A 144,179-nucleotide genomic window follows, 5' to 3' on the forward strand; every position below is an offset into this window, starting at 1 on the left:
GTGTATTTATACTGTGTTCTGTGTCCTGCTTATACGAACAGGATCAATTTCTACCGGCGGAATGCATTTGTCTTATTTATTAATTATTTGCGTCTGTATGTTTTGAAATTCTGATTGTGACATCATTATAAAATAACCCACAATATGAATATGTTTTCTCAATGTTTCAGGTTAAACTTAAATGATATAACTCCTCAAACCCGACCCTCATCAGCCTCATGTGACTGGATGGAAATGATGATAAATGTTGTAAAAAGTGTTTCCTCTCTCCAGCTTTCTCTCTGACTTTAATTATATACATAATAAAAGTTATTGAAGGAAATAACAGATCAAGAAAAGACACATTATTTTAGAAATTAAGAAAGTTGTTTGTGTCCTTTTGGTATTCAGACCAAAAGTGATTATTTCGATCAGCTGCAGCGTCCAATCCAATAACTGATGAACAATGAGGGATGCATCATAGCATCAAGCTTAAAACATCCAATATGTTTTTCTCTGGAGTCATTTTTAACGCGTTTACTACCTCCAATGGACTTCACAAACTCTTATGAGGCTGTTTTTCCGTTCTGGCAATTAATAAAATGGCGTTCCATCTACATAAGGTGCATCCCAAGTCTCTTTATTGTCGTTTCCTCGATTGAACCGGAAGTTGTTCTTCGCCGCCATATTGACGACTGTCCCAAAGCTCTTATTCTGCTCTGAGGAGCCATGATCCAGGAGGCACGAGAGCGGGCTTCCAGGAAGTGTTTTAAAGAGGAAACAGATGTCTGACCTTTTTTTGTTAACAGGTGTAAGTCCCTCTATTGTTGATGGTGTTAATGGAGTACATTATTTTATTAAGGAATTTTAACTTCACTCTTGATTTGGTGCAAGTGTGCCTTTAATAAACCCAGAGGCTTCCCTTTGTCTACAGTTGACTATTTAGACTTCAAGAGCACCTAGTATTCAGTTTACCTGCTTCCAGTTTACTCAGTAACTCATTCTGTATTTCATCAAGAGAGAATCCAAGGGAGGATATGTTCAATGTTCAATGTAGCACCATACAGATTCAGGTACATCTTCTTCTCTCCCCTAGCAATGATTTTCAGAGGTATAAGCACTGAAGGATTGGCATAAGACATGTTCAGAAAAACTGACAAGATATTAGGAGGGTTATAAAATGTTCAAAAGGGAAATATATCCCTGAAAACATGACTCAGCCTGTATAGCCGGCTCTCCTCGCCACAGTTTGCTGGTTCTAGATGCAGTGTGAGCCACTTATTAGACTATGGCAGCTGTTGAAGTTATATTCCCATTTTCTTATATATATATATTTAAAGCTAATTAGCTAGGTAGTTCCATTTTGAGGCTATTGAAGCACTAAAGCATTTCCTCCTTGCGTAGTATTGTTTACAGCAGCTGAGAGGTGGCATTGGAGTATTTGAGAAGAGGACGAGAAACATGAAGAGGGCAATTAGATTGTCAGCCGTATGGTGTATTTTTCATTCACAGCAAACACGACTAGTACTAATGGAAAAACAGGTCCGTCAGTGCCACAAAAATACATTGCATTTTTAAATGAGCTTTCTCGAGTATGAGCACCTGTCCCTTGACAAGAGGACTGGCTCTCACAGCCTGCAGCCAGAGCGAGCCTCATTTCCTGCCGTGTCTCTAAAGCAATGAAGACAACATTAATGGATAATTTGCCCTCTTCATCAGTTGTTCATTTAATTCACACTGCACAAAAGCAAGGGCCAGGGCCACTCACCTCGTGGACAGAAGAGGACCTGCAGTGGTGATGGACCCGCTGTCACCTGTCAGTCAGCGTCAGTTCAGCCAGGATGTCAAGAGAAGGAGGACAGTTACTTGACACGAGTCAGTTGGATATGAAGCCAGCTGCCCAGTAGTTGCAGGGGGTAGTCATGTATAGCCTGAATCCCTAGCGGATGGGGAGGAATATTTAGTAACTGCCACTACAACTTCACCGAGCTGTTATTACACAAAATACATGTTAGCAAGTCAGGTTCATGGACCTCATTGTTGACTCCTTACTGTTCTTTATGGTCTCTGCAGGATTTGGTCTCCAAATTTGCCTCGAAGAGCAAACTACCATTGTGGGGTTTGCATTGTTGACGGCCATATTCCAAAGTTTAGTGCAATTTGTGAGACTTCCTAACATTTTAGTCAATAGTATAGTAGTCAATGGTTTTGTTTTTGTGTGGTCAAAGTTACATTATTGCTTAACCAGTGGGTTTTGTAGTAAAGGGGTTAAAACATGGAGTGTGTTCCTTGATGCATCGTTGTGAAAACACTGCTTGATCCACCTACCGGAAAGCCAGGTTAGAAGCCGCTACTACGTTCGGTGGGTGTCCCCGCTAGTTCTCCGCTGTAGCCAGCTAGCGCTGCTAGTTCCCCGCTAACTTCCACTAGCTCTCTGCTAGCTCTCGCTAGCTCCCCGACAACCACCGAAGGTAGCGGGACCAGCCCCTGCTCGACGCCCGACTCGGGCAGAGTAGCAGCAGCAGCGGGGAGCTAGCAGCAGCGCTAGCTTGCTACGTCGGGGACAACTACCGAAGGTAGTAGCGGCTTGTAACCCGGCTTTTACGGCATGTGTCCATCACTTTTTCCATCTTACTTTGTTTTCCTGATGTAAACACTTTCATCTGATGCTTTGGAATAAGCCAAATGAGATGTAGATGTGAATGAGTATGCAGAACGTGATCTACATATTCAGATTCCTGCCATTTCTTCCACTTACCACGATGTGCCAGACACAGTTCGGTTGTATTAACTACAGTGTACATTTATGCAGTGCGTAAATAAGTGCAAGATGCACTGGCATGATGCTTTAAATTGATAAAATTATGTATTTATGTAAATCCAATAAGTAGAGATATTGTGGTCCACTTGCGGTTAATGTAAAATGTCTTAGGAGGTGATCCACATCCCTAATGTAAAGAGTGTGGGATGAGTCATACGACTTAAGATCTGTGGTGGAACCTTTAGTATGCCAGGAAGGTAAATGTCAGACACACATACAGTCTGTAAAAAGGCCAAAACACACACTTGAAGACCCACACACTTGCTCTCTCTCAGTTTCACAGACACACAGACACACACACACACACACACACACACACACACACACACACACACACACACACACACACACACACACACACACACACAAAGATGCAGGCAGCTAGCTTTTTATCATTTTCCGATGCTGCTTGACGCCAATGATAAATGACAACTCTGACATTACTCTCCGTATCGTGGGTCTGAAGATTTTTTTCTGGTTTCTTCTTTATCTCTTTCCTCTACAAGAATCTGAGTTTATTGATTACTAAATACAGCAGATGCTCCCTGAGGGAACACTTTCTTTCAGCATTGGCTCGTCGGGTCAATCTGCATTTTAATCAAGTAGAACACACACAGGAATCAGGAAAGTGCCAACAGTAACCTTGGCTACAGCTTTTTCACACTGTATTGAATTTAAAATAAGTTCTGCACAGACCAGTGATTTCAGCATGAATGAACTCGACCATGCACCTTAACAACATACGTGTGCAGCACTAATGAGTTCCTTTGTTGCTCCCCAGCAAGCATCGACTACCGATGGCATCTCTCTCTCGTGCGCACACACACACACACACACACACACACGCACACACACATCGACCAGTATTCGTCAGCTCAGTGGTGTTCAGAAAACTGACCTCCAGTCGTCACCGCTAGAAGTCAATATCACTGCTAACTCGGAAACGGCATTTCACGCTCATGGCAACAGGGGCTCAGGCACACACACCACACCGATGTGCATATAATCAAAACGAGATTAAGAAAACTTATTTTTAATGGAATATCTTTGTCACTTCTTCACATGACTGTAATGTCTGATGACTCTGCGGTGGCTGTGGCTCAGTAGGTAGAGCAGCTCTCCCACTAACTGGATGATCGATGGTGCAATCTCCGGCTCCTCCAGTCCACATGTCCTTGGGCAAGATACTGAACCTCAAATTGAGCTTTTACACATGGAAATGATTCGACAGCAGACACTTAACTGGAGGATCTTCCCTCCAAGACACTTTTAATTGGTCTCTCGCATAGACTGTACATGTATGGCCATGCAGGCTGGTCCCCTGTAGCATTCCTAGCTATACCTATTAAAAATAATGCCAACGATGAAGTATAAAGACTACGCAGCACAGGAGACTGCTGTTTGATGTTAAACAAGATGTCAACGTTGATTTATTTGTCACGTAACTTGTGTACTTCAGTAACGGCACTTCTCAAACCCAAACGACAGTCTATTCCTAAACCTAATTAAGTATTTCACGATCTTTACCTAAACCTAACTATTTAGTTATGTTGTAAACCGAACCTAAACCTCCTGCGGAGATGGAGGTTTATTTTATTTTATGTATTCATGGTACAAGCGGAAATCGACACGTGTTGCATGGTTTTCGGAAAAAACACGCAAAATGAGGAGCAACTTTTCGTAGAAAATCGTGCAAACCGTTGTGTGAAGGGACGTGGCATACGTTGGCTCCAGCCAGTTGATTGTCATGAAATGTGGTGTTCATGGTCCCCAGAGGAGTAACCGGACTTACAAGTTATAGTGGTGCGAAAACTGGTCCAATCAAGATATAAATCTAGCACTGGCTTTAAGATACAGGGACTGGAAAACAAGTTGGCATCAGTGTAACATCAGAAACAGATAGACTGAAACTATGTTTTTCAGACACATTTAACAGCGGATGACCCGAGCGAACTCTCGTTGACCTTCCTCCACTCACCGTGCAAATGCACGGACAGAGGGAGGAAAGAGGGAGCAAACACCTAATCCATAATCCATGGCTGCCAGTGTGCAGCAGCGAAAAGTGAATCAGCTGTTCACAGCAGCAGGATCTGGGGAAAAACTAAAAGCTCTGTATATTCTTTGCGGGAGGCGACAGCACGCTGTGATCATTCACCACACAGCTTGTGTCTGTGCGCTTGTCGGGGCGGACGTGTGTTCTGTTCAGATGATGCATCGTTCTACTCTCACGTTGTATCGTTTCGGCTTCAAAAAACGCTGTGTGCATATGAAAGTTTGTTGCATCTGTGTGTGTGTGTGTTTGTTATATATGACTCAAAAAGAGAGCTTTTTTCCCCCTGTCACATTTATGTTTTTTCTCTATTTGTGTCTGTAGTCAAGCAAACTAATGATACAATCAACATGTTGTTATCCCACTAGCCTTTCTCCCAACACACACACACACACACACACACACACACACACACACACACACACACACACACACACACACACACACACACACACACACACAGGAAGCAAAGAGGATATTGTAACAAGTAGCTGCAAAAAAAGTGTTGGTCCCATCGAGTGAGACGAGGCTCCCGCCTGAATTAAAGAGGATTATCTCTCTTAATTTATGCTAATGAATGCACACGGAGTAACGAGAGCGGCACGTTATTGTGGGACCGAAGCACCGTCTCACTCTCACAAACATGCGCGAGAGCTCACACAACTGGTGTGTTATTGCACCATTGAAGCCTGTTGCTTCTGGAACTACACACATTGTTTTGCCAAAAACACACACACACACACACACACACACACACACACACACACACACACACTTTGCACCATGCCATTGTGTGCTTCATGGGAATCTCTTAGTCCAACCACTGCCAAATAAATCTCCCCACCATCGCAGATACACACACGCTGGTTCCGCCGTGGGACAGTCCCGGCTTGGCTGGATCCACATTCTTGTTACGTTTCACCGCTTCATAGAAAGTCCTTAAAACACTTGTGAGGTTTCTCCTTTGAGGCTTTGTGAGGTAGTCAAATGAAACCCTCCGTAAGAGTCACCATGATGTTCCAATAAGAATATAGACAATTGAAGTAACTTGGTTATGCTGTATTTCCTATGATGCAACATAGTTATATGATATGCACCTGACTCCATATAATATTTGTTATCCTTTAATCCCTGCCAAGCACTTGTCCTGCTATAATAATCTGATCAGATGTGCTGTGCATTCATTGCATAATCTAGAAGAGCAACACACTGTGCAGCAGAAGCAATATATGGGATTAAAAAACATTCTCTATATACAGGGATATATGACACCAATCAGCCGAACACTATTGCTGTTTGGAGATATTAATAATATATTGTCATTACAGTATCACTGTATTGAAGGTGATAAGGTAATGAAATGACCAAGCATGAAAACACTTTGTTGTCCTCATTTATGCATGTTGTTCCCTATACATTGCTTTATATTAAGTATGACAAGTTCACCGTAAACTCTTTGTTTGCTACTATGGATATATATATATATATATATATATATATATATATATATATATATATATATATATATATATATATATATATATATATATAGATAGATATATATATAGATATATAGGAGGAGATAAAAGCTGCTGAATGAACGCTGCAGACACACACCACGTCCCAGAAGGATATCACAGGAGCGACACAGTGATTTCCATTAGCGGCAGTGGGCGGCGCGCACACGCGGCCCCGTCTCTCGCTGCCGTCTCTCGTACGCGAGCGCGCGCGTCCGCGACCAGCGAACCCGCACTCCTCTCCCCGCACGCAGCCGAACCGCACCGCACCGAGCGGACCTGAGCCCTGTGTCACGCGGCGCCCCGCGCAGAGGAGGCGGCAGAGGAGGGACGATGACCTGGTAGCAAATCTTCTTTTTTTTTAGAAAACCCCCATATTCTTCCTCTTGACGTGCACATTCTCTCGCGGAGACCATGGCAGTTCGCAGGACCGAGATCTTCATCTCCCAGCTGCTCCTCTTCAGCCAAATCGGTAAGAAACTGCATGGGGGGGGAGAATTTAGTTTTATTTTTTGTTATTCTATTGGCTGTCACGTGACGCCATGGACGTTTATATTTTTTAACGCTGTCAAAAGACTGAGCGGTGCGTCTGTTTTTATTCCCCTTTTTGGATATTTCCCGCACACTTCAGCCCGTTTCAAAATGTGCAATCGGCGGCAAAGGAGGACGCAGTCTCCATGTAGACTGGCATTTGGGGTTTCGTGAAACGTGCGCCTACAATGTAGGTTACGCCGAATATATTCCTGTGCACTCGCGTTTAGTTTCCAGTGAATCCTCCGCAGTGCATGCGGGGATTTCTCTGGTCATGCTTTGAGCGCGTGGAGCCGCTCTTCTCCCGCAAACACACGCAGCTGAAGTATGGATATGCATGTGAGGTTGTGCAGTGAGACGCTCTGTGTTCCCTGTAGTCTTTCGTGAAGCATTTGAAGAAACTGTCTGTTGAACTTTAGACACTTGGATTAATAAAATCTCTTTTTTTTATTTTTTTGAGAGACGTTCCAAAAGTAAATCTGTTACTTTCATGAATTGTCTGACATGTGTAACATATTCCGATGCTGTGAATTTAGATATAGATGTGTTTTTGGCCTCAGAAGTCCTCGAGGGCATCATCACTACACCACTTGTTAGAGTTTTCAGGAAACACCTGATAGTTTTTTTTTTTACAAGCCATGTTGCTGCTCTTCACCATGTTGTGAGCTGTAAACTGTAATGGTTCGTTAAAGACATAATCTCTCAATGTATGAGTCGGAGCAGCTGTCGAAGCAGAGATCCTCTGTGGTAAAGAAATCCCAGAGAAGGACTCGGTGCTGATTTTAGTAACAGTGTGGATGTATCCAGTCTTTACATTCTGTGTGTGTGCTAATTTCCAAAGAATTTTAACAAAGGAAAACACAAATAAACATGTTCTCCAGTCCACTTGCAAGTTTCATCAACCCCAAACTGGTAGCGGAACAAGTATTTACAGATTTTGAGCATTAAAAATGTCCTTCAGTAATTCTCTGCCTCCCAGTCAGGCCGACCAACGTCATGTTTGAACTGAACAGCTTCACACTGAGGTGAATCAGACCCGGTGCCTGTGAGACGTCACATTTCAGGAAAGAAAACTGAACCTTTTGGAGAGCAATTTGTTTTCTATTGGTGGAGGTTTCAGTGTATTCACACAAAAAAACTTTGAAAGATGACATCATCGTTTTCCATATGTCCACTAGAGACGGTGACACGTGGATCTTTCCAGCTTTGAAATGTCCCAGTAAACTCTTTTTATCTTGCTCATAATTCTTTAACCAACTCATTTTAAGGATCCTCATCCCACATCTTTGTTCATGTCATGTTGATGTTCAGACTAGCAGCTGGCACATCGTTTTATTGGATTTTTTTAACTCTTCAATGAGAAAATAGTTGCATTTTTTTTAGCTTTTCTTTGTAGAGTTTGTCCAGACAGAAGAAAACAAATGCCCTTTTCACTTCAAGCATTCACCCAACTTCAGTAAAGTTCAGCTGGATGTTGACCTTTGAGAACTAGAATATGCTAAAACATTCGACATTGAGTCTTAACAAGGTCCCCTTTTTGTTTTTATTCCATCATTTGCTTGTTCTGGGAAAGTGCAGGAGATGAATCTCACAACGATCAGTTCAGGAGGCCGACATCAGAGACTTCCACATGTTCCCGCTTGATGAGATCTTTGTGATATCGGATTAACGTGGATGAGCCATGAGGCCTTTTAATTTGATATAACCTGGTGCAGAAATAGATAAATGCTCTTTCATTCCTTAAACGTCCTTATGGCAGCTGCTCTTACTTCATATAATTAAGCTCACACTGCCCATACATGCCTGTGGTCTTTAACTCCTTCCTCCACCCGCTGCCACCAGAGGAAAAAGCTTTTCTTCTATCTAGATATCGTGGTGCTGCTTTGAGAAAGTTGCAGTTTGTTGATCCACTTTAGCTGCAGGTTTGCGTGCTGTACGCAACCGTCTGGCGCGAGTTTCCTTTCGTTTGAAACATGTTTGTGTTAAACGCTGTTCGGACTAAACGGAGAGAGAGCGACTCCCCTTTTAGGGAAAGGAAACAGAGGATCCTCCAGCCATCTGTCCCACAATATGCCTGGGCAGCACTCGGAAATCACACTCAAAACACGGTTTCTCACCCGGTTCCTCTCGCTCACACTCCTCCATACACACACACACACACACACACACACACACACACGTGCACGCAAGTGGCTGTGATGGTGCTGGTGATGATGCTTGTCCAAGCGGTTCTGCCTGTGATCGCAGAACCGCGTCCTTCTCTGTGCCATCTGCTTTTCAACAGTACAACATACGGAGTCAGATGCTCCAATCAGATGGGATTCAAACATGTAGTCCCCTTTTGATATTGAACATATGCCCACCATGACTTTGGGTTTCAGGATGCTGCGATCCAGCTTTCCAAACATGAAGCCGACCCCTTGCACCCATTATTGATTGCATTTTGTGTTTTGTTTCCTGTAGTTAGTGGTGATATATTTACTCTCCTAACAGAATGTGTTTTAGTTATCAGTTTCTTTTTTTTTGCCACAATGTTCGATTTGAATCAGCAAATGCCCTGATGCCCTGATGGATTGATGGATTGATGGATTGATGGATTGATGGATTGTTGGATTGTTGGTGGATGGTGATTGGCAACAATGGCAACAGCAGCCTGCATGCTATTGATCCTTCAACAGCTCAGCAGGATCTATACTGGAGTTTGGCACAAATCGTTGCCTGTGTACTTTACTTTAGAGAGAGAGAAAGAGATTTAAGACAAAAGCAAGCTAACTTTAACTCCAAAAAAGCAAAATCATCATCAGTTCCCAGATTGCATTCCAGCCAATGCGCTCCACCTCCTTTGCGCTCCACACAGACTGCTCACCTCCAGTCAACCAGGGCCTGCTGCAACGTGATTGGTCAACACTCCTCGGACTACAAACAACCAAAATACTGTTCCTTTGCCTTCTGGTTCTTCATATGAATGCATAATCTGTTTCGGTGCCATGCATGAACACACCAAACAAAGTTAATTACTCACATTAAATGCTATTACTCATCACTGACAGTGAGGTGGACACTTTTAAACGGTAGCTACAAATCATTAAAAATAAATCCCCACCATCGAATACAGTAAATAGCAGTATACACACAGTATATGTGGCCAACATACCACCACTCTATGTCATGGTTAATGTGTGATGTTAGTGGGAGGTCAGTGATCATATGTTCTCCATGTGAGGTACCATCTGGTCACCCAGTGCACTCCCAGCATTTGGACCAGAGGGGTTGCATCCGGTGGCACAATAGGATGTCTGATGGTGTAACAGCAAATTCCCACAAAATGCTGGCACACATAGGTAAAATGTAGAGAACAGTGATGACAGTGTCAGATACACAGTAAACTACAGTATTAAACTGTCTGTCTCAAAAGAGTTACAGTAAATGATTCTTATCATCAAGCTTCTTTACGGCTGAGCGTACGACAGCATGACTTATAGGATGTAGCTTGTGATCCAAGAAACGGTGACTTTTATAATGACACCGGCAATGATCTACAGGCGGCAATAATGTTGCAGCGAAGAGACAGCAAGCTAGTAAACATTGATGGAAACAATACAGGATTCATGTTGTAGGAAATGTGTTCAACCCATTTATTAGTGCTCACAAAACATTTAGTTGAGTATAGGAACTGAACACTGAAAACAAAAACTTTAAAGATAACTATAAATATATAATTGAAATGAAAATGTAAAAATACTGCAAATATTATATGTCAAGAGCTTTTAATGTGAAAGGAAGCAACAGAAGGATCTGGTCTGCGCTGCCTTTGTCAACATTAAATGGAGTGATAAAATGTTCCGTCTTGATTCTGACTACGAAGCTAACTATAGTTCTGGTTTTTGGTGTGAACGGCTCTGAACTCTGACTGTGACATAGCATGTGCCCAATAAGATCCATATCGGGGGCATCGATCTGAAGGCTTGGCTCGACACTCCCATAGCTGCAACGCTACGTTGCTTTACAGTTAAACAGCACAGGGATTAGGGTCTTGCTGATTATCACATTCGGCTTTATAGGCAACATTTTGGCAGAAAGACTCCAATATGACACTCAGGAGACTGTCCATATTGTTTAATTGAATTATTTATATTCTCAACCGGTTTTAGTTTTTTTCACTGTTCACACACGTGATTTGACTCGCGTGCCTCCCTCCTTCTAGCTTTAACTCCAATGCTCAAAATGAGATTATGTGCGCGCTAATTTACCAACACGCACACAGGCTGATGGAGCCCGTGGCTCTGTAAACCAGCCAAAGAAAAATCTCCACTGAGGGAAATAAATCTTGTTAGAAAGATTTTCCAAAGCCTTCTTAACTGTCTGGTTTTAGCGGAAAGAAATATAATCAGATTTTCAGCTCCTTCTCTTTAGGGGGCGGGCGGATACACATTTGGGAGATTATAATATTCTAGAGATAAATTTTCCCATAGAATATTACAGATTGTTAAAATCCATACTATAACCGATTGATAAAATGTGTGATACTCGATGTACTCTGAGCGTACTGAGAGAAGTGGGTTGCACTGTTCTCGTCGCCACAGAGTTGGCATTGCTAAAAAACCGCAGATGTTACATTGAATAATTGATTGGCTGCTTTCTACTGTGATATTTGTCTTCCTTTCCTCTTTATCCTCCACTCTCTTTCACTCCACCCAAAGCATTTTACTCATAAGTGCTCTTATATTCTTTAAACCACTTTGCTGCAGTCTGCTTTCTACCGTGGCAGCGTAGAGTCCCAGTTATGTCAAAGCTGGCCTCAAAGCTGGCCTGTGCCACGAGGACAGCGGATGTCTTTGAGGCTGAGCGGCGTGGACAGGGAACTCGACTCGGCGACGCACTCGAGTCACTCAAAAGTTTTGTCAGTGGAGTTGCTCTCGTCGGCAGTGATTGACAGACGTACAGGGTCTCCGAGGGGAAAGTGGAACATAGTCGGGGAAAGATCTCTTGGATTACGCAACCCAAGACTGCTCAAATATTCAATATGGGATCGTATCATCTCGACTGTAAGGTTATCCCGTTTCTCATACAGATGCATCTTTTATAAAAAGTTTCAGTGGGACATTGAGGAACTCTTTTAATCCTTCACCTCGGCCTGATTTGGCCCGAAAGGAACCGAATCTCGCATTTCAGTACAGAACAAACTGTGCTCCGAACAGTTTAATTGCTCTTTCGTGAAGAACAGCAACACGAGTCGCCTTTCTGATGGTGACCCATGAGGCATGTGGCAAAATAAAATACAACTTCCGCAGCGTAATCCTGAGTTACCACGTCGTGAGCAAGTAGTGCGTTCAGCTCTGATGTGGAATAAGTATGTTTGGGAACACGCTGAACACGAGGATCGACTTGAGAAATGTCTTTGCTTTAAGTCTTGAATCCTGCTGCAAGTCTGCGATAACCGCAGCTGCTGTCGTCTACAAAGAGGGAAGAGACAGACTCTGCAGAGCCACTTTTCAAGGCTGTGCAGGAAGTTAGTTTTTCCTACTTAAGAGAAAGATTCACTGTATTTCTTTAAAGCCACCAGCAGAAGTTGTACTTGACAGAAAATGTTTTATTATATGAATGTGAAACAGGTGAAAGGTCCCTTTTTTGGAACAATGCTCCAGTTCTGTTTGGAGAATGCTGGCGCCCACGTTCTTTAGCATCTCCTCGAATGATGACCTTACTCACGAGCATCTTCACCTCCTGAAGTGCGACCTGTCCTCCGAGGAGTTAGTCAAAATGTTGTGCTACGTATTAAAAGCGTCCGATATTGATTTGTCTTTGGACGAGACATCTGAGACTCAAGGGGGTAGCGAGGGATAACAAGCGAAAGAAGAACCTCGCTGCTACCCGCCAGCCAACGGATGGGCATAGGAGACGTACGCACTCTCAAACAGGAATACACATGCAAACACACACATACTTCAGCTTTTAGGGGCAGCCACAGGATATTAGTGACTTAACAAACACGCACATACTTTAGCTTTTAGGGAAGTCACTGGATGTTTGTGTAAAGTTGTAGAAGTGCTAAAGTAATAATCAGACTTTTGACCTTAATCTAGATTAGAACTGGTTCAATCTGATTACATGGGCTGCGTGTAGATCTAATTCATTCATATTCCTGTTTCCCTGCTATGGAGCTAATGTCTAAAGACGTTCCAGCAGTGCGTCACAACCGTAAGGTTTCTCTGTTGTATAGCAATGTTCTCTCTGCCATGGTGCCACTGTGGTTTACGTCACTGTTGTCTTGCAAACACTCTTTAAAGACACTTTAAAGTCCTTTGTGCAGCCGCTATAGACCAACATCCGAGGTCAGAGAGGTCACTGAGGCTCCCTCATTCTGCTCTTGTGACATTGCCTGATGTTGCTAATGGCGTGAACTGAATTGACTAGCCAAGCTGCACCGAAAGAAAATCCCGCCAAACCTGGTGGGATTTGCGGAATGGATTCGTCAGAGTGACTTAAAGTAAATCCGAACAGAAGGTAGAGAGCGTTTTGACTGACATGTTGCAAATTCCACGACTTCGCCACTCCGAGGGTGATTAAGTGCATGTCTAGAATATCAGCAATGCAGCAATGCATTATACTTCACGTCATATGTTCCTCCATAGCACCGAGGTAACGCCATCACATGAGCCAAACAGCTGTTGAGGAAATCATTAGGGATTTATCCAGAACACCTTCTACGATCGATGCACTTTAGCAGTTTCCACTGGCAATTAACCTCCTAAACCTCAGAGTGTTGGCACTTTGCACTAAACCCCCGAGCATGAATCCACTAATACTAACACTTCAGACTGTTAACGCAATAGTGACCTTCCAATCTAAATAAGTTATTCTTCATATATCCAGCTTTGTTTTGATTCTCAATCTTTGTTCGATGGCGTCTTCCAGGTTGAGAAGATTTCCAACTCGTGTCCGTGAACGTTTTAGGAGACAAAAAGGACGCATTTGCAGTATCTTTATTTGCAGATGGGATGCTGTTTCCTGTTGTGTGACTTAATCGGAATCAGCAAAGTTGCATTACTGCAAGTGAACCAGTCATTAAACAGTTTAAAGAGCTGCTCAAATCAAAGTATTTTGTAATTGTCTAGCATTGCTGCATGTGAGAACCCGCCATAAAAAAAAGACATGATTGAAAGTCAGAGAAAAGAAAGATGCAAAGTTGGTACCAAAGGCTGACACATAACTCCTTGTATTGTTCAGAGAATCTCTGAGTTCAAAGAGAGAAACAAAGACAGAAATCACAGCTGAATCTCATGTATTTCTCAAAGTAGAGCTCTTCTCTGTTTCCCCAGAAGACTTGTTGACAGGGCTTTCTCCTGATGCGCTGCAGTTTGGTTCGTTACTTCAGACAGCCGTGAAGTGAAGTCAGAACCAAATCCAATTGGTTTGATGAAAGTTAATGGAGGCGCGTCTGTTGGGCCGTGAAGCGTGGAATTCAGAGGCGAGCCGAGTGGAAGCTAACTGGATCTCAGCACAGACCGGACTTTCTTTTCCCAGTGGGAAAGTTCACCGGGGGGGCTGTCCAATCGGTGGGTGGAAAGTTGATTAACCCCTGCCCCCACCAGCCGACCCCCCTCAGTCGCACACACACACACACACACACACACACACACATTTCAATAGAAGTCTTTGGGTGGCTGCTGATGGTAGTCTCCCCTCCCAGATGCACACATATAGTTTGTAAACACGGTGCTCTAGTGCCTGTATGAGAGTACAAATGCACACGGATGCTTATATTTGTATACGGGTTATGTTTGCCTTTGTGTTATTATTCTTGTGTGTGTGTGTGTGTGTGTGTGTGCCAGACAAGTGAGGAATTGGGGGCGCGACCCCGCACCGAAAAGATAGAGAGGAGAGCTGATGGTATCGTATCCATGGCAATAGAGAGAGTCTGAGCAGGAAGCCGACAGGAAGTCAGGGTGTTCCACGCGCCATCGCGGGCGCTCTTCCGTTGTCATGACGCTGTGGGCTGTTGTCAGGGAAACGCCACCGATTCAGGCTGCATGCAGATGGAAAAACATGCTGCATGGATTCCTCAATGAAAAGCGCCTCATACACACTTGTTGATAAGCAAGCTCAGTGAGTTTTGAAGTCCTACTTCTAAACCGTCTGCTGATGAATAAATTATTATTTAAGCCAGATCTTTCTTCTCATGTCCTCGTTTTTATTCTTCTGCTGATTAAAACAGAAGCAGACTTCAAGGAAAGGTATGTATTAGTTTGAAGTCCTGCTCCACTGAAATGCTACAGGATGCTCCAGGATTACTAATCACACGCACACACACACACACACACACACACACACACACACACACACACACACACACACACGCACACGCTCACTCACTGTGCAGCATTTTCTCAATTTGTGTCGAGCAGATGGAAGTGGTGCATCTCACTGCTCTAACTAGGCACGCAGATTAATGACACACACACACGCACACGCGCACGCGCATGCACACACACACAAAATGAGGTGGACATGTGCAATCATACATGCTCAGTGGATAAACTAGAACTCAGAAACTCACATGCATCCGCCAACTGGCTGACTTCCCTCAGTCCCCCATGCTCTCTCCCCGTTGTGTGTGTGTGTGTGTGTGTGTGTGTGTGTGTCCTAAATGTCCTGTCGCGTCACACACTCCTCACTGTTAAACTGAGCCCATGACATGTGTTTTATCTTCTTTGATTATGTTTTTCACCTCATTCGTCTGAGACATTGATCTGTGTCCGAGCTTCTTGATAACATACTGTCCTGCCTGGTTTGGTCTTTATTTTTTTACCTCAAAGCAAAGATGTAAGGTCCGTCCCCCGCAGGGTCTCTACCCCTCACTGCTCAACCAAAAATATATCTCTGCTCCACATTTTACATGAGGAGGAAACATGTATATCCCTAACGCCTGACTTTATCCAAAGCATGGGTTCATCAGTTTGTAATTGGACAGCTCAAAATACATAAAATGCCGGTGTATTTAAAGAAAAGTCACAGTTTTAATAGCTTCACAGCAGTAATGTGAGCCCGAAGAAAACAAGTATGAGATTGTGAAATGTCAGCTATTAAAACCTCTTACACCTCAGACCCTCGCGGCGCCCATTATCACACAGGAAGTGAATGTAATCGTTTGTTGCAGTCCTATTCACATTGCCCACATAGTCTGAAGTAGGCAATCATGTTAGTAGAGTCATTCAAATTTAGATTTATCTGACTAGCTCTGGATAAAGAAAACAAAGACTGCATCATTGCTTTCCATTATGGGTTTCCTATTATATTTTGTAATCTATTTAGGGAGGTCTGTTAAGTGGGTAAAAGGTTTGGCCAGGATCCTCACGGCTTCATTTGAATCTCAGCTTGGACAAAATGCTGAATTTCAAATGCAGCACTTTGGGTGCAGTGCTCCACTTCCAAACTGAAGTTGAAAGAGGCAAAAATAAAGAAAATTTAAACCAAAGCAGCTGTGCTTGCATCACTTGCTGACTCATGCTTTCAGTGTGGGGACTATTAATTTAATCTGTTTGACCATAGCACTCTATGTTTTTTTAAATTGTTTTATTGCTGGCATACTGTAGTGTAATGGGTTCCAATAAACAAAGGCCAGAAATGGTCTGGCTGAATACATGTCATACTGCACCAAGACAGCAACCCAATAGAGTAGTTGGAACATCTGTAGCTGTCCCACCCTGCCTCTGAAACACGTTTGAAGGTGCTACATAAAACACAGACGGCTGGAGGCTAGCAGCTAGCAGCTAACAGCTAGCAGTAGAGTTTACCTGAGGGAGACCGGAGGGCGGGCGCTACGCTTCAGCGACAACACCTTGGGTCGGGACGCCGTTATCATCTGAAACTTCCAAATGAGCAAAGTGCAGAGCGGCGGCCATTGGCTACACCGACACGCTCACATGCGCTAAAAGCGTGCACGTCTGGCCCGGCTACATGGACAAGCCAGAGAGAAGCTCGGGTTGCAACTAAAACGGAGGGAGAGTGACTTCACTCTCTGCTCAGACATGACTCCACTGTATCTTTAGAACACAAATAGTTTCATATTATTGCCCTAAATATTGTATAGAGAACCTTTAAGGGACAAAAGTCCAGTCCATCACCCTGATATGCTAACGCCGTTGTCAAGCGATCGCTTTTCGCCTGCCAGCAGTGTGCGTGTTTTGGTTAAAGCTGAGTTTTAAATAACGAGACAGTTTTGGTTTTATTAGAATCAGTGATACCCCATCTGGCTGGACTTCATCAGGTGATACCTGACACTGCGTGTGTGTGTGTGTGTGTGTGTGTGTGTGTGTGTGTGTGTGTGTGTGTGTAATAAAGTGTGTGGAGTGTCCTGCACTCCAGTTGTTCGGGGGACAAGGGAGTTCGTTTTTGTGGTGACCGTGAGAATTTGGGGCCCTGGGTTGAAGGTGGTAATACAGATGAACAGCTGGGGGGTTAAAAAACCTACACATGCGCACGTACACACACACACACACACACACACACACGCACACACACAGATCCCAGTGATAGGTTTGTCTGATAAGGTTTTATATTGCGGCTCTAATTCTGTAGTGTCCCCCCGTGGAACAATGCACGGTTTGTTTAGCACTCAGAAACAATATCCTCCTTTTAATATGGAGCCTAATCTCATTAAGTCATAACCTGTGCTGCTGGACTTCTCTGTACGTCCATTCAGCCGGACAGAGGGAGGCGTCTGCAGCATTAGCAGCAGGCCACAAATGAACCCCAAAGGCCCGGGTTCATGCATGTGGACAACGTTGTCATTTTAAAGCTGCACCAGGCAACATTTCTATAAACCCTTATACATTTTAATACTTATTGGATGAATATGGAGAGAGTGTTTCACCCTTCTTATTCCTTATTCACAAAACAGAAGTCTCCTGCACAGGTAATTACATGGAATGACATTTAATTAAATGGGAAATTAAATGTCCCAGCCATTAAATGGATATTTAATCAGATGGGTAACTAATGTGGTGTGCGCTGTCCTATCAATATTTACGTAAAAGGCTTCCCTATCCTGACAACAAGTTATAAATCCTCTCTCTCTCTTCCCTGCTGTATCTTTGGTCCTGTGCATAGCTTCCAATATGACCTGCAGCAAATCAGACAGAGGCTGACAGAGTAAGATGAGGCGACAGAAACAGCGAGACGGTGAATGAGAGAGAAGTCAAGCGTACTAAATTAACCAGCTGACACTCAACACAGCTGAATGCTATATAAGTTATAGTCTGGCCCCTGGAGGTATGCGCCTGTATGTATGCGTGGACACAATCGTGTGTGTGTGTGTGTGTTTGTTTGTGACACTGAGGTCAACAGGTGTCATGTTTTATGTGACGCGGATGTCGCATGTTCAGCAGGGATCAGTGATGGCAGCAGTCATCTCGGAATCCTTTCACTTGGCAAATATATTTAACAGCAGTCGGTTTAATCAGAAGTTCACTGTAGGAATGCGACTCATTGTGTGTTGACAGGGGGCTTCAGTGAGACAGCTCACTGTCCGCTGAGAGCGGCTCAACGGGGAGGAAAGCGTTCGTTTCCTGGTCTCAAGAGGATGAATTATATTGAATTTCCCTCTTCCACCATCATGTCTCAGCAACTATTGGATGGATTGCCTTGAAATTTAGTTCAGATATTCAATGATCCCTAAAGGGTAAATTGCAATAAAATATAGAGTTATCCCAGACTTTGTTGTATGACCAAACATCTGCAAAATGAACGATCCTCCCATTATTCTCATCTTAAAGTTGTGGGAGACACACCTGCTCTTTAACATCTGCATGTTAAGGGATACTAGAAATGAAGTGAAATCCTAAGATTCTTAATTCCCACGATAGTAAAAAACAAAACAAAACATCCCTGTACTTCAACATACACTCCTATTATTATATTATTATTTTTTTGCGAATTTATAATTAATCTCTGATGATCCGCCACAAGTTTCATATTTCAAGAGTGCATTTGAATGCATCACGTTATAATTTACATTGATGCATTTGATGGGTTACAAATGCTTTGCATCGAGTGTCTCCAAGCTTGGGCACAGAATCATCTGAAAACACATTTTGTTTAAAGCTGCTTGAAAGAATTAGAAAGTGCTGTCTTTTTCTGCAGAACTCACTCAGCCTTCACACTAAACCCTACACAGAACCGTACAGATGCTTTCCCTCTAGTGGGTTACACGCTCAGGCTCCCCGTCCCTGGAGGAACACATTGCTTCATTTAATAAGACAGCGGTAATCACATCTACTGTTAGAAATCCGTTTGTGTTGGTGTAAATGCAGCCGATGAACACATCGCTCCTCTCAAGGATTCAGGTTAAATCAGCCCCAGGAGTCTTGTAATCCAACACTGTTATTCATTAGTGTTCAGCTGGGACCGACTCACTTATCCCAACACTAATAACACAGAATCCTCCTTGCAGCGTCCAAAAAAAAACTGACGCCTAGGGCTGCTGCTGCATGTAGTTAAAGAAGTCATGATTTGATTATAAAGCAGTTACAAGAGTTTAAAATACAGCTAGCTATATTTCTTTACCTATAAATCTACATTTGCTTGAGAGCAACACGTCCATGTCTCGCCTTTCTGGGTTATTGAAAGGCCTTTTCGGAAACATGAGAAATTGGTAACCGTAGCAGTGCAAAGGTCACGGCCAAGTGGATACGGGAAAACAGTAAATTTCAACACTTCATCACTAAATGACCGCAGGACTGAGCGGAACGTGATGGATCGATGTAAGAGGATCTGAGGGGACCCCTAGCCTGTCTGCAGGGAGAGGTGGAAGGTTGCAGTTTCCCGACGCTTGACTTTGTGATCTTTGTCCAGGTTTTTGTGCGAGCAGGTGGCTTAAAGTTGTAACCCGTAAGAATTCAGTTGCAGATGATTTAGGGACTCCTGTGGTTACCGTGATAATAGTAAGTGCGGTTCAAACATTCCTTGAGTTCTCTTTGTGAGAACTGGTGTCTCTTTACAGCTCTTGTTTTACTTTTTGATCAAAAACGATGCACTGAATGACTGAAAACTACTAAATTCTGATGAATGATTCAGCAAATGCATTGTGTTTCTCTTTTTTTGGTCTACTTCACAATAAAAGCCACCATGTGTTTTCACCATTTGAAAGCTTTTAATGTGGAATATCAACAGTAGGAAATGTGATCCTGATAAGGTAGGCAATTTTAATCTAGGAAGGTAATTTCAGAATTACATTAAATTATTATTGTAGGAGAAATGTTCATCTGATTGAAATCAAAATTATTGGAAAAATGCTGCACATTCCATTTTTTGAAAATATAACATAAAACCTGAAGTAATCCCATTTCATTTCAGAAAGATCAACAATTACATTTTTGGTATCACTGACGATCTCATCTCAGGGACTTGAACTCCCCTCTCCATCTTTTGATCACCAACTCATCAGGTCACAACTGAGAGCTAACGTTCTTCACGCGTGTGCATTGCCTCAACATGTTTTGCCGTATTACATGTTCATGAGTGGAGCTCTTGTTGTAGTGTGAGGCTTGTAGTGAGAGTATCAGCTGTCTGGCTGACACACATCCTCATTTGGCTTCATCCTTCAGTCATACGCACTCATGCCAATACACGGGGCATCATTCAAAAAGGGCTGAAGCGTGGTTTTGTTCCATATTTATAAGAGGAAACCAGTCTTTTACTCCACCAGTTTTCCCTTTATTCCGGCGTCGGAGACAGGTGTGTGAATGTGAGATGCTGCAGCGGAGAACTGCATGTCTGTTGACCTTTCCTCCATGAATAAAACATCCATACAAATGTCTTGCCGCCGCCGCAGTCACCTAAGCCTTTAATGTCAGGCCTCTGATGCCTCCGGGGGAAATCTGATAAAGCAGAAAGCGTGCAGATGGGTGGAATAATACAGTGACTCAGCTGGGAGCTTCATGCATGGCCAGCCCTGCAGCGGCGGAGTCCCGTCACTATCCGCTGTGCTCCTACCGCCGAGGGACCGGGGACTCTCTGCTCCTCTCTGCTACTCGGGCTGCCCATCGCCTCGTTCCACCGCTTCCTCCAATGACTCAGAGCGGCTGTTTGGCTCTTACTGCGAGTCCACCGCTGCTTTAGGGACGTGAAACTCACAGTAAAACCCCAAATGCAGCTTCTCTTGAACCACGTGTTGGAAAGCTACATTATTATCAACCCTTCACTCAGTTAATAGGCCTGCCGGGTTCCCCTAACTATAAAATGTAATAACCTTTAAATACTACATGTTGACGAAAGAAAGATATCGGTCGCACTTTATAATAACTACACACTTGTTAGCATTAGTAAAGCAATAAACACTGACTTCATCATTTATAAAGCGTTATTCCAACATGAATGAGTTACTAATGAGTATTCATGTTGGAGTAATGCTTTATAAATGATGAATTCAGTGTTTATTCATGCTTTACTAATGCTAACAAGTCTGTAGTTATTATAAAGTGCTACCAAGATATCTGATGAGCTAAATGTTATTGTTTTGTGATTTGTATCCATTTTCATGCCTTTATTATAGAAAGTAGAGAGAAATTGAGCCTCGGCCTTGGGACACCCTGGTAGCGATACTTCTAATAACACGGAACAAATAAAAAAATAAAAAAAGGTTCTTGCAGTTGCATGATTAATACCAGGTCCTGTTGATCTTCTTTAGAGCTTTTTGCCAGTGTTATGAGAAGCTTAAGATAATCTAAGTCTAAATCTGAAATTTAAATCTCCTAGCATGGCGCTCTGTTTGACTACTTTCAGCAACATTCCTCCACTCTGTGCCTCTTCTCTGACTCAACCTGTAATCCATCCCTGAAAAAGAGACTTGGCTCGCTCGCTGCTGTGAGTGCAGCTCCACTTAGTGTTTCAAAGACACACTTTTACTTAACAGTCACATCAGGATGCATCGGCCAACTCGCCTCCATAAAGGGCGACTGATGTCAAAGTCGCTCCATCTGGTTTTGTGGTTTCACTTTTTCTAAATCTGGACGTGGCGAGGAGGAAAACGTGTGTCTCCAGAGACGGCATGGGGAGGAAACACGCTCCTCATGCATTTATGATGCGCTTCAACACGTGTATTATAATTTTGAAGATGTTTCTAATGCATCTTAATGCATTTCCACTCTTTGATTATGCAGTGCTAAAGCATACAAGTACATTCAAAATCCATTTTAATCATAGAGTTTCCCTATTTTAGGCCAAATACATGTTCCTTTTTCAAATGGAAATTCTGTTTCTAAAGCTCTCTAAAAATCACATTAGAACAACAGGTGATCCTTTGGTTTCTCTGTGTGTGTGTGTGGGTGTGCATGTGTGTGTGTGTGTGTGTGTGTGTGTGTGTGTGTGTGTGTGTGCGTGTGTGTGTGTGTGTGTTGCGGTGGTTTTCCAAAGGCAAGTTAGATTAAAATCCGTCACAGTGTGGTGTTAATGAAGCCATTATTGAAGCCACAACGCCACAGTCAACTCCATTCTTCACTCTTTCCCCTTTTTGCTCACTTTCATTCATCTCTCTCTTCAGTCTTCCCTCCTTTGTGCAAAGGCGGATGTGATCATCGATTACACTGAATTTATAGACGTCAGTGTGAGTGAACGCTGGGAAACGAGGCTTTGAATAAGCTCCTAAATGTATTTGTGCTTTGTGTTATTTTCTGTTTATTATTTTGTATTCAAGTCTTTCTGTTTTCTTTACTTTTGTGAAAAATGTCTTTCGGTTTTACTCTCTCTTCCCTCCTGTCTTTGTTCTTAAATCCTTGTTGCTTTTCTCCATCCATTTATATTACACAGACATAAAAGAGGATAGCAAGCTGCATGTGTAAGTCAAAATTGTCACTTTATAATACAGTACAGAGGAGCACAATAAGACTCAGGTGCCCTCGACTCAATTTCTCATTCTCATTACTCACACATTGCAATTTCTCACATCCAAAATGTGTTTTCTTTTAAGGAAGCACTCTTAACTTGTTCCCAAGGTAAAGAACGACTCTCCATAACTATTAGTCACCCACATGGGCCTCTGCTCACACCTTTACAGACCCATAGGTGGTCTGTTTCCAGCCCTCCATGCAGCCAGTCAGCAAAGAGCTCTCTGTAACTTCCAAAATCACAAAAAGATAGGAAATATATTTCACCTTTAGCGTCAGTCTCTTTTGGGAAAGAAGCAAAAGTGAGTTAAACAAGTGTGAAGCGCAGCATTAAATCCCCCCGTGGCTGCGTCTGTGCATCGGGGTGTGCTGAATATTCATCGAGGCAGAACATTTTACAGATGATACAGAGAGGGGTTTGTTTTCAAAATGGATGCGCTGCGTTTCGTGTCTTCGCGAGTTCAACAACATAGTTTGATAAAACTACACGAACGGAGCGATTTTTTTGTCCGACGTTTTAATCCCGGCGGCTGTAAACAATAGGATTACCCCGTGTTCGTCCGCGCCTCATGGATATCTCTAATGCAGTAGATATGCTGGTAATTGTCCATGACCTACATCTGACACGCGGGCTTTCATCTCCTCGCAGGATAGGTGTTTGTTTTTTCCTGCGCGCAGCGAAACATCAATACAGGGTAGCTCAGCTTTGGCAGATTACGTATGTTGTGCCTGTCTGTACCACTTCTGACCTCACATGAAATATGCCTTCTGGTTTGCACTTTAGTGTGTTACAGTGTCACCTTTAATAACAGTTATGTGCATATATGCTTCATTTCTGGCCGCAAAAAGCATAATTTTCATATTGCAGGCATGTTTGTAGTATGTGTCACCTCTAATGGGAATTCAATCTGGGCAGGGTTAGTGTGTTCATATTGGGATTGATAACTTTCCCACCAGCAGGCAACGTTGACATTCATCCTCCATGTGTGTGTTTTATTATACAGACGCAACATATTCTCTGTTAGCAGTTCATTTATTGACTCTAGCAGGAGGAGAGAGTGGAAAGAAAGTGAAAACTGAAAGAGACTTAAGTAGAAATAGCACAAGAGAGAAAGAGGGTTATGCTTTTATGAGGGTAAAGAACCCAGAACTGAGTTTTCATAAGCTGCAGAACCAAAAAAAAAAAAGCCTCGCAAGAGGAATCAGAGAACTGATCCTAACACTCAGTGTGTCTTAACGGTAACGTGTGCAGTAAGCGTTTCGTCCAAATGTCAGTTTTTGGCGAACTATATTCCTGTAAGTGAAGCTGAAACATTTTGACTGTATGCAGCCTGTGCTCTACTACTGCTGCTATAGTGAAATGTGGATCAATCTGAAAGCTATACTTCAGCGTTCATCATCGTTTTATTTATCAGCGGCTCCCCCTGGGAGACATATGGTGCTAAAATAATCCTTTGACGTGCTGCAATGTGATGTTCTTAGCCAGCTAGGGCTCTGCTAGTGAATATACAGCTGTACGGGGATCGGACGAGTAGAACTTCATACATCATTGTATGTTTGCCTGTACCCGGGTGAGAATGACTACCATGCAATAGAGAGGTGCGTGTGTGTGTAAGAAAAATGATGTTAATGGTGTAGTTTTCCTGCTGCACTCGATATTGGTACCCTGTGTGTGTGTTTCTGTAAGGGGCGCCAAAGGTTAGTGTTCGGTTTCTACAAGGTAGAAACCTGTGTGTGTGCTGCAAACAAATCATTGTCCGCCTTTTAAATAAAAGCTCTGTGGCTGTAGAGGGAATCAAGTCAATATATGTGCAGCAGCTGAAAGAATGCCCTGAACTGTCAATGACTCAAAATCACAAACTTGCATTTTCTCTACTGACCAGCAGGGGGCGACTCCTCCGGTTGCAAAAAGAAGTCTGATTGTATAGAAATCTATGGGGAACGTCTCACTTGATTTATTCCATCAGTAAACATTGTAATGGTCTCAATCTCTAGTTTCAAGTCTTCTTCAATACAGCCGACAGGCGTGTACCAAGTTTAACTCGAGGCTTCAGACCAGCACTCCACAAACCAATGAGTGTCACGATGACTACGTCCACTTCTTGTGTACATCCTGTGCTCAGAATAAGATGCTTGTCGCCAGCGTTCGTCTGCCGTAGATGTTGCTCTACAGGCGGCCTCAAGATCGTCTGTACACAACACAGTGACATCACACATATCGGTGTCACATTTGAGTCGGTCTATTTCCAGGCAGGCTAGGTAGTTGTAGTGAAATGTATCCACTGAATGACAGGAAAAGCCTGTCGCTCATCACTTGGCAGCTGGGCATGGCGTCACCTGTCGCCTGTGCATTTGTGTGTTTTTTGGAAATGTAAAACGACGCTGATCATCTTTTTTCATTCCCTCCTCTGTAGTTGTGGCAGCAGAGCCGCTGGTCCGAGGCCTGAGGAAACTCCCTGAAGACATCGACTGGTCGTACTCAGGTGTGTAGGAGCCGCTTGCTGCTTTTCAACTGTCATGTGTGTGGTCACATGGGCTGTGGGCCTCCTGGATAACAGGGATGTGACAGGAAGTGGGATTTTTGGGTGTGCATGAGCATTTGTTTGAAGGTGGAAACAAGCTAATTATGTATCTTTCTTACAAAAGTTATAATATAATTCACAGCTAGTGTGTGCATGTTAGCATTTTAAGTAATTAAAATGCTAAGTAATATTTAAGTAATCTGTTACCGGTCACATAGTGCATCTTACAGGGATTGTATTTAGTAACCAACAGTGTAAATCAGCCAATCAGATATAATGTAAAAACAATAAACATCAGAAAACATTCAACATCAATAATTAAACTAATATAGGAACAATACAACATCAACATAAGAGCAACAAGGCACGGGATCCTTGCAAACACACAGGAACTCATTGGAAACTGGATCAATCAACTATCAATTTCAAGTTTAAATTGCAAAGTCCCAATGATCAAGGTTCCCTCTGCTTACCTTTCGAAATCATACAAACATTTCCTTAAACACACAACAGGGGACAATTCCATCAGACGGGTAAATGTCAGTCCGAATACCACATGGTTCAAAGGAATTATCTGTTAACGTCTCCCGTGAGACGGCCTTGATCTGCGCTGCACCATATGGTGAGATGGCATCAGCTAACTCAGCGCGAAGCTCCCGCCGAGTTAAGCTGTGGTCCAACGGAAACAAAGAGTGGACACAGACGGGCCGTAATGGTCCCAGAGGGGGAGATTAGCTACTTAATGGTCGGGGGAAGGGGGATCAGAAGGAACGATCAGGCTCAACAGGTCATCAGTGGGCTAAATGCAGCTATTAAACTTATTAACCTGCACCCCAAAGGGATGGCTGGTGATAATCGACACATGCCGTTTGAAACACTGTACGATACGGGAAATGTCTGAGTCGCGGAGACAGCATTCGCTCAATGATTTTTCAATTAGAATTTCTGTCATTGACCAGAAAGTGTGTGAAGATGAAGTCCACGCACCTTTAGGCGTCATTCCTTTACCTGCGCTTGTAAAAACTCTGACAACCTGATTCAGGCATCATTTCAACATGTTGGTTTGTGTGCAGTGAAAAGATGAAGCTTTAATGGTAGATGAATCGTCATCATACAGATTACTTGTATTGTTCATGTAAATTAAAACTTTAGCCAAGATAAATACTACAGTACACACTTCGTCAGCTGTGTACTCTTTGTTTGTGGCCTTCACCATCAAGCGCTCAGGAAGATCCCCAGACCGAGAAGCACAGTTTACATAGTGGCTGTTGGGTATGCCCAAAAATATGAATGAAAGAATGAAAGTTTAAAGCATTTGCACATTGGCTTCCCCTTTCAGACCCGGAGGTTGCTGCCGGTTTAAACACTTCCACGTTCTTGGAAATTGAATAAAATACAAAATATGTTTGTTGGTCAAATGGATAATGAAATGTAAAACCCCAATCAGAATCAAATCATTGCAACAAAACCAATTTGTTGAACTACAACAAAACTATCCACAACTGAATTGCGTTTATGAAACCTGGCCCTGAGCCGTGTTTTAATGGAGTAATAGCCAGACTCACACACCACTACATCCATGGGGTTTTTATTTGTTCAGCGTGTTTCTCCTCACACTTGTCAAAACAGTATGAATATCAATAGATGCACACGTATTCCTATCTTGCACATTGTTTTCTTTCCCTCTGTCAAATCTTCACAATCAATTCCCAGGCAGGACCGTACACCCGGTTTGACAAAGTGTAATAGGTTTTTCTTTGAGAGATACATTCACAGATCAGTGTGATAAAAAGCTGTCTGCAAAAGAAATGAAGCAGCGACGCCCCCTTTCTTTCCTCACCTCCATTCGTATTCCTGCTTTCTGTCTCTTGGCCTGTCTTTCTTTCTCCGATTCTTTCTTTCCTGCTCCGCACTGCTCATTTTCCTCTCTGCTGGGTTCTGAAGTTCATCATCACAACTGAAGGCGACTCGGTGGCAGTTCATTTGGATCCACTGTAACCGGAGCCGTGTGCATGCACAATCTTGTTTTTCCGGACCGGCTCTGTTTCTTGCCTTGTGCTGTGCACTGAGTCGTGGGTAAAATCATTAACATGTGAAAGAAACACACTTCATTGTGAGGCACTGCGCACAGCTTTTTAGTTGGGTCAGAAGTAGGGGAGGAGAGGGGGCCAAAGGGAAATGAAGGGAAATAAAAGAAAACAGAGGGCAGGAGAGAGAGAGAAGGAGGTAGAAGAGAAAGAAGAACTCAGCTGAAAGGAAGAGAGAGAGGAGAGGAGGAAAGATTAACATTAGGCCACAATCAAAATTAACATTTTTCAAAGCACTTCCATCAAACAAACCATGGTTGTTTGGTTGGATTTTTATCAAAAAGTTTACATTTCTAAATGACTAAAACTGAATTACATACATAGGTTTGTTTTGCTTCATGAGGACTTATCAGTTTAGGCTTTTTCCTCCACAACAAGCCAGTCTGTTATACTAGAAATAATAGTTTTTCAAATGTAAATACACATTTGTGCGAGGATTCAGTAACAAACATGAAAAGTAAACTTAATTATTAATGAATCTTGCCATTAGTAGTTTGTACGATGTATTATAAGATGCTTATAGCCACTGTTTGGAAGTCATAATTCCCTTTCTAATACCTATAAACAATCTCCCTCAAATAAACGTATTAATTGAAGTTTCTCGCCAAAATATTAGATTTCACAAGATTACATTTGAACACATGATAACGTTATAATTCCCCTTCGCCCAGTACTAATTTTGACTGAATAGAGCTTGAATGCATCATAATGTAACTCAATTGAAGCTCCGTTGACGTTAACCTTCACTAGCTCCCCTCCTGCTGATTTCTACAGGGATTTGTTGTTCGGTACAATCTGCACACCGCTGATTAGTAACAGCGGAAACCGGCACCCTGGAGTTGGGGGTGGACGGGGGTGGGGGGGTTAAACGATGATCTTCAGCAATCAAGTTAATCAAGTTTCTCGAGGAATCATTTCAACCCTAATCCAAGTCTGATGATCACTCTCCTTTTAGTTCTGTTTGGGTCTCCACCAACGTCTCAACCTTTAAAAGATATTTGAAAGTATTTACAATACACATGCAGGTACACTGTATGTTTGCGCACAAAAGCATGCCTCCTCCTCCTCCTCCTCCTCCTCCTCCTCCTCCTCCTCCTCCTCTTCCTCCTCCATGTTGTTCTCGTCATTCCTCTGTGCTTTGTCTCCAAGGGGTCCCTGAGATCCTCCTGCCTGGAGGACACCCCCCAGGGCCCCATCTGTTATGTGTGTGTTTGTGCGCTCTGAATTACCAGTTTCTTCTTCCAGGCAAATGCAATGGGATGCAATACATTTTTCAAAAGTTAGTGTTAAAAAACAAGACTACGAGTTCCTATAGAAATATTACGGTGACTATACTGCTACTACTTGTTTTTTTTAGTCGTATCGAAACATTATATTTCTTTGTAAACTATCATAACAGCGTGTTGTGTATAGAATAGGAACCGTTATTGTTTCCTGTCCTTGGAGCAGCGAGGACAGAGGAAGACAAACAGAATGTTAAAGAATAATAATGTTGCTTTCATTAATAATTCATTAAGCTGACTGACAAGTATTTTTTCCCCCCATGGCCTTTTTTCTCGATCTCTGTATAGGTGTCTCTGCCCACCCCGTCTCCTACAAAATGACGTTCCCCCAAAACTAAACTGCATTCTCACTGGTTTATGGAAAAACATCAGGATTTGGCTCAAGTTAAGGACGTAAATTAAAATATTTACGTGGACTATGATTGGAAACGCATTTGTGATTCGTCAAAAAACAAATGTAATCAGAGAGAAAATACATTTCCATCTAGATTTAATTGTCAAAGCAGCTTTGTTGGATGTAAATGTAATGTTCTGGAGACCAGGCTGCTCTGCCTCCCTCTCCCCGTCTCCTCTCGCTTCCTGATCCTACTTAGTCTTACCCAGCGGCGATGCAGGCTTCAATACTCCCCTGTTGCTCTATCTGGGGAACACACACACACACACACACACACACACACACACACACTCACACACACACTCACACTCACACTCACACACACACAGCTTTCTAAAATGAATACTTCCTGTCCACACAAGTTCACAACATTCTGTTCTAAAACCGTTTCTTTATGTTCTAATGATCTGATTGGGAAGAGAAGTGGGCCGTGTTCACATTAAGAATCCGATCACACTCTTGGTTAAATAGTGCGGCCCAGAGAAACGTCATGTATCTGTCCGTCATTAGTGTCGCAGAGTCGTTGGGTTTGGACTAATAAGGACAGCATGAGAGGCTGCGTGACGGCTCCATCTCCACAAACCCCACAAGAGTTCTTTATGTAAAATTTACACTTATCATGGCAATGCTAATTTTGGATCAGTGTGCGGGTGCAAATGTTCATCGATTCGCTGCTATGTAAATATGATATATATAAGTGTGAATGTTTTAAAAAAATAAAATAAATAAAGGTTGTGTTTTCTAGACCAACATTAGCACTGCATGAACAGCAACAAAAACCTGCAGCCACCTCATTTATTTCAACAAAAAAGAAAAAGGTGCAGGGTTGCCCAGCAATCTGTGGTGCCAGGCTCAGCACACTGCGTTGTTAATTATATATGCAGGAGCAGATTCCTGGTAGAGGACTTTGTTACGTGAACACCATCATTCTTTGTTGAGACACAGGATAAAAATAAAAAGGCCGTGATAACTTTTACAGTCTCATCGTATTGTACTCGGCTGTGGATTGATTCCTTTCTGCCTTTCTGTATCATGTTTTATCTTCTCCTTGATACCTAAAGCAACAGCCCACACAGACCCTTTCTTTTCTGACACAGTGCTTTTCTTATATATATATATATATATATATATATATATATATATATATATATATATATATATATATATATATATATATATATATATATATTATATTATATATATATTATATATATAAAGGCCAGTTTAAGTCTTTCTGTTACCTATGTGATGAAAGGAACACCACCAATGTATGCATACTGTATGCTGTAAAGTAGCCTACTTACAGATGATTAGCATAATCCTGACAGTGAGAAAATATGGTAGAGATGTAACTAAACCCAACTGGCTTTGCAAAAATGTAGACTTAAAGCTGCTCTAATCAGTGTTTTTATATATCCTCTTTTTCTGGTCACCAGCCACCACGTTTTCTGTGGCACGTGTAACATCAGCATAAACATGGTGGTATCAGTAAGACAGATGGCTAACTAGCTAGCCTCTTAAATTAGTACATATTAACAAATAAATGCTTCATCCACACACTCTTGTCAAAGCGCAGGAAAGCACATTGCTATCCCTTGATAAATTACAACTTTGTTTGGATCCTTTTTTGTTACAAGTGTTGTGTGGAGGCATGGCGTAATTAGCAAGCTAGCTAAGTAGCTCGCCATCTTCTCACTGACGTGCTAATTCCACCATGTTTTGATGAGTGGGCCACCTCTTCATCCCACTTATACTTTAGCCCTCTGTTTGCTGCTTCGAAGCCGCAGCCATGGCGGCTGAGGTCAACATACGGCTGAGTTAACATATTAGCAATATTTTCTCTCCATCTCTGAAAGCTTGGCTGATATTGTAGCATATAATATTGACCTGTTCTATGTTGCCTCTAGCTAACATCGACACATGATCCAGTCTACTCCGTAACTTAAACCTTTAGTCCAGTCTACTCCGTAACTTAAACCTTTAGTCCAGTCTACTCTGTAACTTAAACCTTTAGTCCAGTCTACTCTATAACTTAAACCTTTAGTCCAGTTTACTCTATAACTTAAACCTTTAGTCCAGTCTACTCTGTAACTTAAACCTTTAGTCCAGTCTACTCCGTAACTTAAACCTTTAGTCCAGTCTACTCCTTAACTTAAACCTTTAGTCCAGTCTACTCCGTAACTTAAACCTTTAGTCCAGTCTACTCTATAACTTAAACCTTTAGTCCAGTCTACTCTGTAACTTAAACCTTTAGTCCAGTCTACTCCGTAACTTAAACCTTTAGTCCAGTCTACTCTGTAACTTAAACCTTTAGTCCAGTCTACTCTATAACTTAAACCTTTAGTCCAGTTTACTCTATAACTTAAACCTTTAGTCCAGTCTACTCCGTAACTTAAACCTTTAGTCCAGTCTACTCTATAACTTAAACCTTTAGTCCAGTTTACTCTATAACTTAAACCTTTAGTCCAGTCTACTCTGTAACTTAAACCTTTAGTCCAGTCTACTCCGTAACTTAAACCTTTAGTCCAGTCTACTCCTTAACTTAAACCTTTAGTCCAGTCTACTCCGTAACTTAAACCTTTAGTCCAGTCTACTCCGTAACTTAAACCTTTAGTCCAGTCTACTCTGTAACTTAAACCTTTAGTCCAGTCTACTCTATAACTTAAACCTTTAGTCCAGTCTACTCTGTAACTTAAACCTTTAGTCCAGTCTACTCTGTAACTTAAACCTTTAGTCCAGTCTACTCCGTAACTTAAACCCGCTGCACAAAGACAGGATGTTGAAAATGGAAGCAGATTTTCAGAGCTTTTTTTAGTGATCTCAGGATATTCTTCCTTGAATGATGATTTCTTTAATGATTTTAATCCAGAACACCGGCAGAGTTGAAACGTTGTTGGGGTAACTTATCACGTGACCTCTTGACATGTGTCAAGAGGCTCAGACACACAGATGGATGTGTCCAGTCATTTTTCAAAATAAAACATCTTCCCACCGTGATTTTTTTTTTTCACCATTTTTTTCATTCATTCTTTCTGTGCGGCCCGGTACCAAGGGACCCGCGGCCCGGTGGTTGGGGACCGCTGGTCTACAGGACCAAGCAGTTTGTCTGAGTGGGACTTTTTCACTGCTAATTGGTTGGAAGCCTTTAACTTGAACTAATCCTGATCCTTGTAAGTATGCATTACCCATGCCTTGATGTTTTTGTTATCATCATTTTATTTGGAGGGTCTTAGCGTTCCCTGAGGATATTAAAGCTGCTGTAGAGGCTTTTCCATTATTCCAGAAGCCCGGATTCCAGTTTTGTGTCTCTCAACCAGCTAGCTGCTCGTCCTTTCATCTCATGTGTTCGTTGTCTCCGTCCACATGCATGTGTTCACCACCCACTATGTTCGCAAGTTCTCTCTTAGTCACCAAATACTCGAGGCTGGCTTCTCTTCTGCTCCAGTTGTTGCTCGCTGAGCCTTGTGGGAGACGTGAGGTAATGACGCCGCGGTGCATACATGTTCCTTTATTCACGAACACACTCTCTCTGCCCCCCGTTCCCTTTCCGTGTTTCTGGCTTGCAGCACCACGTGGCTTGTTAATGAGTTCAGTGGCTGCAATGGCGACCCAGCGTGATAGGTAACTGTGTACTGTGATGATTTCAGTATCCAGAAATCTTCGTAAACTTCCCACAGCGCGCTGTTGATGATGTCTCATCTGAATTCCGTGACAGTCACAGGTTGGCAGGCTGGGCTGTAAGCTATACAAACATGTATGCATATGCAGGAGGAATCTCATTGGCTCAGGTAAACCTCAGTGGGCGGAGCCAAAGGACACTTTTATTTTGTATAAAGTTGCTGTGAGAAATGTTTAACTGGTTCTGAAACTCAGTGTTATACTGATGCCTGTAATACATCAGCTATTTCTATATAGTTATATTCTGTTTATATATATTTATATATATATATATATATATATATATATATATATATATATATATATATATATATATATATATATATATGTATATGTGTGTACAGTACATATATACAGTACAGTTTTCTAAAGGGACTCTGGCGCTCGGAAACATTACCGATTTTGTCCTTTTGGAAACACCAAAATCAACACACAATACAAATTCCTCGTAGTAGCTTTAAGTTTGGTGCAGTTTTATTTCCCAGCTAACCTTCACTGTGCATGTTTAGATAAACAGTAAATCAGTTCAGAGAGCCAGTCTGCATTTGTTTAATATTTAACTGTATATTTGACTCCATGCAGAGTCTCGTCCCGGTCGTCTCTCGCTCCAGAGACCTTTTCATATCCACACGTCTAGACGGAGCCGCCGAAGATCACATAAACGGCACATGGGGACTGATTATTACCCCGAGTTTTCTTTTCCTTTTTCTTTTTCGAATAATCTGACAGGTTTGATTGTCAGATATGCTGGCTGTAGATGTGTGTGGCGGTCCATCATTAACATAGCAGATCTCGCTGGATGAGTGATCTCTGTGTGTGTGTGTGTGTGTGTGTGTGTGTGTGTGTGTGTGTGTGTGTGTGTGTGTGTGTGTGTGTGTGTGTGTGTGTGTGTGGAGTCCCCTCTCTGCCATTCATAATTGATTTATTTAGTAGCTTAGATCTTGTCAGCCTTAGGCTCACTCCTTTATGTCAGGCAGGCAGTGTGTGTGTGTGTGTGTGTGTGTGTGTCTGTCTGTGCGTGTGTGCGTGTGACCATGAATGCTTTCATAGCCATTGATTCTGCAGAATAAGAATGAAGTCTGAAGTCTCTTCTCACTCAAAAGAACAATTCTTATTTCTCTGCTCAGACTTCTGCTGCGTTGTAATCAGAGAACTTTATTGCAAACTGAGATACTGATTGAAACGCATGACACCAGCTAAGACAGAGCTATATATATATATATACACACACACATACACACACACACACACACACATACACACACACTGGTGTTTGAAAATAAACCTGACAGAAAATGTGATATGCTGTATGTAGCATTATTTGTCAACTGGATTGTGGTCGCCTTTATCTCATGCCAGTAAAAGATAGCGAAGATAGCAATAAAGTACCCGACCGGTGTTAGACGTGTTAGTCACGTGACCCGACTGTCCCTCAAATCTCCCAAATCTGAGCTGGTCACTCATTTAACTTTTGAAAAACAGGTGTGACTGACCACATTACAGCGGTTGCATTCCATTTAGCTGTACCAGTGTCCTTAGCGCTGAGCTGGCAGGCACAAAACCAGAGCCCTGGGGCCGGGGACAACCAGCGCCGTGGTTTACGCTATTATTTATTATTTTCAGTGGGGTCCGATCAACCAGAACCACCTGACTCACCCGATCACAAAGGTGTAGCCACGGCCCTAAATGGCACGCGGCCTTTAATAAGGTCGTTAATGACACCTGTCCCTTCTCCTGCTGTGAAAAAGGTCTGTTAGAGAGGCTGCTGCAGGCTTCCTTATCTGTGTTCACAGTAATTAAATAATTAGTGGTGTAATGATGTGTGGGTTAATTGATTTGTGATTGATTGAACAGGAATCATTGTAAACTGAACATCTTTGGGTTTTTTAAATGTAGTTTGGGATTAGACTGTATCTCTGTTTTCTTCGATGTGCTAAACTATTGATCAGTTAATAAAAAAATGATAGATTCATTGATACATTCATGAAATGGTACATTAGCTTTTAGAGGATGGAAGGCCTCTCGCTGCATGAAAGGAGGTGAAACTGGTTTATCCTGCCAGACAGACAATAACGCAGACTGAAAAGCACCGCTGTGTGTTCAACTTAAGAAGCCACCGTTATCTTTTTTCTTTTAATATTTGATACATATTCAGCTATTTTTGCCAGCAGTGATGCAAACAGGAGCAGACGGTCCCCCCAAAAAAGTCAAGCCCTACATTATTCAAATTAATAACCCTGCATGTTTTCTGAACAGTTCACTCGCTCAGCAGGGCAGAACCTTTTCACAGAGGGTGATCCTCTCTCTCTCTCTCTCTCTCTCTCTCTCTCATCCAAGGGAGCTAATTGGTGTAAGCAGAAACAGAGAGACGGACAGTGCGATACTCAGATGTACAGTACATCAGGGCATGTACAAACACACACACACCACACACACTTTTACTCTCCTCCATCTTGTGTCTCTGTCCTTTCTCTGTCTTCTTTTGTCCTCCCCCTCTTGCCTCCTACAGTTGTTCTATCACGCTTGTTTGTCTTTCCCCTCCTCTCGTGTCCTCAGCCTTTTCTTTGTCGCCTCCTCGGTGCACTCTCTCCCCTTTGTGTCCTCAGACGCTGTGTCTCCTCTCTCCTCTCTTTGTCCTCTCCTCCTCCCTCGAGAGTGAGAGGTGAGCTGAAATGATGGAGGTGGTTAAAAAGAGCAGCAGCGCCAGGTGTAAATGGGTTCTGTCTTGGCCGATTTCACAGCTGACTTCTCTTTGATCCGCTGCAGAGCACAACGTTCACACACATTGTTTCTCTGTCTGTCTTTTGGACGAGGCAGCTTTCAAACTAAATTAATTAAATGCACATTTTTTATACAAATGTTGATGTCAAATTGGGGTTTCATCTTGATAACTTTACAGATGAGCATGAATTAAATCCCAGACTGCTGACCGTGAGAATACGGACGATTTATTGAAAATATTGAGACAATGTCTTTCTATTCTTCCTGTAGAATTTGAGAGAGCGAGAGGTAGAAGGGCGAAAAGTAAGGAGGAAAAAGTAGAATAATACTTATCGTATTTTTCCATCAAATTGCAGACTCTGCTTTAAAAGTCTCCCATGTGGATTTGACAACAATAGGTACAGTGGCAGTGTCAGCAAGCTTCACTCTGGGAACACTGTGGAAAAGCAAGTGGAACTCAGAGATATGAAATTTAATTTCCATATTTAATCATGAAACGTTAGCCCTTGACTGAAAGCGAGATGGTGTGTATGCATGTGTGTGTTTATTGATTTAAATTAAGACAGGAAAGCCTTGCTCCGGTCAAGATTTTTTATATTTCTCGCTCCAACCAGTCAGCGACTTGTTGCCATGGTAGCGTTATGTAACTCGATTTGTGTGTGTGTGTTACGATGCCGAGGGACGCGGATGCAGATGTGGTCATTTCCACACACACACACACACACACACACACACACACACACACACACACACACACACACACACACACACACACACAAACGTTCACCACTAGCACTTGTAAAATGCAAGATATAGGTCAAAATTTAAGATTTTAAATTCTGACCTTTTACTCATTTATTCTTCATATCCCTGTTATTACCTTCAATCAGTGTTATTTTCAATAAATTGTCGAGCAACAGCTTTATTGTGTCGATGTGGTATTAGAGGTCTCAGTGTGACTGAATACCACAAGAGGGTGACTGAGCAAAAACTGGTAGTGGAAACAAAATCAAAACGATTTGGAGATAAATAATCTGCTTGTAGTAATCAAGTCGTCCGCTTACAGCGTTCAATGTGGGTCTTTACCAAGGAAAACACATTATTTGTCTTTTGCTGCTGCATTCACAATGAAATCATGACGAAAAACAACCTACTTTTCTCTCAATGAGAAGCTTAGTCTCCTCAAAGCTTACGACAAACAAGCCGAAACACTCCTCCGGAGACCTCGTGCCGTCCTCTCGCACAACGAGAAACATTCACGGCTGGAGACAGAAAACGATCTGTGGCTGAAGCTGCGTTTGAAACTGCTGAACTACATTATCAAACGGTCAATCAAATTCAGTGAATATCAGTCCTTTTCATTGCCATATATTCATGAAATAAATATATTCAAATGGCAATTAAATGGCAATCTGCATGAGAAATAAAGAGGATTTTAAACGAGCTATATTGTTGCAATTGTGCCGCAGTCGTTTCTGATCACACAGACTGAAGCCACGTATTACAGGAACAATTTAAACAACTACACATTTCATAGTTGACTAGTTACCGGCTCCTGTAAATGAAATACAGCCGGATGTTGCTGAACCACTGAAGTTACCACATTGTCACCATCATCCTCAGTCTATCTCCAGGTTCAAACCAGGCAGCAATACAACAAAGATAGCATCGGTTTAGTTGAACTTAGACCAAGCAAACTCTCACGACTCACACAATAAGGAATGCAACGCTAATGCCTCGTTAAGTCATGTGTGACCAGTTACAGTTAAACATCTGCTCTGACCTCATTAGACTCATTGTCTCTACTGTATACTGTGAAGCACACACACACACACACACACACACACACACACACACACACACACACTTGCACACTAATGACAAAGCACTGGATAAGTCTGGTCACGTCTGGTCTTATATTAATTAATCCAAACGACGATCTTTTCCTCATTATAGTATTTTTGTTGCCGAAACCAATTTGAGTTGTTTCATGTGAAGATGGCAGTTTTATTTTGAAAATAATATGCATGTAATGACACACGTGCTTCTGGACTAAAAGCACCAAAAATGTAGCTTTTCATGAGAGATCATAAGGAAACGTTGTAAAGCTGTTTAGTTTAAATCACTTTAATGTGACTTATAGAGGCTGTTATTTCTATTTCACTTTTTGTTATTTGCCCGTTTTCCAATGTTCCCTCATATGATTTTAACTGTGAAGTATTAGGCTGTAATGAATGCAGCTCAGTCAGGTTTGCTCCCTGTGACTAACCTGAATCCACCAGCAGGAAATGACTGTGAGGAGCGGATGAATGCGTGCAGTAAATGAACACATTCACTCATGCACACACGAGGAGCTGTTCATGCATGCACACAAATATATATATATACTGCAGTCCAGAGGGCACACAGGTAACTTAATAATAAAACATGTGAATTCATATTTTACACACACATGCACACACTGCATGAAGGTATTGTGCAAAAAAAGAATGAAAAATAGCATATACACACATCATGTGAGTTGACGTAAATGCAGATAGTGTGACATTCAGTTGTGAATAAATTCTCGCACGCACTGCATGTCCGTATATTTAAACACCAGACATGCGCTCATAAATAAACAATGCACGACCCTTTTGAGGCAGAGCTGGTGATATTTAGCAGATCATTAGTGCCAAATAAATCTGTTCTGAGCACCGAAACAGGAGAACGTCACGTCTCCCTTCCTCTATTGTGATTGAGTATTTTGTGTTGCAAATCTCGCTGGCCCTGGCGCTGTTCACATTGTTTCACATTATTCATGCAGAAAGCACAGCCTTGTTAAATCACACAAATGCACCCATCACGGCGACACGTTTAAACAGAATTCATGCTGCGCCCCCCCTCTCCCCTCCCCCGCTCTTCCCAAAACAACGATTCACAAGTAAAACACAAAATAGGAGACACGGACTCGCATACAGAGTGCCAGGCTGACACGTGACCGGAGGCCGCCCAGTCATGTTTGACCTTCTGACCTGTTGCTCTGTTGTGAACAGCAATACTCGTCTCTAAATGTATCTCAAAGGCGCTATGAGAAGCACATCATGACCGCATTTCAGTCGTTTAGAGACTCTAGAGTAATTGGAAGATGCATTTTGGAGGAAAATCCAGAGGCGAAGCAAGAAGTCACAGTTTTTCCACCTGAAACGCATCTGCGCTTCCACAATTTTCTTTTGACAGCGCATGAGAAGGATTTCGTAACAAGCTATCAGGCAGTTTGACATTTTCAGATCAGCAGTCCGTGAACGTGTTTGTCTCTTCATCTATCTGCCTCTCTCTCTCTCTTATGTACAGGTGCCCTGAACCAGCACAACTGGGGGAAGAAGTACCCGTCCTGCAGCAGCGCCCGGCAGTCCCCCGTGGACATCGACGAGACGTTCACCCAGGTCAGGCTGCAGTACCAGGACCTACAGCTAGAGGGTTGGGACCAGCTGACGGCAGAGGCCAGCACCATCCACAACAACGGCAAGACCGGTATGTTGATGTTCATCCACTTTTCTCGTGGCCCTTTCCTACAGTTTTTTTATTTTTTCCCAAGCATGACTTTCTTACATCTCCAGTTCAAGCTGTGGAGGCCATGTTAGCAAAGGCACTCTGCAGGAAATCAGACCACAAGCTGTTCCATGTGTGCTGAAAGGATTTTTTTCTTTATCCTTTCAATCCCAGACAAGTGCATTATTAAAGCAGCAACCAGAGGAGGAAGATCATGCATGTAGTAGATTCAATCTATGGAAATGATTTTGACATTAGTCCGGTTCTGTAAAGCACAACATGTTAATCCTCTAGATGTGGAAAGAAGCTTCACTTTCCAGACGCAGAACAACTCGAGATTAATGAGAGAAAAGGAGCAGCGAGGATTACAAGGAGAAAGAGTGAGACAATGAGAGGGAAGGAGGAGGGAGGGACTGAGTAACTCAGTGAGAGGCAGCCAGAGGGACAGCGGTACCGACATGTCATGTGGAGAAAGACCGTGTCAAGAGGCAGAGATGAAGCTGAGCGACAACAGAAGAGCAGGAGGGGACAGAAAAAAGAAAGAGAGAGAGACGGAGCAGGGGAGAGAAATGAGGACGTTGAGAAGTGACAGTGAGAGCGAGTGAGTCGGACCTGATAAACACATGAAAGCTGTCTGAGCTATCTCTTTCTCCGTGAAGTCAGAGAGGAAATTGCATATTAAAAGTGATTACATTGCATAGCTGCCATGATATTAAGCGGGCAATACATGGTTTGTTGTCTCCCCAACACATCAGAGATACAGTTCACAAGAGGCCACATGTAAAGAGGCTAAAGTGGACTTATGAAACGTTATTGTCTGCTTTGATATGAAAAAGGATTATCTCCCAGTTAGCATTGTTATCAGCAGACTGTCGGTCCCCTCATCTCTATGCAGCGTGTTATCGTCTGTCAGCATTGTTTTGGTTCACTCTCATCGCTCTCATCTTGGTTTTTCAGAGACACAGCAGGCAGTTGTCATTTAAAGAAGCTCTAAAAAGCCCAATATTTGACCCAATTTCACCTTTACAAGGCAATGATATTGAGCCTTATTGTTGCCTTTTATATGGTAATTATATGCCAATGTTTTGTTTTTCCAAGTGGCAAAAAAAATGTGAATACAAGTTCAAATGTTGTTAAGTATCAAATGACAAATACAAAAAATAGACTGCTGACAGACCATATCCTCATTCCATGCATAAAAAGATAAACATATCCAAGTTATAGCACCCAGAGGCTTTTTTTACTTTGAGAAAAAACATGGATTTTTTTGCATCTGTTGGATCACGAAAGAAATGTTTTGAGTTACTTCTTGCCACCATCTTGCCAGTCGCTCAGTGCCAGAAGTTCCGAATTCAGACAAAGCTTTGGGGCCTGGTGGTCATGTGACAGCTGAGTATTGACACTAAAGGTCTCAAGAGCCTTAAAGTTACTATAACGTTGTGAGCATCCACACCGATGAACGATCCGTTCTGTGAGCAGTGGTGGGGTTTGTATCATTCATAAATCTGCCGTGCACTTGAGTTAGGACAATTTTTAAAACGATATATTTATACACTATTGCAGTTTTTTAGTGGGGACGGCCCTTAAGCCTGTTGTCGGCGTCTTCAGTGAAATACATAATTCTTTCTTGTTATCATGTGTGTGTTTTAGTGGCCCTCCGTGTGGAAGGGGAGTTCTTCGTGAGCGGAGGAGGACTGAGCTCCAGGTTCCGCGTCGGTACGATCACCTTCCACTGGGGCCACTGCAACGGGACGTCCGATGGGTCTGAACACAGCCTGAATGGGATGAAATACCCTCTGGAGGTGCTGTCTTATCACCAGCACATGCATTGATCATACATGTGTCTTCCAGTGAAGCTAAACTTCTCATTTTCCAATGCACTCGTTCAGATGCAGATCTTCTGTTACGATCCGGATGACTTCCAAAGTCTGGATGCCGCCGTCAGGGAAGGAGGGAGGATCGCTGCCCTGGCGGTGCTCTTTGAGGTCGGTTGAACCTCGTTGATTTGTGGCCGGAGCGAGAGATCAGTCTGTTCCCCCTCAAGGAATACAGTGATGAGATTAAACTTTTTTAACTTGTCCATCAATGCCGCCATGTTCTTTCCCACAGATCAGCCTGGAAGACAACGAGAGCTTCCGGCCTGTTATAGAAGCCGTGGACACCGTCAGCAGGTTTGGTAGGTCGCCTCTACATACCAGCTGGTGTTGGTCCGTTGGTGTTTTTGCCAATATGTTTCCTTGAAGCAGAAATAAATGGTGGTTTTGATATCATTTTACCAGACAAAGCAGTGTTTTGCAGTGAAAACGATCGCACAGAAATGTTACGACCATTATTACACCGTTTTCTCTTTTCTCTTCTAAATGGCAGAATAATAAGAGGTTGCTGATTGGCTTCACTCGAATATCCCGGTGCATGTCGTCCACTTAGCAAACTGCTTGCTCCCATGAGGTCTTACAGACCTCGGGGCAATACATTGCTTTCCTTTCCTTTTTTTTCTTTTACCAGATAAGAGCGGGTCGATGGAAGCGTTCACCCTGCGGTCCTTGCTGCCTAATAACACAGATAAATATTACATCTACAATGGCTCACTAACCACACCGCCCTGCTCTGAGACGGTGGAATGGATCGTCTTCAAACACACTGTGGTCATATCAGAAACCCAGGTCAGGAGGTTTTAATCACACACACACACACACACACACACACACACACTGGAGTCCACTGTCACTACCCAATTACTCATCTCTTTCTGAACAGTAAAAAAAAGATTACCTTGAGTGACGCTGGTTCCCATTCCCTCTTCTAACCTGAATGTACCTTTACGCATTAGCATCAATTTCCAGCTCAGCCGACAGTCACATCGAAAATCCCTCTTTAGAAATCAGTGACAGCAGCTCTTACTGCTAAATTGATTTAGCATTGTGTCTGAAAGCCTTCAAGCGTTATGATGCAAATTTTTCCATCTTTCCATTCTTAATATTCTAAATAATGAAAACCTGATTCGGCGTTATCTCTTTAAATTTATTCTTTTCTTGAACAGAAATCTGAGGATCAGATTCAGATATCTCTTTGTATCCCTCAATGAATCCGGCTATGAATGATATCTTAACAAACGCCGACATAAAAAGCTTCAGACTATAGAAAGGTTTCTTGTATAAAAGTGCTACTGAAATGAAGATTTCTGGCTTAATATGAGAAAAAACTAATTTAGAGAAAACGTTTTGTAAAATTCCATATTCTTTGAAGGCACCACATATATAGTGTATAGTGTAAAACAACTTCCACAGTTGATTACTTACAAGACAATTATGTTATGTATTACAAATTGTATCATGATCTAACCTTTGATGGATTTTGGAGAAGTCTACAGACGCAAACAAACAAAGTGGTAAAAATAATCCCCTAAATGTTCTTCTTCTTTGAAAGAAGACATGTTCTGAAAGCAAAGCAGGCGTCTCGCCTTAGAAAAGACAAACATGGCGACATCCTCGCTGCCTGTATTTGTTGTGGCTGGTTTCAGGTCAGCTGTTGTTGACATCCGCGTACAAGATAAAAACCAAAAATCCTCACATTCGAGTGATGCAACGTGACAGACTTACATCATCGGGGTTTGGTGGTGGTCGTGATCTGATAACGACGGCCTGTGATGCAGCGGCGCCGCAACGTTACGGCAGCTTGATTTCAGAGAGGAGACGATTAAGAACCGGCGACTTTGAATGAAATCATCTGTTTAATAGCCATCAATTATGTAGCCCAATAACAGAGAGTGAACGGGGTCATGAAAGTGGTTGTGCGCGTGCGCGTGCGCGTGCGCGTGCGTGTGTGTGTGTGTGTGTGTGTGTGCTTGTCTGTGTTTGCAATGATTGAAATGGGGATGGCACATCGTAGCTAACCCGAAAATAGAGCAGCCTCCCTTTCTCCGCCTGGCCCCGACGAGATCCCTTTAATCACTCGCACTCACTCACACGCCTCGGTTTGTTTTGGCAACTGCAGAGAAACGGAGAAAGATGCAACAGACACGTCTTCATTCCTTTGTTTCTTTGTCTCTCTCTCTCTCTCTCTCTCTCTCTCACTCTCCGTTCCCAGTTGGAGGTGTTTTGCGAGGTGATGACCATGGAGCAGGCCGGATACGCGATACTAACGGATTACCTGCAGAACAACTTCAGGGAGCAGCAGCAGCAGTTCATGGGTCAGGTGTTTGCCTCGTACACCGGAGTGGAGGACGTGCTCACACCCAGTAAGTCACCCACACACACACACACACACACACACACACACACACACACACACACACACACACACACACACACACACACCCAAAAGGTTTGGTGCTTGTAGAGCTGCGCCGAACAGATCGACGCTTCTTTCTGCTTCTGCAGCGGCTGGACAGTTTTACTTAAACTTCTTCAACTTTGGACCAATAGTCCAGTTAGACTGAAAGATGAACTGATTGGAATTTGGCAGTCAAAGGTCACTGTGAGGTCACGAAACAAGTTCAAGAATTCATATGCTAATTATGACAATTTCACATGAATGTCCTGTAGGATCAAATAATGAAGAGATGACATTTTGGAAAGACGAGGCGCTAATTCTAGTTTTAATCATTAAATAGATTGAATAAATTCCAATCAGTTGTTCTCCAATTATTGTATAAAACAGCTGATTTCCTATTTTTTGCTGCATTTGACATGTTTTTTAAACCGCCAGCTCTCAGTTGTTTTTTTCCCGTCCTCTCTTCTCGATGCTGAGGCCCGGAGGCCATTGAGCGACTTGCTCTGAGCGCTGTGAGATCTGCTAATTGTGCTACGTTGGTTTCAAGTTCCTTTCTTCATTTGCAGTATTATTTTGGGTTCACATTCACGGTTTAAATAACACATTTATAGAATACAGTCTTTTTTTTTAATACGTTTTCATCCCCCTGAGATTAATTTGATGCCTTTCTTTTTAGTCTCGGTGCTGTAAAGTCATGTAGCATCACATCACAAAGTGAGTTTTGGTGTTTTAGTTTAAAAGGGGCCCAAAAGTGAGTTTTGACTGGCAGAGATCTCAAGTATTGGCTATTGATTAACAGCGCATGGAAATATTTAAAAAACAAAATCTCAGCATGTTATGATTTTGTACCAGAGAATCTCCACTTTTCCAAAGATCAAAATATTTTCCCTCATTGAATTTACACTCAATTCAGAGATCAAACATTACATTATTAATCCTTCTTTTCTCCATGACTGAAAAATATTCTTCCGCTGTCTCTGCAGCTGTAAAACTGTCCATTAAGGTCAGCCCAGTCACGATCATCAAAAGACAAGACTCACGACGCTCTCCATCTTCATAAAGTCGACCCTCAAGTAAAGTGGGTCTTTTGGGTTGCCAGGGAGCTCGACTTTGTAGTTCTGTGCCTCTGCTCCTCCCAGCGCAGGCAATTTATTTTGCAGCTCTTTTTGAAATTGAAATAGAGTATTCAGAAATTCAGAGAAGGGTCTTTTTTTTACCCTGTAACCAATTCATGCAGCCACACACACACACACACACACGCGCGCATACACACACACACCCCTCCCACTCATTGCCACACTCACCTCCTGAGCTGGGCTTTTTAAAATGGATTTCTATTTTCTTCCATTTTCCCTACGGTCGATTAACATCAAGTTACCTTGAGCAAAACTGAAGTTAATGTGAGACGTTGCATCGGTTCAGTTTAAAACAAATATATTTTATTGGGTTTCCTGCATCACATCCGCACGAATCAATATTCAACATTTATACCAAGCTTGCCCTCTCTAGCCTGCAGCTCGGAGCCGGAGAACGTTCAGGCTGACGCCCAGAACGACACGACCATCGTGGTGACGTGGGAGCGCCCCCGCGCGGTCTACGACACGACCATCGACTGGTACTCCGTCACCTACCAGAGGCTGCAGGGCCGAGACCAGAGCAAGCAGGAGTACAGGACGGACGGGGACCAGGATGTGGTACGAAAGATCTCTTTACATGCACACCCACCCCACGACACGACGTTGGGTATTGAGATTACATCTGGCAATGTATTCACTTTCTTTCTGCTGCTTATTATGCAGCTATGCCTCATCTGTTTTATCTAATGAGATAACGTTTTCACTCGGTTAATATCCTTTTAATCGTTTCTACTGCAGCAAAATGGGTTTGTAAATCAAGTCATAAATGTGGCATTATGCAGCTGACAAACTGGACTGCTTGTGTTACAGTCTAGTCCAATCCTGCTGACGGCAGCAGGAAAACTCACTAGTGGAGTTACCAAAAGGTTTAATTTGTATTTGCAACATTAATAGTTTATATAATAAAATATATATATTTAGCTTCAGACGGAGTCTCCAGTTCTGCCAAGTGAAGCTGATGCGGAAGTGCCTTAAAACGTGCATTATATGTAATGACCAGCAGGGGGCGACACCTCCGGTTGTAAAAAAAGAAGTCTGATTGTATAGAAGTCTATGAGAAAATTACCCTACTTCTCTTTTGATTTATTACCTCAGTAAAGAGTTTCTGGTCTCATTCTCTAGTTTCAAGTCTTCTTCAATACAGAATGATGTTCATTTAAAATGATGGTACTTTCAAATAAACCATAAAGTGGAGAATGTTTTAGGGCGGGTTTACTGTGATTGACAGGTCGCTGCCGCTACCAGAGCCGTATCCGGCATCTCTGCTTCTCTCCGTGCATTTTGTTCATTGGTTGCAAAAAACAACTAAATGGCAACGGCCGTAATCCAAGATGGCGATGGCGAAATTGGCAAACTCAAGGCTTCAAAACGGGTGGCCACATCTTATATACAGTCTATGGTAGCAAAACAATGTTGCCATACGATACTATGCTGTATCGTTCTCGCCCTCATCTCCACTCACCTTTGACTGCTTGTCATTTCAACTGCTGTTTCGCACCATTATCTACAGTCCCGCCCTTTTCTCCTGCAGCAAATATTACAAATAATTCATTAGAATTTTCTCAAACATCCATCCACTCGCTATCTGTCACTCTCACATTGCGGCTGCTGCCGTCATCTAGGTTGATCAAAGAGATCGATCAATTGATTGCCCTCTCAACGGGTCACTGAGCATCCCTTAACGGGACCAGCACCATCTGTTTATGTGTGGATGTAGCTCAATATCAGTGTGTGTGCGTGCACAAGCCTCTTCATATTTGTTTGACTTGATTACCTGCAATAAAGATGCACTCTGATGAGAGCATGAGGTGGCTTTTACATCATTATTGGTAGTTATTGGTAGATGTGAAACTTGAATTATTACTCATTAAGATCATTTAAAAGGAATTATAATTTATAAAAAAACAAAAGAACATTCATATTTACAAATACAAATTAATATTTGTATTTTTAGGGTGAAATAAACACACATGTAGTGTTACAAACTAATCAGAAAGCAAGCGGTCAAAAATATCAGGAGAGCTAAAGATGCTCGAGCACTGGTTGCACTGGTCTCTTTAGTGGTAGTAGTATGAACTGGCCGAACCCAAACATCAATAATTTCAGGATAATTATTGCACCAGTATCCTTTTTTTATATTAATAATTAATAGTGTTAAAAGCTAGTGTTGGTGGTTTTGAGAAACTAGCAAGAGTACGCTAAAATTATAAGATGATCAAACTGAAAAACCCAGCCCAGTGTTGCCAACTCCAAAAGTCGCTAAATCGCCAAGTCGGCAATACTGACAGCCCGCCCCTTCAGGCCTCCCTCAAGATGCTCCTTCAACATGATCTTTATGAATATAGACAACAAACATGGCTATTGCTAACTCGCAGCTGTTAAGCTAGCAGCTGGTGGAATGAGGATTTCAACAAAATAAATATTTAAAACATTTTTGAACAAGATTGCCAACAACACAGTCAGAAAACTCCCCTACATGTGACTCCCCAGGGTGCCATCATCCCCAGCCTGCTGGCCAACAGCAGCTACGTGGTTCAGGTGGTCGCCATCTGCACCAACGGACTCAGAGGACGACGGAGTGACCAGATTATAGTGGACATGCCGTTAGAAGACCCTGGTACACACACACACACACACACACACACACACACACACACACACACACAAAACTGTTCATTTCCTACACGTGTGAGCCAGTCTTTATTCCTTCTCTCTTTCTCTTTCTCTCTCTCTCTAGAAAGTGATTCAGATCCTGCCACCAAAGAGCTGGAAGGCCACAGGGAGGTAGGGCGCTCTGTGATATCTGTGGTTTCACCTGACACCGCTTTGCATGTTCATTTTGCTGAATTACGTCGCAGCGCTGAAGTCGACTGCATTCCGTCATATCAGTGAACCGAATTATTATGCAAATGATTGTAATTATGTCAGCGGAGGCTAGTCGTTGAGTGTTTGGAGAGCAGTACAAAAGGTTGTACGGGACTTTTCAGAGTGTATAGTAGAGATTAAAAAAAGGAGAAAAAAAAGACAAATTCTACCAGTTTTTTTGTTCTCTTCCACACTGCTTTAATGGAGATTACTTTAGTCCTTTTTATCAGTTAATTTGAATGTTGAAGTAGTTACTGCACCGCTGCTATGTCTTTTGTAGGATGTTTATATGCATTAATTTAAGCAAGAAGCAGGTACGGCATATAAAGATGTCTTTGCTACTCCTTCAGTAAGGCCTGTCCCTCATCACATACACTTCTACCAGACATCCCGGGCCACAGCTCCACTCAGTCTTGCTTTTTACTCCTTCTTGTTAGCTCTCATCTAAAGCCAAATCGGAGAAGCCCGAGAACCAGAATCAGGTGGATGTGTCTCCAGAGGACCACAGCCCCGTGGAGGAGATCCCCGTGGAGCAGACCAGAGTCTACCAGAACCATCCTTCGCACCACCAGAACCTCCCGGTCCAGGTCTCGACCCCGAAGGCTCCGCCTGAGTCTGTCGTCCTGCAGAAAACCCGACTCAACCAGAATGTGAGAAAGAAAGCGGGCACCAAACCCGACGACATGGATCAGAACTGGATTTACGAGGACAGCGACCCGACGCGCCGGCCGTTCACCAAAGAGGGTTTCGACGGCAACGGAGCGATATGGGTGACCGAGGTAACCGAGCAGCCGGGCTTCCTGTTTCCAGTTGCCCGGACAACAGCGCTGCCGACGATTCGCCGACAAATCACAGAAGAGGCGTCGTTGTCGGTGTTGCCGCATCAGGTATTGCCTCTTTTTCCTCAAAGTTATCCTTTCATTCATCCTTAAACCGGATTAAACATCACATCTGGCTGCCACACAAAATGAAAATGCAAAGTTGCTTTTCGTGTTTTTGAGTTTTTCCTCCCACAATATATATATATATAGTATGTTTCACATATTCGTCCAAAGATCATGTTCTTGTAGTTTCCTCCAAGAAACCCAATGTTTTGTGTCCTACCCCTTCTACTCGCAGTCTGGGGATCCCGGCCCAGCGGACCAGGCCGGAGACAGTGGGCTCCCCTCCCCTCCTGTGGAGGACGTCCACGTCACCGATATCTTCTATGAAGACACGGTCAACAGCTCTCCACTGGAAACCACCGCCTCTGCAGAAACAGGGTCTTCTGCTGCTGCTGTGTTGCCAGGTCAGATTTTATCTTCGTTTTTCGGCGCTCATATCTTTTGATCAGTGCCAGGGAGGAATTTAAGCTCATAAATATTAGAAGAGGAACCAGCAGAAGATGTTTTCTTTTCACTGAATCCTCCTCACTCTTCCTGGTCAAATCAAGGCCGACACGTTAAGATTGTGTGTTGATTTTTTCTTTGTGTAGCTTCTGCTGTTATCTCTGAACCCGTTTAGCCTCTGGGAGGCGCCAGTCATTTGTTGACCCCTTGCAAAAATGAAAAAGGCAAAGAACATGTCATAACATCAGGATCATATATTAATCCAAAAGCAGTGTTTTGAAGGAAGAGACAAGAAAGAAGAAGAAGAAAATTGCTTTTTCAGCCGATTACCAACATGAGATGTGAGATCGAGTTGAGAGATTAAATGTACAGCTGATCTAAAAACAGATATAGATATATATCAAGCTCAGAAAAGAAGGCAAGTTGGACTAACTTACAGTATTTACTTTGATTTCTCCAGTATTATTCAGCAAATGTTTTGTCAAAAAAAAAAAAAGGTTCATGTGAAGATCTCAAAATCAAAATTCTTTATTTAGGATTCCTTGTTTAAAAATGCACTATCTTGGTTCTCGCTTCCATAAATTTTGCGTATGGGGCACATTTCTATGCATGACACCAAAAATGAAAACTAATTAATTCACACGGTCGTCATCGTCGCGTCGGCTCGACCCGCGTCGCGTCACATGGTCATGATGTACTCTCTGTCCCCTCAGGTGATGGAGCGGACAGAGTCTCCCTGCCGTCCACCGAGGACAGCGACGCCCCCGTGAACCGTCCTGTGCCAGAAACCATCGGCTCGGTTCCCTCCACCTCCTCGCCGCTCTGGATCACGTCGAGAGCGGCGACCGCCAGCAGCGACCTGGCCGAGTCGGTCTACAAATCGTTCACCACCTCCTCTTTGCTCAGGGTGCTGATGCATACGACCCAGCCCATGTTCAACGGTAAGATATGATGTAGAAGACAGTGTGACTTTATAATATGAGGGAGCAGCAATATTAGTATTGTCATTTTGTTTGTGGTGGGTTGACAGCTGGTCTTAATTGCGGTGGATGGTTGACTTTTGTCCTCTAGCTAATCACGGCTGTGCTCTGGGTGACATCATGATGATGATATGGTGGTGGTGGTGGTGGTAATGATTATGGAAAAGAATAAGCTGGCGTTGATGATGATTAGAATGATAATCGGCGACTCCGTCCTCTGGTTCAGAAATGAAATTTGCTCGGCTCTCACTCAAATCTTGCAGCATGTTGCGACTCCACATGAGGTCATACTTTGAGTCCGTTCAGCTCGTTGATCCCAGCGTGTACTTTTAGGACTCCTCTTTTTGGCCTGCGTTCTTATCTGTGACTCAACGGCGCACTCTGGTGGCTTTTTCTTCTCTTCCTTCCGTTCTTCTCGCAGAATGCAGGGCTCACTTCAGCTGATTTGGGACATTTCCATTTCTTGGCTCTCTTCTTGCATTGTGTGTACTGTGGGCACGATGACGACTGAAAAGTCCATCTCTGAATTTGTGGGAAGTTCAATTCTTACCTTTTCTTCCATCTTTCCTGGCCCTAATGCTGGTGGCCTGGAAACGTGTTTCTTACGTTTCTGGCTTTTCTTCCAGTAAAGAAACCCACGTTCAAGGTGGAGGACTCAACCATTGGCTTAGCAAACTCTCCTAACACGCCTAGTGGAGAGAGCGTCAACCCCGCAAATCCTGCAGCCTCTGTCCCGGAAAGGGGATCTGCTGAAGGATACTCATCCACTCATCAATCACTCAACCCTTTTAAAGAACTCATTGGCAGTTTGCGTCCCTCTCCCGCCCTCCCTGAAGACACCAGCAGTGGCTTTATCTTTTATCATCCCGACAAGTCCTCTGAAGAGCACTCCATTGTGCGTCTACAAATGGATTCAGAGCACCCTCAGATCTCTCCCACTTTGGGGTTTGAGGATGGCTTAATCACTGAGCACTCCCTGTCTCTGCTGCCTGATTATGACTTGAATGCCATCAACTTATTAAAAATAAACAGCATGAAAGGAAATACCCCGAATACTCTAAATCAAGTGGTTCAAGATGGTGTAAGCATCTTGGCGCGTCCGGACAAAGAAGTGGAAGCCGGGTCAAACAGGCATAAAGAAGACGCATCTTCCTTTGGTTCTAAAGGTTTGACTTTGACCTTTACTTTTCATTCAGAGGAATCCAGCACAGACTGGTCCGCAGAGGGAAGTGGATCAGGATCTGGCTTTTACAGCATCAGGCTCGATCAGGAATTTGATCGAGTCAGCACAGTCAAAACCGACCTTTCTCCTCTTCTAAATTCAGCTATCAGCACCAAGGTGGGGGACACTGTGAAACCGAGTAGCTCAACAGGAATTACGTTAGTGGATAGTGGAACAGATGGAGAGACAGACGGGGCAGGAAGCAGATTAGGTAGTGAAACAGAGGCAGTGAGAGAAATGGAGGAGAACGAAAGCGAGCTAAGCGGCGAGGAAGAAGAAAAGAGAGAAGGAGTCGAGGCCGGCAGTGGGGATGAAATTGAGTCCAATTTTCCAGTTTCAAGCTGGCCTGAGGACGTTAGTGGTGTTGGAGAAGGTGGTGGAGGTGGAAAAGTAAAGAAAGTCAGCGACGATGAGGAAGGTATCAAAGCTGTCGGTGAAAAGGAGAGTGGTGATGGAAGGGAAGACGGCAATGAAGAAGTCGTTCTCCGGCTGTCTGCCAGGCAGGACAAACCTAAGGCAGGGTTCCTATTGTTGGACGACAGTGAAGAAAATGTTGACGGACACGATGAGGAAGGTCAAAACGGAAGTCTTGACACTCACGTTGTTGGAGGCCACTCTCCGCTAGAGGACGACAAGGATGGAGACGGATATGGTTTAATAGACGTGAGCGAGGAACACCCCGGAGGAGGTTGTTGTTGGGGCGTCTCGTCCCTCTGCTTAGACTGACAGGCGGCGACGAGGCCCCGGAGGAGGACATGGAAGGTAACGTTACTCGATGCCCTGCGTTAGGTGGCGTTATTTCATTTGTTCGTTTCATTTACTTGGCTCAGAACCATGAAATAATAATAATAATATTTACAGTAAATAAAAATAGTAACACTTTGGCAAGTACCTTTCTCTATGATTATTTATGCCTACATTCTTACTTTCTTTCATTCAAACCTGATACTCTTTACAAGCGATTGTCATCACAGCCTTGCTGGCAGAATAGACGTTTATTCCAAACAACACGGTTATTGCTTGTGGAAACATAAACACTAATAGCTGCAATAATCAATATTGTATTATTACCAGAGGATGACATGTGAGAGGAATTGGTCACCGTGATGAACCCACAGAGAATAAGCCATAAACCTCACAATGTAAAATGTCTCGGCGCATTGATTTGGTTTTCCGTTCTGCAACAATCAACTGCATGTCACAGCCGTAATATTATTATATTATAACTATTAGAAATGCATAACAGTGTCAGTTGCCTAGTTATCATGCAATTCATTCCCCCTCTCTCAGAGGGCAGCAACAGCAGCCATGAGTCTCGGGTCGGGCTGGTCGGAGGCGTGGACCGGGAGAAGAGGACGGTCGTCCCTCTGGCTGTCGTCTCCACTCTCACCATCCTCTGTCTGCTGGTACTGGTGGGCATACTCGTCTACTGGAGGTACACACACACACACACACACACACACACACACACGGTCAATATCTGTCTAGAGCAATGTCCCCCTGTGTACTTGATTTAGATTCTGATGCGTTTGTGTCACAGAAACTGTGTCCAGACGGCTAATTTCTATCCAGATGACAACGTGTCACCTAAAGTCATATCGGTCCCATCGACGCCGCTGCTGCTGGCCACTGGTAAAACACACACACACACACACACAGTCATGGGACTTAATTACATTATCACCGTGACATCGAGCTCTTTCGTTGCAGACGGTCACGAGCCGCTGACAGTGAAGCAGTTCGTGAAGCACGTCATGGAGCTGCACGCCGCCAACACCTTCTCCAAGGAGTTCGAGGTGTGTGGAGTGTTCCTAATTAAGAGTATTTGAGTTGAACTGTCCCCCACGAGGGGAAACTGCCACAAGACACTTTGTAGATAGAGACACTACCTGAGGCTCTGCTTGCGAACGTTTAACCAGCCTAGAATAAAGGGATCCGTGATGTTTGGTTCATGTGTGTAAGCAGACAGTTCACCGTCTGTCACAGCTCCTTAATGCTCCTCCATATCTCTATTAACGTCATGTTCTCCAGGGATCTCATTTAGCACAGAGATAAAGTGTAACTTCCACGCAACAGAATGCAGGAAGGGTGTTTTTGCTACTAACCACGGCCGTGCTACCCGCTTCTCATCCCAGTCTCCAAAGTCAAAACACACAAGACAGGACTTCAAATGCAATCAGCAGGTTTTGATTGATAAAACGTCCTATTTTCCAAGTTTATATAGAATGTGAAGCAAGGTTTTAGAAATTTCTCATGTGCAGTATTGACATATTTTAATGTTGTTGCGTATCTTAGAACAGCGTGTGGATGAGTTTCAACAATAACCACATCTGCATGACATCCGTCACCCGTTTCCTAGCATGAACCTCCTGAGTAACGCACACAGATAGGATAGGAATCTACTCATTGCACTACAGCAGTCTAAAAAAAAGCTTTTGGCCCGAGCACATCCTTCTAATCACACACAAGCATTTAAGGGGTAAATGCAATATCATTTTTTTACAGTGTAGAATAATAGACAATGGCTCACAAAAAGTCCACCGCTCAGTTGGGAACATCGGCGCATTTCCCACTTAGCCCCGCCTCTCTGTGTGTATCTGAACCCCATATTCCTGGACCTGCACTGACTCCCTGTCTGTCTGTCTGTCTGTCTGTTTGTCTGTCTGTCTGTCCCGCCCCCCGTCCCACTCTCCTTTTACCACCTCCACCACCATCGTCGTGCTTTCTGCATCCTCACCACCCTCCATTAGATTGTCAAAGAATCCTACGAGGTAAGAGCCCTGCAGCATCACCCCTAACCGGCCGTAGAGAAAATGCTTTGTCTCAAATGAATTCTCCTTGTTGACAAACTAGTCAGCGTGTAGAGCGCGTCTTCTGTATTTCACATGTGATATTGAATGTATAGTTGATGTTTGCCAGTAAAAGATTGCCTTTTGGATTTAAATGTGTACAAATATGAGGTTTGTGAGGCAGAGCTTTCGCTCTCTGCTTCCCAATACAGACATCTTTTCAAACTGAAATGGAGCCAAGGACACTCACAGTAAAAGTGGCATTCTACATATTTTGTTAATCCATATTTAGAATCATTTCTAACAATTAAATAGAAATGAAAACCCGACCATCCCTGCGGCTGCTTGTTGACTGTAGATAAGAAGTGGACGTGGACAGCGTGACGTCAACCATTGGTTTGGGACATTTGGTCGTTTCCTTGGTTTTTGGCCGTTGCCATTTAGTTTTTTCGGAACCAGAAGTGGTACGAGAGGGTGGAGCAGAATACAACTGAACCGGAATCAGGCATTTTTTAGGGGACTAAAATGTTACAGTTGCCTGAACACACTGAAAGGGCAAAACCACAGACAAACAACGCTGTGGTAGTGATCTGTCAATCACCTTGTTGCCCCGCCCTAAAGCATACCCTGCTTTATGGTCTATTTAACTTTAAAAGGATCATAATTTACCAAATGAACACAATGCTGTGACTGCTATACAATCAGACTTCTTTTTGTAACCAGAGGAGTCGCCCCCTGCTGGTCACTAGAGATAATGCATGTTCAGAACCGAGGTTGACGCCTGCATAAATCATGAATCATGCCCCTTTCTCCTTTATATTAGGGTTATAAGTATATGAGATTAATATAACCCTTATATATGCTATTCCTTCTCACACAAAATTATCATGTTTTTTTTACCTGAATCCTTAATCCTAGTTACAACTGTATTCACAAGAATTTCTCGGTTTGTTTTGTCTTCAATGTAGACTCTTGACTATTGCACTGGAATACTACAGACAATTACAGAAACCTAGCATGTTTGCTTCCTCTGAGCTGATTTGTGTTTGTGTTGATTTTCAGGAGGTGCAGGCGTGCACAGTGGACATGGGCATCACTACAGACAGCTCCAACCACCCCAACAACAAATGCAAGAACAGATACATAAACATACTGGCCTGTACGTCACTGTTCAACATGATCACGGTTCAACATTTATGATGTTAACAGCCAGCCGTGATGAAGCTCATTAACCCTTTCCTCTCCCAGATGACCACAGCAGAGTCAAACTCTCCAACAGTTTGGACAGAGACGGGAAATGCGGAGACTACATCAACGCTAACTTCGTAGACGTAAGTATCTTTTTGGCAGACTGACTGACTCCATGTGGGTCTTTTCCATTATTGTAGGAAAAGTACTGTGCAACCCATCCAGTGTTTCCTTTACGACGTGGTTTCCTCTGCAGGGATATGAGCGAACAAGGGCGTACATCGCGGCTCAGGGGCCTCTGAGGTCGGGCAGGGAGGACTTCTGGAGGATGATCTGGCAGCAGAATATCGGAGTCATTGTCATGATCACCAACCTCAAGGAGAAAGGACGGGTAGGAAGGTCCCTTCGGCCAACATGGACACAAACACCAGCTGCTTTCAGTATCTTTGTTTTCACCATTACATGTAGAGGCCATGCTGGAGTTTGGCAACCGTGTGCTGCTTGTAGGGTTCTGAAAAGTTGGTTAGTTTCAATGTAAAAATCTCAAGTTGATTTTGATGCCTTTCTATTTCATGTCATCTAAAACAAGATGCTGAGATGTACCTTAAAGTGAACGTTATTTAGAGTAAAGAGTTAAAGCTCTCTGATCTGCCAAGGGGACATAAACAGGCAGGAAGTGTCTAAAACTAAAAACAGGGTAGAAACACACATTCAATGACACTTTAGGTTTCAATGTCAGCTTTTAAAGCAGTATCACCTGATTCTTTAGTCAATTTGAAAAAACATGTCAGCAAACGGCTCCTTTTATTTACACTTCCAGCAGATACAGAGAAATACTAGAATTCATTTGGAATCGTGTTTGTGTCTACCTGATAAATGTATGTCCAATATTAATTCCTGAGGGAAATATCTGGCTCTTTAGCTGCCACTATGTTCCCCAACTAGTAGCTAGCTGTGTCTGTCTGGTGTCTGGTGCTGAGAAGGTAGTGCACAGTGGGTTTATTCCAGCTTTTTAGCTCAAAATGCCGCTGGTGAGAGCGGTGAGACTCGTTCAAAACAGTGACGGGCTGAAAGATGATAAAATGCTCCATGGAGGTGATCTCAGCATCTCATAATCAGCCGGCAGGAGAAACCGAGCTTTTTAGGGACCTCAGTCTTATTCGGTCTTCTGCTTTCTGTCGTCTTTTCACAGACAAAATGTGACCAGTACTGGCCGCAAGAGAGCCAGGAAGAATACGGCCCGTATCAGGTGACCCAGAAAAGCAGCAAGACCCTCGCTTACTACACACTGCGGACATTCACCGTCAGAGATACCTCAAATAAGGTACACCTCTCTCTCTCTCACACACACACACACACACACACACACTCTCCTTCTAACACATTCATACACCAATAAACAGTCCACAGACAGTTTGGGGTTCAGTTCCAAACAGGTCTGTTCAAACTTACAAACTCTTTTAACGCTTTGTATCATTTCTGGTCCTCCAGGCGTGTCAGAGGAGAGTTGAACACACTGTGCTCCATTACCACTACACCCAGTGGCCAGACATGGGCGTCCCAGAATACACTCTGCCTCTGCTGTCCTTCATCAGAGCATCCGCCCGGGCGAGGACACAAGAGATGGGACCCGTTCTGGTACACTGCAGGTCTGTATCTATTACTGTTTGAGATATGCCATGCACTGAATCGATGTAATTGACATGTGTTGTGTGTCACAGTGCCGGCGTAGGAAGGACAGGAACCTACATAGTGATAGATAGCATGCTGCAGCAGATCCAGGATCAGGGTACGGTGAACGTTCTCGGTTTCTTGAAACACGTCCGGACGCAGAGGAACTTCCTGGTTCAGACGGAGGTAAGCCAACTGACACAAGGACGATGTACTTCTGTCTTTGTGAGGACACTCATTGAAAAAAATACACTAGACTCTAACCTGGACCTTAAAACCAAGTCTAAACCCTCAAACAGGCCTTTAAAGTTCTATCCCAAAAATGTTCTCACTAACCGAAGGTCTGAAACTCCAACGGGTCCTCACAAAGATAGCTGTACAAGTACAAACACACACACACACTCTCAATGCGCTTTCTCAATGCGCATCCAGCTGATTTTAACCGTTTTTTCTCCTGTCGCTCTCCTGCAGGAGCAGTACGTCTTCATCCATGACACTCTGGTGGAGGCCATATTGAGCCGTGGCACCTCAGTGACCTCTGACCTCCTCCACACTTATGTGTCTGACCTCCTGACCCCTGGGGCGTCGGGCAGGACGCGCATGGACAAACAGTTCAAGGTACAGCGTGTTTCCCCCATGTTTACAGGCCTCTGTTTTGTACTCTTATTTGTCCTTGACATTCAAGGTATTTACCGTAAAAGTCGGGTTACAAGCCGCTCCTACCTCCGGCGCTAGCTAGCACTGCTGCTAGTTAGCGCTGCTGCTAGTTAGCGCTGCTGCTAGTTAGCGCTGCTGCTGCTACTGCCCACGTCCCTGTGGTACTGTTCAATGTTACTCATGACAGCTCTAGCCCTCTGCCCAAGTCGTGGTTTTCAGGGAGCTAGCGGAAGTTAGCGGGAAGTAACGGAGCGCTAGCAGGAGCCCCAGCTGGCTACAGCGGGGAGCTAACGGGGACACTGACCGAAGGTAGTAGCGGCTCGTAACCCGACTGTTACGGTAACCCACGCTTTGGGTTTTCGGCCACATTACTATCATGCAGGTGTAAACATTGAATGTTGCAAATGTAATCAACTCGTTTTGTTGTGTTTCAGTTGATCAGTCAGCGCCAGGCGAAGCACGCAGACTACAGCACCGCCCTGAGGGACGGCAACGCCGAGAGGAACAGAGCCAGAGCTCTGATGCCTGGTGAGGGGCCGGTTGATAAACCCACAAAGAGAGATGTGGAAGCTTTTTAATGTTTCATCCACAGCCCGTTCAAAAACGACACATGTACCGTTAAAGGGATGTGTTTTTGGTACCTCAGAATGACCCGTTTATAGCTACATATGGAGTCAACCGCCACATTTCTACGGTGGCCCAGAACGGTCAAGCCAAACACTGGCTCTAGATTCTACTTTAAGTCAGAGGAGGATGGAGGTGCGTTGTGATTGGTTCTCTCACCAGTGTGGTGATCATGGCCTCATGTCTCTGTGTTTTTGTACAGTGGAAAGATCAAGAGTGTGTCTGGCGGCTTCAGAGACGAACTCCACCGGGTTCATCAACGCCTCCTACGTCATGGTGAGACCACTGGGAGCTGGTTACTGGTTACCGTTTTTTTTACATGTTCTAGTAGTTTTACTCTGCTGGTGTTTTTACAGGGACATCAGCACAGCAAGGAGTTCATCGTGAGCCAGACTCCTCTGAGCAGCACGGTGGCAGACTTCTGGAGGATGGTCTGGGAGCACAGCACACAAACTGTTGTCCGTCTGCCAGACACACACTGTCAGGTAGAACGCACACACACATACAGAACCTATTCAACGAGTATTACAAACATACAATCTGACATGTGTTCCTGTTTATGTCAGAGTGAAGACGTTTACTGGCCCATTAAAGACCAGCCAATGAGCTTCGAGGGTTTCAGTGTGTCATATTTGGGGGAGGAGCATGTGAGTCTGTCCAATGACGAGAGACTGTTGGTGCAGGACTTCGTAGTGGAGTCTCCACAGGTAACACACACACACACACACACACACATTATTCTGTGTCTTACATATGTATGTATATGTATATATATGTTGCGTTTTTTCTTCTCTACTTCTGTGTAGACTGTGTTGGAGGTGCGTCAGTACAGCGCCACCTGTTGGCCCAACCCGGACAGTCCCATCAGGAACAGTTTCGACCTGGTCAACACAGTGCGAGAGCACAGCGGACAATCGTACACACCCACAATCATACACGATCCGTGAGTATTACATAGACAGGATCAGTCTTTCATGTGACACTTTCTTTGCAAGGGTAAATCTATATACCGTAAAAGTCGAGTTACAAGCCGCTTCCACCTCCAGTGGGTGTCCCCGCTGTAGCAAGCTAGCAGCAGCGCTAGCCAGTAGCCAGTAGCAGCAGCAGCGGGGAGCTAGCTGCTGCTAGTTAGCGCTGTTGCTGCTACTGCCCGCGTCCCCTCTGCCCAAGTCGGGTGTCGAGCCTGGTTCCGCGACCTTCGGTGGTTTTCAGGGAGCTAGCAGAAGTTAGCGGGGAAGTAACAGAGCGCTAGCAGGAGCCCAGCTGGCTACAGCGGGGAGCTAACGGAGACACTGACTGAAGGTAGTAGCGGCTCGTAACCCGACTTTTGCAGTAATCCACGCTTTGGGCGGTAATCCACGCAGCTGCTACTGGCCGCGTCCCCTCTGCCCGAGTTGGGTGTCGAGCCGGGGCTGGTCCCACTACCTTCGGTGGTTAGCGCCTGCTAGCGCTAGCAGGAGTGCTAACAGGAGCGCTAGCTGGCTACAGCGGGGAGCTAACGGGGACACTGACCGAAGGTAGTAGCGGCTTGTGACCCGACTTTTACGGTATGTGTGTATATGTGTGTGTGTGTGTGTGTGTGTGTCTGTGTGTGTGTAGGTTGGGAGGTGCTACATCAGGGCTGTTCTGTGCCCTCACCACCCTGTCCAGTCAGCTAGAGGAGGAAGGAGCGGTAGACGTTTACCAGGTGGCACGGATGACCAACCTCATGAGGCCTGGTGTTTTTAATGATATAGTAAGCCCACACACAATACTCTCAATGCTCCCATTTCCCTCTGTCACCACTTCATGATTAAATAAGCAACTTCAACCCAGCCGCTAACCAATGACATTCCTACGTTGTTGTTTTTTTACAATAAAAGATGGTTCAGTCTTGAATGTGCGTCTCGCAGGAGCAGTACCAGTTCCTGTACCGAGCCGTGCTGAGCCTGGTGAGCAGCCAGGAGGACCAGAGAGCCCTGCAGAGTCCAGAAACCAACGGGTCTGTACCACTGGGCCAGACCAACATCGCTGAGAGCCTGGAGTCACTCATGTAGACCCACACACACACACACGCATTAAACATACAAACGTGTCACGGACATCATACAAGCACACAAACACACCGCCGTGGTGACGGAGGGTTGACCCGACCGGAGGTGATCATCTCTGTGTCTGTGTGGCAGCTTGAGACGGGTCGTTAAAGGTGATGACATGCACAGCAGACTGAGCTACAGAATCCAGCAGACACAGATGTTAACCCTCACGTCAGATGAAGTGACCCAACCAGGCCAAGACATGACTCGTCCTGTAAGAGAGAAAAGGTACCACTTTCTTCTGAGGCAATTTATAAGTGATTTATGTTTAGTTCACTTATGATAATACTTTACTAATGCTATATAGCTCTACAGAAGCCCTGAGAAGTCCATTTTCTTTGTCTCAATAGTTTTCTTTCAGTGTGTTTGACATAAGAAGAGGTGAAAAAAGGTGTTGCTGGAATAATCTTCTGTGAAAACAGGTTGGGTCAAAATCTTTTGGCTTATGAATTTCTTAGTTTTGGGTTCTTGTTGTTGCAACACTCGTTTAGGCCACAAGAGGTTGAAGCGCACCACTAAAGCTGTCATGTTTCCATGCACTCTAAACACAAGGTGCATACCATGTGTGATAGAAAGTGATGTAACGTAATGAAGCCATTAGTCACAAATTAGCAGCCCTTTATAAGGGAGGTTCATTATTAGGAAGTGGGACCAATATTTCATTGGAAATATTTTTTCTTAATCACAAAAGGAGTCACCTTTTAAATTACAATAACAGAACTACTTTAATTCAAAACTTCTTTTATAATCTTTCTTTAACATTTATCTCTTTGCCTTTTTCATTGCTCTCTTGTCTTATAAAAGACACAAATGAATAGAAATAGAAACAGGCTTAATGACTTAAGGGTATAAAACAAGAAATGATGTAGAAAATGACAATCTCCTAGACTATTGTTTTCCTACATATTTTATGCACCGCACATTAACCTTTAGATTTTGGGGCTCAAACTACCACCTATCCTTATTGAGAGGAGTATTTTGATGAACCAGAATCTCTCCCGGCCTCACTCGTGACACTACATTGACTGCTGTTCTCCGTTCATGTCTTGCTGCCACCGGCTCCATGGTCTCTGGTACCCGTGCCTTTTGTAGTTCATGTTGTGTACTTTAAACCTGTTTTGATACAACAACTGTGTGACTAATATGCCAAAATAATGATCTGTGATTTTGTTTTTTTCTATTTTCTATTGCGCTTGTTACTTTCATACGTCGAAGTCAGAGAGGAGATCAAATGTCGGATGTTTTGTAAAAGATGCATTCTGGGATTTAAAAGGTATTCCACACAACGTCTGTGTGTGGAGTTTCAAACACGACGGTCCTGAGACGGACAGGCGGCCGCCAAGAGCTGCAGCTTGAATTTGTGTCAGTTCACTACAACGCCGTATTAGGGCCATTGTAGGTTTAAAATATATATATATATATATATATATATATATATATATATATATATATATATATATATATATATATATATATATATATATATATATATATATATATATATATAATAATAAGGACGGAGCTGGTGGAGGGTAATGGTTTACAAGATTTATGTTGAGATAAAACTTAAAGATGAGGATTGAAAATTGATGAGGAAAACAAATTGACAAGAAACAGAACATTTTCTGTAAATATTTCCCGAGACTATAACGTCAAATTGTACTTTACAATGTAATTGAGCCATGAGGAAATATTGTGATTCTCATCCAGAGTCCCCATATTATCATCAGCATGCAGACTTGCAGTGCATTGGGCCGTTTTCTCCTGTAAATTTACCTGAGTTTTTCTCAGAATATTACCCTCCTCCCTTGGCTCTGTAATTTCTTCTTCTTTGACCCACAATGGCCCAAATACGCTGTCGTAGTTTACGATGAATTCCAATGGTTGGTTTTCATAATGTTAAGGAAACATGAAGACCTCTCATCACTCATTGTAACAGCATCAGTCCATCAGTCAGCTGAGACCGCTGTCAGACATTTAGCGTTCCGACAACGGGACGAATCCGTGGAAACACAAACCGCCGAACGAGCCGTCATTCTGTTAAACCTCGGCCTGGAGAAGACGTTCAGAGGCCGAGAGGCGGGACTTCCTCTGCATCCCTGAAGCCACTCGCAACGACTGTTTCCTTCCTGAGCGAGTCCAAGCGTCCCCATTGTCGGACACGATCAATCAACCTCTGAATCCCTTTCAAACAATGTTGAGGTTCTGTATTTGCCGATTGAGCGTCCAGCCGGCAGCCGCTTCAGAGCACGTCTGGGGATGCAAAATGGCACACACCATCGAGGCTCCTGCAACTGTGATTCCCACCAGATCTTTCTGTGTAAATATCCCTGAATACATCAAAAGGCCAAATTCCTGTATGTTTATACTGTACCTCTATATATTTTCTATTTTACTATATAAAAAAAGTGATTTTCTAGTCATTTACACATATACAGTATAACTGTGTGGATTCTATTTGATAATTGTAGCCTGGAAATATTGATCATGTTTATAGTTTTAATGGAATGTTATCTCTTTATGATCACAGTAGCAGCTTAATGTCTATACCTTTATCTCCAGCCATAAACTGGTGCAGTATGTAAATAGCAACACGTGGAAGCAACACCAACCTTGTGTATGATTTTGAATTTGTTTCTTTTTCCAGGAGGGAAAAATGAATAAAATGTTCTTGTTTAGACCAAACTTATCCCTTCATTTTATTGAATGGTCTCAAAACACAAAAAGACACAGGTTTATCATGATTTTATTAATATTATAATACACTGTATTACATGGTCTCCCCTGATCAACCTGTACATGACACGATAGTAAAGACATACGGAAGTTAAATAATCAATGCACCACCATGAAAGGTTAACAAAGATTGAGTCTAAACCAAATATATATATATTTCTATATAATCATATTAATGTTTATCATGACACATATTATACTGTAGCAGTCCCGTGAGATAAAGTGTATATAGTGCATTAAGAATAAACCTCGTTATGCAGTGAGATTATGAGTGCTGGGGAGTATTTTTTATTTTTTACTATTTCTAGAAAAAAATAAAGTCAAGCACTTAAAACCCCAAGCAGACGTCATGCTGCCTTCACTTCTCTCACATCCCTCACTTTCCAAATGGTGTTCATGTTTGTAGTGGTTTTGTTGATCATACCACATTACAGAGGCCTTTTTATATTTCGCATTACAACAGCCCTCTTTGTTTTAAAAGTCAAACTGCACGAGGAGAAGAAAAAGAGAAAGGTCTCTAGACCTCCATCATCTGAGCCAAATGTGCTCCTATAAGAGACTACATTTGAACTGGATGTCAAACTTAAAAACACAGCATCTTATTTCATTTTTTTCTGATTTCTGATCATATACAATTCTTAGTTTATGGCAATAAGTTCAATGGCGATCTGCGACCGCATCAACTTTTTTGTCCCGCCTCTTTAGTCTAGAATGCTCTCTGTGTGAACAATGTTTTATAATCTATTCCTATTTTTGAAATCAAGTAAAGCCATTGAAACCTATTGGAGAAGATAAACCTCAAAGGGGCGGGGCCAAACAACCATGTTTTATGTCTTGCTTTCCTCGTCCGTCTGATTTTATCAGGGAACAAAACAAACTGAATAAAAACTTGTGGAAGTCTAGAAGCTCAATAAAGCCTACGCTGACGTAACGTCTCTTTGATTATACATGAATATACTCAGACATTGAATGATGGCACATGGAGATGGTAGAATGCAGTGTGGGTGATGGCTGATGAATCATCTGCTGCCTGCGGTGTGATGACAGTTCTCTGTAACATACCATATCATATCTTTTGTGACAATACATATTAACGACCATAAATTCTCAAATAAAAGCCATAAAACCTTATTGCTAGTACCAATATGACAATGGCTGTCATGGAAAATTCAGCACTGCATTAATTCTGTCCGGAAAATGTATTTGTCATTGTACTTTCTTAAGAAAACTCATCACTTCTTTCCTTTTTTTCAAAATAAAAGCCTTGCGGCGAAGTGAAAGGATTCTGCCCCCACATTGTTTTAATGTTTGGAAATCAGGGAGGCTTCCTACTGGAAAAATATTGTAAAATAGTTTATAAGTTGTAGAAGTTAGACATAACTAATAAAGGCCTAATTCTCTCTTAAAGTTGCAATCTCAAAGATCTCCGTTTCGTTCCCTTTGGCGACACCTCTGGCGGTAAGCGGTAAGCGCAGGTGTGTTTTGGGATCTCACTTCCCAGAGATTCAGACAGTTTTTCACTGTTTGTCCTCTGCTGAACGTCGAATTTGTTTCTTATTCTTGGAAGTCTCATCGTCTGCAGTCATCGGTCTGTTTGTTTCAGAGGTAACCGTTCACTTGCAACGCGCGCAGAGACGCCTGAGGAAAGAATAACTGCTTCTCACAAAAGCGAGTTGAAGATGCAACGGAAAATCTTAGTAAAAGAGTTAAATAAAACTCTTGGGCCACTATTTGAGAATTTATGGCGGACAATTTGTTTAATAACTAAACATTACATGATAAATTACACGAAAAGCAAGATTAAAATATGTAGTCTTGTGCAATACACTGAGTGCAAATGCAAGTAATACAGGCATGAAAATACTTAAATATATTTCTTTGTATATAATATATAATTTTGGGAAAATAGCTACATCATCTACTTTATCTAAAATGCTACAGCACCACAACTTCCACGTGTTTCAAGCACGTGATGAGGAACTCTCTTTTTATTGGCTCATTCACACATATTGTAAAGTGGTGGAGACGAACTCCAGTCCTGAAAAAACCCCGGTTGACCTGCTTTGTTATTGCGTTTGGGGAAAAATGTTGTCGGCACGGTGCTCTGTCGTATTAAAATGTCATGTTGTATAGCTTCTTATGACTTAACATGTGTTTTTACATTTAGCACTTTAAAAGCAAGAGGAAGGGAGAGGCGTTTGTTGAGAGCTTTTTACCGTGAGGCACTCTGTCAACAAGATAGGATATTGAGGCGTCGCATTCGGCCACGCAGAGCTCTCTTTTCCTTGTGTACGCGTGTGTGTGTGTGTGTGTGTGTGTGTGTGTGTGTGTGTGTGCTCTCCTACAGACTGTTCTCTCTTCCTGTCTGCAGCCTTAATTTCCCTGACAGCCCTGTTGGGACACAGAGGAGAAATTAGACAGCAGTATAAAGCACTGGATTACTGAACTGGCTGTGTGTGTGTGTGTGTGTGTGTGTGTGTGTGTGTGTGTGTGTGTGTGTGTGTGTGTGTGTGTGTGTGTGTGTGTGTCCTTACAGAGTTGGTTCGTTTGCGTTTCCAGCAGTCTGGGTCGATTCTCTTCTGTTCGTCTGCGAGGGCTTTGGCCTGCACGGTGAACGTCCGTCGCTCCTCACTTCGCATTTTCTTCCACCGCTCCCCGAGGAGGACGCTGATCGCTCTGCACACACACACACACACACACACACACACACACACACACACACACACACACATATTACCGTACAACTAAAGATTGACACAGCGGCTCCGCAGCACTCATGCAGACACGGGGAACACTCACCTGTTGTCTTTGCCCGGGTACATCCTTGTGTACTCCACCCGGAACTTCTTGGCAAACAGCATGAAGGCGTTCATTGGCCGCTTGCACCTTGTGGGCGTGGCGTTGTTGCTTCCTGCCGCGCCGGCTTGCTGAGTTTTGGTTGGCTTTTGACGAGGAGAGTGACCGGCATCGTCTGCAGTGTTTAAGCAGATCCACAAGTTTTCTTTTCTTCCTTTTATGAAATGCATCCTCTTTCTCGCTTGAGTAATATTTCATTGTTTTAGCAAACTGAGCGCTGCTGTTCTCGATGTTCGTGCCGCTTCCACAGCGGAGTATCTTTCAACAGGAGGTGTGAGGCACAGTACCTTGTGATGGGTCTCTGTCTGGAGAAGCGGCTCCCCCGCTGGACTGCGAGGCGCGCCGCCTCCTCGCCATGCTGCTCAGCACGTAAACCGCAGACGAGTCCAGAGGAGTGAAATCATAACTGAGGAAGACACACGTGTAAGAAGAAATAGATATTTAAGGCTTTTGCTGCTCCGGGATGTGGAACAGATTTTACCTCCTGAACGTGTCAAAGACCGGCGAGTTGTCGGTGTGTTTGGCGTCTCTGTGTCCCGGAGGCAGGCACACGTCTCCCACCTCCATTTCATAGCACGGTATCCCATAACGCACCACGGTCAAGCTCGGGTGAAATGACGACCAGCCTGAGGGAAAAGCAAGGCGGAGAGCGTAAAAAGGGCGTCGCTCCAGAAACGGTTGCAGTCAGTGTTTTCTCGTCATCGCTCCTACCTTTCTTTTTCACGTAGAAGGGGTGGTCCAGTTGGCAGCGGGCGGTCATGGCAGCATGTCCGAATGCGCCGGGGTCAAAGGTCAGCTGAAGGACGGCCTGACCAGACAGCACCGTCTCTGAATGCTCCACCAGCTGCAGACCCTCGGAGCCATAACACTGCAAAAGAGTCATTACATACAGTTACTTTATTTCGGTGGATCCTTTTCATATACTTAAAAAGGTGCAGCGTGTGAGAAAAGAACGTTTTTAATAAATAACTGACGAACGTACCTTCAAAGACCCGGACCGCTCCTCATCACCGGAGTCTTCCTCGGCCGAGTCCAGGTCCTCCACGTCCTGCCACTCCACGTTAGAGCCGCGGTGGAAACGCAGACGAGTGCCTGAGATACAAACGATAGGCTCGAATACAAACTCCCATTTATGTCTTTCGGGGAGCAGAGAGAAAGAAAAAGTGAGGTCGCAGCAAAAGAGTGTCTGTGTGTGTGTGTGTGTGTGTGTACCTTTGAGAAAGCAGTGCCAGGCCGTGGGCGGACAGGAGAAGCTCCAGCCCATGTCTTCCTCATCAGACAGAGAGGATCTGGTCGACACCGCAGAACCACTTTCACTGCTCTTCTGTGGAAAGGAACGACTTTAACAGCTGCCAACGAGTTTCAACAAACAGCACAAGCAGCCCATTGTTGTGAGTCAAGTCAGTTTCACTGAGTAAAATGTAATATAAGATGGAGTTTTTTTGTTGTTGTATTTCATGATGAAGCGGGTAAACATGAGCTCTACCCTGGTGCGGCGGCGCTCCCTGACGTGACCTCTGGGGGGCGTCGGGGGGAGAGGCGGAGGAGGCCGGGCGTAGGAATGTAGATTACTGCTGGTGCTGGAGAGGCCGGCCGGAGAGGAGCTGAAAAAGACAACGGCTCATGAGTGGAAAGGAGGCTCACAGCAACACAGAGGAAGGACTTTTAGTCAGCTGTGAAGGACAGAGGGACGCAATCTGCAAAGATGGTGTGAGGTCGCAGATTTAGAAGCGGTGGCGTTCCTGTGAGAGTGCAGACTTCACCATTTCTTCATATTGTCTCTATGGACCTTTTTTATTTATTTTTTTACAAAGCTGTCATTAAAAATCTGTGTTTTTTTATTTTGGAGTGTACTGTCCCTTTAAGTCAGATTTAGATTAATTTCTTTACGAGTCAGAATTCTTGTAGTTAACATTTTTCGACCAAAAACATTTATTATAATAAAAGGTGTTAGTACTTCACCAGAATGATATGCCTCTCACTGAGGGGCGGGATTTCAAACTGCATCATGAAACCCACATTTAATACATTTAAACGCATCAAATTAATAAAATGATTTATTAATTATCTATTAAATCATTTTTTAGATCAGTATCGTGTTTGGGGAGACACATTCAGGGTTCATATACATTTTGACCAATGGATTTCCACTTTTCCATGACTTTAAACCAAATTTCCATGACCAAACATTTTGTGAAATGTGGGTGTAAACATGAAAAAGTGAGAAAATGTAGTATATAAACTAACAATGAGAATACAAAGCATACAGTAAACCTTAAATGACACAAATGAATGAGACAATAGTTTGATTAAAAGAATAAACATGTATATAGATGCCTGTATGTATGCCTGCTTATATTTTGAGCTGATTAATTATTTCAAACTCAGTGTAAATGAACGTCATGAACACATGAACATAACACATTTCCATGACTTTTCCAAAACATTTGTGATTTAATTTTTTTCAAGGACTTTTCTAAGCCTGGAAATAACCATTTTAAAATTCCATGACTTTTCCAGGTTTTCCATGACCGTAAGAACCCTGCGCATTGCAACCACACGCTCTGTGCTGTATTCCCGCTCGTCCTCGATAGAGTTTCAGGACGCAGCAGCCTACCTGCTGACGGGCGGCTCTGGCAGCAGCGGGCTCTGAGGTCCGGTGGCGATGTGAGCCAGCTGGGTCAGCCAGTGGGTGTCCGGAGGCTGAGCTCGCGCATGCCGCTCCTGGTGCGAGACGCCCACGTCCACCTGGTAGACGGGCGCCGCCGCTGGCTCCGCCTCCTCCCGAACCTCCTGCAGGTCTGGGAGGTCGTCTAGGAGGAGAAAACGTACGGCGTGTTGGATAGAAGAAGAAGAAGAAAACAAAGTGATCCGCATGCTCGTGTGTTGTGTACCGTATTCCATGTAGCTGTCACTGGTGGGGAAGCCGGGGGAGAGGCGCTCCTCACAGCGGAGCAGGTCATGTGACCGGTCTCCGTCTGCATCCATCATCACTTCTGAAGGTAAAACGACAAACGACAGCAGAGGAAGCACATTGACTTCAATTACAGGATGTACCGTGTTTAAATTCCACCGCATTTTTTTATTTGATCAAAGATGAACACGTCCTTTATAAAAGCTATTATTGCCATCTATTACATATTAGATTAACATAGTGATTAACTGAGTATAATTAGTGTGGACAGCAATGCTGAAACACATGAGATGGCTCAAATATAAAATCCCCTTATGAAAACTCAAGGCCAATCAATAAAAAGTGTTTTCGGAAACTATTCCCAAGCTAATATTAGTCTATTCTGCTTATTATTCATATATTAATCATATAATTAGTAAGTCATCACATACTTATCATGATTAGTATATAACTAAGGCTTAAAAACAACGGCTTTTGCAATGTCAGAGATAAGCCTGCCAGTTGGTTCACTGAGCTCTATAATGTCTCCTGTTGCTCTGGGGTTAACTTTACAAAATTTTGTTAAAAAATACAACTAATGACGTCATCATGGTCACTACACATTTTAATGGGATGCCCATTTTACAAACAGGAGGTCTCTTGTGAGAGTCCCACAACTGAAATACCAGATCAGTGGGAGCAACCCACACTTTAAGAGCGCTGCGTCAACACAGCGCAGACATGCGCGTAAACTGCCCAGCGCGCCGCTCCGGGGTTACCTGCGTGTCCTCGGGCTCTGAATGCCGCGCGCTCTGACGTTGGCGGTCACCGGACAGCACAGCAGGGGTCAGCACCTCCCAAACCATCGCGTGCGCTGAAACGACACAACACGTCTTTTTATTTATTATTGTATGCAAATTATCAAATTAAATATAGGAAATATATGTGCTGTTGGTAGGAAATATATCTTACAGGTAAAGCTAAACAGCATTACCAGACTCCCATGAGCACACACACACACACACACACACACACACACACACAAGCACACGCACACACAAGCACGCGCGCGCGCGTTCACAGGAAATTGATCCTCCAATGAGCCGCAACGTATGGGCTGTACATGGCCGGGGTGACTTAAAGGAGACGTAGGGTGACACGAGGTAACGCAGGCGGTTATCTAATAATACACCGAGCCAGCCTATCGACCACTTCCCTCTCTGTTGGATATTATTGGATGAAACTCGGTGAAATCTTCACGTAAACACGATAAGAGCGTGTTTCCAGTCTCATCTGTGTCACAATATCCTCGTCATGTGACTCCCCTCTTGTTTATAAACTTTTGAGATCCTGTACGCATGCGCACCTGAAAGCCCATTCATTCAATGCAGGGCAGAGATAATACGTTTGAACTATAAGTAGTTCACAATAAGTACAAAAACAACAACACGGACATAACGCGCCTTGTGACGTCACCGGCGGTTACTTAAAAATACCGCTGCTGCCCACGTCCTCACGCGACGATAAGCGTTTTTAGTGTTTTTTCACAAAAAGTCCCGTTGAAAAAAAAAGAATTGGCAAGTTACGTCGACGAAAACGAATAAAAGAAAAGACAAAAAGAAAGCGGTCGTGTTTCAGCAGCCACGTACACGATCCAGTGAGAGTCTGGCCGTGGGAGGAAAGAGAGAAACTCATTTAAATACAGGAACATGGACGAGCCATTATGTTGCGCAAATGCAGTGAGAACAAAACAACTGCCGTCAACAATGAAGCTCCACGGAGAGCGCGGAGAAACTGCTTTTATGGCGAAAAGTACACGTTGTCAGTTCCACGTTGTTACTCGCACGCTAAGTTCGGGGAGAAACCTTTCAATTGGTGTTATTACTTGTCAAATTAGACGCTTTAAAACCCACAAATGATTTCAATGAAGTTAACTTAACTCACCCAAACAGTCGCCTTGTACGGGAAAGGAGGCGGGTGTAAACACCGTGTCCGCGGCGCTCCCATTGGTCAGTCCTGACGTCAACCCACGGCGTCCCGCGTTCTCATTGGTCGGTTCCGTTGCAGCTCGTTCTCTTCACAGTTATCGCCACAACAATAAACTCTGGGGTGGGTTAAAACGATGAAAGATGGCCAAACCAAAAGTGATGACTTAAAAGAACAACAACATCTGGTTTTCTGTTGAATGAGCGTTATAATGGCAGCATTTTGTAACACTGTGAGACAACAAGATAAGTAGAAAGTGTTATATTCATGTTATACGATCAAGTAATAGCCATAGTTCTAGTTTAGGTATATTCATGAATCCCCCTTGTTATTGTATGTATTCGGAGTAGTGCTTTATGTCTACTGTGCATTGTTATTTATTATTTAAAAACGTTAAAAAAATATTAACAAATAAAAACAAACAAGAAACTGAAATGTTCATTGTCCTATATTCATATTTCATCCTACAGCTTTGAGGTTGTGATGTGTGAGGATAAAACGGACTGCAAATATGAACAACGTGAGAGAGAGAAAAAACACAAAGGCAGCAGACAAATAGCCTTCAGCGAAATTGACACACATCCAAGGCCACTAGCACAACAGGTAGTTAAGTCAACCTGGTCAAAGAGAACATGGCCTTCTCTCTAGTGTTTAGACACGTGTGTGTAGCCGTTGTATAAAACCTGTAATACCCTTAAGTAAACCCTTTAGTGTAATTATATGTTTCACTGCTGCAGGCAAGGTCAAGGGGGAAGCTGTAATTATAGGCCTCCCGTAATTATATAACCTAAAACTACTCAGGTAAACATACTTTGTAATAACAAGTACTCAAAAAATGCATAGCATAAGTAACTGTACAAAAATAAAAATAAACAAGGCACTGAAAAAATGTCAAAATTCCCAGTTGGAGTTTAGAGTTGCGTCAGCAGCAGTCTTCTCTCCGGAGATCATGCTTAACGTGTCCGCCTTGGTGCTGGTGGAGGCGACCAGAGCCATGGAGAATCGTGAGTGTTCACTGCCCTCTAGTGGTCACTGCGGGGAACTGCACCAAAGCGGCACACGTCAAGTTAAGGCACGCTTAATAGCAACACTTCCGGTCGATCCTTACGAAATAAATCAAGGACTAATGATAAAACAAAATATAATAAACGATCCTCAAATACATTTGAAATGTATAAGCAGACATTACAGATAATTATTTGTAATGTAATGTTATCTAGTGGCCAGAGACTACAAAGAGACACACATTATTTAATGGGAATATGTATTCTTAATATTACTATTATTTTAATCCATCCATCCATCCATTTTCAACCGCTTATCCGGGATCGGGTCGCGGTGGCAGCAGGTTCAGCAGGCCGACCCAGGCTTCTCTCTCACCCACAACATTTTCCAGCTCATTCTGGGGGACCCCAAAGCGTTCCAAGGCCAGCCGAGAGATATAATCCCTCCAGTGTGTCCTCGGTCTTCCCCGGGCCCTCCTACCAGTTACCAGTTACCATTATTTTAATCATTATACATTATTATTACTATTATTTTATTGTGTAGATGATGTTCCACAGTGGCCACAAAAAGATAGTGAACACTCAAGTCTTCATGCAATCTTGACAGAGATTAAATCATGATCCTCCGACCAGAAATCTACCCTTAAAACAACGCTTAATATAATATAGTACCTTGGTTTAAGCAGTATTGATGTCACTCTTGTTCTACATGACACATTCTCACATATGCTTACAATCACCACAATAACCGACTCTAAAACACTGCCTTTAGTTTGTAATTTCTTCTATATCTTTGAAAAGTTCCATTCAGTCTTTTAACTATGTTTTACAGGACCAATTTATGGAAGATAATATATATTACAATATATTACTCTGCATGTCTTCTCTTCATAATAATGAGTTTAGAGCTGTGGTAGTTTATTTTGAAGAGAAAAGCCGGAAGTCTCGTTTCTCTCGCCCTACGAGCTTGACGACCTTCCTGAGTAGAAGCGCAGCGGACTTTGCTGAACTTTTCCACCTATTAAACTTATTTTACTCTGCTTCCAGGTCTCTTCGTGCCGCATAAATGCCGAAACTTTACCGCAAAGCTCCGGGTTTCGTTGCCGTCTGTGTCCGCGTCCATTGGTGAGTCACAAAAACGTGTTTCGTGTTTTAGTTTGACACAAATTGACACAGTTTGGCCTCTCCCTCCGATTATTACGGTAGCTGTACCGTTACATTCCCCAAACAGTCTCTCCAGTTCCGCTGCGGCCGCTTTTAAAAGTCTCTGTTGCTTTTTTAAATTGCGGATACAGACCCAGCTCCTTTAATGACAGCGTTTAAAATAGCATGTCAACCCTGTGTGGTTCATCCATGCTGAGTCGAGCTTTGCTTCCTGCTTTTCAAAGCTTCCTCTGCTGCTGTTAGAAGAAGCAGAAGGGAAACTCCGTTTAATCCTGTGATGTGAGATCATGAGTTTGTAAATAAATAAATAAACTTCATAAATCTTTCGTCACCACGCTCAGATTTGTGTCTTATTCCTAGATTGTGTCAAATAAATGACACTTTTTTATATATACTTTATTGCTCTAAAATGAGTTCCATTGGATTATCATAGTAGAGGAAAAAAAAAGTAGTAATAACAAGATAGCAAGATTTCACTTGTATATCACCTGTTGATTACTCGGTCGGTTAAACAGGGACATTAAATAAGCGCTTAACTATTGTGAAATGACTCATTGTGCTGAGTCATGTCAAAGGAAACGCATCGATCTCTCTCCAGCATCACGAAGTGTGAGGCGTGGCTGCTTTGTCATGCTTTGACAATTTATGAACAAAATCATTGAAAAATGAATTTATTACGAGAGAAAAGTAATCCAATAATGATCTCGTCTTCCGTCTGTCCGCCTCCAGCTAGGCGATGGACGGGCAGCAGACCCAGGTGAGCGACGAAGAGCCCAAAGTCCCGCGAGAAGACCCCCGGAGGAGGAGGAGGAAGAAGGCCATCTCGTCGTCCTCCTTCGCCTCCATGGATCAGATCACCGTGGAGTTCGTCCTGCCCACCGCGGCGCGCGGAGGAAGCGGCCCCGACACTCTGCCGCTGGAGGTCGCTGGAAACTGGACCGTGGAGCAGGTCAGCTACCCTGCTGTCGTATCTAAACACTGTGCACTATTCTATCACGGACGTTAAAGTGAAACACTGTTCTGTTTCCCGCAGGTGAAAGCTCAGGTGTGGCTGAAGGCGGTGACTTTAAACCTCTGCCCGGACTTCTACCAGCGGTTTTCCCCCGACCACTGCATCCTGCTCTACCAGAAGAAAGGCAACGTGTGTGAGATCTACGACAAGCACCAGGTGTTCCAGACGCTGGACTGCATCCGTTACTGGAGAGGTAGCGTCCGCTGACAGGCCGCTCCGTCGCAAGCCTTATCAGTGACGATGATGTAAAACTCCTCTGTTGTTGATGTGTTTTCTTAAAAAGCCCTGAAGAAGGACGTGGGGCGGATCCAGCTGGTCCCCCGTCCGCAGCCCTCCGACGAGTCCCTGCAGTACCAGCGCTACCTGAACTACCTGATCGGCTACGACGTGACCGACGTGAGCAACGTGCACGACGACGAGCTGGAGTTCACCCGCAGGAAGCTGCTGACGCCGCGACGCATCGAGCTGTCCGACCGCGACGCGAAGCTCTACTCCATGGACCCCTGGGTGACCCGCAAGCCGCTGCCTGAGCACCTGCTCACCAAGGTGTGGGGGGGTTATTTACAATGTGAAAGTAATGCAACATTTAAACTTTTAATGAAAGGGCCAGTGTGAAGGATTTTCCTAGCGGCAAGGTTGCATATTGCAATCAACTGAAATTTCTACCGTGCGCCAAACCACGGTGGTAAATGTGAATTGTGGTTTTTATTTTATCTGAAAGAATTGGTTTTATATATGACTTAGATGTAGTCACCTTGACAAACGTAGCCCCGCCCTAAAGCAAACCCTGCTTTATGGTCTATTTGACATTTACTAAATTAATGTATTGAAGAAGACTTGAAACTAGAGATTGAGACCATAAACTCATGTTTTCAATGTTTATTGAGGGAATAAATCAAGAGAGAAGTAGAGTCATTTTCTCATAGACTTCTATACAACTAGAGGAGTCGCCCCCTGGTGGCCATCAGAAAGAAAGCACATTTGAGGTCCTTTCAGCATTGGCTTTACTTCCCAGACCCAAAAGGTTGCCGTCCGTCTGAAAGCCACCGCTGCAGATTTAGTTCACTACGTTTCTGAAACAAGTCACTGAAGTATGCACGTCTCCAATAATCTGGTGGGGAAGTTCATCCTCTTCTTCATCACCTTCCCATGTGAGAAAGCCCCGGCCTTTACTGACAAATCAAACAAACCTGACGCATGTCACCAGCAGAGTAAAATCTCCGTCTTCATTCTTTGTCTATGTTTCTCCGTTGTCTTTTACTTCTCTGTTTTCACGTTTCCTCGGTTCCTTCGCTCCTCCTTTCAGGTCAGCAACGCTCACGTCCTGTTGGTGATCCACATCAGCACGGCCAGCCAGACCATCAAGGTCTCCATCGAAGACACGCCGGCGCAGGTAAACGAGCGCAGTGCTCGACGCCGTTCGTTTCTCTTCTGTCGCGGTTCCACTCCCTGATAACTTTCCGTCTTGTTTAGGTGTTGGTGAGCTTTTTCGCCAAGACGGCAAACAAGAAAGTTCTGCTGGGCATACCTGACAGCATGTGTGAGGCCGACTTTGTGCTCCGTGTGTGTGGAAGGTGTGTGAGACGGACCACAGCTGCTCACACATAGAGAAGGGTTCAGGTCTTAATGAATATGTCCGCCGCACAGGGAGGAGTACCTGTACGAGGATAAACCGCTTCAGGACTTCAACTGGATCCGCCAGTGTCTGAAGAACGGGGACGAGATCCACCTGATTCTGGAGACGCCCCCTGACACAGACCTGGATCTGGTCCAGAAGGAGGACTGGGCACAAGTGGATGACTGCACCGGAGTCGCAGGTAATCAGTCAGCTTAAAGCTTGAAGGTTGGCAACGATGGAGAAACCAGGAAGAGTATTCTAGATCTTAAAAGTATCCGACCGGAACAACCCAGCCACTCTTTTCCAATGAAAGTAGCTATTAGCTCCAAAGGTAGCTAAATCTAGACAGTCTTCTAAATTGATAAAATAAAAATAAATAAGCACATTCTAACTAAAATCTTGACCGTACATTCTTAACAAGAAGATATGAAACTCTGTGGTTATCACATATATAAGTCACATATGGACTATTTATTTATTGAATTACCAGAAAGCCAGCCGTATATCGTGATTCATGTCGTTATCCAGACATGACATGACCTACACCGTGATGGAAGACTTTGGCCAAATCCCCCCTCTCTACACTGACAGCCAGTCCCTTCAGGCCTCCCTCCAAAGCCACTCCCTCTTCTGGGGGAACCAAAACCAGGACCGTCAGACGCTGCTGCAGTAAAAAGAGAGATTTTCTTTCGGGATTCTGGGCTCAGAAACACTCCCACTTTCTTCCACAGGGACCGCCAAAGTCCATACAAAATGAAAGTTCCCTGCAGTAACTAACTATCTGTGACTAACTATAAGATGAAGGCGATGGTTGGCTTATTACAGTCCTGTGAGAGCCACAGATATCGTATTTAATGGGTGTTACCACCCTACCTCTAAATGTGCTGTGCTGTTTGATGATGCATTAAACCTGAGCGCTGCTTTCAGAGGTAATACTTGTTCTGCTAACTTGTCTTTGTCAGGAACCCATGAGCAGCTGACCATCGACGAGAAGGACCATGAGCGGGTGTTCACCATCTCGATGTGGGACTGCAACAGGAAGTTCAGAGTGAAGGTGCTGGGTATCGACATCCCATCCCTCCCCAAAATCCCAGAGTTCATTGTCTTCATTGAAGCCAGCATCTTCCACGGCCAACAGCTTCTAGCCCAGGTGATCGAGACGTTCAAGCACGCAAAAACATAAATGATCGATATTGAGTTATGGCCACTAGAGAGTGTGTTTCATCTTCTACAAGTTCACCGTTGCTGCTCCTTTTGCTCCACTACTCCTCTTCACTTATTGGTGACAAAAGCATTGCGAGCACTTTGACAGCTTCACAATAAAAGACATTTGAATGCTTTTAATGTGAAGCAGCAACAAAAGGAAATGTTAAGCGTTAAGGAAATTAAACAGCGACGCAGGTGCATGTTGTGAATCTGTTGCGCTTGAAGGCATTTTGAATCCAGCGGGGGAATGGTGGACTCCACCACTAACAATATGGAGAATGCAGTTTGTAAACATCGAATGGATATTGCTGCAAAAATGATGACCGTAACGTGGTTTAATTTTATGAAAGTTACCTAGTTTTGGAGATCTGTGCCTGTCACTTTAAGGATTATAACTTGAAACCAGCTTCAGACTGAGAACCACAACTTTCTCAGTTGAATGTTGGCTTTAACTCGGCCTTTACTGTCTCAGGAGAGGACGTCCTCTAAAAGCTTCAGCGAAGAAGTGCTGTGGAACTGCTGGTTGGAGTTTAACATTAAGATCAAGGACCTTCCTAAAGGAGCGCGACTCAACCTCCAGGTAAACCTTTAATTCAGGACAGGTGGGATAACAATCATTTGTCAATTTCTCCAATACTAACTGTTGGGGTGTAATAAAATATTGAGTATTGAGATATAATGTTTTGTGATACTGTCTTGAAAACAATGTATCAATTTTCATCGAATTGTTTTTGGCCAGAGGCATTATGTTTTTTGGTTGTCTATTGTACGACAATTGTCCTAAAATTAGGTTTCAAATATCACAATATGTCGCCCTGCATACGGTATTGCGATATATCGCGACATATTGAACCGTAGCATATCGTGATACGTAGCATATCGTGATACGTAGCATATCGTGATACGTAGCATATCGTGATACATATCGTATCGCCACATTCTTGTCTTGTCCTATTATTTTTCCCACCCAGGTGGTTTGTGGGAAGCAGCCCCTGACACCAAACTCCAAGGGAGCCTCCGCCTACCAGGATAACACAGCAGGAGCTGGCAGCCATGACGGTAAGGTCTGCTACCATTTGGTTTGCCTCCTGTATCATTCTGACACCCGTCCGAGCCCGTCTGTCTGTCCGTCCCTCAGGGAAGATCAAGAGCCGCCTCCTGTACTACGTCAACCTGCTGCTGATCGACCACCGCTCCCTGCTGCGCCAGGGCGAGTTCATCCTCCACATGTGGAAAATGCCGGAGAAGAACGAGGAGAGCAGCAGCAGCATCAACGCCGACAAGCTCACCTCCGCCACCAACCCGGACAAGGCCTCCGCCATGGCCGTCGCCATCCTGCTGGACAAGTACTGCTACCCGGTGGTGCTGCCCAAGAGCCGCGACGTGGCGGCCCGCGACGCCGGGGCCGCGGGCGAGGAGGCCGAGGGAGGCGAGCGCGGTCAGAGGGAGATGCCCAACCACCTGAAGAAGCAGTTCGCGGCCATCGTGGCCACCGACCCCCTGCACCCGCTCAGCCCCGAGGACAAAGAGCTGCTGTGGCACTTCAGGCACGAGTGTATGCGCAACCCCAGGTACTTTACTTTTTATTTTATTCCCACAACGGGCGACTACATGTTCCATCTTGGTGCTATAACTGTGAGATCATCTTCAGGGCCTACCCAAAGCTCCTGGCCTCAGTCAGGTGGGGGCGACAGGAAGACGTATTGGCGACACACCGGCTGTTGGAGCGCAGCAGCGCGTGGGACAGCAGGTAGACCTTGCTTTCACGCCGCCACAATATCCACCGTGCCCTCAGCGGCTCCAGTGTCACATCAGCTTTTCCTCGTGTCCCTCAGCGGCCTGGATGTCGGTCTGGCCATGCAGCTGCTGGACTGCCACTACTCGGACGCTCAGGTGCGCTCCATGGCCGTCAGGAAGCTGGAGACTCTGGAGGACGACGATGTGCTCAGATACCTCCTGCAGCTCGTACAGGTGCGCCCTTCTTCTGTTCCTTCTTCTGCGCCTCTTGTCGGTTCCACCTGATTCACAGCTTCACGAGCTCGGGGGAAGACAAAGCTATCGGAGAAAGTGACTCTGTGGTCAGCTTTGCATATTAATTATGAGCCGAGGCCAACAGAGGGCCCTTTGGTCTGATAGGGAAATGACTCTCACCATCACAGTGTCGTGTTTGTAGCATGAGCTTTAGTGATATGTGGAGGGTGTCTTTCTAAATACACCTCAAAAAGAGAGATAACTTGCCCTGTGTCTGACTGGTTGTGTCCATAATTCCACACTTACATGTTATGTATTACTCTAACTTTAACCTGACCCTAGCATCTGTCAGTCTACACCTCTGACCTGTCAATCCGCCCTCTGCTTCCTCTAGTCAATATTTGAATAGCCGTCCTGTGTGTGAGCACAATGAGCTCTGTGTTTTCTTTTTACTGACAGCGTCGACTTTCTGCCTCATCGCACTCTGAACACAACATGTTAAAGGAGCAGTGCGTGGGAGTCAGTGGCCTCTAGCGGCGATAGGTTGCAAAAAAGCCAACATGACGACGGACGTCAAAGCGGCAGCCCACAAACCAACGGGTGACGTCATGACGGCTACTTCTTATAACAGTCTGTGTAAAACACAAAAGGCTCTCTCTGGAAACATGGAGATGCAGCACGGTGGACACGATAACTAGATGAACGGCTCATTCTAAACTGACCAACACACAACGATTATTAGTTTTAGAGGATTATACACTAATAAAGAAAACATTGTTATGGGTATTATATCCCATTTCTGTCAATAAACCCCCTAAATCCTATAAGCTGCTCCTTTTTAAAGGTATTGTTTCATTCTGTTAACTTTGTTGTGGTAAATAGTCTGTATCCCCGAGGCCTTGAAACCTTTATGCATGCACTTCATAACTTAAAAAACATTCAAAATGTCACATCTACTTCACACATCTCTGATTTTGGCACGCGTTGCCCGGTTAAAAACTCAACAGAGTGCCGTTTGAATCAGAATTCACAAAAATGGCAAACCTCCGTGTCTTTTTTTTTTTTTTAATGGGTTTTGCATGACAACAGTAATAGATTCCTGTGTGTTTGCATGTGTGTGTATTTAAAAAACAATGTGTTTGCATGTGTGTTCACTGAAACCATATCATATTATATTAGATGCATTCATTCGACATACAATATTTATGCGTGTGTGTGTCCTATTAATGTTTGTGTGTGTGTGTGTGTGTGTGTGTGTGTCCTACAGGCGGTCAAGTTTGAGCCGTACCACGACAGCGCCCTGGTCAGGTTCCTGCTGAAGAGAGCTCTGAGGGTAAGCAGGACCAACGTCTGCATCTGTTTCTCACACGTCTCACACGTCTTCCTGTGTGTGTGTGTGTGTGTGTGTGTGTGTGTGTGTGTGTGTGTGTGTTCCTATGGTTTCTGTCTCTCTGCCCATTCATCTGTCCGTATGTTTGTGTCTTTCTCCCAACGATGTATAAGGTTTTGTCAAATGTTTTATTCAGTTTTTAGCATCAACATTGCAATGTGATGCATCTCCATGTTCCTCATCCACCTGATGCTATTCACAGCTGAGTCTTGCCTCTTTCCTTTGTGGTTTCCTCCCCACAGAGTAAGCGTATCGGTCATTTTCTCTTCTGGTTCCTGCGCAGTGAGATCGCCCAGTCCATGCACTACCAGCAGAGGTACGCCGTCCTGCTGGAGGCCTACCTCAGGGGCTGTGGGGAAGACATGCTGCAGGACTTCAGGAAGCAGGTGAGGTGTGCTGTAGTTTGAAAAAAGGCCCCTCGGTTCAGCTCGTTCAGTCACTGACCCGATGAGCTGACGCTCTCCAGGTGGAGGTGACGGAGGCTCTGCAGAAGGTCACCCGGGAGATGAAGGCCATGTCCGCCGACAAGTGTGACATCACTGCACAAGGTGAGGCGGAGCTCCAGACTGACTTTCCCACTCGCAGCACATGATTTGGTACAGATGTATTAATCAGTGATGGAGTAACTAAATACATTTAATCAAGTACAACTTGATGCTACCTTCTAGTCCACTACATTTCAGAGGGGAAATATTATACTTTTCCACATTTATTTATTTATAAGGAGTAAATTCAGTATAAAAATGCAATACAATTTGCTCCATGCAGTCAGCATAAAAATGCAATGATAATGATCTAAAATCATAAGAAATACTAATGCAACTAAAGAGCCTATTTGACTACACAATGAGTACTTTTCGCGATTATATACAAACATACTTTTACTGAGGTAAGATTTTGAATGTTTGGAACAATGTTTTATTTTTTTATAATCGTGGTGTGTACTTTTACTTAGTATAATATCTTAGAACTTGTTCCACCGCTGGTATATTTACTGCACGCACACTAACCTGCGATGTTCAGCAAATCCCTCTATATAGAGCATGAGCTCCTGCAATAAATGAAGCCAATAAGCACAGAGGACTCTAGTCATGCACATGTCCATGCAGTGAGACTAAAGCCGTGTGTGTTGTGTGTTTGTCAGTGGTGTTCCAGTTGCGTCAGAAGCTGGAGACTCTGCAGTTGTCCGGTCTGCCGGAGACTTTCAGAGTCCCTTATGATCCTGGACTGAGAGCTGGAGCCTTGATGGTGAGACGCACACACACACACACACACACACACACTGAGGAGAACAATACACACTGACACTCGGATGTCTGCAAGTAGAACACCAATCAGAAAAAACAACATACAAAACCAGTTTTGCGGGTGCAATAAATACTGGTGAGTACCTGCAGTATAAACACTGCGTGTTGTGAACGCGCAGATCGAGCAGTGCAAAGTGATGGCGTCCAAGAAGAAGCCGCTGTGGCTGCAGTTCAAAAGGGCCGACCCCACCACTCTGTCCAGAGACCCCATCGGCATCATCTTCAAAGACGGCGACGACCTCAGACAGGACATGCTCATCCTGCAGGTGAGCGGCGGCGCAGCCTCTCTGTGTTTATCGCGGAGAAAAGAAAGAAGAATAAAATGACTCGGCTTCCCTCTCGTGTCCCTTCAGATCCTGCTGATCATGGAGTCCATCTGGGAGACTGAAACACTAGATCTGTGTCTGTTGCCGTACGGCTGCATCTCCACGGGGAACAGAATAGGTCAGCTATTCAGCGGAAAGCAAATGAGTTGGATCGTTACAGCCAGTCTAATAATGTCTCAAATCTGTCTTCATCGCAGGTATGATTGAGATCGTGAAGGACGCCACCACCATCGCCAACATCCAGCAGAGCGTCATGGGAAGCACCGGGGCGTTTAAAGATGAAATCCTCTCCCAGTGGCTGCGGGACAAGTGCGTCAGCGAGGACAAGGTACACGTCGCCACGCAGCTTCACTTTGACATCCATCCATCCAGCTGCCGCTCTGTTCATCAGACGCCAGAGGAAGTGGCGACAGACGGGAAGGAAGTAACCAACAAGGGGGTTTCCTGTCATCTCAACACACACACACACACACACACACTGTGACTGCTTGGTTTCTGAGAACCCTATTTTGCAACGTTTCTTCTGTTAGCTTCAAGTATGAAGGGAAGGGGACTCTGCGCTGCACTGCAGGATGTTTATCGTCCGGTACGCATTAACACAATATTTACATCACATGTCCAGAGAAAGATTTAAGGGAAGAGGATCACGCGTCGCCCGGTTCACGGTTCTATTCTTATTGAATCTGACATTTCAAAGCAGAAACTTTGCTCCTTGAAGCCCAGCAAGCAAACCTCTGGGTCGCGGCCCAGTTACTGCCCTAGATGTATGATGGCTTTCTCTCCCTTTGTAGTACCAGCAGGCTGTGGAGAGGTTCCTGTATTCCTGTGGTGGCTACTGTGTGGCTACCTACGTTCTGGGAATTGGGGATCGCCACAACGACAACATCATGATCACTGAATCCGGTAATGACGTCATATGTCTGTACTTTCATCTGACTTTCAATATGACTCATACATGCACGAAAACACTTGCAATACATCCACTAAACATCTTCACCATATTCAAATGTACAGTACATTTAATTAAAACCTTTGTCTATAAACATTTTGAAACTACAAATAAGCCCAGCCCAGTGTTTACACCTGAATAAATGCACTTCTCTGTGGAAATGAAGCGAGGGCTTCAGGAGACATGAAAACGAATCCCCTCTGTGTTTCTGCAGGGAATCTCTTCCACATCGACTTCGGTCACATCCTGGGGAATTACAAGAGCTTCATGGGGATCAGTAAGGAGTGGGTTCCCTTCGTGCTCACGCCAGACTTCCTGTACGTCATGGGAACATCAGGGAAGAAAAGCAGCCCCCACTTCCTGAAATTCCAGGTGCAGCAAATGGGATTTTTACATTTTTCATGTGACATGTGACATGTTTTCATGTGACATGTGCCAAAGAATGTCAGCTGAGCACAAGCCGCTGTCACCAAGAGGTGTCAAATGTCCTGCATGCAATTTTCTGTGTACAGCAGGCGTTTAACTTCCTTTATCTCCGCCTCAGGACGTGTGTGTGAAGGCTTACCTCGCCCTTCGGCACCACACCAACCTGCTCATCATCCTCTTCTCCATGATGCTGATGACCGGTACGACTTCCTTCCTTCTTACACCCAAAGACTCAAAGAACAACTGCAACCCGATTGTATTTCTGAGCAAATGAACGGCAGTTCCTGGTAAACGCTCTTATTTTTTGTTTCAAACAGGCATGCCCCAGCTGACCAGCAAGGAGGACATCGAGTACATCCGAGAGGCGCTGACCGTCGGCCGCAGCGAGGAAGAGGCGCAGCGCCACCTCCTGGATCAGATAGAGATCTGCAGGGAAAAGGGCTGGATGGTGCAGATCAACTGGTTTGTTCACCTGGTGCTGGGGATCAAGCAGGGAGTGGAGAAACGGTCCACTTAGGACTCTGCATTAATAAGGAAACGTTACGGCTTCCTTCAGGCTTATCTGCTTGTTTTTTTTTGTATTTGAAGGAAATAAGTCTTACAGCAGAAGACTGAAGAATCTGGAGAGCTATAAATGTGATTTAACACAGCTTTAGAAGTTTTTAAGGAGAATAACGAGAGCAGGTGATTAACTAAGAGAACTCTGGAGAAAGGCTGGAACTTTTAAAGCAAAGCCGTGCCGATTTAACATGTGACGCTGCACGTATGCAGACGAGATGCATACATGCTAAACTGAATGTAGTTCATTCTAATAATTCTGCAAGAGTTTTTCATTGCACTGCCTCGTCCAAGTTAAACATTCACACCAAACTCAATTACATTTACAGAGAGGTTTTTTCTATTTTCATCTTTTTCCAAACTCAAACTACTTCCTGTTTCTAGTTGTCATTTCCTGCTAAGGAAACACATTTCTCTCACATTTCCTTCACATTGTTTTCATTTTAAAACACAGTACGTGTCACACTGTTTGTTGCATTCTCGCTGAGGTAGCGCTACACTGTCTGGTAGATTGAGTATTGAAGGATCAGTCTATTAAAAATAGTTAGAAAAATGTTTTTAAAACATGAATTATGTGTTAAAAGTCCAATTTTGATCGTGCTAATTTATAACTGCTGTAAAAGACTGTTGTTAAAGGTTGGACTTCCTGGTCTGTCGGCGACATTCAGCGCATGCTGGTCAGTGCTGTAGTCACTTTTAATCGGATGTTTATGGTTTGTCTACGACAATGATTTTGAATATTTTAATTACATCATCAAGACAGTTGAAATAATGATGTACAAGATCACTGGATCTCAGTATTATGTCTTAAACAGGTAATATATTTGCCAGTAAACATGCCAACAATTGAAATTCTGCCAGTGAACACCCATACAAGCCAACAAGCAACAAGTTCTCTCAATCTTTTTGGCGAAATGGGTCCTGATTGAGGCCACAATGGAATTATGGGATGTGTTGACCATCTCAGATTATAGTTATATGAAATAGGAGCATGAGCATAAGCCATTTAGAGATTAAAGCTACAATACGCATCAGGAGTTTGAAAGCTTTTTAAAGCTTTCATAACAACGTGTCGGAAAAATATGAAACCTTTTTTTCTTCTTCTTTCCTTTTGTACGAAAGTCTTTTGTGACTCTTTATTGTTTCAATCATTGATTTTGAAAATAAAATGTATTGACATCAGACTGTATTCTGCGTTTTGTCTTTCACAAATCAAACTTACTGCTTGTTTGCACGTCATAGTTCAAATAATGTACATTCCTCTCGCTCCTGTCTTCCCTCTTTACTTGAGAAAGTCCTCCAATGAGAAGGATGCTTCTGCCCCGACTCATTTCCAATACAAACTGTTAGAATTGACATTATCCACAAGATGGCGCAACACCGCAAGCCTTCTCCTAGAGTTACACATTTTAACACTGACAGATCGAGCCTCCTCTCCTCTCCTCTCCTTTCCTCCTTCGCCTCCTTCTTCCCTACTCTTCCTCCCACAATTCCCCCGGTCCTTCCTGTCAGTTTCCCATTCATCTCTTCATCCGGCTCCTCTTCCTCTCCCCCTCTTTTCCAGCATTGTTTGCACAGGAAAGGTGCGAGTGGGTGTGAGTGTACTGCACGAGGAACAAGTGTCTTTCTTGCCACTGGGTGTTGCGGATGTTAACTGCTGTATATGTTGTGATGTACAGGGTGTTGAGCGACTAAATGGATTAGCCAGATAAGCCTCCTCGTTCCCTTTGTGTTAAGGCCTCTTTCTGCACTCTGTTATTCTGCTAAATGTACGCTTTTTTTAGCAAAGGCATTGAATTTATCCTGAAGGTGATGGGCGCAAATGGATCAAAGAACCTCTCTTCCTTTGTTACCCTTTTCTCTTTAGCGTTCTTATTGTTGCAGATGCATTTGTTTATGTTTTCTTATGTATGATGCTTCTCAGTGCCAAAAGTCATGTATCTTCAAGGAATCACATCTGAAAAATGAAGAAAGGCAGCTTCAGTTTCAAACAAGCCCTGATTAAATTACTTAGCTGGATTTGAATACAACAGTAATATATAAAACAAATTTACAAATTGAATAAGACAGTAAAAGGAAACGCAAAGGCAGTAAACCTGAGTGGGGGAATTTTATGTCCAATTAAATTAAAAGTATGTAATGGCATCAATGCAAACTATAAAAATAACCCATTATTTTCTATTCTCTTTATCACTCTCCACGGACACCGAAAACAATGATCCAAAGTTGATAAAGGTTCAAAAACACATCAAAAAGTTTTAGAAGTCATAATAGCTCAAGTCCAAGTGACATTGTTTCTGTGCAGGAGACAGATTTTGAGTTGACTAAGTGTTTCTAAGTGAAAACAATTATCTTGCAAATGCAGCTTTAAAAACAGTTTTACGGGGGAAGCAAATGCATTTCGCACATTTTTAGGTCTCATATATTTGTTTTGGTGAGGAATACTATATTTAAACAAACCAAGAAAACTCCACATGGTGCATGCAATTAGAAAGCATTTCTAGTGCATCTTTAGCTCTCAGCACGGCTAGCTGAGCCGGCAGCTGGAAGCTAACGGCGCTAACGGTGCTGACAAACAAACAGAACAAAGCTATCCACTCTGCTATGTTGGTGTAATAAATAAATGTTCTCGCAGGCGATTATTGATCTGTAACTATAATGTTATAATTTGTATTACAAAACCTGAAAGTCCAGATTTTTCTCAGAGAAAGTAGCCGAATGGACCAAGCTTGAAAATCACGATCCTCGATACAAAGATTACAGACACGCTTGTTAAATGGTTGCTGGCTGTTTTTTTGTTTTTCTTACTTAGCCACGTTTGCTTCATGTGAACTGCAGCTTTTATGGAGTGACGCCCTCCGCTCTGACAGGTGTGTGTGTGTGTGTGTGTGTGTGTGTGTGTGTGTGTGTGTGTGTGAGGCCGATGTGGGAGGAAACTGCATGAAACTGGAGCGTCGAGAATCGATTTTGCTTTCTTCCTCTATTAGCTCTGGTTCCTCTCCAGGAAGACATGAACCAGATCAGACGACGGGGGAAATCACTGGGCCTGTGTGTGTGTGTGTGTGTGTGTGTGTGTGTGTGTGTGTGTGTGTGTGTGTGTGTGTGTGTGTGTGTGTGTGTGTGTGTGTGTGTGTGTGTGTGTGTGTGTGTGTGTGCGTGTGTGTGTGTGTGTTCAGGGTGAGGATCCAGCCTGTCCTCACTTCACCAAGGGGTTATTTCAGGGTCAAGACATGGTTTGAGGGTTTGTGCAGTGAAGTAGCACATATTATTAGGTTATTATTATTATTATTATTATTATTATACATAGTAGGCCTATGGGCTCATGTGATGTGTAGAGCTGGAGGGTCAATGGCGGTCAAAGTACTGAAATCGTGCATGTACGTATGTGGGATATTGTGTACACACTTCGATGTAAATGTAAATGCTGTTATGCTGTTTGTATATGATTATGATGTGTGGGTGCAATGCACTTCAGTCTATTTATGGCGGCTGCCTTGAAGTGGCTTTAAGAATGTAAATACAGATTTAATGCATTTGAATTGAGAAGTAGACCATCTTCCTCGTTAGTGAAGCAAACATATTTTTCTTAAATGCTAAATGTATTTTAAAAGGCACATTAGCTAAGTATCAAGCTGTTTCTCGTTACCAGGAGCTCCATTATCATTTTATATAGTATAGAGTCGAGTCATACATTCATATTTTTGACTCGAGTTGAAACATTTTCAACTCACTGTGGGGGACTTAGCCTTTTATTCGTGCTGCTTGCGTCCACCCTGGTGGCTGCATTGTCTTCTCCTGCCATCTCCATCTGAACATTTCTTAAAAGAGTAGTTTGACATTTACAGCACTTTAAGCCATGCTGACAGTGCATCAATTAAACCCAATTTAAACCCTGCATCGGTAACCCCAGACTACTTAAGAATGGGGCCAAATGTATGCCGTGTCCTTTGTCATGAATGCAGTTTGAGAGACGTCAAGCCACCTGATTAATATCCTGAATGAATCTGGCTGACAGTTTGGATGTCTGTCTTGCAGTTTGAGTTACAAACATAGATCGTATATAAGAGGTGGACGTAGTCATCATGACGTCATCCATTGGTCTGTGGAACTGGAATGCAGTTTTGAAGGCTCGAGTTCAGATTTTGGCAATGTGGGAGTTCGAGTGCTATCAAGCTTCACATCTAACTCGCAGCCATAACGTGAATAAGCTTATCTCCCATCGTGTTTAACTAGTTTTTTTAAGAAAGCAAAATCCAATTATACATTTATGTGACAAACTTGTGGCGGAATGTTGCAAACTGAAGTGACTGAAATATGAGTTGCATGTGGTTATACAAAAATAAACTGAACCTTATAAAATCCATCAAAATGTGAAACATGGTTGCTGTAGTATATGTTAAGAAATTACAAAAGTTTGCCAGTTGCAAAATGTGCTTCAGTAAAGCCAGATTGTGCTTCTAAGCGCGTAAGAATATGGCAGATGTTAACGAGCCATAAATAATCCCAGTTAACATCCCCTCTGGGAGAGAAGTCCCATCATGCACCTGTGTCCTCCCAGATCTACACTTCCCACAGGGGCCTGCGTTCATCCCACTCCGACACTTGTGTCATCCTTTGAGTTTACGCTGAACTTGACCTCTCCGAGTCAACGTTTAAGAAGTGCTAGCTACATATAATGGTCAACGGCATGACCACGCTCGCCGCCTGTAGTCCGAACTTGACCTTTTAGCGGTTTCCTCAATTACAACTCTTAGCCGTTTATGTTACAGCCTTTAATATTTAACACCCTGAACATATCTGTACCGGCTGTAACTGGACCCTGAAATTGAAAGTGTGTTTGGGGCGGCGAACGTGTGTGTGTGTGTGTGTGTGTGTGTGGGCGCTGCCGGTCTGTGTGTCACATCAGATACCCTTACTGACAGAATAAGAGGGCGCATGAGAGCGGGTGCAGGTGTGTGCGTGCATGTGTGTGCGTGCATGTGTGTGCGTGCAACCTGACGCTGCCTCTCACACTCTATCTCTATATAGCATCAGTTACCATCAAGTAGAACAATTAGTCGCAGAGGAGGTTGGCCAAGCAATTAGACTGGGAGGAAGTAGAATGTGCACAATGTGACTCCGCAGCAAATTCGATCATTTATTTAATTCATTACTTCCCTAAAGTGGTGGAAAAGAAACTAAATTTCATTTTTTTGTAAGTAAAAAGGACAAGCCTGTGTGCATAAACACTTTGGGGGAGAAGTTAACTACAACTCCCAAGGTGCAATTTGGCAACACACAAACACACACTTCACTGAGCTTGTAGTTATGCCCCCGAAAAAAACAGAATTAGCTATTTGCAGATTAAATCGGTCCGCTTTGGATTTCTGGGTAAATTTTGCGTGACCAGCAAAATGACATAATTGTTGAAATAATTAAAACGGGTGGTGATGACATAAACTGTGATGATTGTTACATGAACTACATGAACTTACATGAGTCTTGAGTTTCTATGTTTAACAAAATCAGCATATTCTTTCAAGACATTTTTTAAACGGGGATATAAACACCTCTGTAACCTGTGACTCCTCCCACTTTGTAACTCTATGTGCCAGCAAAGATGCTCTGTAACAAAAGAGGACGCATTACAAGTTGCACACATGCATGGTAAAGATATACACTTCCTGTGTGGGCGCTGGCTAGTGTATTTATGTTTTCTTTTGCGAATATTATATATTTACGCAGCCAAATGTATGCAGATGTGTGTTGCTACAGAGATATGTCTCAAACAAAGTACATTTTCAATTTTATTTGTTTGTCTGAAAAATGCAATTTTACTGTCAGAATGTTCAGAAGATGTGTCTTGTGACGTTCCAACATTTATCTCGGTGACTAGGGGTCATAATCTGTGCCCACGCTCGCTTCTCCCATTGAACGTAATAGACTTGGGACCTGAAAAGGGGCGGGGCTGTGGCCTCTCGGTGGCGAGTCGCTTCGATCCTTGGTGCGTTTCTGCCGCCATCTGTCAACCAGTGGAATAGAATCAATAGCAGAAGTGTTGTTTATTGTATCCGTGCATACATTCGCTTGTTCGTAAGTGTGCTTGTAGAGCACGTTATATAATCAAAACAAAAGCACCCAGGAGTCAAAAGCTCCAGAGTGTGCCTTTTAATTCAGGGATATCTGGGACATTAATCGTTGTTTTTTTTCCATTTCCATTTGCAATTCTCTGAAAAATGACATTAAGTCAACCTTTGAGTGCAGAGATTACTTTGTCACACAGTAGCAGCACATTTAAAGCAAATATTTGACAGAATGAAAGCCAGTGTTGACATTTGAGGACGTACTTATAACTGTATTACCCTCTGCTAGGAGTCTAGCAGCAGTGTTCTGATTGAGTTTTTTATTTTTTATTTTAAAGAAACACCTGTGGAATGTCCTTTTATAATAATCCGGCCTCTTTCGATTGTTTTTCCTAATCTTTTTGCAGATGAATTATTGGATTCTCTGCTCTAATTTTCCACTGCTAGCCTTTGTTACTTTTGCTGAGGCTGCACTTGAACCACCGAAGACGTGTGCCTCACGCAAACTGCCATCATCTCCCTTTCCTGGGTTAAACTCCTCATTGTGTAACTTTAATGTACATTGGGACGCTGGATCTTAAGCTCTATACATCGGAGCCTTGAGACGCCACAGGTTTGCAGCTAAACCTCAACAGAAGGCAGTGTAATTAATGCACATTAGAGGGCCTAATAATCTCTGCTTGTCTTTGGATGGCTGTAATTCCTTGAGCGGGACACCCAATCAGCCAGCCGGTCTGCTACCCATGAGTGTGCGGTGTATTAAGCGAGTGTACACAATAAGCTGAGTTGTGGAGTTACTGCTACCCAGTCAACCATTTGGAGGAGCGCATTATCCCGGCATAGCTAAGCTTCCTCTGAGCTGAGGATTGCACAACTGAGTCAGAGTGTTGCTGTTGCTCTTCTCACCTGCTGCTGACGGCGAAACAGCATGGCTGACTGGCTGGGAATTTAGCTGGAGTCGCTCAGAGTTGAAGTCGCAATGGCTCTCCGCAGATCCCCCTCCTCTACCTGCGCAGGTGAGTGCCACGGTAACCTATAGGGAACCCGGCAGTACTCTCCTTTGTGTGGCCTGTCCTGCCTGTCCTTCCTGTATCCTCACCCAACAAAAAGGACACACTAGACAGGACCACCGTAGAGTAACCCGCCTATTGTCCCTTCCCATTTACCCCCAATGTGTGTGTGTGTTGTGTGTGTGTGTCAGCAGGCCGCGTGGGGCAGCCGTCAACAGGCAGGCCGGGTGTACAGTTGCATGTGAGGCTGCTGTAGTTTTAATTTGATTATTCATTCGGACCCCTCTGTGCTGATGTAGTCCCCCTCGCTGTGCTCAGTGAGGATTTATTTTGTTGCCACTTTTGTACACAACAAATCAATTTTTTTGCGGATGACTTTATCTTAGACATGCGCTCCCTCTCAGTAAACCTCGGACAGGGCAGTAATCCGGGTCAGTCTGCACGGCTCACTGCTGCTGTGCTTTGCTGTTTGTGAGGTAAAGGAAGGCTGATTTCAAATGGCCTTTTTTAGTGTAGTGATACAGCAGGGTACTGCTAACATTCTCATGAACCCCGAGAGGCCAAAAGAAGCATCACTCGCTCTTTAGAAAGTGCCCCGAGCTGAGGAGGTGACTTCAGAAGAAGTGACTTTGTGCGTGCGTCGACATTTCACTGGGGGCTCCAGGGGGAAACATTTTGACACGATGCAGGCAGGCGATATTGACTGCGGCATGGGGAATGATTTGGCAGCTCTGGGACGTCAGGATTTACTATCGAGCCTCCTGGAGGTTTTATGTTCCAAAGTCATTATAATACCGTATCCTTGATGGCCGATTGATAGCCAATAATGACTTCCCAGCTGTTGCGCACACTGCCTTGCTTTGGCATCCAAGCCCGACTACGTAGTTTGTTTACCCGAAATAGCGCTTGTGGAAAGTTCCATCAGTGCTGCATGGAAAGTTAAAGACCCCCTCCAGACATGTTTGAACACATAAAATTAATCAGCTTAGAATAACAATTTTACAATCTAATGTTTATTTTCTTCCAAATTAAAGAACGAATTAGCGTGTTAGATTTTCTTTTCTGACAGAGAAGGAGATGACATTTCAACAAGTTTTATATGCAAATGTTTTTATTGCAGGAGTGCTGGACATAAAGTGTCTGAAAATGTTCAGTTTATGTGCACTTGAGGCTTCAGGTTTCCACATCAAACTTGTATATCTTGCATATTAAACCATTGGTTTCGGTTGTCATGTTTACAGTCAGTGTTTCTCACCCAAATGCATTATGTGTCATAAAACTTTTTCAAAGCAGATTTTTTTTAGGGTTTATACTTCTTCCCCATCTTTGTTGGCGCATTGCTGTGTTTCTTGGCGCATTTACATCAGTGGACCAGTGTCAAACAAGATTGTGTATCGCATCACCCACGTGAGCATCCACGTGCATGAGACAAAGCAAACGAGGGCCCACTTGTAGAAAAAAAAATAGCTCAAATAGAGGCCAAAAAACTCCACAGGGAGCCTCGAGGGTGAACAGAGGAACTTCAGCATGAATGTGAAATCAGCCACCTGCTGTAGACCTCGGCACATTCATGAGTCTGCACAGTAAAGCCAATTTATTAATGGACGGGGGACTTTTATAATCAGGACACAATTTGTTGAGTGAATTTCAGCAATTTTAGCATTTCATTGCTAAGTGCTGCAAATCTTGTGCATCGCTCCAAATAATGCTGAAAATCTTTAGATTTACTTTTGCTAAAGTACTTTAGTTTAATCGAGATGGTAAACGGGGTTGAAAATGTATCAATTTCATCCTGGCTGAGGCTTTCATACGGTCAGTGAGCCAGAGAAGAGACAACACATCAGCCGTTGTGCTGTGACGCCCTTTAGGGGAGCTGTGTGGAATTCCAAAATGTTCTGATATCATACCATGAAACCTTTTGAGGAAACTGAGGAAGACTTTTTACTCTTGGACACAAGATGCGTGATACGCTCGCTTGAGAGCCCCATGCTACTCTGTGCCAGTCTGCATTTGAAGGGCGGTCAACTCAGAACAATGTGTCTCTCCTTGTGAGAGGGGATGTGTTGGATGTGCTAACAGAACAACATAAATGTGACAAACTGCAACCGGTGAGCAAAATTGAATATCAATCTTTTCACATGTCCCCAAACTAAATTAAGCATTGCAACAACAGCCCAGATATATTGCCCGAAAATGCAATGAGTAATAGTATAGGAATTAAGATTTGTCCCCCTGACGACCTATTTGTGCAATCTCCTCTCTTTGGATGAATGACCACTCCAAAAAGGATTTGGTTAATCTGCTTTATTTTGAAATTCAGAAACATTCAACAGAACCTAATTTTGATAATCTGTGGTGCCCTGCTTTATATTTATACAGCAGGGATTTTGTCATTCATTTCCCCTCCTACCAGAAAAACTGGCGACCTTCCAGTTGCAGGCCTGCCTCTCTAACATCCGGGCTGCTGTGCTGTTAGTGAGCTGTAAGGAACTGAAGCACAACTGTTGCCATGGAATATCTCTCCTTAAAGGTCGAAAAGGCATCAATCTAGAGATTATGGAAATGGCTCATGCTCGTACACAACGTTTTACCCATTGTTGTACAAGCTTGGATCGGAGAGAGAGAGAGAGAGAGAGAGAGAGAGAGAGAGAGAGAGAGCAAAAGATAGAATGAAACAGAGAGAGCTGTCCGTGGTGCTGAAATGAGAGCACAGCACGTGGCCTGGTGCGTTACTATGGCTACAGATGTCCCTAAAATAACCATACACACATAGTAACCTTATTACACAAAAGAGAAGAAAAAAATGGCAATCTGTTGAGGTTTCTGACAACACAGCAGTGAGATTGATGAAGATGGAGAAATGTCTGTTTTGTCAGCGCTGCTCTTTCACTCCCCGAGAGAAAAATCTGTCCTCAATACCAACGTTGGCTTTCTACTGAGCAACAAGTCGTCTGCCATCCCGTCCCAGCGTTGTGTACAAAATAAGACTTTTACACCATTTACAATATTTTCTATCTTGTGCTCTTTCTTTCCTTGTATTGTATTGTGTTCTTTTGTGCTTTGAGACTGCTTGCTGAGAGGTTTGCTCCACGTGGGCTCGTCCTTTTGTAAAGTGCTCCGAGGCAGGGTTTGTGATTGACTGACACACGCGGCAATTTGCACAGTGTGAAGCAAAGCTGCACCGGGCCACTTTGCATATTTGTGGCTCGGGATAACAATGAGCGGTAAAAACGTTGGTCCTCAAAACCCGGGAGTCGTGAGGCCGCGTCAGAACCATGAGAAAACTCCCACAACAAAACCCTTCATCATAGATGTCAAGGATCTTCTGAGCAAGGCACCACTCAAGAACATCTAGATGGTGTTGAAAGCAATAGTTTGACATCTTGGGGAATACACTTTTTTTTTCTCGCTTTTTTGCCGAGAGAAGTAGGATCATTGTCATCCAATATAGGGCAACAGCTTGTAGCCAGTTAGCTTAGCTTAGCATAAAGACTGGAAACAGCTAGCCTGGCTCTTTCCAAAGGTAAAAGGTCAAATAATCTGCTTTCCAACATCTCCAAAGCTCACTCATTAATACTATTAACAATTAACACGTTGTATATTGGTTGTTAAATATAACACAAACTATTATTAAATTCTCACAAAAGCTAAAATATAAAAATTGTGGTTTAACCACAACTGACCACTTTAGACAAGCTGGTGGGCAGATTTTCTTACCTTTTCCATCTTTTGCCAGTCTTTGTGCTAAACTAAGCTAACTGTCAATTTGAGAGTGGTACCAATCTTCTGATCTAATGCTCGGCAAGAAAGCACAAGGGTATTCCCTCAGAATGTCAAGCTATTGCTGGAGAAGAGTGGGCCAGAAGAGTCAAGACATTTGCTTTCACCTCTGGTGGCCGGCGTCCACTTCACAATTCAGGATTCTCTCAGGAATCCTTTCTTTCCTTTGCAACCAAATGTGTGAACATTGAATTAACAGTCATGCTGCTGTCTCAATCATTTCATGATGGAGGGACCTTCTCTTTTTTTAACCCTTGTGTTGTCTTGGGGTCAAAATGACCCGCGTGCGAGTGTATAGGTATGTGTGTTGATGGGTCATTTTGACCCCACAACACGAGTGACCAGTGCATAAATGTGAAGTAAGCTTTGAAAGTTTCAGTGCGGCTGGTTGTCTTTGCCTGGATAAACGGTCGAAAGCTGCACAGGACAAGATGTGAAAATACACCTGAATCAATACAGCTGAATCATCCAAGAGGCTCTAGATTCTCCCTGTTTCACTTCTGTGTGTGGTCCCTGCTGGGTGGGCAATATTTACCCAGAGTGAACTGTCTATAGATGTACCTCCTCACCACCTCCATGTCCAAGATGTTTACTGACATCACAAGAAAATACCTTTCTGGATAATCAGTTCCTTTGAACTTCCAAAATTGTTCTACTCAGCATGACGTTTCCTGGTGAAGTCTTAAATGAACAAATGACCAATTGAGATGCTGAACCCTTCGTTTGAATCATTTGTGTTTCCAAAATAAATGTCTTCCAGAATCATGGACCAACGGTGCAAGCTTCTTTCAAGTGGCCACAGCGCTCAGCGAGTCTTCCTCCATCCACAGCGATGCCTTCTACTACCTGACCAAGGACATGTCCGGGATGGGACTGGAACCCATGTCCTACAGCATCCTGGAGCCGGTCGCTAGGAAGGGGGAGCCCAATGCTGAGGAATCTCAAAGTTTGTTGCAGGTGATTAAAAGGACCAGAGAAATAATGCGCTTTGTCCAAACAAAACAAAATGCATTAAAGTGCGGTTTCCCCTCTTTAAAGTTAAAGCCTGCTCACACACACTGGGAGCAACTTGTAAAAATAAGTTAATTATGTAATATTTCCTGCATGGGTAATGCATTGCATTGCCTTGCATCATGTTATGACTTAGCATAAAACAGAAGAAACATCTCATTAAAATGACTTCTAATGGGTTATTAGAATGGAAGGAGCTGTTTTCCGAGATGTGTTTTTCATGATGCTTATTCTTGTAGTCCTTCAAAATAAAACTTGCAACTGAGATATTTGGGCGAATAATTCAACGTGCCTTTGAGCAGAAAGTGTGAACACGTGAGTTCAAGTTTGAAGTTGGTTTAAGGAAAATACTTCAGTTGAGGATGAAGGCTGATATTAGAAATAGGTTAGTGGTGCCTTGTGATGATTTCCTTTAAAATGCTCAGAAATCTATTGTCTCCGATACAAAATTACACTCCCATACAATTAAACTGCACTTACATTTTAAATCAAAACTTCAACACAAAACTAAACACTTAGTTAGGTTTAGTAAAAAATAATCACGGGTTGGCTTAAAATGACTACGGAAATAAAACAAATAAAAAAACAAAACAAAAGTACTTTTTTAGGCAACGAAACTAATACTTGGTTATGTTCGGGCTGGAGTACATGGGTACACGTATAATTCACAAGCTTCGTTGCACGGGAACGTAATCTTTGGTTGCTTCTGTGGTTGTGGTGCAGCTGTATAGGACATCTCTCCACCAAGCCTGCTCCTCTCCACACTGCAAAAGACACCTATCTTAATCATTTTTCAAAATAAGAGCCTATATTGTAGTAGATCATAAAATACGAAACACATGCTCCCGTGGAAGACTAAGTAGTTCAACATTGTATTGCAATGTTCCTATTTTATTTTAGATGTGACCTATATCAGAAACAGACATTCTAAACAAAGCTGAAACCACACAGACATATCATTTAAATTCACACCAGTTTGACAGAAACGTGGCTTCCTTTAATTCCTAAAACGTCATTTTTGAGGCTCGGCATGAAGACCAAATGTGCGTGTTAAAGGCGGACACTTTTTACAGCGTGGGATGCTCCGTCCCAAAAGCGCCGGCGGTGCGCAGCCAGCCTCCAGATCACACAGTGGAATAGATGGGTATCACCGGCATGCGAGCAGTCCTCACGCGCAGCCTCTTAAATCTGACACATCTTTCTTCAACAACAACAATGAACTCGCGCGCAGGTGAGCCGTCGCTCCTCTTGGACCGCGGACTAACCGGAGTGACCCCGGGTGTCACCCGTGGATGATGGGGATGAAGGGTGGGGAGGATGAAGAATAGGGCAGTTTTGTTCCGCGAGAACCGTCAACTTTCACTCCCTCTCTTCTTCTACTTCTCTGTGTGTCTTTAAAGAGCAACAGCATGCCGATCTCTCCGAGTGAAGACAAGCTCCCCGTAAGTACCACCGTATCCATCCGCCGCCTCATTACTGCTTTTGTTTAATTAGCTTTTATCTCTCACCATTCAGTGCTCGCGACCCACTTTTATCATCTTCTCAGTCATGTTACATTTGGCGACATTGTTGCAAACTCACTCTAAAGTGTTTCTGTAATTACCAAATAATATACGGGCAACGTATACGACGCGACGACGACGAAATATGTTTGCGGTGTCAGCAAAGAGGTGAGGCTCCGTAAAAGATTTACAACCTTCCGGCAACCTCCAGGTAACATTTAGTTAATTAACCGACACCAGCAGCTACATGGCGCGCGCCAGGCGCAAAACCAATTTTGGGATATCCCCCTTCACGTTCCTCATTATGAAGAAGCGTCAGCGGACAGAAACCTTTTGGGGAAAGTTCCAGAAACTAATATTTAGCAGCCATTGTGTGTGCTAGCACAGTTTACATGCGTTTGTGTCGGCCAACAACTTCTAGTGGGTTTTACTATTTTACTTGACAGTGAACTCCACGCGCCTTTTGACGTCTCAGTCAATTTATTTCAATTTATTACAGGTACTAAGTTATTAAAAATGATTAAAAAATGAATAATTAATCTAATAGACATGCTAATCTAACAGTTTATCTGGGTGCACAGATTATTGTTGGAGGAACACGTAAACGCAACACTTTTGCTGATTAGACCTCAGTTGGGCGGAGCTATTCTGGGAATTATTTGAGGTCATCAAACTGTGTCTAAAATCACTCCCGGGTTCACAGGTTTATTATTAAAATGGCAAACTTTAAATGTAGTACATTTTGTAGTAAATAGTACTGCGGGAATGAGTCCTAAAATCTAGAAATTAGTCAGTATTTTTGCACTTCTGGTTTCCTCATCTCCAAAGTCAATGTTTTTTTTTGGTTAAATGGGTAAAATAAGGTCTGTGGTCAACACAAGTCAAAGAGATTTTAAAGTGTTGTTCCAAGACACACAATACGTAAGTTAATACCCTTCAATGTTTAAGCTTTTACCTCCTAAAAAGGCAGTTGCTAGCAGGTGGCTAAATGAGACTACAAAACGTCATCGCGTGGATCAGTCCGCCTTACAGGCTCGTGTTCGTAATCGCGCTCATCGACCGTGTTGTAGTTCGTTTGTAGCATTAACGCTTCAAAAGTTACTAAAGTGGTGTTTATTTGTGAAGATTATCTTGCTGAAATTTGTAAGGGTGGATTATTATTTCATGTGTACGGCGACATCAGGCTTGACTTCATTATTGCTCTGAGAACTTTGTAATGCAGAATGTAAAACATAGGTGCATAGAGTGAAATGTACAGAGTTGTTATCAATTAAACAATGTTATTCAATACCAAGTGGGTCTACAATATTGTCATCAATACTTGATCCAGCTATTTGAATCAATATTAGGATGGGTAGATATCTGATCAGTATCGGTGCATCTCCCTTCTCTATATGTCATGGTTTTAGGCACAACCCATGTCAAATATTGCTAAATAGTTATTATAATTATTTAACCCAAAAGCGTACATGGAAGAAATCAATCAGGCACAGTCTGTGCACGCCTTAGAAGAGGTCCAATCAGTCTAAATACATGCAATTACCTGTGTGGGAAAACCATGAGTCCCAGGGGACTTTAAAATATTTTAGCTAATGTGGCATTGGAAGCAACAAAGCACCACATGGCCATATTTCTATGACTCGTATGATATATCCATACTGTTATACATGTAATGTATCCAAGACTTGAAGCTGTGACTGTCTCAATCTTTGTCAGTCACATAGCTACCATTCTATATCAACTTGTTTGCAAAATATATTTTTCACTAACAGTGGATCAAATGACAATCTGGCACAATTGTGAAAGGTTTCGCTCGTAGTGATGAATCTAGAACAAATTAATATATTTAAAACAGAAAAGTTATCGGCTTTACAGAAGAAAGGTTTGGCTTATTGTTTTGCTGTACTGCCCACAACTCACGAGTCTCATAGAGTTGTTTTTAGCCACAGAAAACATCTGTTTTATAAACTCTAAAAAGCCACCGTACACTACCTGCTTAGCATTAGCATTTAGCCAATTCCCTTGCTTTCCCTTGGAAGTAGCATGAGCCCACGGTGGAGACCAAAAACAGAGCTAAAAGAAAGTGAAAATAGGATGAGCGCTTGCCAGGTGGCCAGAAACACGGCTCTAATCGAATGCTAATGTTCTTAACTCCTCTCTTGTATACAAACACAACTGCTTGCTAACATGTTCACCACATCAATTTAAAAGGTGACGGCGTGTCAATGCTTTGTTTGCAACTTGTCTCTGCCGCCCCCTAGTGGCCAGTCCTTACATGGCGAAAGCAAGATATTTTTCCCACATGTGTAAAAATCATTTGGAAGCATAGCTAAAGCCACCTCCGCTAGCATTTTATTCTGTTTAACAAGATGGCAAAGCTATGGCACAGTGCCCGTGACAAAATAGGTGAAACACTAAGCTAGTCTGCTCTACTCCACATGAAACTTGAGCTTGGTCAGGTGCCCAACTATTTATCCATCTAATTATGTAAGTGATGTTGCGTTATTCATTGTCTTAGCATGCGATATATAGATAGCTGTGAGTACAATGAGTAGAATGTAACGTAGCATAAAGGCACAACAAGCTGTCCTGCTGATAAGTAAGAAAGCCGCTCTTACAAAGTATAACAAACCCTCTCATCATACCCAGAGCCTATAGAGCGTTCGCTCCTGTGTCCGCTGTGTTTAGTCTCCCTCTCTACGTTCCCTCTGTCTAAATAAAGAATAAAACTGCCAGAGGTGAGCTGACTGCCCACTCTGCTGCTGAAGGTTCTCACTTCAGTGTTTTTGAGAACCTGCCAAAAGCCACTTCTGTTTGCGTGTGCTGACATTGCAGTAGATGTTTAAGTTCATTCAAACGATTCTTACATAACGCCGCTGCTGCGTAAAGGTCCTGTGTGTGCTGTCTTTAAACAATGTGTATTAGCTAGATTGATCGTGAGGCCATTGATTAATGCGAACAGAAGAGTTCCTGTGTATTTTACATTCTCTTTCTATTTTTCTCTTGGCTCCCTTCAGGTCGTGGGCCCTCCTTCAAGCCTTCAGGGCAGCGAAGAGGGCCTTTACTTCAATGACGGCAGGCGGAAAGTTGACTACGTCCTGGTCTTCCACCAGCGGCGGCACGGCTCCATACGATCTCGTGCCAGCACCTCGATCTCACACGACAGGCTCTCCATCGTTTCCAATGGCAACTTTCCCCCTTCGACGGGCTCGGATGCGGCGGCCGGGAGAGCGGCCAGCGTACCGGCAGGGGAGGCTGCGCGAGTCGGCGAGGTGTTCATGGAGCTCGGCGATGCGGGAGGGAGCGAGTCAACGGAGCCCGCCGACCACGAGATGCGTCTCATCAGGCAGGAATTTGAGGCCAACCTGCTGGAGGCCGGCCTGGAGATAGAGAGAGACAGAGAGGTGAGTGCGCCTGTATGGCCACGCCAACGTCCATGTCCTGTCCTTCTTCTCTTCTCCAAGGCACTGAACTGACACCTAAGATAATGTTCTATATCATAACGTAATGAATAAGGGCTTTAACCTGTTTGTGCAGCGGTTATTGCTGGGCAGCTTGTTAGGCATTTGAACCACAGCACCGCTGGTTGACCCGGTTAACGGTTAATGATCAGCTAACAAGGAAGCCGGTAGAAAACAATCTAAATTAACATCCCTAATTAAAATCCTTGTGGAAAACCCTTGACCAGCAACCCTGGTCTGAACCCGGTTGTTATTTGGAAGGCAGATACTATAGATTTAAATGTATTAATGTAAAAGTCCAATGTTTAACGTTGAAGGTTTTCATATTTCCCAGTGTGTCGTTGTTTGAGGTTCAGGCAGACTCAACTTGTATGAGAATAAGATTTGCATAAAGAATATGAATAAAATATGCTATAAGAATAAGCAGTAAAAACAAACACCATAACAATAACTAACATTCAACATTTAAACCTGCTTCAAACAACATTGACGTGTTATCACCTCAGTTGATGTGGGGAACAAGTCAAGACTCAATTTAAACGGCAGACAAGAAGTAACATTAACATTCATTTGAATGCTGTTTATTTTTTTAAATTTTTTTATCCCCACCAACTCCCGAGGAAACGATCGGTCTCTTTAGCTGCTAAATGCTCCTCTGTCTTCACTTTTGCTGCAAAAAGCTTTGTGTTGCAGCTGGAAACAACGCTAATGAAAAACCGAAAGCCTTAAAACCAAAGCAATGAGCCGAAAGAAGCTAAAACTCTCCAAAGAGCTGAGGGGAGCTGAAGAGCCGGGGGATAATTCTCTGTGGATTCGCCCCACCAAGAGACAATTTTCACATTTTGTTATTTCTTTTTGGTCCTATTGTAAATTCAAAAGTAAACTATGGTATTGGTAAAACATTTACAAAACCACTAGCTCCTTTGCTGCTCTGTCAGTGGATAAAGATGCTAAACTGTTTGGAAAAAGCATTTTCTTTTAATCAAGGTTGTTGATCTTTTGGATCACAAAACCTGAAGAAGTAATCAGGAGTAGAGTTTCAGATACGAACCAGCAGCCTGTAGCTTGATACGCAAAGGTTTAGAGGAATATTCAAGATAAACACTGACACAGGATCTGATGTAACTGCGTCTTGAGCTATTTAAGGTGAGCGCCTACATGGGAACCTGGCTCAGATGGTACAGTAGAGGAAAGAGGTGGGTGAGACTCACTCGATGTGTTGTTAAGGATATAAGGTGGTTATTACGGCAGCAAGAGCCGAGAGCCGAGCGTCACGAGGAGGTGTCTATTTAACTTTGAAATACATCTTTTAGGTTTTATGTATCGTTGTTTTCTGCATTCCTTAGACACCTTGCTGCTAATGGACAAAATAATAGCAACACCACCGAAAAGTGTGTGTCATAACCTCCAACATACTGTATATCAATACAATCTGATGCACAGGTAGACCCGCTCTGTTAAAGCTTATGAATAAAGTATTTCCTCTCAACCCTTAATGTGAAAACAATACCCACAGTACCACCAAACCCTAATTTCTGGGTCAATTTGTTCACAAATTACGCTCAAGATTAATTTTTCTGATTTCTTTTTGCAGAGTCAGTCCAAATGACGTGGTGAGCACAAGGTTTAAACATCCTACATAAAAGCGCATACACATACAGAATGAAATGCATTGTTTTGCCCTGTTTTCCTGAATTAACAAGAGGATTTTCTCACTAATTCTGAAAAAAGGTTTTGATGTAAAAAGATAATCTGCTCTGTTTTTCTGAATTACCGAGATAATCATCTCGGTAATTCTGAAAAAGGTTTTCGTCTAAATTCAAATCCTGCAAGAACCTCCCAGTTACTAGAGAGCTTTATTTCCTTCGCCTCACAAAATGTCCCACAAAATGTCCCACAAAATGTCCCACCTGTTGAGTTTACACACCGCCACTTCCAGCAGATCAGAATGGACTTTATGTCTGAATAACTGAGGTGCCTGTGCAATGTCGACGAACTAATGACCATTTTACTTGAAGACACAAGTCTCCCAATGTCTCGACCTCAAGCCAGAATAAAACTGGACTAAACTGGATGCCAGACGTCTTGATTCACACACTGGTTCTGGTTTAGACTCTTTGGGCTCCTGGGCCAAGGTATCAAGCCTTAAATAAAGGTAGTTATAGTTTTCCCAGATTTAAAATGATATAGACATAACAAAAAGGTAAATTTATAGGTAGCATATTTGGGGAAATAGTGGCGGCATAGGACGTCAAACATGGACAAAGTACACCAGCAGAGAAAAACGGGATAAAGTTCACCAAAAGATTTTTTTTCATCGACACCAAATCTTTCTAAAAACAGACCCTGGAATAATAATAATAAAAATAAATAAATGATATTTCAAGAATGGCAGAGTCCTGTGTCAGAAACAGATTGTATCCAGGGCAACACACAAAAATGCATAAATTGGTGCAAGCTGCACCACACCTGTAAACCTGAGCAATGGAGGAAAGGTCTGGTGACTCATTCAACACTTGCTGCTAGCAGTTTGAGCTGATATCTTTTTTATAAGTTAGCGTTGCTTCCTCTCACAGAATGTAAATACAGTTTGGGATTGTGTTTATTTTGGTGTCCACGTGAGGGCCAGTGAGCCGGCAGACTCACGTTCCAGTGTCTGCAGCCGACACAGCTGCTGCGCTGACCTCTTTGCATCGATTTTCTAATTAAACCTGAAACGGGTCATTTTGTTTTGACATGTGCAAATCGCTTCGCTGTGAGTGTGTGTGTTACGTTGCAACCGCTACTTGCGCGTGAGAGTGTGTAGTTCAGTCCTGCTTTCGGTGTGTGTGTGTTTGTGTGTGTGTGTGTGTGTGTGTGTTAGGCGCTTGGCACCCGTTCTGTGTGTTCTGGTGGTGGGGCTGCAGACTTACTGCCACAGAGTTGTCCAAATGTAGTTTTATTCCATTTGCTACCAAATGAACTACTGCTGCACTTTGGCTCCGACACTGAGAGTTTCTCACGTCAGTTAAACGTTGGTCTTGCAGTTTTGTGAATTGTTATATCGCTAATAGAGATGTTTGATCTAGCACCAGTGCGATAATAAATAATCCCTATATTATATATATATATATATATATATTTATATATATTTTTAAATATATATTATAAGCTGCTAAGTGCTTGTGTCACCTTTGCCCCAGCTGGGACCGGCTCCAGCCCCTGAATGGGATAAGCGGTTTGGATAATGGATGGTTATAATTCACCTTCCCCCAGTGCACATTTTCTACTGGATGGAGCTTGAACGCATCATGATGTAACTCAACACGACCCCTGTTAACATTAGCTGTTAGCTCCGTCGTTCAGCCGAGCAGGAACGTGTGTGTTGACCCACCGGCCGCTCAATAGCTCCCGGGTGCACAGGTGTGTTATATGTTACATGTTACATGTTACATGTGCAGCAGCAACCGGGCGGGATGTACAGATCGGGTGGTGAGTGGCTCATGTTGTTGTTGGTCCTGTCAATGAGCTGCTGTATCGGAGGGATATTGGTAATTCTAAACCCCAATATTAGGTATTAGAAATAGGAACAATGATTCAAGCTGGTGAGCAAGGGGCTCACAATGTTCAGGGGAAAGCTATCCTCACTTCTAATGCAGAAAGTTGGACTTTAAACCACTGTACAGTATTAGGGTTTGCTCTCTGTGTGTGTTTGTGTGTGTATATGTGTCCCTGTTTCCCTTAATACATGTGACTGTGCGGACATGTGTGTGCGCTGGCTGGCAGCCAGTTGGCAGCGTGTGCGGTCTGGGCTAGCATTAATCAGATTGTTGACAGTGTGGCGACGGAGCCTAAGCCCGGATGAGATTAGCTGACTGACTGGTGGCTCTTTATCCCGTCTCATGGATTTGAGGAGTAGATCATATCTGCCGCCGAGCGCGGCCACTATGAAGAGGAGAGACTCGCGATCCAGTATCCCTCATTTGTATGGAGGGGTACTCTTACATGATGACTGACAAGCATAATTACACTCCTTCCATCGGCTAGATTGCAGGTTGGAGGCGGCGCCGGCTGAGAGAAGGATCATTGTCTGGTAATAACTGTAGGTTTGCCGCTCACTTAATCGCTCACAAGGATATCATCAGAAAAGGGCGATGCGTTGTTTTGTAGTCTGCGTGCAGATCAGTAAAGGATGTCGCAAATTAAAGTGGTGTAACTTCGTTTTTTTTTTGCACCAGCATCCCAAAAAGAGGATGCGTCTGCACCAGAAGGATGCCGTGGAAACAGATTCTCTCCACTTATTTGAGATAAATTAATTTAAATCACAGACAGAGCGTACCGACGTTGTGGTTCTTGTTTCGAGATTGTTATGAATCTAAGATCACTGTTTGTGGGCCTGGAATGACGAACCTCAAATCTCCCAAAACTCCATCTTACTCCATCCAAATCTATTATTTAGCATTTAAAAAAATTCAGCATATTTGAATAGGGATCCTCAGTTTGGCCTCGTTGAAATTGTGGCACTGAATGAACAAGCCGTCCACTGTTCATAACGACCAGGTTAACAAAGATCATGACGTTGTGATATTGTGTTAATGTGTTAATATTTAACCATTGTTTAGCACCACTGCAATATTATTAATTATTAATTCATCATGTGCTATATTGACATAGAGTTTAAGCTCACCATGTGTTTTACTGCTTAATTAAATAAGTTAAGATAATAATTGCACACACAGTAGAATCATTTTGAATACATTAATATCTTAAACATAAAAGTATTAAAGTAATTATTTTTTCCATTAATGTGGGTGTTGTACTGAACTAACTTTTCCTTCTCGTGTCCAACCTGTTTGACTTCAGAGTTAATTGGATACTGGAAGAAAAAAAAAGAGTTCGTAAATGTCAAACTTGTTGACTGCGTCTGAGGATTATTGAGTTGACCTTTAATCTCTGAGGGAAATCTCCTTCCAGAAGACTTTTGATTAAATGCAGGAGAGTTGTTAATTCGAGGAGCGGAGCTGGGACCTTTTGTAAAGCTCAGTCTGTTGGGGGCTTGGGAAACGGAGCGAGAGGAGAGAGTGATTCTCTCCTAGCAAATTCATTTACTGGGAGGAGGAGGAGGAGGAGGAAGAGGAAGAGGAAGAGGAGGAGGAGGAGGAGGGGGAGGAGGACACCCAACTGTATTCTTTTTTATGACACACAAATTTGTTTGATAAGATGATTGTTCTGAGGAACCTTAATGATTTCCATATTGAAAGAACTTTAGTTTTACTGTTTTGACGTTGTTTTTTTTATTCGTATGGAAGTTCCAAATAATTTATTTTATTATAAATAACATAATCAAATGTTATGAAGGACGGTACGTTATTGTAAACCTTTTCTTCATTTAATTTACAAACAATTACTGTGTCATATGTACCGTTATATAAAATTACATATTATGTGATAGAATATTTTTGGCAGCCATACAATGAGCCATCCATTGTCTTATTGACGAAGGGCATGGATACATTAGTGTATACTGTAGTATATTCCAATGCACCTTTTTAACATGAGCTTGACCTCCTGCTCCAGATCCAAGATAGATCTCCTTCACAGCAAGATTTTCAGTTACTGAAAGGCAACAGAAAGACGCATTTTTACAGTGGAAGCATAATCGTCACTATGGCAACTCCAAAACCCCACGTAATAGGGATGTGCCCAAAATCTTACCAAGTTACATTTTGGTACTTACTTTTCAGTGTGTTCTGTTACGGCTCTACAGCAGAAACCTGTTGCTGCTTCTGCTATCAATGTACTCCAAACGCGGGCTTTGCGTGATCTTGTGAGTCGATGCAAATGTGTGTGTGTGTGTGTGTGCTTATTCGTGTGATGCAACGTGGAATACTGTGTATCCGAGTGAACCCCCCACAGCCGAACACCTGCAGGTCTGGAGGAGCTCAACTCAACCCAGTTCAATGACTTCCACTAATAACCACCTTCCATGCCGTCTTTGTCTTTGTGCGTCTTCACTTCTCTCCGTCTCTTCCTTTTCTCTCATTCTCACCACTTCACTCCCTGCTCCGCCATCCCGTCCCCGAGCCGATCACCTTCTCCTAGTCGATGCCCCCCACACACACCGCCCATCCAAAGACGCGCCCCTGGCTGCGTCCTAGTTCACCCCCCCCTGCAGAGATAAAGAGCTAATTGGAAATCCCTCTACTAATTAACCTTCTCCAGGCAGAAAGGTATTTATATCCCCTGCTTTTTGATGGAGCGATGAAGACGAAGGGAGGGGAGGAGGGCGAGGAAGGGAAAAGGGGGTGAGAGAGAGCAGAGAAGTGGATGTGATCAAGTAGGTAGAATATAATGGAGGTGGGTGCAAGTAAGCGAGGAGGTGGAGATGCGAAACACAACATCAATTCATATTGCTAATGTCTTAATTTTGCGAGGACAAATAAGCATCAGGAAGTCAGCTGTCAGTTTTCTTCTCCATCAGATGAAATTCTGAGGGAATGTGAGAGTTTTGGTGATTGCAGATGGTGGAGGCTGATGAGCCAATATTAAAAGAATGCAAAACTTGTGTGTGTTCTTCAGAAAGAAGGAGGAGGGAAGGCAAGCAACAGGGCTTCTGGGGAAATGTAGTCTAATTTGGAGAAACACTTGTGTGAGATACAGTTCAGCAGTTATATTTACCGTGGTTTTGTGTGTTAGCAGTAATTACACCAGGATGAATGGTTCATTTGGCAATAATCTATTCTTTATGTCAGACCACCTTGAGCCCTCATCTGCCAAGGGACAGCATTGGCCAATCAAATACTTGCAAGCTCACACTCCTGGTAGTTTACTTTGTAATGTAAACGCCGTATGTCGCAATCTTTGCTGATACGCAAAGTCAGCACTATTCGGATTCAGTTCGGATCTTTAAGATGATGATACGGATCGATGCTTTCACTTTGCACCGATGACGTTGGTTTGTTGGATCATCGAATCGAGATATATATATATATATATATATATATATATATATAAATATATATATATATATATATATATTAATCCAGATTCATGCATCATTAAATCTCTTCTACTAATGCATTAATTTCCAACTCCTGGATCCTGTTTCATTGTTTCACTAGTAGCTCAAACAACACGCCGCCCACATTGGTGCGCTGGCCTCCGTGGGTTGAACGGTGCAAGCCTCTTGAAACTCTGACCACAACCAAGAACAACACAGATGGGTGTGCCATACTACATCACGGATGCATGAGGGTTAAAGAACATCTTGTTGCTACTCGGTGGCAGAGCATGCAGGATTATTAGACTTGGGGCAGTTGTTTTTAGAGTAAAACAAACTTAAACTAACTTAATGCAATGTGTCATATACACACAGTTACATTCATAAAATGTAATCCCTAAACTTTTCTCAGCATTTAGCAGGAGGGGCTACTTTGGGTTCAGAGACACAATGTGAGCCGGGGATTGAACCTCTGACCTTGTGGTTAGAGGATGACCTGCGTAATCCACAGAGCTACATCTGCCCCATTTTTCACTGTTCTTTAAATAACTTTATGTATCACCAATAAATACAGGAACCAGTCGCTGCTCACATCTGGGATTTATTTAGGGATTTAAATGTCCTGTGCTCATTGATTATGGTTCCCTAATTCTGATTGTTGACGGCAAAACACATCAACCCGTCTCAGACAGAAGACAGCAAACATGAAGACGACATCACACTGAAATACAGAAGTGAAACCAGAGCAATTCACTGTGGTTATCAGGCCACAACCCTCCTGGCATCATTTAGTTTCTTTGGTTGATTTTGAGCGTTGTTTTAAAAGCAAAAGTCCCCTGCAAACGTTTGTCCTATAGACGCACGTGTTGTGCAAAAGCAAACTATTTTTTAAATATATTTTATTAAAAAAGGGGCTGAAGCTCAGGTGGCTTCACGCTCCGCCGTGTCCCCGAGCGGGACAAAGGACGGTGTGGATGTGCGTGAGGGGGGAAAGATAATGAAATCTAAGAGGAGCAAGAGTGACAGTTAGTGAGTCAGCCAGTCAGTCAATCAGTCAGTGAGACGGCGTCTAGCGGGTAGCAGAAGGTACAGCACTATATGTGGTGAGGGGGAGTGAAAGATCTCAGGAGAGTAGGAGTCGAGAGAGGAGAAAGGGAATCGTTTCAGGTTTCCATCATCTGCCGTTCCACCTTTCTCTTTTCACCCCTCCCTCCCCTCCAGCAGGAGCTGACGGGGGTCTGAGGAGGGTAAGGTTACCTGGCTGTCGTCCCCGCTGGCTCTCTCTCATTTGTGGTTCCACACTCACACTGCTGCCGCATAGATTTTGGTTTTCACTCCTGCTAACAATTAACACTTTATTCTTTTCTTTTATTTCTGGCTCCTTAGTCAGTCTACAGAGAGGCAGAAGTGGGCTTGTTAATGCACTGATATTCATAATTCAATCACGTACCTTTCGGCGCTATCTGGAGCCGCTAATTATCAAATTTTGCTAATGCATCTTAATGTTAAATGATAATTACAGTGTGGGCAACTGGCCCGTGAATCATTAGCAGGACAAGCCAGATGAGTCAGGATTACCTACAGTAAATCCATTCTCTCTGTTTGGTGGAGATGATGATTGGTAACATAACATAAATAAATAAATAAATAGAAAGCCTCCAATGTGTCAGGAACAGGCTGCAAGAGAAAACAGCTCCAGGCTTTGCCTCAGAAACAGAGGCTTCATCTATCTTTCATAAATACCAGTAATGCTTCTGGCCAAACTGGTTAGCCAAAGCGATTCAGTGGGTCGGTCTGATGGTTCAGCTGGAAAGTCCAACCTGGAGCGTGGAATGGGACATGTCGAGCTCCAGTTTAAGAGGCCAGTTTTGAGTTTGGTCTCGAGGCAAGTGCAGCTGAGTGGCAAGTCCAACACACTCTGAGGTCTGTTAAGATGGTCTGGTAAGGTCGTTCCAGCCAAACAATCTGGTCAAAATATGAAGGTTCATAGTATAAAAATGACTTTTTGTCAAAATTCAGTGCCTCTGATTTGTACATATCTCAATCTATATAGAGATGTACATCTACTGAAGCCGTTCACACGTTGAGTCGCCGTTCGATTTGTTTGTGTCACTTTTTCTGACCTTTCACCCGGATGTTGTGACGTCCTCGTGCAAAAAAGACTAAAGCAAGTAAGATAGCAGGTGTACTGAAATGACTTCTTCTCTACCGTTGACTGATTTTTAAGGAAGAAAGAAAAGATATTTGCCTTGGATATTTGTTGGAATGATTTTTTTATTTAGATTCTGTTGCTTTTGAGTGAGCACGTTGCCCGCAGTGACAACAATAGATTTTGGATACACTCAAAAAGCGCCATGTGAACCATGTGAACCACTGATTCTGACCACGAGACTGGAAAGACGTGTTTTTTGTATTTTTCCATCCTTGAAAGTTCCATGCAGCATTACATTAAAACAATATATCATATCTTTTACATTAAGTTTTGCTTGTTTTTCAGTTAAAGAACCACGGCCCCAGCTTCACTCGTCTACACGCGCCCTGGCCCGTCCTGTGTCGGGAGGCCGAGTTTCTCAAGATTAAAGTCCCCACCAAGACGGTGAGATCTCACTGGGTCCATGCTAAGTAGCTCTTTGTTGTTATTTTCTTGTTGTTTCTGTGGACAGAACAAACATCAATAGAGCAGAGCAGACCACTGAGTGACGTCCTTCTGTACGTGCCTCAGTTTTTTGCTGAAACTTTTGTCTTTGTTTCCTTATGGTTGTAGCAATTCAACATTTTCTGTGTTTTTTTAATACCTTTTATTCCTTCAGGGACGTTTTACACACAGTCACACTCGGAAGCTGCCCAGTCTGACCACAGTCTGTTCTGCTGGCCACTGAGCCGCTCCACTGGAGTGCTTAAGGGGTTAAGGGTGGTGGTAGTGAGGGAGCTGGGCTTCATCCTTATGCTGACATTCAAACGAATAACGTCTCAGGGACACTCAATCTGTCCAAAGATGTATTCTCTTCAGAAACGCAAAGGCACTTGGATGGGCAAACTGGTGAACTGACTCTGTGTTTTGTCCCGTCAGAGTTACGAGCTGAAAGAGGAGAGTGGTTTCGGGTCCAGCATGAGCACAGTGTGGAGGAAGATAAACCACCCTTTCCAGCCTAAAGTACCGCATCAGGAACAAGAACGCACCAAATTTCTCACACACTGCTTCTCCAGGGACAAGCTCCACCTGTGAGACACACACACACACACACACACACACACGCACACGCACACGCACACCCAATACCTACTCTTTTGACGAACTCAGACAAATTTAAAGTGAAACTACGTAACTTTTGAAAGAATAACTGGCAGGTTAATTATCTTAAAACCGGAGACATTGGATTCATAAGCAATTAAACACACCATTGATGAATTTAATACCCTCAGTGCTACACTTAGGGTATTACACGACATCCGTTCTCAGTCTGGTACCAGTAGTTAATGTGAGTAAACTGACATTGTTGAGTGCTTATGACTTCTCGGTCAACATGCTAAATGCACCAAGTAATGAGAACAAAACTCCATCTTCCTGGTTGATTGTTTCGCCTTTAGTCTGAGCCAACATTTAAAAATACCTGCCGTAAGGCGCCATGCCAGCCTTGTATCCTACGACATACTGAGTGATTACAGGCTACCAGTATTATTTGGGGTAATAAGTTCCACTGAATGATAACATTATTTCTGATAGCATGGTTGCATGTGGTACGCTACATAATGTACAATGTAAAGATGTACAAACAGAAAGTTTATTAGTTTTATTCATTGGCTGTGTTTCTTTCAGATACAACATCAGATCTAAAGAAGCATTCTTCGACAACGCCACAAGGGGCCGAATAGTGAGTGTTCGTTTGGAATTTAATCTGATTCTTCTCGACGTTTGTCCCCAGTCTGATATTCTCACATCTGTCTTAGGTTTATGAGATCCTGAGACGGACAGTGTGTGTACGATCCTGTCAAACCATAGGTAAGGATGCCAAACAGTTCATGGTGTGTGTGTGTGTGTGTGGTTACTGGACATATGCAGCCTTTGGATTCTTCACATTGATATGTACGGTTCATTTTCAGTGTTTAGATGAATGACATGAGCTGTTTTAAACCCTAAGAAACCAGCAAGTGAATGTGTTTTGACTATATTTATTTTTCCCTACTTGTTCTATTGTATTTTTTACTCCATCTTTTAATGTGTTTTTACGGTGTTTTTTAAACTGTACGGCACTTTGTGACGTCTTTTGTCTGCGAAATGTGCTTTATAAATAAAATTATTATTATTATTATTATTATTATATTATTCCAATGAAAGTAGCTAGCGCCATTAGCTCCAAAAGTCGCTCTTCGGTCTGAAGAAGTCATAAATCCCAATACTGGAATAAAAACCTGGTTTGGCTCAATACAAGTGCTTTATGAGCCTTTGTTGTAGATATGTTGTGATGCCGATCACTTTATCAGACATTGGTTATATCCTCCATCAGGTCAAACGCAGTTTAAAGAGGACATAACATGCTAATTTCTGGGTTCATACTTGTATTTCGGGGTTTCTACTCGAACGGTCTGAATATTCCTGTATTCACTCTCTTCCTGAAACACTAGCACGTTAGCTCCTGTCTCTTTAAGCCTCGCTCGCAAAAAAGCCCAGCTTGCTCTGATTGGTCAGTGTTTTCGGGGGACGACAGCCTTGTAAATTAAAACCCCAGCTCTATGTTGGGTGACAGTTGAGTCACAGAGAATAAACAACATCTCGATCAGATAGATTGGGGTCGAGTAAAAAGCCTTATAAGGGTACGATTAAAACCAGGTGCATTGGTACACTGGTCTTACATGTTTGGCTGTGAATGCGCAGGGCAAAGCTAACGGTCACTTGCGGGTCAAGGTCAGGCTTTGACAGACCACAGGTGAACTGGGTGGTGATATTGATTATGCCGGCGTTCAATAGCGAGACGAGTGTCAGCCAAACAAGGAGCGAACTCTAATTTGTTTTGTTTGAGCTTTGCAGCAACACCGCTCCCACCAGGCGGTTGTTAGACAGTGACTTCGCTCATTTACACTCTGCACTGCGGGCGTCCACCGGGGACGACCGGCAATTAACCCCAGCAGCGATGTCAGCTGCAAGTGAATTTGAACAAAGTCTGTGGAGATGGCTACAGCTACAAACAGTAATTGTGTCAGAAAGACTTCTCCCAGCTTAAGAAATAGGCCCACTATTGTCTGTAAGATACAAACAAACACTTTAGTTTATATATATTTGTATTATATTAAATTCAGAGAACAACTGCCTATGACCCACCAGTCCCGTTTAGACATGCGTGTGCACCCGTTTCCTTTCCAGTGTCCACCATATGTCTGGTTGGCGGTCCCGGCCTGGCAGAAGGGCTGAGCCAGAGGGAACTGGCGGTGCTGCAGGGGAAGAAGAAGAGAGAAGATGAGAGTTACATCTCCATAACCTCTATTCTGCTCTTGCCTTTTCAATATTGGTGCACACATTTTGCCACACACACTCACGCAGAGGCAGAGCCAACTCCCCGCGTCTCTATCATCTCCTCGAAGTGGGTCACACTTCTTGGGTCAGGCGGAGATTGAAGCGGGGCGCCTCTGGGTGTTGTGGTCGCATCTCCCCGGTCGAGTGAGCGGTCATACGTTTGTATCGCGTGTCGGCCAATCGCTACAAAGTTCCCAGTGAGAGTAGGTGCCTCATTTCACGCCTCATCCTGGTGCACGGTTTGTGTAAACTCGCTCCTTAATGCCAGTGACTCAACTGTTCCTTCACCGGCTGCTTGGATTTCTCGGCCCAAACTACTACTGAAGTTTCCAGACTAATTCACGTTGTTTCCCATCATCCCTTTCCCTCCACTGGATACAGAACATGATTAGAATGTGAAATAAGAAGTTACATGAAGGATCCAGTGATGATCCGGGTGACAAGGAGGAAAAGCACCCCCGGGTGATGTTCAAATACTCCCTCAGGGTTGTCTATAACGTCTCTGCTCTCTCTCTTTCTCTTTCTCTTTCCCAGGCATCAGCACGTTGATCGCTAAAGGAGTGTATGACGCCGCCTTCCCTCTGCACGATGTAAGTGTGAGGTCGGGAATTCCCAGCAGACGCTCATCGGTTTCAGTTTATTTCGCTGCAGTATGCAATTAGCAGAGAACGGAAACTTGCCTAAAAAGGTGCAGGCAGACATTAGAATGGAAGAAAAGACTCAATTGATTTTTTCAGCAGCTGAAGGTAATATTTTCAAATGTTGGAGCTGTCTTCAAGCACATTGGAGGCACAAACTAGGAAGGCGGCTCATAACAATCCTGGCTCTCAACTGCATTGTCATGTTATGACAAGATATCCTAAAAGAAATGAAAGATTAATAAGTGAGAGAGACCGTAGTGACGTATTCTTGGGCTGAAGCAAGTTTTTAAATCTCTGCAGGTTCAGCCTCAGCTCTTATAATAATGAAATAATAAACTGTAGAGAAAATAATGTCCAAATTTAAACCAGTTTTTGACCCCACAGCCATTACTGGATGAAATCATGCATTTTATTATAACATGCTTTCAAACTAGAGCTCTGTATTTTTATTTATTTAAAAAATGTTTTTACAATTCAACACCAGATTGAGTCATTTTCTCTTGTTCGCCCTGTGGGGAAAATTCATGTTTCCTCTTCCCACATTTAGGATACAGTAAATGAATTCAGTGGCATTATGTCATTAAAAGTGGAAAATAGTACTAATGTATAATTTCATGGTGTTTTTTTTTTGATGAGGACATTCTTTCCTCTAAGGACACCAGAGCAACTTCTTTTCAAAAGGATTCACAATGGGTAGAAGTAAACTTTAACCAATGCAGGTCGGAATTGAATCAGTCCTAAAAGTTAGTTCATATTTCATATAGTATGCTGTCTGTGATAGATTTCTGTGCGTTTGTATCCCTGCGTGCACTCACCCTCTCTTCTCGCTCCTCAGGGTGACTATAAGGTCATCGGACACCTGGAGGAGAGGAGCGACAGACAGGTAGACGACTCCTCTCTCATCTCTCCATCTTTCGTCGTCTCCCCCCGCTTCTCCTCCTCCTATTCATTTGTCCGTCTAATGAACACGCTACAAAAAGACTACCACTGCTCTAGTTCCTCAGAAAGGGGCCGTGCTAATGTGATACAGTGCTGGAGTCATTTGGTACGCTGTAATAGAACATATCTAAAAGTCTGCTGCACGTGACCTTTTAATGTAGCTGGAAATCAAGGGATGCGCCGCTTCTCTAAACATTAGCTCCCTCTATGTAATCTTCATTCTTCTTCCTTTCTGAGAATGTCCCATCTGTGTAACGCCGCCACAGATTGGAGTTTAAGTTCAATAAACATCTCTCAGACTGAGCTGCGTCGAAAGGCAGAAAACAGAATCCGGCGGCAGACGTGCATTTCAAAGGAAGGAGCGAAAACAAAACCAGTTTTTGGGATTGGAGGTTAGCACAAAACAACAGCAAACAAAACATTATTAACAAGCATAAACAGCAACTTCTTATTTTTCCGTTAATCGCGATCACGGCACTGGGGACTCTCTCACCAGATCGTTTATCGTGGTCCTCCTTTCCCTCCTCTCTCTTGGCTTTGGCACAGCGTTACTCAAACTGTTCTTTGACTTCATCCGCTGAGCTTTAACTCAACCAAGCAGATCATTTCTGCCTCCGGATCAGCTCGGCCTCGGGGGATTGTTTGTTGATTCCGACATGCTCCAACTAGTAAGCACACAACATCCACCCACACTGACTCGTTCCCATCTGTTGCCAGGTTCTGCACGACGAGTGGGCCAGATACTCTGCCTTTTACAAGTACCAGCCCATTGATCTGGTCAGGTAATGTCACCGCAGCACCACTCAACCCTTTTTGTTTCATCTAATCGTCAACCCAAGATAACGGTCACAGAAGACACACTACAGCTATGCAGACGTTGCAGTGCATTATGGCCGGTGTAGTTGGCTAAAAGGCTTTTGTTGTTTGGTAGGATTTGATCTTTGAGACCTACAGATAGTTTGAAGTCCCTGATTATAATCGGTAACACACACTTTAGTGTCTCTGCTGCATACTCCACTGTAAGAGTGATCAATCTAGTCCTAGTTGTGTGCAATTTTTTTCTTCTAAAGTTCAAGTTCTGAGTTAGCCAGATCAAGGAGTCCTTGTAGAATCCTCTTTTGCAATTAGGACCAACAACTTTCAAAGTACATGTGGTTATGTGTAAGACAGTATGTTCTCACCAAGTACCACCAATCAAATGACTGTGTATTACGGTGATTAAAGGCCCTGGAAAGCCTCTTATCATGAGAGAACGGGTCCTTCATGAACACTAGGTTTCCTGCCAGAGTTTGGAACAGTTTGGATTGTTTCTACGAGGAGCTTTTCTCATCGACTTAAAGTTGGCAGACTTCTGTGCACCACTCACGGTATAGCAACATTTAAATCACAAGAGAGGTAGAGTAGCTGAGTTTGGAAGTGTTAGTAAACGATATAAAAACTCTGAACTGTTGCACATTATGTCAGTCCGAGCAAAGCAGGCAGAGTTTGAACTCCAATCTGAAAGGAAGTGCTTCGTGAAACACTGACAATGACCGGCCCAGATAGAACATTGGCTTGCTCTATTGCTCTATCTATTGCTCTATCTTACTCTATTTAAGGATGAAACACCTGTGTTGCGTGCTGCTTAAGTCACCACAGTTTATTTTGCCATGGCCATCACTTGGCACTTTCTCCTAATCCCGGCCCTCTGACCCCGCAGGAAGTACTTTGGGGAAAAGATCGGTCTGTACTTCGCATGGCTCGGTGTTTACACTCAGCTGCTGATACCGGCCTCCATCGTGGGAATCATTGTGTTTTGCTACGGAGTGGCAACGGTGGATACGGATATACCCAGGTACTGCAAAGTTCTCTGCTGCTTTGGGAAGCCACACGTCTAATTGGATTAAATGATGAAGTGATTCGATTTTAGATAGAAATGGATGTGAACTGCAACATGACTGGTTGGCAGAGATGTACAACAAGTTCTCGTGCGCTGCCTAGTGAGATACAAAATAAAATTCTGGACTGACACACATGCACCAATACTGGTCTGTTAAGATGCTCCAAATGTCTGCGAGACCAATATTCACTTCGAAGACGTTGAAGATGCAGCACATTACTAGCAAAACAATGGAGGGAATGATACAAAAGTATTTCCTCTCGATCATCCCTTATGACCCACTAGAAGTGTGTGTTGGTGACAGTGTCTGCAGAGACCCCGCCCTCTGCCTGAACATTCTTTCTTCTTCCTCTTTGCTGTGTTCGGGAAGTTCCCGGGCGTCAACAAAGAGGATTTTAGGCGCCATGTGTGGGTGTAGCACCCAGCCAATAACAACCGTGGAACGTGCCACTCGGCTGCATTCATTCAAAATACGGCAACTTCCCACAGGGCTGTGCTGAGGCCATGAAACAATCATAAACCAATGACTAGCCCGCACGACCATCGCTGTTCTCTCGCTCTCTCACTGGCTCGTTGAGTATAGGAGGAGGAGCCAACTTTGAAAGCTGGGAGTTTGCAAACAGCAACGGACAAAACGCTGCATATTATACCTTTAAGTCACAATGATGCCAGATAAAATGCTACATTAAAGCACGTGGAAAATCATGATTTCCTCCCACCACAAATTGTTCGCACACAAGCTGTCACACACACACCAGACAGGGATTGCCCAGATACCTGCTGTATCTGGCTTTAGACAGGCTCGTGTGGGAGGAACACAGAAGGTACGGCTGGCAGTATGTGTGTTTGTGTGTGTGTGTGTGTGTGTGTGTGTGTGTGTGTGTGTCATTCAGCAAAAGGTTGATAATTCCACCTACACTGACTGTGAGTAGGGTCAAAGCAGAGAGGCGTGTATTGTGGTAACGTGTTTAAAGTCCCATTCATTTCTAATGGTTAAACAGATACAAGGATGCCTTTTTGTTCTGTGTTGTCAGATCTCGGTGCTCTGTGACTTAACTCTTGATCTCCCCCCCTCAGTCTGGAGATGTGTGACGACCGTCTCAATTTCACCATGTGTCCTCTGTGCGACGGAGCCTGTGACTTCTGGCAGCTCAGCACGGCCTGCGGCACCGCCAGGGCTTCACACCTCTTCGACAACCCCGCCACTGTCTTCTTCGCCATCTTCATGTCCCTCTGGGGTGAGGGTGTGTGTGTGTGTGTGTGTGCGTGTGAGTGTGTGTGAGTGAACAGGTTGGCTGAATGTGAAGTCGCTCATCGATATTGTCTCATCTTATGACCTCCTGTAGAGAGCAACAGCATAAGACATGCAGGAAATATGTTAAAAAAAGGAATCTGAACTATCAAACATTTTACATGATGTTTTGTGCCAATTTTCTCACCTAATGCGTGAGAACCCTTCCACACCACGAGAGGATGTCGTTTACTGTAGATTGATATTGAGCGGCTTGCTCTTATAGCAGGAAATGAAAAAACAGCTTTTCGATTTGTGCAGACAAAAATAAATCCTTCTGAAAATCTGTTAAAAACCTGTAAGAAAATTTGGATATCTGGCAGTGAAAAAAATAAAACAATGAGTTGGGTGTGAAAGTAGATTTCTGACGCTGGAAGCTGATTTTTCCAGAGCTTTTGTGAGTTTGGAAGCTGCAGAACATATGTTAAAAAAACTATGAGCTTTGCAGATTACAGATTCTAGTAACTTCATGGTCTGGATTTGTATGACTTTGAGAGAGTAATGTTTATAAAATTGGGCTTTCTTCCTCTAAACGTATTGCAGCCACTAGAGGATGGAGTTCAACACCTCAGCTGTTCATGCGCTGCTTCTTCTTCTTCTTCTTCTTCTTCTTCTTCTTCTTCTTCTTCTTCTTCTTCTTCTTCTTCTTCTTCTTCTTCTTCTTCTTCTTCTTCGTCTTTTTAACCAGCAGTCACATCAGCAATCCCCTGATCGCCGCCAAACACATGAATCCTAAAAGTGGATCTGAATATGATGCTAAAGACTTTCATCAAAATAATTTGACGTGTGTGTGTTGTGTGTGTGTGTGTGTGTGTGTGTGTGTATATATATATGTGTGTAGCGGTGCTGTTCCTGGAGCACTGGAAGCGCCGCCAGATCAGTTTGAGCTTCAGTTGGGATCTGACCGGCATCGAGGACGACGAGGTACATACAGCACACACACACACACACATACACACACACACACACACACTCATAAAGCACATACTGTATGTCAGCGCCAATCTATTATTCCTATTGTACCATACCAGTTCCTGGAGACTATTATGGTTAGGGTAACCGGTCATGTTTAAGGCAACTAAAACGCTGAATAATGTACAGAGGACACAACATTTGTAGAGGACAAACTGTACGCATATTTGACTCTTTGTCCTCAGGAACATCCCAGGCCAAAATACGAGACCATCCTCCTCCAGAAGAGACAGCGGAAGCAGAAAACTAAGAAGAAGAAGAAAAAGAACGAGGTAAGAAACCATTTGTTATTGAAACCCTCAGGAACACATTTCCCACAAAGCCTGTTGACACAGCGAACTAAAATACGAACATGTGTGACTTCCATTCTCGTAGCTGGACCCGACTGTCAGCAATACCAATGGAAAGGTATCACACAGTGAAACTCTTATTTCACAGCAAGTTATGACATTCATTTGAGGGTTTTAGATCGCACACACACTATATATATTCTCATCATGCATTCTGCGGGTGAAACAGACCGGCATCAGTTGATCATGAGACGCTTCCACCTGGCTCAGTCCCGGTGAACCAGATCCAAAGCGTGTGTCAGACGTTAGTGTGATGATCTAATGATTGGGATTGATCTAGATTCCCCTCTGTAAATTGGGTCAATCACATTGAGTCCTGTTGGCCCACATACACGTCGCTTGGGCAACAGATGGCCTCCTGCCACGGCCCGACTGAGGAGACAGGAACTGATTTGCGCGGCGTGTGCGACCACCGCCACAAACATCCCAGACTCTGATCTGAGGACAGCAGGACCGGAAACCCGGAGGATCCCACTGGTGTCGGCACACGCCACCTGCTGGCTATGTTTGCAGATGAAAGGAAAAGCAACACACACGGTTGATTTATTCATGGCAATATGAAAGTGATTAACACAGTTCCATTTGTATATATATTTTTTATTAATAAATAATAGTGTTCACAATAAAATTGTGGCTGCCTGCACTGACGAGGCGGTTGCTGTGGAACGTACGCTAGCATCTAGCATCTAGCATCTTTCTTTGTTCGTTCCCTGGCTGGCGTTGCATTGATTTAATCATTTATTGACATTATTTGTATGTTGCCATTTATTGAGAAATGACCAGCAACAGGATGATGAGTTTGACAGCTGCGTGTGTGAGGCCGCTATGTGTTAGGGGGAGGTGTGTTGCTCCTCTTTCTCCAGTCCCAGAGCGTTGGTTGCCAATAGCGTTGGAGAAAGTGTTCACCCTTGAGGCCGCTCACGCTCATAATCTCCCTGGTGTCGTCCGGCGGTTTCTGAATCTTGTATTTCTGCTGCGTTACTGCTTGTCACATATTCTGGGACCTCGGACTGTTTACGTAGCGCTTCATGGTGTTCTCGATGTCTGTTTTTTTACTTTGCTACTTTGTATTTGTGATCTGTCCCGCGTCGGCAAAAGTGGTCCTCCCTGTGACCCCGTCGCTTCACAACCATGACAACACAAGTCAAAGGAATTGGATTTCATAGCAGTGTTATATGGGTATTATATGAACCAATCAGATTGCTTAATTTGGGCTACCCGTTTCATGAATAGAATTGCACGAAGGCCACTCAATCTTATCTATTACTGTCATGGAGCGTATAATTTGTTTGGTATTATCCAACATTTTATGATTCCAAGAGGGATTACAACACATCCTACAAATCAACTGATTAAAAAAATACTAAAATCATCGTGGACTGTGCTCATGAGAACACAGAGGTTGGCATTCACACCTAAATACACTGGCTTTCAACATTTAACTCTATTAGTGTGAATAGGCTGCTGCCATATAGTGGCATATATACTTATTATTACTGAAAATGGCATGATTGTGCAGATATTTACTTGATTATGCATGCATGTGTGTGTGTGTGTGTGTGTGTGTGTGTGTGTGTGTGTGTGTGTGTGTGTGTGTGTAACCTGTCCCTCTGTCTTGCAGCCAGAGAAGCAGGAGGACGGGACAGTGACAGGGAAGGACAGATGGAGACAAAAACTCCTGTCTGCCATGGCTGCAGGAATACCGGTAACCCTTCCTCTCCTCTCACCTTCCTCACCTCCCTTTCCCTCTCCTTTCCTGTCCACTTACTCCCTCTCCTGCAGGCTGCTGCCTATCTGTTCTTCTCTTCCTGTCCCAGCCTCTGGCTTCTACAGTCTCAGGTATTTGCTTGTGCAACTTTCTTTGCATTTATTTACCAGATATCTGTTGGTCACAGCAACTAACTGAGCCTTAGAAATCTTTTTAAGTGTCTTTGTGGGACTAAATGCATGACAGAAGTGTTATTTCAAAGTTGTTGAAGTTGGACATCAGAATCCACAGCTTATCCTTCCACTGTGCAAAAAATGGCAATAATAACTGAAGGTTTTCATTCAAAGCAGTCTGCTGGAAAGCTACGTTAAGAAGTATTTTGCCTCCTAAATTCCATATTTCCAGTGACTGTTTACTGTCAGTAAGTCTTTCATAATGGACCTCAAGGTGACACCACCAGTATTTGATAGCCTCAGATCTCAGTGACGAGCGTTTCATTAATTGAATGAAATTATTCTAGATCTGTATACTTGCCAGCATTGAAGGAACAGAGTGTTCCCTCAGCTAAAGAAGTTTTACCGGTACGAAGTCTTCTTTTATCTCTGCTCGTAGCTGATGACATGCCATCACATACTCGTCTTAAAGCACATGGTTTAGGATTGCATTCATTAACATCAGAGGATAAGGCTAGAGATACTCTTTATCTTTCTTGTTGCCAAGAAATCCCCCGAAAAGACCAAAACCTCCAACTTCCTCTGTGCCTCTGTTCCAACTTCCTTTAGAGCTCCGTTATTATGCAAACACTATTAAAAACACATCAACAAGACACACTGTACTGAGGTTTATTTTGAACCTTAAATACTTCCTAGTTAGCAAATGCGTATTAGTGCGCAGCTGAAAATAGTTGCAAACAAATACACAACATACTCAAAACTCAAAACGACAATGTACAGCGGTTTTCGGAAATTGCAGAGCCTTAAAATATATATATATATATATATATATTTCTGACCTGCAGTTATAGAAAAAAAAAAGATATTTCTTTTAATTACAAGGCAGGCATTTTGATTGAAACACAGGTGTACCTAACACCATTAATAATTGTGCTCACCAGTCTAGTCGACAGGGAACAGCTAAATTGGACCGGGTTTTCGTCCATTACCGGTTACACCTGTGCCTTTCACTGCCAATGAAATGTTTGTACAACGGCTGCTGTGAATGGCGGCGCTGTATTTCCGCACCTGCAACCAATTGTCCGTGGAACTGAATAAAAAAAAAGACACAAAAGAGCGCGAGACATGAAAGGAGACAAAGAGAAAGAGACATCGAGAGAGACGTATGAATAAAAGAGGGACTCGGAGAAGCAGTGGGATGGAGAGAAACAGAGGGAGGGCGGCTGAGTGGGAGTGAGGCATGCTGGGCAGGAAGCCAGGGGTAAGATTAGGGAACGTCACTATGGCGACACAGAACTCTCTTGCTCTCTTTCTCTCACACACACACACACACACACACACACACACATTTTTGTTACCTGAGACAGTGGATGTACTGTCGGATTAAATCTAGAGATTATATTTCCAAAACGAGAGTTTATTTAGCTGTTATCACAAGACTTTCTCCGGTCAACGTACCAAACACCTTGACAATAGACACGCCTTCATTTATTTATTCATGACGGCCACAAACCATATAACATTAATTTCTCTGGCACTTTTGAAAGTGTCTGGATAGGATATGACGGACATGCAGTTCTTTCTTTTTTTGTTACCTTCTGGTTTATTTATTGACTGAAGCCACGTCTGTGACGGACGGTTCTCTGTCAAAACGTCTCACATCATTTTTAATATACGAGCTGTCAGGGCTAATAATGTGAGAAAAAAGATTTTACATTCAGGATCGTTTTTAATATTTTAGCACGGGAAAGCCGACACAAGTAGTTACTATTATTAGCATCGGATGTATTTTTGAGTTTTCTATCTGCTAGTAACAGCCAAGCAGTGAATAAGAATATAGAGATTCCAACAGTCCCAAAACTCACTGGACCAGCGGCCGAAGAAAAACGTAAATTTAAACTTAACTTTAGTTTTAAGTTGTGTCGTTTGGTTATTAAAATAAGGTCTGGGGTTGACTCAAGCTGAAGAGATTTTAAAGTTTGTTTTCTACGTCATAAAATATTTACGTAAATATCTCATGGGGAAATGTTGAAGCTTTGACGTGTCTTAAAAAAGTGGCTAAATGAGACTACAAAACGTTATCACTCCGACGAGTCCGCCCTCACAGTCTCAGGCTCAGGTTATCTTTTCACTTCTTCTCAAAAATCATAAAAGTGTCGTTCATGGGTGAAGATGATCTCGCTGACCAAAACGTATCACGAACATTTGTTTGCCGCAGAGCGAGTTTTCTGCAAATAACCTCCAGGGTTGGCCTCCAGCAACTCGTCATCTTAGAACAATAGAAACATTCAAAGGCTCAAAGATGTAGGTGTCCATGTTAAATGAAAGACTAGGGAAGTCTGTGAGTCCCGAACCAGTCTTTGGGAATGACTGTTCGAAGCAGACCGGGTGACATGCTGCAGATGATGTATAACCATAAGAGTAATCGATCTCTTCTATGTAGCTCTCTTTAAAACTCTCTTGCGCACATCGCAATGTCGATGCTGAAACAATATATTTTAACTGCATCAAGTTTGCACATATCTTTGAATGTTAAATGCACTGCATGCTTGTCTATTTATTTAATAAACCACCTGGAACATTAACATCAGGCATGCTGATATATGATTTTGTTGCACATACTTTCCTTGCTTCCCAGCTAATTTGATCTGCAAGCTAAAACCCTCAAAAGTAGGTTTATTAAAGGGAAACCAGGGTTTTGACACAAGGAGAAACAGAGAGAGAGGAGGAGGAGGAGCAGAGGGAACGAGTGACCTAGAGAAATAAAGATTGTCTGGAGATGAAGGCTTTGCTGGGCTTTCCTCAACGGAGAGCCAAATATAACACCTGACCCATTTCCTACTATTCACTGTGACCATCACACTCCCTCACACTCTCAAGGTCCTTTCGTCCCCAAGTAAGTTCTCCCCTCTGGTTAGTCAATCATACGGATTGACAGTGTGTGTAAAAAGAAGAAAAAAACACTATGAGAAGAGCTGGCCATTATTTTGCTTGAAATTAAAGCTTTGGCCCCAAAAAGTTATATTTAACATTGGACATTAAAAAAACATTTGACTTTTAGTCATTAGGAATTATTAAAGAGTCCTGCTCAGGGACGATTTAATTTTTTTTTTTTAGGAATTCTTTGATTGTATGATAAGTATATAGCATGTTCAGTAAAGACACATAGCAGTTTACTGCAGCAGAATGCGAGATTATTCGTGGACAGACACACACACGTGCACAATCGCTCAATTTCACGATCTCTCTGCCCGAGATGAAAACTACAGTGTGCAGCTCAGTTTAAAGAACCTGTAGCATACAGATTGTTTCCCACAGATCTACTTTGAGAATGACGTCATGCAGTGACATCATCTCTTTTACAGCGACGTCATGGCCGAGATTCAGCCGCATAGAACACAACACATAAATGATCCAAAGTCATACCCCAGCCTATATTACGATTAAATAACCAATGTGTCCTCGTAAGACAAACCATACTGTATCTTTTAATCATTATTATTATTGAAAATGTACTATTTACAGGTTTAACAAAACAGTGTTAAAGTAAAGAGCGTTGTGTTGATTGTATGTGAATAGTCAGTGTGCACCGTGCCAGTGTGTCCACTAGGTGGTGGTGTTGTCCTGCTCGCTCGCGTGAACATCAGTCTGTGGTCTGTGTGAGTGTCTCTATGTAAACCTGAACCATGTAACGTCATGTGTGTCGTGTATATATGGCTGAGAGGTTTCACATACCTGAGGATGGGGGCGGAGCACTTGTTTTCGCAGAGGTCAAACCGTATTTGACCTCGGACAGGCCAGTGAAGCGTCTCTTTCTTTTTGACACAAGTAGGTCAGCATCTCCCACTGGTTTTGGATTCAGGGAGCCGTGCCACGAACACTCGTTGGATCCATAATGAGGGTGGAGTCAGCAGGTTAGAGGGCATCAGCAATGATTCCTACCATCCGTTTGAGCACCGCACCATTCAGAGTGATTCCAGCTTTCACAACACTGTCTTCACAAAATAACAATGCAACGCTGTTGATGCCACTCCTTGCCTTCCCCTACAGGGAGGTCAGAGGTCGGCTAGTTATTAACAGGCTGTTGGGGAGTGGTGGTGAATGCTTCTCCAGACATACACGTTAGACTACCTTATGTCACGATTAAGTTCTCAAAGAGTCCAGTCATGACACAGCAAAATAATTCACTACTTTCATTTACTATTCAATTGTATTACTAGCACACATATTCACAAAGATGGCTTCACTGGTCCGCAGTATCTGTTGTTTTTCATTTCAATGCTAAAACCACACAAACCCCCACATTAGTGCCTGGAAATGAAAACACTTGTTCGCAGCTGGTCTCTAAATGTAGGATGCAAACTGTAAAACGGACCATTGTGCTGCTTTATGTCTCTCTGCTGAGACGTGGAAGCCCTTCCTGTGGAGGCGGTGGGTAGCAGATGCTGCTCAACTCTCCATTTACAAACCGCTTGAAAAGGAGTGAAAGGAACTGTGACAATGCTTTTCTCATCAGGACATGTGAGAGATAGATTTGCTTTTTTGAATCAATGCGTTGATTTGCAATGTGTGGGGGGAAAAAAAAAAGCTTATTTTTCTTCCTTTCTTCTCTTTTATGACGTCTCTGTGTTCCGCAAAGATTTCCCAAACAAAAGTGAACAAAGCATCGGCCAACGTCTGAGTGACTGCCAACTTTTCCCTCTCTTCTCCTCCCATGTTTCCCGCTGTCCGTCCTGTCAGGCTGCCATAGAGAAGTTGACCTGGAAAGACCGTCTTCCTGGATACCTCATCAACGTTTCCTCTATCCTCTTTATGGTTAGTACATAAAAGCCTAATGCTCTCTTTGGATCATGCATTTTCTCAGTAAAGTGCTTTAAAAGGAAAGATGAAGACACAGTTAATGTACATAAATGAGAATATGACTGACCTCCATCGATGTGGTCTTTGAAATATTAACTCCAGCCTCTGCACTGCAACTCTCAGACGGATATGGTCGAGACATGACTTTTATTTCTTCCTTTCTGCTCCCAGTTTGCCTTGACGTTTTCCGCCGTCTTCGGCGTCATCGTCTACCGCATCACGGTGTCGGCCCTGATGGCGATGAGCCCCGACCCGGAGACCAAGTCCAACGTTCGGGTGACGGTGACGGCCACCGCGGTCATCATCAACCTGGTGGTTATTCTGATCCTTGATGAAATCTACGGCGCCGTGGCGTTGTGGCTGACCGAGCTAGGTACAGAAATAAAAACGCTCATTTGCTCATGACTTCGAGAACCCAATGCCTTCCAAATATTGAACACATGAACACGCTGAGAAAACACCAAAAACATTTACGAACAATGCGAAAACTAGAATTCCTAGCCTGCCTCAACTATTCTCAGAGTCTCGATAACTAAATGAAGAGTTTAAAAAAAAAATTTAACCATTTATTTGCTTTCATTCCGAGACGTACGTTAACGCTGGCAATGGTTAGCTTAGCTTAGCACAACAACTGGAAGCGGGAGGAAACCGTTAGCTCTGGTTTGTTCAAAGGTAAAAACAACATCATATCCCCGTAAAACCCAAACTTGTTTAATTTCAATAAAATTCTTGTGCGATACGATCATATTGTCCTACATGATGCCATATTCCAGAAACGTTTATAAAAGCAAATCTTTTGTCACGTAATCGCCATCTGTTTCCGTGAGTACGTGTGTGTGTGTGTGTGTGTGTGTGTGTGTGTGTGTGTGTGTGTGTGTGTGTGCGAGAGACAGAAAGAGTCTTTCTGCTTCTCGGTGGACAGTTTGATGAAACTTTGATGTTTTCACGCTCCAGTCCTCCCATCAGTCATCCCGGGAGGTTTCAACCATACTTACATTCATATTCAAAACCTCTGAAATAGAAGGAAATAATGGGACAGAGACGTGTGAGGAAGAGGGAGAGAGAGAGAGAGAGAGTGCATGGATATGCCATGTGAAAAGTGCTCGTACTTTAACCTACTTCCAGCACAGTGATCATGTTAAGACTCAAATTCAAGAGTCAGACCGACAGTGTTCTGCTGCGATCACACTGGACTAAAGACCCATACTGAAGAAGACCTATAACATGATAACACGAACACAATGATAGCCAGACCTCAACATACACTCCCCTACATTTGTCCTTTCAAGGCGCTAAATTCAGAGAATGAATATGGCAGCAAACAATTTTGCTAATGTGAAGATACAGTGGAGTCCTTAGCAGAGAACGAAGCCGCTCTCCCTCTTGTGTGCGTTGTAATCCGAGCTTCTTTGTACGTTGTTTGTGCAGTCTGCCCTCGCCCACACGGCGGTTAGAGCTGGCAACGTCGCCCGACCCGCGGCGCCATTACTCCATCAGCACCGTTGCCGTTGTTTGCGCTGTTGCATGTGCAAACGGGATCCTCTAAATACCCGATCCTCAACATGTTATTCATGTCCATAGAAACTCTGAATTCAGCACCTTTGACATTCTCTCCAACCCGCTTGCCGTCCTCACAAAACAACACCATGCCAGATCCATTACAGTCCCACTTGGCCTGTCTTTCAGAGATTCCTAAAACAGAAACCAACTTCGAGGAGCGTCTCATCCTGAAAGCCTTCCTGCTCAAGTTCATGAACGCGTACGCACCCATCTTTTACGTGGCCTTCTTCAAGGGACGGTGAGTCGTGTGTGTGTGCAGCGCCAAAGCATTACTGCTTGTTTTAATGCGGAGAATGAGAACAAAGGAGCATTTACTCCTTCAGTTAAGTGGAGCTGCTCAGTCCTAATTGTGTGTTTTTCTCAGGTTTGCTGGTCGACCTGGAAACTACGTGTACGTCTTCAACGATTATCGGATGGAAGAGGTTCGTTATCCGACTTTGCGTCCGTGTTTCCTTTCCTTTGAATGAGTAGACGGTAAAGCGGTGATCTCGGTGCGTGTCTCCCTCAGTGTGCGCCGGGAGGCTGCCTCATCGAGCTGTGCATCCAGCTCAGCATCATCATGCTGGGGAAGCAGCTGATCCAGAACAACATCTTTGAGATCGGCATCCCGTAAGTAGACTACGCTCCTTTTTAACATTTGATTTTGTATGTGCTCACTTTGCAAACGTATGCAGAGCCAGCTCTATTTCTATGGCCTCATTGTCTGAGACCTAACACACACACACACACACACACACACACACACACACACATGCTTCGCTCCCAAACATTTACAAGGTTTCCTTCTTGTTCTAATAACATTCCTCCCATGTCTGAACGGTGGTTCTTCATCTTCCGCTCTTACAGGCAAATCTCAAAAGGGGTCAGAGGTCAGCTCTGTTTATAACAACTGTCACACAACAGAGGTGCCTTTTTTGGCTTCAGGGCCGCACTGTAACTGTGGCGTGAGCGCAGCTTGACCTCCCGGTCCGTCGGGTGAGCCTCATCAAACACGGCTGCTTTTCTCCAGGCGACCCGCGGCGCATACCGTCTACATTCCATCTACTCATCTGTTTTACATTCATCAACTTAAAAGCCTTCGCACCTGGGAGACCACCAATAAAAAACACAGTCTTCAGGCAGTGCGTCAGGGGTTATCTCAGGTTTAAACCATTGAACCCTAAAAGCTCCTGTCTAAAGATGGAAGAGATGAACCTGTCCATTTAAAAAGAAGAAGAAAAGAAAACATAGTCACCGCCACATCCTCCCTGAGAGGAATCAGTTCTATTGAGACTTTACAGCAGCCTCATTCTGAGCTCCCACCCAGGAGAGCAATACAAGGCCTGTTGAATTATTGAACAAGGGCGTACCTTTGCTCCTGGACAGTCTCGTTAACGTACTGTGACATATTGAGGTTTGAAATGTGGGCTTCAAGGCACGAGGCTTGAGGCCAAGATGCAGCGTGATACACATTTTTTAATATATATATTTTTAAAGACGCATCTAAAAACTCCAGAAGTTGCTTGAGAGTCATCCCGTTTTTAGGTTTTCCTCAGTTTCTAAGTAGTCCAGTGATCTGTACATTCATGGTAACGCTGCCACAGGAACGGCCAATAGCTAGTTCAGCGTACTTCTTAAAAGTTCCATTTTGCCAATGAAGAGTCTAAATGACTGGGCTCACGTTCTAGCCCACAAACTTTGTTCATGGGGGGTGATAATATAAATCGTTATATTATGTTGGAAATGAGAGAAAACATACATAATTTGGTTCAGTGTAATTAACACTGTGGTGGTTGTCATAATATATTTCATTAAATTAAATAAATACTGAATCAAAGCCAAAATTCTTTTCAAATTCCTGTTTTCTTTAATTATTTAAAGCTGTATTAAGTGATTTTGACCACTAGAGGGCAGAGAAATACCTACATGTTCACAAAAACATGCTGTCCGAAAGATGCTACTCATGGTTTACCTGGTGAACCTCAAATCAAGCAGGCGATGCAGCCACTGTACCGGCATCATGGACTCATGTTTCTGACCACCTGATGAGTGTAAGTGCAATAGTTGAGTGTCGTCTAAAAAACGGGGAAAAAAAGGCTAAAAGCAGCTTTGAACTGCTGTAAAAAAGTTAATCATTTGAACCGCTTTCACATTCGTATCAAAATATTGCTGTGTGCCGGTTGAATGAAACATCCTGATGCTTTTATTTTAACTGGCACATTACCCGGTTACATTTTCAAGTGAGGCCCTGCATTTTTCCACAGGTCACATGACCTGGCTTTAAAACAGTGTAGTTGATGCAAAAGGAGGGAAAAGAAAAGTGTGTGTGTGTGTGTGTGTGTGTGTGTGTGTGTGTGTGTGTGTGTGTGTGTGTGTGTGTGTGTGTGTGTGTGAACATTAGTGTCTACATCTACTTGATGTGACTGTTTGTGTGTTTAAAGGAAAGTAAACTTTTATATTTTCACTGCCTCCATGAAGGTGCCGTAGTGTGTGTGTGTGTGTGTGTGTGTGTGTGTGTGTGTGTGATGACCACATTAATAATGCAGTCAAGCATTTAGCTGCTCTTGTTACAGTTTTTATTAACGCAGTAAACACAGTAGCGTGCATGCACAACAACACTTACGCACTCTGGCACAGGCAGCAACGACTTGCCCATTAAACACAGTCGCACATGCATCGGTTTCACATGCACACACACACACACTGTATACATGTGTTGTAATTATGTTGTACAGTCCCTGGGTCTCCCTGTGCTCTCACACCAATGCACATCTACTGGCTACTCTTAGGTTGTTGGTCTGTCTCTTGTGTCCCAGGGAAAGTTTACCGAGTGCACATCCTATAGCCAGCACCACCCTGCATCACGTGCACGATAAATACAAACACCCAGGTCCAGTGCCTTGTAAAGTAAAGTACAGGTAGTTTATTTGTTTGGGAGGCGCCTTCCAGCCGCAGTAAAGATGCATCATTGTATCTTTGATGAATGCTGAATTCAATGTTAAATTCAATGTTAAATTCAATCCAATTTACCTTTAACAAATAAGAGCAACTCTGTTATGATGTAACAATTGACTGCTGCAGTTGGTACAACCTGACACTAGTGCATGAGACCGATAAACTATGACCAAATGAAGTTATTCTACTTCCTCTCAGTGCTCCTATGGGCATTGGCAAGAGAAAGTTTAAATTGTGTTTCTGACATGTTTTTCTGTAGGTGAGGAATAGGCAATGCGGAGAAGGAATCTTTATTGATATTTCATCAGCGCTACCTAATTTGACGGTTTAATCAGAGTTCACGACCTTCACCAGCAGTGATTGACAGCTGCGTTAGAGACTCCTCGGCTCTGATTGGCTGTTTCTCTCTCAGGCGCAGTGGAATCTTGAAAATCCCGTTGGGAGCACAGAAAGGAGGCAGAGGAGCCCGATTATTTCCCACAGTTTATCAGATTATTATCATGTACTCCTGTGAGGATATAGTGACAGTTTGAGCAACTCTAGCTTTAAAAACAAAAGTCCAACACTGACACGTCCTGGAATAATGTCAAAAAAAACACCAGTCATTAGATTACTTTCTTACTCAACTCAATCAGTAGGAATCCTGTTTAGTCACTGCTGCTACATTACATTTGTAAACAGTATTCACAGTTTTGTCAGATTAGATTCATCACTTTTGTTTCACACTTTTACTTAGTTAAATGCAGTGGCGAGTCATAGTCTCTATCAGCTCTTCAAATAATTACATTACATGTAGAGTATTTGTGAAAAACAATTAAATTATAAACTAGCTTTTTGATTCTGTTTAGGCCAACAGTGAAGGCTTAGCGGGCCCTGATGCCCCACCACTGGTTAAATGTGAGGAAGACTTACCTTTTAAAGTTAGTTTCCCCTCCCCCTCTCCCACCACCCCTCCTCTCCGTCCTGACAGGAAGTTGAAGAAGCTGGCGCGCGCGTTGAAGGATAAAGGACCGGCGGAGAAGGAGCTGGAGGAGGAGAGGCCTCCGCAGCAGTGGAACCTGGACTACGCCCTGGCTCCCTTTGAAGGCCTCACGCCTGAATACATGGAGATGAGTGAGTCTGCACACACACACACACACACAAGTGCAGCCATTCAGGCACCAACGTAGGTTTAAGAGGTGTTATGTCATCTGTGTCTGTCAGGTAGAAATGAACAGCTGGACTGAGGAGCGAATCAATGTCGGATGTGTTTGTGTTCACACACACTCACTCGAGACCACGCTTATGACAGCATTATGACCGTTGTTGAAATGATCTGTCTGATGAGGATTTGAATGTTGACTCTTGTCCGTCACAACAAACAGCGTATTTTTTGTTTGCAGGACTTGTTGCATTCGTCCACATGCAAGTGGACTCACTCTGCATACACAGGAATTAATTTGCACTCATGTCCACACCAGAGATAATCAGTCTCAGCTGTGTATTTAAATCGCCGCGTTTGATTTTTAGGGCCAGCAAGTAATTAGCAGGCGACACATTATTTTGATTGGCTCTCAGCTTCGTTCACCACGGCCGTCGTCTTTGGTTTCGGACGGCAGAATTCTATTTGCTTTTTCAGGCGTTTTTCTCGTTAAGAACAGAAAACAGAAATGTACCGTTGTTGTTCCTCAGTTTGTCTGAATTTCATCCCAACTGACACCCGTGCTTACACAGCACAGGCCTGCCAGCGGCTATGTGGAGAAAAGTTCAGGAATGGTTGAGAGGAACAGAACGGACTGACAAAACAAAACAATCTGCCAGTCTGATGTTTTCAGTCCGGCAGCCGTAGATTTTTGGGGGCCTACAGGAGTAAGTAGAGAAGGCTGCAGCGGGGCCTTCTTATGATCTGTAATGTGATGTCATCGGTGCAGAGATTGCATGACATATTTGTGTATTTAACAAGTTGTAACTCAATGTCCAACCTGTTTTTACACATCTCTTGCATTAGATGGTTGCAGACATGGAAAAGCTCAACATCATTTTTACATCAATGAAGTGGAGCTGGAGCTTCCAGTATGTCCTGTTTTTAGCACAAATAAACCCTGGAACTCAAAGGTTACTTCAGGACCCATCAAGTGTCATCCTGACAAAGCCTGGCAGGCAGAAACAAATTAAATTGTAATAACAACAAAATGAAATGCATGGGTGCATTGGGAAATGATTTCATTTTTACAACTTTAAAAAGAAGTGCAGTTATGCAAAAGGTAAATAAGAGAATAATAATAAGATGTAGTGCTATATATATATCCATCTATATTGTTTTAGTGTGAGTTGCCTAATTTTGGAGATGTATCATGTCCAGGAAAGTCTGTAGATTAATCCTCTGGGGTCTGAGGTCATTCTCTCGATTTTACATAATTTCTTAAATTCACCTTTTTAAAGAGGAAAAATATGTACTTTTGATTTTGGGATGAACTGTCCCTTTAAGGTTAATGGTTTAAAGGAGGGGCAGTTATGTGCCAGTAAAAGTTGCTTGAGAGGGGAAAGTTACTATATGGAGGCGATAAAGAGATACAGGTGTTTCGTCTGAGGACACACACACACACACACACACACACACACACACACACACACACACACACACACAGCTGTACTATTACAACCAACTGCAGTCAAAACAAACCAACACCTGCTCAGTAATGACGTTTCTTAGGGGAAAAATAAAGCAAAAAAAATAAAATAAAGCGTTCTGTCACAGACACAGCAGTAAAAAGAAAGTTATGTCCTACAGACATATTTAAGACTTCAATCATAGTTTGTGTCAGATGCGGTTTTTCAATAAAAGTCAAATCACGTCTTCTTAAAATCATCTAGTCCTTCTCCCTCATGGAAAAACTGCAATCATTTGTTTCAAAGTTTAAAGCATAACTTTTAAACCTGAACCCTACTTTCTAATATTTCTGTGTGTGAGTGATTAATGAGGAATGAGCAGAACGCTGAAACATGCCCGCGAGCCGGGAGTTCAAACGAGGATTCAAGGATCCTTTATTGTCATTATGCAACACAGGGTTGCACAACGAAATGTAGTCGCAGCCCCTTTTCCACAAACAAAAAACATGACGAAACTAAACAGAAAAAGTTTTGCATTCCTAGTGTTTTGATTTAGATTCAGATTTGCTTCATGAGAAATGTAAATAGCAGCAGTTAGCCGTACGGGCTCCAGTTATAAACACGAAAAGAAATTCAAACACAAACGTAGCGAAGTTCATGAGAGCAACCGGTCGGCGTTCCGGCTGTCTTCTTATTCAGAAATACATCGTCTTCTTGCGAGGTTTCAGAAGGAGACTTCTCTTGGAGCGAGACTCTTTTCCATCATGTTGCACTTTCAGTGGACTTGAAGACAGGATTACATTGCAGCCCGTGAGCAGTTTAAGTAGCATATTGGACATTGTCACAAAATGATTTTCGACATACAGATTCATGTAAACACAGATGCTAAAGCAGCCTTCCTGTGTCAAACTCTGCTTTCTGCACGGTGAAGGTCAAACATTCAAAGGAAGCAGAACATTGCGGATTTAAACACTTCCATGTTTCCCATGAATTGCCTTCTATTTAGTTCAAAGAAGCAACTATTATCATATTGTATTAAATACTAGAGAGTGAGAAATATTTGAACCCACAGTCGGAGTTGGTTCATGCTCTAAATGTGAAAAAGTAACAACAACTCTTCATATCAACTGTACATCAAGTATCAGGGAAAAGAGAACTTCTAAATATTTCTACATTTACACATTAAAGCAATTTTTTTTACAGATTATCTGTCTCATGCACAACCGTAGTTGTCATGCTTCGGTGTCCATAGACAGACCTTTGTGCATCTGTGATTTGAAGAAACAGGTGCCACACAGTCGTCGGCACACTGATGGTATCTAACAGCTGCTTCAAGGCTCCACTGAATACATGAGTTACTTTTAATTCTGTACAAATAGAATGGAAGCGAAAATGAGCGGTAAATGAAACGAAATCAAATCAAGGTGAAATGTCATTGAGGAATGCGCCTGGAGCAGCACCTAATGACGCTCTGCACAAACGGTGAGGCTTTGATCATCTTGCATAACGACAACGTGTGAATACAAAGTTGTATTATTTATTATTCCGGCTCTGTGTCACGCCTCTTTTAAGCCTAAAAGGCAAAGGATACACCGGTGTTTCCTCTCCCTCAGCTCCTCCAGAGCCTCCCTCTCTCCTAACAACTTACAGGTCACTGGAGGACAGAGTTAGAGACGTACGCGTCGCGAAAAAACACTCAAAGTGTAAACATGCAACAACAAGCTTGACTTTAGTGATCAGCAACACCTGTTTGTGAAGCGTTGCGAACTGGGGAAACAGGCTGTGAGCCTGGATCCAAAAACTACAAATACGCACACCATCTGTAGACGGGACGGGCGGACGAGGGGGAAAGAGAGAAGGCGGAGCTGATGCCGCTGCAGGGCAAAGCGAGGAATGTAAGAAATGTCTAAGCACTACATGCAAACACATAGCTGTGAGATGTATGAATGGGTCGCTCTGGGCTCTGGGCGCTTTATTATTTGTGTGTGTGTGTGTGTCAATCCATATCTGTGGGACCCGGTGCTCGTGTCAAGGTGTGTGTGTGTGTGTGTGTGTGTGTGTGTGTGTGTGTGTGTGTGTGTGCATGTCCTTCTCTGTGTGAGCCCGGCCTCGAACCCTTCAACCTCGGCTCAGATAGATCTGGAAGGGGTTGTCCTGAGCTCGCCCTCTAGCGCTCGCCCGCTCCGCCGTCGTATTTTCTTCCCCGCCGCTCTTTGTCTCGGCGCGGCGTCCCGAGGTGAGGCCGTCAGTCTCCGGCTCGCTGGAAATCCCCGTTCCCACACTGCTTAGGTTCCACTGCCTCGTCTTTCTCATGTTCCTCCACTTTCTTAGGGAGCGGGTGACTGTGGCTTTGAGCCTTTATTGGAGGTTCGTAGCAGCGATAATGTGAAAGAGGTTTCAGTCTTTAAATCAATTAGGTGAGGGCGTGTTACCTTGAGTTCTTGAAGAAAACCGTACTATTTAACACACTTCTGCATCAGGCACTCTACTCGTGTTTTACATAGGAGGGCTTTAGTGGAGATGCGTGTGTTTGGGAAGCAGTCAGCATCTGGATAAATCAAGTTCCTTAACGCAGCTGATCTCTGACCTTCCCGAAGCCGAAGGGAAGCTGGAGTGGCGAGCCAGGACGAGTGTTGAATAAAGTTATTACTACTATTTGTCTCTCCTCTGCTGTGTACTGGGATGCAGTGAGGAATAAAAGGATGACTGCCGTGTTGTCAGCTGTTCTTTTGCCAGAAATGAGTGCGTTAGACGGATGTGAATGACAAACACAAACACACACACACAGTCTCCCTCTTGGTGTTTCACATGATTTACAGTGATGATCTTTTTTTTTTTTTTTTACATAAATAGCAGGGATCACTGGATCTCCCAGTTATGCAATTTGGTGTGATGTGTGATGTCCAATACATCCCCATCAACTGTAGTTTTAATTATACGTCACGGATGTTGTGTGTCTGTGTTATCTAATCAGATTGACTTACATAACACACACACTGCTTGAAGTGTTAAACCTTAAAAGGCATCCACAGACAGTGTGACTCCTGTCCAGACGAATGTCTATTCCCCAACACGTCAATCTGACGGCGTCTCGGCGGCGGTTTAAAATGTGTGTGTTGTGGATTCTCTTCTCACATGCTGGCAGAAATGGCTGTGGTTTAGTAGAGCTCGCACAAAGATGTGTTTCAAGAGAAACACAAGACGGGGATTGTAACGCAACTCACCATGACATCTGCCATTTTGTAAATATGGAGAATATTGCATAATTCATTGATTTATTATATAATTCTCTCACACTCCAGTGCCTCTCATTACTATTTCAACCATTAAAGCCAGAGAACTAGAAACAACCTAAACCTGACCTCCAGTGGATGACCGTCACATCTGGTGTGGACGAAAATGTATTTCTCTCTTCAACAAATTCCTTAATCAGAGTACTGAACAACCTTTTCAGACGCCCAAAATTCCCCAACAGGGATGTGCTTTGAGTAAAAGCTGCACAAAGAATAAAGTGATAATCAAATACCGCTTCTGCCTGCAAACTCCGCTGCGAGGCAACCGCAAAAATAGGGGAAGCGCTTTGCAACGTTTGCAGCAGGACCGGAGTAGACACGGTAGTAGACACCCATGATATAACTATGACGCAAGCTTAGACCTCAAAGCATCGGATTCATTTTCTCCATCAAGCTGCAGTCAGCAATTTGAAGAAAGTCTTTGTTTCAACTGCCCCGCGATGGAAAAGTGTAACTTGGGTTGTCTTTATGTAAGAGAATTAAGTAAGTTCTAGCAGCGGGGTTTTCCATGAGTGAGGTAGTCAGCCCTCCTAGGGTTTTGTGAGGACTCCAGCTGCAACAGCAGCCACACTCATTTGTTTATGTACAATTGAATGTCATCAGCATAATGATGATAAGAAGCAACGGGCCTCATTCAGAGAAAGGTCTGCACCAGATCCACGGCGTGTTCTTAAACCGGAAAAGTGTTCGTACCTGTGCAATGGGGGTTATGTGTGACATGGCCTTGAATTCCAGCTGCACAAATCTAATCATGAAAGTGCCTATTAAATGTATTCATTGGGCCAAATGACCTAAATGACACCTCTCCGACTCTACCGTCTCTTCTCTCCAGTCATCCAGTTTGGGTTCGTGTCTCTGTTCGTGGCTTCGTTCCCTCTCGCTCCGCTCTTCGCGCTGCTCAACAACGTCATCGAGATCCGACTGGATGCCAAGAAGTTCGTGACGGAGCTGCGCAGGCCGGTCGCCGTGCGCGCCAAAGACATTGGTAAGCTGCTGTGTGTAGGTTAAAAAGGAAATGACTAATACACAGAGCATAACTTACTCATTACTACCGTATTCTCTCATACAACCAGGGCTATAAACTGACATGATAAATGATAAATACCAGATTTGTTATGGTTTTGTAGATACTAACTGCCAATACAGCACAGGAGCTGCTCAAAGGGCCAAACGACAATGGAATACATTTTAACAACCATCATTATTTGCCCAAAAAAATCCATAAAAATAATAAGTATGACATATTTCCTCAATAATGTCAACAAGTTGTTGCTGTTGGCAGAAAGCTCATGTCTCTTAAATGCATTTTTTTTTTACCCAAAGGCTTTTAAAGGGCTTTACTGAGACACACGGTCAGACAGTAAGTTGTCCATACTGCAACAACTCTACAAGAAATGGATGACTGCCATGCCATTTTGTAAAAGAGTGGTGGTACCCTAATGAAGTTGACATATATTGGATGGATTGCCATAATCAGCCTCAGATGTACTTCACCTCCCTCCTATTGCTTGAACCTCTCTCTCTCTCTCTCTCTTTCTCTCCCTCTCTCTCTCTCTATAGGTATATGGTACAACATTCTGAGTGGAATGGGAAAATTCTCAGTCATTATAAATGTAAGTATTAATGTAATTTCCCTGCTTGAATTAGTTATGAAGGCGATTTTAAGACAGATAAATGCACAAGAAATACATGAAAACATTCATAGTCACATGTTGCCGTGGTTATTGGCCGGACTCCTTAAAGTGCTGATCTCTCGAGGTCAAGGTGTGTTGTAGAGTCAGGAAAGTTCTGCTCGGGATTTGTTCTTTGCCAGTGAACCAAATCCTATTCCGTTTACTTTTAATACTGAAGAGATTTGTGTGGATTAAGAAAAACAAGCAGCGAGGGTTTTTATTTATTCTAGAGCTTATGGGGCATTGGACACATATACAAACACTTAAGCTGCCCCGGGAGCTCCAGGCCAGTGGAAAACCGGGCGCGGAATGACCCTTTAGTGCATGTATGTCTGTCCAGTATGTTGTATATTACTAAATGAATCCATCTTTGCAATATGTCGTTTACGAGAACTGTGCTTTTAACATCTGAAAATGAACAGTTTGACCCCTGCAGCTCTTCCACTAAAAAGCAGAGGGAGCGTTTTGACAAATGACATGTTTTACAGGAGAAAACCTTGTTTCATGTTTTTGATACATTTTCATGACCGAAAAATGTTTCGCTCTGTCTCTCTCTCTTTCTCTCCGGAGGCCTTTGTGATCTCCTTCACATCAGACTTCATCCCCCGGCTCGTCTACCAGTACATGTTCAGTCAGACCGGCACCATGCACGGCTTCATCGACCACACGCTCTCCCACTTCAACGTGTCCAACTTTAAACCCGGCACGGCACCGCAGAACTTAGAGCAAGGGAACATCACCGTCTGCCGGTAAAGACTCACACACACACACACACACACACACACACACACACACACATGCACACTCACAAGTTATGGATGTTGGTAGAAATCCACTTTTGTGACAGGCATTAATAAATACAAATGACAAAAAATGTATTCTTTCATTCATCGTTTATCATAAAAAGCCAGCTCAAGAAGAATAGATGGCACTCACTGGTTGGTAGGGGTTAAGCCAAATAGTTGTCTAATCGACAATTCAATCTAGGAAGCCGGTTCTACTGCCAATCTCAAAGTTGAATTGTCGCTTTGGCATTGGTATCATTCCATTTTGGCGCTTGATTTGATCTGATGTTATCTTGGCGTTTGGCTCAGAAAGGCTAAACAGCAACAACATTTGCACACACAGACACACTTTTTCTGTTTCTGATCTTTTTTTTTTACTGCCAGTTGAATACCAAGAAAAGAGTTAAGTCAGTTCATCTATTTTTATTGAGGAATTCAGTTTGGGGGATTTTGTCTAAGTGGATAAAACAACATCACTCTGTTTTGCTCATATTTTGTCCTTTATTACAACACACTCTAGTCTCTGCATCAACAACAAATAGCGACCATTATCATCGTGTTTCAAGGCTAGTATCCATTCAATCTAACAGAAGGATGTCTCTGTCTCTTCTTTGGTGATGAAGTCCATCTCTAACTGAATTTTCTCTTTCTTTTCAAGCCTTCATTCATATCGAGAAACCTTCCGGCAACAACCGACACAACATTTGAACTTTCTTACATTCACACTGGATGCAATATGGAACAGTCACAGTGCTTTACTGTTCACCACAAACTCTGAAAGAACATCACACTCTTTCTATTTTGTGCCAGAGAGCAAAGCAGGAGACTCAGTTTATGTTATCACAGAGCACGTGTAATAAAGCAGCCGAGGCAGCAGAATTATAAGTAGTACCAAAATACTCAGTCAGTGTAATGGGAACTGAGATATCAGCATTTGATACATACAACAATATATCGTCTGCAAGCATAAAGTCACATATAGTGTTAAATTCAATTATTTGTTTCCAGTAGGGCAGATGCATTTGATGAGTAATAATTGCTCTTGATGATTGCTTACATGTATGTATTTTTAAGAGATGGAATTGAAGCACTTAATGCACACAGGTAATCCCTTTCTGGATGTCCAAAGGCCCTTTCTGCGTCTAGTGGGGACATCGCACAAGTTTATGCCTGAGATGGTTTGGCGTTGATGATTTTACAGATTTTAGAAATACAGTGCACTATTGTGTCGTCTTTGAATTTTCACTCATGCCAGTGGAAAGCATCTCTTTCATAATAATCAATATAGAGCGCTGTAGAAGAAAAGGTCATGGATGCCGGCGCCCACAGACAGAGGTCGGCCTGCTGTTACACAAGACAGCTAATAATTACAACGCAAGAATACGGTCTTTGTGCCAATGGAGTGGGGTACGTCACACGACAAGGTCCTCGAATGAAGGCGTGAAATTGGCTGGAGAATGTTCCAAGTAGGGTGTGTGTCTCTGCAGTGTGTGTCGCGCTACATCGTGTACGTACAGACTGTTTCCAGACAGGATTCGCTGCTTCAGGCAAATGATTCAATTCCGTATTTAATTCAAAGTATGTCAGTTTCTCCAGACAGTTAATTAATCGTTCTTTTTCTTTCCTTCTTTGTTGTTCGCCCTGTTCATTTTCTTTGCTTGACTCTAGTTGTATGGGTGAATTCATGCAGGAGGGACGGGAAGTAGTAAAGAATGCATGGATGGACAGGGAATGGAGAGATGAGGGATGCTATTATTGAACAGAAGATATGGAAAGATGTAGCAATAAAACAGAGGAAGGAAAGGAAGTAGAGAGGCGCTGGAGTTGGACGGGTGGATAACTAGATGGATGGTGTGACAGAGGCCGACCACTAAGGTATTAAATGTTTAATTACATTTAAAAACAGCAGTGCGAGGGAGTTGGAAAAGGTTTCTGCGTCAGCGGGCAGAGCACCACTGTACTGATCTGCAGACACGTTTCCTCTACTGTAGTCACTATGCAGGATACAGATGTTGGTGAACTATACTAGTCTCTAGTATTGTACTGTAAGCCACCTGATTGGATGCCAATTTATCCAAGCTCCACATTCATTTCCTTGTCAGAATGTGATCGAGAATAACTGCATGTGTGACGAACTGGTATATCATCTTGTCTGGTAACTGCTGCTATCTTCCTTTTGCTTTTAAAAGCAACATGTTTCATGGTTGGTGTCTGATAAATAAGCAAGCAAGGATATCACAGGGAACACAACAAATACTTCTTTATAATACATTTATGTGCATGTTGCATTTAATGCAGAGCTCTAGAAGACAGCTGGAAGGACTTGCTTGGCTTTTGTTGTGTCTGTTAAGTGACATCAGTGAAATGTTCGTACTTGCACTGTATTGAAGAAGACTTGAAACTAGAGATTGAGACCATAAACTCATGTTTACGGGGATAAATCAGTTGAGGAGTAGAGTCATTTTCTCATAGACTTCTATACAATCTGACTTTGTTTTGAGAGGAGTCTCCCCCCGCTGGCCTTTAGAAAGAATGCATGTTCAAGGCACTTGAGCGTTGACTTTACTCGTCAGACCTGGAGGTTGCCACCTGGTAAACTGGATTTTTCACACCCCATTTCTGCATGACAGATATGTGATGATGTTAGTGGTCATACCTTTTCTCAGTCAATGTTCATCTTGAAATGTGATTCGGGTCTGAGCCCTGCTGAGGTTCCCTTGAGCAAATATGAAATCTCCACCAGCCTGCAGTCATTTGGCTGAGCTCCATGTGGATGGCCAAGAGAAAAGGCCACTTCCTTGCTCCTGACATGTTCTCACGTTATTTGGATTTAAATCAAATTATATTCATCAAAAGAGCTCAACGGGGATATAAACAAAGCAAAGAACAAATGCACAACATAAACAGATAAGTCAAGGATAGTAAAAACAAGAGAGCGGACGAGTTAACCACAAGCTCTTGTGATTAGAAGGCTTTATATGTTGCAAATCATTGTCTCTTCCTGGAGAAGACTTTAAAAAGTATAATGACAGCAAGAACGTTAGGCTTCTACCTGCTTAATATCAAGGCAGCGCTTGTTTCTTAAGCTGATGGGAAGTTGGCTGATGTAGTAACTCTCATCACCTGGAAATCAAGTGAACGCCAAAGAATAATGTGATGGATTATCATGTAATATCTGATAGAAAGATTCCTCTAGGTCAGGCGTTTTTAATTAAAATTCAAGAAGGTCCAGTTAGAGAAATCATCCTCTTGTAAAGGTCCGGAACATCACAATGATGTCTAACTATATGCCACAAATATATTGAAGTAGCCTAGCAGTTGTGATAGATAGATAGATAGATAGATAGATAGATAGATAGATAGATAGATAGATAGATAGATAGATAGATAGATAGATAGATTGTATTAACGTCTATATGTAGTCAACAACTGACTGTCAAATCTTTCATTTCAAGTACAATATGGGCTGCATTTAGAAATATAATATGGATGTGAGTGGGTACGTTTGCTCAAAACGTTTTTGTTGTTTTGCTTCTTCTCGTAGTGGCGCTTCACATTGGCGGTTATACAAATTGCCCCGGTCGCTGAACATTTGAGACACACTGGTTTTGAACTTCCCGTGGAATAAATCAACGTAAAAGAGTCTGTCCATTCTTGGTGAAAGGCTGTGGTCTCGCTGCCCATTTTTCTATTTGAAATAACTTCTCTGACTAGTCCGTCTCTCGCCCCGTCTCCTCCCTGTACGTATTCAGTATGTCTCACTGGAGTCAAGGTGCTTATTACGTAACTGGTCTGTGTGTTTCCTGCACCGCTCTACGAGTGCCGTAAGGCTAGAAACGCTGCGCCTCTTAAAATAGAAGTGCTCCGTCAAAATGTAATAATTCTCAAATATTTATCGGTTATAGATCCAGGAACAGATAGTACGGCGTCTTGGGTCCGGACCGCAGCGCTCCTATTAGTGACCCCTAAGGTGACCCCTAGGTGCATCAATAGATGCTTTGTTCTTTATATGTACTTAGTTCAGAAATAAGTTTAAAGTTTATGAGGCCAAATAACAGAGGCATGTTGGCAATAAATATGCCACACAAATTATGAAGAAGTCTCATGAGTAAATGTGTTCCATCGGTTTTCTAATCTACTGTCTGCCCTTTTATTGAGTTTTCTTTCAGCCAAATGCTCTGAGTGAATTTGTCTCTGGTCAACAGCTATGCAGTATATTTATGTCTCAGGGCTTTTATTGTGAAAGGTAAGAACTGAGTGAGTGGATCTGGTGTGTGTCGCCTTTTTCAACGTTGAAAGAAGTAATAAAGTTTGCCTTCTTGGTTGAATTGCTGAGCCTCCCTGTTGCACACTGTAGTGAACGTGTTGGTCCGTTCTGCACAACTTGATTGGTTGATGTGTTCACTTGCAGTGAGAAAGGGAGCTTATTCCGTAAAGAAATTGCAGTGCTTTTTTTGCCTGATGATATTGGTGTTCTGTGTGAAAGTACTCTTTGACAAAAATACCAATTTGGAAAAATATAGGGACGTCTGAATTAATCGCATTAAACACAATTTGTAACGGCCTTAACATGCTGATGTTTAGCAGCGGCCATTTTCACCCTCCCAGTTATGCGAGCTAGTGTACTAATATCTGATGATTGGCACAAAGTACAGCTGAGGCTGATGGCCATTCATTTTGCAGATATTTGATCAGAAACCAAAGCATTGAATACATTGAAATTATGACATGAGGATGTCGCTCGAGGGAAAGTCAGGTGATCACCCAAGTCATTTGGGATAAATTGTCTGGGCAACTGTACCAAAATCTAAAGGCTCTCACAAAGTTTCATGGCAATCCATTCTATCGTTGTGGACTGACCTCCATTTTTATCCCTAGAGCAAGCAACGCTAAAGAACTGTCAGAAAGAAACTAAACTTAAACTCAGTCGCCAGAATGGAGCATCGGGACATCAGATAACTCCAAGAGCGATCAGTGGTGACTGAACAATACACGACTCATGACTAGTGCTGTGGGTTTCCTTCATGGCCGGCCGTGGAACATCGAAGTCAGAAATGTATCGTGCCTAAACAATGTACAGCGCTAAGGTCACTCTATTGATACATTTTTAAATATTATTTATTTGAAACTCAGAAATGACCGTCTAGTATCGGCTCACCTCGCTTGAGGTGGTACCAAGAATGGAGTTGTTCGACTGACACCATCCACGACTTCTGCTCATGGGAACGCGGGCAAATAATCGTTACCTGACAGCCACCGTGTTCTGTGATAAGGGTGTGTGTGTGTGTGTGTGTGTGTGTGTGTGTGTGTGTGTGTGTGTGTGTGTGTGTGTGTGTGTGTGTGTGTGTGTGTGGGTGTGTGCACTTTACGAATGGGAATGGGCTGACCCTTGTTTGTCCGTAAATATGTTCCTGCATCCCTGGGGCCACTGTGTTGGCAGCAGGAACACACACACACACACACACACACACACATTCCCAAATCTCTCACATACTAACCGTAATCTCGTTGGTCTTATGAAAGAATATTGAGTTAGATGCTCCAGTTGTTGCCGAGCTGCACTATTATAACCAAACATGGAGTGTCCATGAAAAACACACACTCACACACACACACACACACACACACACACACACAAAGAGAGAAAGAGGGACAGATATTTCTTTCACAATACTATTCACAAAATTGATTCCACCTCGGCAGTTTAGAATTAAAGTGGCAGGAGTTTGCGGTCTTGTCTTGTCACATTATAAGTTTATCCACAACGGAAATACCGTAAAATATTAGCGAGCGAGTGAGAGAAAGATGAATAGATCAAAGAAGAAAGAGCGGGAGAGAAGAGCCGACTCTCACGGCAGCATTCCTCACTCATGACTGTATAAGGAGAAGGAATCAGACACCATAAGGCCCCACTGACACACACACAATGCACACACACATATTTCGCCCTCCCTTTCTATACCGCCGGTCAAGCACTTAGTGGGACAATCAGGACAGTTCATCTATTTTAGGGC

General features: G+C 43.3%; 4 protein-coding genes across 4 annotated transcripts in view; 3 read left to right on the top strand and 1 right to left on the bottom strand.

Annotated features, from left to right (window-relative positions):
• Window positions 1–6,781: 6,781 nt before the first annotated feature.
• On the top strand, window positions 6,782–59,763 carry ptprz1b (protein tyrosine phosphatase receptor type Z1b; the record flags this gene model as incomplete). Its single annotated transcript, XM_079236053.1, has 32 exons — window positions 6,782–6,839; window positions 25,194–25,262; window positions 38,798–38,977; window positions 40,646–40,797; window positions 40,885–40,980; window positions 41,105–41,171; window positions 41,501–41,658; window positions 43,082–43,232; window positions 44,777–44,961; window positions 46,894–47,020; window positions 47,141–47,187; window positions 47,706–48,155; window positions 48,388–48,556; window positions 49,310–49,537; window positions 50,902–51,486; window positions 52,089–52,233; window positions 52,339–52,430; window positions 52,509–52,594; window positions 53,549–53,569; window positions 54,650–54,746; window positions 54,836–54,918; window positions 55,032–55,166; window positions 55,968–56,099; window positions 56,267–56,424; window positions 56,497–56,632; window positions 56,918–57,064; window positions 57,538–57,631; window positions 57,930–58,003; window positions 58,084–58,434; window positions 58,534–58,670; window positions 59,327–59,462; window positions 59,620–59,763. The coding sequence occupies 32 exons, from the start codon at window positions 6,782–6,784 to the stop codon at window positions 59,761–59,763; spliced, it is 4,890 nt and encodes a 1,629-aa protein (XP_079092179.1).
• A 4,480-nt stretch (window positions 59,764–64,243) lies between these two features.
• Window positions 64,244–69,153, bottom strand: LOC306752501 (HMG box-containing protein 1-like; the record flags this gene model as incomplete). The annotated part of the gene is given in 13 exon segments (XM_079236263.1): window positions 64,244–64,929; window positions 65,073–65,214; window positions 65,338–65,509; window positions 65,682–65,800; window positions 65,876–66,020; window positions 66,106–66,262; window positions 66,377–66,486; window positions 66,607–66,718; window positions 66,881–66,998; window positions 68,012–68,207; window positions 68,289–68,390; window positions 69,067–69,073; window positions 69,076–69,153. Coding segments are annotated over 13 exon segments (1,476 nt in total). The 3' UTR covers window positions 64,244–64,911.
• A 4,024-nt stretch (window positions 69,154–73,177) lies between these two features.
• pik3cg (phosphatidylinositol-4,5-bisphosphate 3-kinase, catalytic subunit gamma) lies at window positions 73,178–84,379 on the top strand (the record flags this gene model as incomplete). Its single annotated transcript, XM_079235755.1, has 23 exons — window positions 73,178–73,390; window positions 73,475–73,646; window positions 73,737–73,999; window positions 74,760–74,846; window positions 74,927–75,027; window positions 75,101–75,270; window positions 76,034–76,221; window positions 76,750–76,857; window positions 77,249–77,336; window positions 77,416–77,848; window positions 77,929–78,027; window positions 78,113–78,248; window positions 79,516–79,581; window positions 79,881–80,024; window positions 80,105–80,186; window positions 80,783–80,886; window positions 81,065–81,211; window positions 81,299–81,389; window positions 81,469–81,599; window positions 82,063–82,174; window positions 82,435–82,592; window positions 82,765–82,846; window positions 82,964–84,379. 23 exons carry the CDS (start codon window positions 73,178–73,180, stop codon window positions 83,161–83,163), a joined length of 3,375 nt encoding a protein of 1,124 aa, XP_079091881.1. The 3' UTR covers window positions 83,164–84,379.
• A 5,866-nt stretch (window positions 84,380–90,245) lies between these two features.
• ano2b (anoctamin 2b) overlaps window positions 90,246–144,179 on the top strand; it is a gene marked incomplete at both ends in the record, with an annotated part of 60,597 nt that continues 6,663 nt past the window's right edge. Inside the window, 25 exons of the mRNA XM_079236403.1 lie at window positions 90,246–90,282; window positions 94,817–95,013; window positions 96,468–96,509; window positions 99,587–99,973; window positions 109,507–109,605; window positions 110,080–110,231; window positions 110,827–110,881; window positions 110,958–111,009; window positions 113,053–113,108; window positions 113,995–114,042; window positions 114,816–114,880; window positions 115,798–115,932; window positions 117,055–117,215; window positions 118,110–118,192; window positions 118,426–118,512; window positions 120,212–120,295; window positions 125,212–125,286; window positions 125,503–125,704; window positions 127,018–127,129; window positions 127,256–127,313; window positions 127,400–127,500; window positions 130,796–130,938; window positions 136,540–136,692; window positions 137,268–137,320; window positions 137,951–138,129. Of these exons, the coding sequence (XP_079092529.1) occupies window positions 90,246–90,282; window positions 94,817–95,013; window positions 96,468–96,509; window positions 99,587–99,973; window positions 109,507–109,605; window positions 110,080–110,231; window positions 110,827–110,881; window positions 110,958–111,009; window positions 113,053–113,108; window positions 113,995–114,042; window positions 114,816–114,880; window positions 115,798–115,932; window positions 117,055–117,215; window positions 118,110–118,192; window positions 118,426–118,512; window positions 120,212–120,295; window positions 125,212–125,286; window positions 125,503–125,704; window positions 127,018–127,129; window positions 127,256–127,313; window positions 127,400–127,500; window positions 130,796–130,938; window positions 136,540–136,692; window positions 137,268–137,320; window positions 137,951–138,129 (2,816 nt within the window). The remainder of the gene's footprint in view (window positions 90,283–94,816; window positions 95,014–96,467; window positions 96,510–99,586; window positions 99,974–109,506; window positions 109,606–110,079; window positions 110,232–110,826; window positions 110,882–110,957; window positions 111,010–113,052; window positions 113,109–113,994; window positions 114,043–114,815; window positions 114,881–115,797; window positions 115,933–117,054; window positions 117,216–118,109; window positions 118,193–118,425; window positions 118,513–120,211; window positions 120,296–125,211; window positions 125,287–125,502; window positions 125,705–127,017; window positions 127,130–127,255; window positions 127,314–127,399; window positions 127,501–130,795; window positions 130,939–136,539; window positions 136,693–137,267; window positions 137,321–137,950; window positions 138,130–144,179) is intronic.

This window comes from Taurulus bubalis (assembly GCF_910589615.1).
Source record: "Taurulus bubalis genome assembly, chromosome: 20".
Lineage (NCBI taxonomy): Eukaryota > Metazoa > Chordata > Actinopteri > Perciformes > Cottidae > Taurulus > Taurulus bubalis.